The 144,179-nt window shown below is 43.8% G+C and overlaps 2 protein-coding genes across 2 annotated transcripts in view; both read left to right on the top strand.

The window, feature by feature from the left end:
* Positions 1-12,035, top strand: part of LOC129823006 (collagen alpha-1(XVIII) chain-like) — a 131,276-nt gene extending 119,241 nt beyond the window's left edge. The window contains exons 28-41 of the mRNA XM_055881659.1: positions 1,067-1,126; positions 1,318-1,359; positions 2,461-2,488; positions 2,762-2,839; positions 3,037-3,062; positions 3,149-3,229; positions 4,253-4,388; positions 4,499-4,554; positions 4,879-5,010; positions 7,397-7,444; positions 7,649-7,678; positions 8,818-9,018; positions 9,113-9,228; positions 10,907-12,035. Coding sequence (XP_055737634.1) covers positions 1,067-1,126; positions 1,318-1,359; positions 2,461-2,488; positions 2,762-2,839; positions 3,037-3,062; positions 3,149-3,229; positions 4,253-4,388; positions 4,499-4,554; positions 4,879-5,010; positions 7,397-7,444; positions 7,649-7,678; positions 8,818-9,018; positions 9,113-9,228; positions 10,907-11,108 — 1,236 coding nt within the window. The 3' untranslated portion in view covers positions 11,109-12,035. The remainder of the gene's footprint in view (positions 1-1,066; positions 1,127-1,317; positions 1,360-2,460; positions 2,489-2,761; positions 2,840-3,036; positions 3,063-3,148; positions 3,230-4,252; positions 4,389-4,498; positions 4,555-4,878; positions 5,011-7,396; positions 7,445-7,648; positions 7,679-8,817; positions 9,019-9,112; positions 9,229-10,906) is intronic.
* Positions 12,036-26,009: 13,974 nt separating this feature from the next.
* Positions 26,010-132,723, top strand: LOC129823005 (reversion-inducing cysteine-rich protein with Kazal motifs-like). Its single transcript, XM_055881658.1, has 21 exons — positions 26,010-26,235; positions 65,638-65,696; positions 67,734-67,808; positions 78,877-78,913; positions 79,189-79,274; positions 79,355-79,402; positions 94,028-94,061; positions 94,837-95,034; positions 96,680-96,944; positions 99,463-99,636; positions 111,365-111,577; positions 112,525-112,661; positions 112,973-113,113; positions 113,301-113,489; positions 115,510-115,632; positions 117,397-117,568; positions 122,365-122,560; positions 125,635-125,845; positions 126,866-126,939; positions 128,935-129,090; positions 132,102-132,723. The coding sequence occupies exons 1-21, from the start codon at positions 26,166-26,168 to the stop codon at positions 132,327-132,329; spliced, it is 2,886 nt and encodes a 961-aa protein (XP_055737633.1). The 5' UTR covers positions 26,010-26,165; the 3' UTR covers positions 132,330-132,723.
* The last annotated feature ends 11,456 nt before the right edge of the window (positions 132,724-144,179 follow it).

Here is a 144,179-nt window from a genome sequence, read left to right as displayed (position 1 = left end):
TAGTTCCCTGGCCCTACCTCACTGTGATGATTAGTTCCCTGGCCCTACCTCACTGTGATGATTAGTTCCCTGGCCCTACCTCACTGTGATGATTAGTTCCCTGGCCCTACCTCAGTGTGATGATTACTTCCCTGGCCCTACCTCAGTGTGATGATTACTTCCCTGGCCCTACCTCACTGTGATGATTACTTCCCTGGCCCTACCTCACTGTGATGATTACTTCCCTGGCCCTACCTCACTGTGATGATTACTTCCCTGGCCCTACCTCACTGTGATGATTACTTCCCTGGCCCTACCTCAGTCTAATGATTACTTCCCTGGCCCTACCTCACTGTGATGATTAGTTCCCTGGCCCTACCTCACTGTGATGATTACTTCCCTGGCCCTACCTCACTGCGATGATTACTTCCCTGGCCCTACCTCACTGCGATGATTACTTCCCTGGCCCTACCTCACTGTGATGATTAGTTCCCTGGCCCTACCTCACTGTGATGATTAGTTCCCTGGCCCTACCTCAGTGTGATGATTACTTCCCTGGCCCTACCTCAGTCTAATGATTACTTCCCTGGCCCTACCTCACTGTGATGATTACTTCCCTGGTCCTACCTCAGTGTGATGATTACTTCCCTGGCCCTACCTCACTGTGATGATTAGTTCCCTGGCCCTACCTCAGTGTGATGATTAGTTCCCTGGTCCTACCTCACTGTGATGATTAGTTCCCTGGCCCTACCTCACTGTGATGATTACTTCTAGTGAAGCAACAATATTTTGGTAGTTTTAGGTATGTCTGTGACCTCACTTTTTTATTGTTGGTTGAACTGGCTGAACAGATTTAACCAGACTTAGTGTACTTGTGGTCATATCTGAAGTCCACTCCTGTAGATCAAGGGTTGTTTCACTATGAAGGTTTGTGGATGAAGGATGTGAAATGGACTTCTGAACCAGAATGTTGCCCATTCAACTCTAATGGTGATTCTGACCAGAATGTTCCCCATTCAACTCTAATGGTGATTCTAATATTTTCCTCTTCCTCTGTCACTTTCTTCTTCTCCCTCTCTTTTCTCAGGGATCCCCTGGCCCCCCCGGACCCCCGGGACGTCCTGGAAAGTTCAACTGCCCCAAAGGAGTAAGTTTGACCCCCCCCATTTTTTTATAAAGGTTCAAATCCAGGTCTTGTGACATGATTGTGTCTTGCGAGGCCAAATGATGGGCCAGCGGCCCGCCAGTCGGAAACCCTTCCTATATACATGTTTGTCCATGTCATTATCAGGTTCTGTAGCTGTTCTGCTCATTGTCCCCTTCTTTCCTTTTTTGAAGACAGTTTTTCCCATCCCTCCCAGACCGCACTGCAAAAAGGCCGTAAGTGACCGGCAGACAGCACAGAGCTGGGCAGGCTGATCTCAGGCCTGCCTGTCTGTCTGGGGTATTCTCTCTCACACACACACACGCACATATACACACCTGCCCGCACACACTTTGTATTTCTCTCTCTCTCTCTCTCTCTCTCTCTCTCTCTCTCTCTCTCTCTCTCTCTCTCTCTCTCTCTCTCTCTCTCTCTCTCTCTCTCTCTCTCTCTCTCTCTCTCTCTCTCTCTCTCTCTCTCTCTCTCTCTCTCACTCACACAGTCACTCGTTCACTCTGTGATGTATTCCTCACTTCTTCATCATAAAAGGGGAATGTGCATGTTGCATCCATGGTCCCTAACCTACTCCAGGTGTGAATAGAGGATCTCTCCCAGCATGCTGCATGTCATATGGACATGGTGGTCATGTGGTGGGGGGTTGCTCTTCCATTGGTTGGTTCGTCTTCCATGGGGAAGACACTAACACAATTCACGATGGTCCCCAAGATTGAATATTAAACATTCATTCAAATTATATAATAATTTTGACTTCCTGAGAGTAGATTTACTAGTGTCAAAAGCAATTCATGTTAACAGTTTCTATATGAAGTCAGTTTAAGACATTGTAATTTCCAATAATTCCATTCAGATTGTATAACCATGTCATTGTTTTGTAAATACCAGGTTAATTGTGTTCTCAAATACAACATAACCTAAAGAATGTACTTACTATGTAAGGTATTTCAAAAGTGATATGAGACAAATGTGATTGGTGTTTCCTGTCTTTCATGGCGGCCATCTTGAAAAAAAATCACCTTTCTTCCACGGTGGTGGTGGTTACTGCATCGTTTCATCCTTCTAACCCTCCATTTTGTTACAGATAGATTTAAAGATACATCCTGATGTGACCTCTGAATCTGTGGATGTATCATCACAATATATAATATCAAATATTATATACATATAATAGCCATCTTGTTTTAGTTTTTCTGAAATGCATGATGGGAAGTTTCCATACGGTCACTTGACTGTTCCTTTCATATGTCCTGTTCGTGTTTCTCTTCAGGAAAGTCCAATATTTCTCATGTCTTTTAAACATATTTGTTTCACTTTTGCAGATAAATGGTTCTGAGAATTCAACAAATGGTGAGTAAGAAGGACATGACATCACACGACCTGTTATTTGTTTGTTGACAAGGAAAGCATCAATGGTAACTTATGATATGTGCTATATTATTACACACACACACACACACACAACACGAGTCTTCTGAGACCTGCTCCATCCAATACAACATATTAAATAGAAACACACACAGCATACGTTCCAACATTGTCTGTCATTACTTTGTTGTGTCGTCTTCTCTTTAATGCCCCTACAGCCTAATGCTCAACTGTTGTTCCTTATCTGACCTGTAGGGGGGCCGGACTGTCTTTCATCTGGGACCAAAGGGGCCAAGGGGGAGAGGGGCTTCCCTGGGATGCCTGCTCCACCACGTGAGTCACATTGGATGGATCACTGTTTTACCTAACAGTATTATTTCAGTTCTACTTTTGATATAAACAATACATATATTCTAATGTGTCATAATAGAGCGTCTGCTAAATGACTTAAATGTAAATGTAAATAATGCCTGTGTCATTATTCATGTAGACATGTTATCTTTAATAATCAATGGATGTTTTTTCCACAGTCACAATGCTTCCCAAAGGAACTATGGTAAGTTGAGTTGTGTGTGTGTTTGTGTGCACGTGTGTGTGTGTGTGTGCTTACCTCTCATAGTTTGTGTGTCTGTCTGTCCACAGGGGAATAAAGGGGAGAAGGGGGAGAAGGGGGAGGCCGGGTTACCGGGCCCACCTGGTATGCGTGGGACATCTGGAATGGTGGTGAGTCTCGTTTTCACGGAGACCACACTCTCCCAAAGCCACGCCCACCCACCACAGCTTTGACCAATTACTCTTACTGAGAAGAGCAACGTGGACACATGACAAAGTACATCATCGGTGTCATCTTAATTTGAGGGGGATATTACGGTCTAGGACCTCTCTTTTGATGGCGTGCTAGATAGCTAAACAATGTGTGGTGAGTTTCAGTTGAGCTTAATTGCTGCACGAGATGCTTTATGTCTGAAGCTGTTTGTTTTTGTTGTGAGGATTTTGAATTTGGCCGCAGTGGCAAAATGCTGGATTTACATTAAAGGGAATACAATTATTTTCAAATTCTTTCAAATTCAGATGCTGCATGTAACAAAAGAGGATTTGTTCTACTGGCTGCATTTAAATAATCTCACAGAGTCACGGGGTTTAAAATAACCTCACAGAGTCACGGGGTTTAAATAACCTCACAGAGTCACGGGGTTTAAATAACCTCACAGAGTCACGGGGTTTAAATAACCCCACAGAGTCACGGGGTTTAAATAATCTCACAGAGTCACGGGGTTTAAAATAACCTCACAGAGTCACGGGGTTTAAAATAACCTCACAGAGTCACGGGGTTTAAATAACCTCACAGAGTCACGGGGTTTAAATAACCTCACAGAGTCACGGGGTTTAAAATACCCTCACAGAGTCACGGGGTTTAAAATACCCTCACAGAGTCACGGGGTTTAAAATACCCTCACAGAGTCACGGGGTTTAAAATACCCTCACAGAGTCACGGGGTTTAAATAACCTCACAGAGTCACGGGGTTTAAATAACCCCACAGAGTCACGGGGTTTAAATAACCTCACAGAGTCACGGGGTTTAAATAACCTCACAGAGTCACGGGGTTTAAATAACCTCACAGAGTCACGGGGTTTAAATAACCTCACAGAGTCACGGGGTTTAATAAGTCATCATGTTCTATGAATATTCATTCAAGGTAAAATGACAAGAGATGAATATCTGTTAAAGCACTGGGTCTGTTTCAGGGCCCTCAAGGAGAAACTGTTATGGGGCCCCCTGGCCATCCAGGCGTTCCCGGGTCTCCAGGTACTCCGGGGTATGGGAGACCTGGCCCTCAAGGCCCCCAAGGGCCTCCCGGACACCCCGGAGCACCCTCTCCAGGTAAGATGTGTGGCCCACCCTTTGTGAAATTTGCTGTATAGTGAAATAGGCTGACTAGCTTCGCATAATAAAATGTTACCGTTGTTTGTCTCCCATTTTTGTAATTCCAGCTGTGAGCGTCCCTGGACCTCAAGGCCCGGCTGGACCTCCTGGGGCCTCTGCCATGGTGAGTCAGTCTGTCCCCTCCGTTATTCCATCACTTATCCGTCTCCATCACATCATAATGTCATCCCGTCATGCCATCAAATGTCAATCCTGTAACATCATGTCATCCTTGTTACGTAATCACACGTCCATCATCAAATAACCCCAGACACTAAAGATAAAATGTCCGTCCTCCTCAATTGCCCTGACCAGTGTCTAGAGATAGAATAACTGTCCTCTCCTCAATCACTTTGGTCAGTGTCTCCCGAACAATTACAGTGTTATAAACAGTCAGATATTTCCTTCCAGTCTCAAAAGGTGCTTCTCTCCTGTGTTTTTCCTTTAGATGGAGACGTTTCCTTCCAGTGAGGTCATGATGCAAAGGACGATGAACAGCAGAGAGGGGACCCTGAGCTTCATCACCACGGGGACAGGCAAACTCTACATCCGGGTACAAGAGGGATGGAAGGAGGTCCTGGTACAGTAGCATCTCTGGTCCCTGTCCTCCATGTCTCTCTGGTCCCTCTCCTCCATGTCTCTCTGGTCCGTGTCCTCCATGTGTCTCTGGTCCCTCTCCTCCATGTGTCTCTGGTCCCTGTCCTCCATGTGTCTCTGGTCCCTCTCCTCCATGTGTCTCTGGTCCCTGTCCTCCATGTGTCTCTGGTCCCTGTCCTCCATGTGTCTCTGGTCCGTGTCCTCCATGTGTCTCTGGTCCCTCTCCTCCATGTGTCTCTGGTCCCTGTCCTCCATGTGTCTCTGGTCCCTCTCCTCCATGTGTCTCTGGTCCCTGTCCTCCATGTGTCTCTGGTCCCTGTCCTCCATGTCTCTCTGGTCCCTCTCCTCCATGTGTCTCTGGTCCCTCTCCTCCATGTCTCTCTGGTCCCTGTCCTCCATGTGTCTCTGGTCCCTCTCCTCCATGTCTCTCTGGTCCCTCTCCTCCATGTCTCTCTGGTCTGTGTCCTCCATGTGTCTCTGGTCCCTGTCCTCCATGTGTCTCTGGTCCGTGTCCTCCATGTGTCTCTGGTCCCTGTCCTCCATGTGTCTCTGGTCCCTCTCCTCCATGTGTCTCTGGTCCCTCTCCTCCATGTCTCTCTGGTCCCTGTCCTCCATGTGTCTCTGGTCCCTCTCCTCCATGTCTCTCTGGTCCCTGTCCTCCATGTGTCTCTGGTCCCTCTCCTCCATGTGTCTCTGGTCCCTCTCCTCCATGTGTCTCTGGTCCCTCTCCTCCATGTGTCTCTGGTCCCTCTCCTCCATGTCTCTCTGGTCCCTGTCCTCCATGTGTCTCTGGTCCCTCTCCTCCATGTGTCTCTGGTCCCTGTCCTCCATGTGTCTCTGGTCCCTCTCCTCCATGTGTCTCTGGTCCCTCTCCTCCATGTGTCTCTGGTCCCTCTCCTCCATGTGTCTCTGGTCTGTGTCCTCCATGTGTCTCTGGTCCCTCTCCTCCATGTGTCTCTGGTCCCTGTCCTCCATGTGTCTCTGGTCCGTGTCCTCCATGTGTCTCTGGTCCCTCTCCTCCATGTCTCTCTGGTCCCTGTCCTCCATGTGTCTCTGGTCCCTGTCCTCCATGTCTCTCTGGTCCCTGTCCTCCATGTCTCTCTGGTCCCTCTCCTCCATGTGTCTCTCGTCCCTGTCCTCCATGTCTCTCTGGTCCGTGTCCTCCATGTGTCTCTGGTCCCTGTCCTCCATGTGTCTCTGGTCCCTGTCCTCCATGTGTCTCTGGTCCCTGTCCTCCATGTGTCTCTGGTCCCTCTCCTCCATGTCTCTCTGGTCCCTGTCCTCCATGTCTCTCTGGTCCCTGTCCTCCATGTGTCTCTGGTCCGTGTCCTCCATGTGTCTCTGGTCCCTGTCCTCCATGTCTCTCTGGTCCCTGTCCTCCATGTGTCTCTGGTCCCTCTCCTCCATGTGTCTCTGGTCCCTCTCCTCCATGTCTCTCTGGTCCCTGTCCTCCATGTGTCTCTGGTCCCTGTCCTCCATGTCTCTCTGGTCCCTGTCCTCCATGTCTCTCTGGTCCCTGTCCTCCATGTCTCTCTGGTCCCTGTCCTCCATGTCTCTCTGGTCCCTGTCCTCCTTGTCTCTCTGGTCCCTGTCCTCCATGTGTCTCTGGTCCCTGTCCTCCATGTCTCTCTGGTCCCTCTCCTCCATGTCTCTCTGGTCCCTGTCCTCCATGTCTCTCTGGTCCCTGTCCTCCATGTGTCTCTGGTCCCTGTCCTCCATGTCTCTCTGGTCCCTGTCCTCCATGTCTCTCTGGTCCCTCTCCTCCATGTCTCTCTGGTCCCTCTCCTCCATGTGTCTCTGGTCCCTCTCCTCCATGTGTCTCTGGTCCCTCTCATCCATGTCTCTCTGGTCCCTGTCCTCCATGTGTCTCTGGTCCCTGTCCTCCATGTGTCTCTGGTCCCTCTCATCCATGTCTCTCTGGTCCCTCTCCTCCATGTGTCTCTGGTCCCTCTCCTCCATGTGTCTCTGGTCCCTCTCCTCCATGTGTCTCTGGTCCCTGTCCTCCATGTGTCTCTGGTCCCTCTCCTCCATGTGTCTCTGGTCCCTCTCCTCCATGTCTCTCTGGTCCCTGTCCTCCATGTGTCTCTGGTCCCTCTCTTCCATGTGTCTCTGGTCCCTCTCCTCCATGTGTCTCTGGTCCCTGTCCTCCATGTGTCTCTGGTCCCTGTCCTCCATGTGTCTCTGGTCCCTGTCCTCCATGTGTCTCTGGTCCTTGTCCTCCATGTCTCTCTGGTCCCTCTCCTCCATGTCTCTCTGGTCCCTGTCCTCCATGTCTCTCTGGTCCCTCTCCTCCATGTGTCAATAGTGTCTCTGTGAGCCGTGAATATATCTGATATGTTTGGTGTTTTCCTGTGTCTCTGTCTCCACAGCTTGGTAACTTGATCTACCGCCCAGTCAATATCCCTCTTCCTGACAAGGTAAGGACAGTAGAGTTGAGATGAGGATGGGACATGTTCAACTGCATTCATTTTCTGCTCATGTCTCCCACTGTCATCAATGGATTGTTTACGTAAAAGTGAATTGTAGACCTCCATATAAGGGATGATTATAGCAGAATATGATGTGTGATTGCTGCTTTTTATGTTTGTAATCCAGTTAGTAATACACGTTTGCCCCCTTAGGCTCAGCCAGGCACCGCCAGAAGATATGGTGTAAGTTTGTTGACAAAAAAGACAAGATTGGCTAAGCGTTTGCACCTGTGCAAAGTTAGCTGTTGTTATTTCATAGAGGAACGATAAAGTTTTTTAAAACAGTCTTTATTTACACTTTTGTATTCTTACTCACATCTTTTAACTTTTGTTTCACCCAGTTGTTTTATGAAACTTTGCACTGGAGCCAAGAAACAGTCAATCAAAATACATGATTTAAACTTTCTGCTTCCTAGTTAGTAGTTAGAAAACTTCTAGATACAAAAAGGAGAAAAACAGAGCGGAAAAAGTTGAACCTTTGTTATTGTTCGTGAAAACAAGTCATTGGTTTGGTTCAAGTCTGGCCACAAAATGAACTGGAGTCAAAATGTGATTTAGCAGTGGTTTGAGTATTCTACTTTTAGATTAAATTACTATCTGTGTGCTGTCGTTGAAGGACAGCCCAGGTTCCAGTTTTAGAGATTTAGATTCCCATTTCACAGTAGCAGACAGTCCATTCTGTACCAAGACCATCACCTTGGAGAGATGAGAATGATACTGTTGATGACTTCACATGTTTTGCTGCAGTGTGTGTGTTTGTGAATAATTAAAAAAAAAACATTTTAGTCATTTGGCAGACAATTATTAGCAATTAGGGAGAAGTGCCTTGCTCTAGGGCACGTCAGGAGGTTTTTCACCTGGTCTGCTCAGGAATTCGGACCAGCGACCGTTCGGTTACTGGCCCAACGCTCTTAAAGGGCGCTGCATGGTCAATCCGATGTCTGCATTGGCCGTGCAGGACATTCATACTTCTTGTGCTTCGTGGATCAGAGCAGAGCTGTTGTGAAGGAAGTTGTCAAGGAAGTGAGTTTGTGTTAATACAGGACCTCCCGCCCTCACCTACCGTCAACCAATCACGTCAATGCGGAACCCTCAGCATTGTTACATGTGAGAGGCACACGGCCATGCGGTACAGAGCTTGATTTGACCCCTGCGTGCCTCCAGTGGCTCCAAAATTGCGTCACACCATCCATACGACGCCTCCGACCACATTTTCAGATCAAGCATAAAAATGAACTTTAATGGAAGAATCACTCTGAATGAGGTGGCGGTTTAGAATACACACCAAATGGAGGATCTCTAATCCTCGGTCTCTTCCTCAGCTCAACCTGGTGGCCCTGAACCAACCCTACACAGGGAACTTTGGTGGCGACGACATGACAGACAAGCGGTGCTATGAACAGGCCATGGCCATGGGTCTGCCTGCCAGCTACCGAGGCTTCGTATCCTCAAAAACCCAGACGATTAATAAAGACCTGGTCTCCCAGAGGTTCAGACAGAGCTACCCCATAACCAACCTCAGGGTAAGCCAACCTCTCTCATCTAACATCATCTAAGATCAGTGTATACCGAAACAAAATGAAGTGTCAGTCAACTCAACTCGTTCTGTATCCACAGGGGGACATTTTGTTCAGTAACTACAAGTCCATCTTCACTGGGGGTGGAGGCAAATTCCCATCTAACATCCCAATCTACTCCTTCGACGGACGGGACGTAATGGCAGACCCCTTCTGGTGTGTGTGTGTGTGTTTGTGTGTGACTGTGTGTGTGTGTGTGTGTGTGTGTGTGTGTGTGTGTGTGTGTGTGTGTGTGTGTGTGTGTGTGTGTGTGTGTGTGTGTGTGTAGGGGGTCTGAGTGGTGAAGGCTAGGCTGACCTCATACTATATCTCTGTCTGAATAGTAAAGACTAGGTAAACATCTTATATCTCTGTCTGAATAGTAAAGACTAGGTAAACATCTTATATCTCTGTCTGATTAGTAAAGACTAGGTAAACATCCTCATCCACCCCTCATCTTCCCGCCTGCCCCAAAAGCTGCTTCACCAATTGACACATGGGTTTGGAAGAACGTGGGCATGAGGGATGGAGGGAACACACATGGCTGTTTCCACAAAGTGCAGGATAGCACAACCCCCAATCCAGACACTGAGGGTTGTACCGCTGTGTGTTTCGGCCCGGGCGCATGCGAGCCAGCTGTGTCCACCCTCGTTCTATCGCTTCTATTTCTATACCGCCGCGTTGAATTTATCAGCCCCAACAAACCAGAGACTAGAGGCTGGCAATTGTGGCTCCAAAGTGGCTTTTTTATAGATGTTTTTCAAGCAGACGTTTTCCTACTTTGTGGCGAGGTCTATTTGAGAACGTGTATGAATAGAGATAGCCTGGGCACAAAAAAGGGATATGGCTATTGATGTCATCTGTTATGTTGAGGTCGCATCTGTATGAAGAGATTTCAGTGCCAACGAAAACTGTATTTTAATTCAATATTTTTTACATTTGTATTAAGATACTACGTTTTAATTCCATATCTTTGAATTTGTACTGCACAAATTGAATCATTGAATTCATAAATAGAACTTGAATTTCATGATTTGAATGAATTAATATTGCATTCAGTTTTCAAATACCATTTAAATGTAATTTAATATTTTAAATTCAAAATGTATATATTCAGTTTCAATATGGTAGCATCTGCATTCATTGTCTGTGTATCAAGTTTACAAATTATAATTTCAAGTTGACCAAAATTTATCACATCCATTCAAATTCAGTTTTTAATTAAGTTTTCTAAATTCAGATCCCTGCGCATTGTAGATTTTGGTACTGCACTGACCCTGTATATAGGTTTCTGTTTAAAAAAAATATATATATATATAATTAGTTATACTATTTTGATATTGATAACTGTACTGTTGGGTAGCGCTTGCAAAAGTAATGTTTGTTATCACACACCGGATAGGTGCACTGAAATGTCTTGTTTTACAGGGTCATCCGTCCGGCGATACCCTGGAGCAAATTAGGGATAAGTGTCTTGCTTACATTGTCGGCTTGGATATTCAAACCAGCGACCTTTCATTACTGGCCCAACACTCTAAAGCATTGTACTTGTGCATGTGACAAATAAAACTTCACCTTCCTAGTACTTCTCCAGCCAGGAAAAGGGTTGAATTAAAACGATCCATACATCGGTGGGTATCTCAGCTCAGTTTGGGGCTACATTAGTTCAAGTGTGTTTTTTAGAGATTTTTTCATGGTAGGGGATTTAAACTATTTATTGGTGTTTGCGTGAACATCTGTTATGTATGCCAGTACGACTTTAATGTGTGGGGGTGTGTGTACATGTGTACATGTGCCTCTGTATATGCTGTATCCATACACTCTCCCATTATATATGTATCTATCTCTCCCGCAGGCCTAAGAAGAGCATCTGGCATGGCTCCAATACGTTTGGCAACCTGTTGGTAGACCGGTCCTGCAATTCGTGGCAGTCTGACAACATGTCCATCATGGGCCAGTCGTCCAATCTAGCTTCAGGCTTCCTCCTGGGACAGCAAGCACAAAGCTGTAACAACCAGTTCATTGTCCTTTGCATCGAGACCAGAGAGCATGTTTAGCAGACCGCTCCGTCCTCCTCTGCTTTCATTTTATCACTCTGGAAAGGTGTAAATATATGTACATTCCTTTATGAACATTTCATCATTGTCATCAAATATTCCTCCTCTCCCGTCCTCTGATTGGTTGGTTGATTGACTGAGATGAGACAGCGCATACTGTCTGTCGATACCAGCTCTAAATCATGGCTTTGCGGAGTTTTTCAAGCCAACTTTCAAGATTATTTCTCACTACAGATGTTTCTCCTAGTCAAGATGTCACCTTTCGTCTTCCAGTGATTGGCCATGTTTATTGTTTGTCCTATTGGCCATGTTTATTGTTTGTCCTATTAGGTCATTCTTTAAGAGATGTTTGTTCCATTAGACCAGGGCCAATAGCACATTTCACATGCATAACACCCATATTCGACAAAGGTGTTCAGTAAAGAAATCAGTAAAGAAATGCTGATGCACTATATTAGATGTGTTTCTACGTCTAGTGATTTCTCATTTGAGCAACAATTTCTCTCACTATTTAATTTCAATTCAACGTCTTATTTATACCGTTACTACACATAACGTGAATGAATCAAATGATTAAGGTTAAGTATGTAATTTATAGATTGTTTGTCAGGGACTGTTTTAGTTTTTTGTAATTTTGTTGTACAGCATTCCTTTTATGGTGCTATGATTTTGATTTGATAGGTAGCTAGTTAGATGTGACTTCATTCAACATAAATTCCACCAATCACATAGAAATTCACCACAAAAAAAAATTATAACATGAAATTCATAAGAGATTTGATCAGTATAAGTGAGTATATTTTATACAATCATTGGTACTTATTGATTAAAAATGTTTTTCCTTTTCTTAATAATCTGAGTCTGATATCTGTTTTGAAAGCCTGGCCCAGTTACGTCGAGGCTGTACTGTGGTTAGAGAACAGGACCAATATGGATCATCAACCAATCAGCCGTGTGTAGTACATCAAAATCAAATCAAACTTTATTGGTTGCGTACACAGTTTAGCAGATGTTATAACGGGTTCAGCGAAATCCTTATGTTACTAGCTCCTAATAATGCAGTAAAATGGTAAACAAGTACACTTTTTCATTTATATATACAATATACTATATATATATATATATATATAAATTGTCGTAACGAAGCCAATTAACAACCCAGATGGCACTGTAATGGTTATCCAACTGTAATCTATATCAATTGCAAAAGTATGTGGACACCTGTTCGTCGAACATCTCATTCCAAAATCATTGGCATTAATATGGAGTTGACCCCCCCCCCCCCCCCTTTGCTGCTATAACAGTCTCCACTCTTCTGGGAAGGCTTTCCACTAGATGTTGGAACATTGCTGCAGGGACTTGCTTCCATTCAGTCACAAGAACGTCAGTGAGGTCAGGTACTGATGTTGGGTGATTAGGCCTGGCTCGTAGTCGGCGTTCCAATTCATCCCAAAGGTGTTTCATGGGGTTGAAATCAGGGCTCTGTGCAGGCCAGCCAAGTTCTTCCACACCGACCTCAACAAACCATTTCTGTATGGACCTCGCGTTGTGCATGGGGGCATTATCATGCTGAAACAGGAAAGGGTCTTCCCCAAACTGTTGCCACAAAGTTGGAAGCACAGAATTGTCTAGAATGTAATTGTATGCTGTAGCATTAAAATATTTCCCTTCACTGGAACTAAAGGGCCTTGCCCGAACCATGACAAACAGCCCCAGACCATTATTCATCCTCCACCAAACTTTACAGTTGGAACTGTGCATTGGGGCAAGTAGCGTTCTCCTGGCATCCGCCAAACCCAGATTTGTCTGTCGGACTGCCAGATGGTGAAGAGTAATTAATCACTCCAGAGAACGCGTTTCCACTGCTCCAGAGACCAATGGCGGCGAGCTTTACAACACTCCAGTCGACGCTTGGCATTGCGCATGGTGACCTTAGGCTTGTGTGCAGCTGCTCGGCCATGGAAAACGGTTTTGTGAAGCTCCCGACAAGCAGTTATTGTGCTGACATTGCTTCCAGAGGCAGTTTGGAACTCGGTAGTGAGGACAGATGGTTTTTACGCATTTCAGGACTGAGCGGTCCCGTTCTGTGAGCTTGTGTATATATATTCAGAACCCTTAACTTTTTCCAAATGTTGTTACTTTACAGCCTTATTCTAAAATGTATTACATTGTTTTTTCCCTCATCAATCTACACACAATACCCCATAATGACGTCACAAGTTTTGACATTTTTGCTCGTTTATAAATATAATGGAATTATTACGTTTCCATATGTATTCAGACCCTTTACTCAGTACTTTGTTGAAGCAGCTTTGGCAGTGAATACAGCATCAAGTCTTCTTGGGTATGACACTACAAGCTTGGCACACCTGTATTTGGGGAGTGTCTCCCATTCTTCTCTGCAGATCCTCTCAAGCTCTGTCAGGCTGGATGGGGAGCGTTGCAGCACAGCTATTTTCAGGTCTCTCCAGAGATGTTCGATCGGGTTCAAGTCCGGGCTCTGGCTGTGCCACTCAAGGACATTCAGAGACTTGTCCCAAAGCCACTCCTGCATTGTCTTGGCTGTGTGCTTAGGGTCATTGTCCTGCTGGAAGGTGAGCCTTTGCCCCAGTCTGAGGTTCGCATCACTGTTGAGCAGGTTTTCATCAAGAATCTCTCTGTACTTTGCTCCGTTCATCTTCCTAGATCATGACTAGTCTCCCATTCCCTGCCGCTGAAAAACATCATGGTTCAGAGCATGGTACTGGGAGGCCGGCTAGTGATGACTGTTTAACAGTCTGATAGCCTAGAGATACAGGCTGTTTATCAGTCTCTCGGTCCCAGTTTTTATGCACCTCTACTGTCTACACCTTCTAGATGGTAGCGGGGTGAAATGGCCGTGGCTGAGGTCCTTGATCATATTCTTTGCATTCCCGTGACACTGGGTGCTGTTGATCACCTGATGGGTGTCGACGAACGGTGGTGAATGAACACATAGAGTCATCGGGAAATTAACAGAATATGACGGCCAATGTTCTCTGGTCAGAGGCGATAGGCCTCTGAGTCAATTAGTGATGGTAGTCAATTTGGTGCAAAGACACGACAGTACTGGTGTGGTGGTGTGGAGGCTCAACAGGGTCTTTAGCAATTCCCCCTTACTCCAGTAGTGGGCTTTACAGAGACACAGGCCCTGTTTGAATCCTTCTCCTCTCCTTAATTGGGGAGGACAGGCTCTTGGTATTGATCAGAACGGAATGGTTTCCATGTGTTTGATGCCATTCCATCTGCTCCGTTTTAGACATTATTATGAGCCGTCCTCCCATCAGCAGCCTCCACTGCCTTGAAGTAGTCAGTGATTAGAAATGACTGGACAGGTGACAGCCCTTGCATTCACCTATCCAATATGGCCCATACCTTACCGTAGCATACCTTACTGTAGCATACCTTACCGTATAATACCTTACTGTAGCATACCTTACTGTAGTATACCTTACTGTAGCATACCTTACTGTAGCATACCTTACCGTAGCATACCTTACCGTAGCATACCTTACTATAGCATACCTTACTGTAGCATACCTTACTGTAGCATACCTTACCGTAGCATACCTTACCGTAGCATACCTTACCGTAGCATACCTTACTATAGCATACCTTACTGTAGCATGCCTTACTGTAGCATACCTTACTGTAGCATACCTTACCGTAGCATACCTTACCGTAGCATACCTTACTATAGCATACCTTACTGTAGCATACCTTACTGTAGCATACCTTACCGTAGCATACCTTACCGTAGCATACCTTACCGTAGCATACCTTACCGTTGCATGCCTTACTGTAGCATGCCTTACTGTAGCATACCTTACTGTAGCATACCTTTCTGTAGCATACCTTACTCTAGCATACCTTACCGTAGCATACCTTACTGTAGCATGCCTTACTGTAGCATGCCTTACTGTAGCATGCCTTACTGTAGCATACCTTACTGTGGCATACCTTTCTGTAGCATACCTTACCGTAGCATACCTTACCGTAGCATAACTTACCGTAGCATGCCTTACTGTAGCATACCTTACTGTAGAATACCTTACCGTAGCATACCTTACCGTAGCATAACTTACCGTAGCATGCCTTACTCTAGCATACTTTACCGTAGCATACCTTACCGTAGCATATCTTACTGTAGCATACCTTACTGTAGCATACCTTTCTGTAGCATACCTTACTCTAGCATACATTCTCTAGCATACCTTACTTCATCATACCTTACTGTAGCATACATTCTCTAGCATACCTTACTTCAGCATACCTTTCTGTAGCATACCTTACTCTAGCATACATTCTCTAGCATACCTTACTTCAGCCTACCTTACTTTAGCATACCTTACTCTAGCATAACTTTCTGTAGCATGCCTTACTGTAGCATTTCTAAACAGTCGGAAAGGGCCTGCTTTGTTTGCATTAGCAGAGAGAATGTGAATATGGCAGGCGCTCCATGCTCATTAAAGGGTAATGTGGGTTATGGCTGGGCTTCACGCGCAGTTTTCTCCCTCTAAATATAGCCGTGACTACTTATTCTGTAATCTCCACCCTGGCGCAGTGAGGGAGAGCGACGATGCTCGGCATACATGTGTAAACCACATTGCCGAATTTGAACTGTTTTGCTGCCTTACTGTTGCCTAAGACTGCGTTTTCAGAGTCAGCCCAATTCAGATATTTTTTTTCCACCAGTTGGTCTTTTTACCATTCAGATCAGCTATGAAAATTAGAGGATGTTAAAAGATCTGATGTTGATTGGTCAAAAGACCAGTTAGTGGAAACAAGAACAGAATTGGGCTGCGTGTGTAAACGCAGCCAGTGTTACACTTTCTTTCAAATAAGTTTTCATTTGTCTTGTGAGTGGGTCATACCACAATAAAAGCTGGGGAAGAGTTTCCTGTTACAACAGTGATTATAATGGAGTACAAGACGTGACCGTGGGGGCTGCAGCAGTTCCAAAGCGTGCTCCCAGCAGTTACAATGGCATAAAATGTGACTCAATCATTGAGTTCCGGCTAATTTAATGGCTGCCCACAAAGTAGAGGGCACTTTATTTTCTGTAGGCAGTTCCTGTGCAGTAGGCCATAAGGACTTTAGTGGTTCTGCACATATTTCTCACTGCTCTGGTTAACACATGCCCCCAGTCCAACACGGCTTACAAAAAGTCTGTAGTATTCTGTATTATCATAAAGTCTATAGTAATCTGCTATTAGAATAAAGTCTGTAGCAATGTGATATTATAATAAAAGTCTGGATTGGTATAAAGACTACTAAAATTACTAAATTAAACATTGGTTTCCTTACCCTGCAAACAGGGGCGGAGCCAGAGGGGTGTCTGGGGTGGCACTGGACACCCCTGACATCTGATTGGCCACCCCGGGTACCACCTCAAAATGTAATTCGCTACTGGCAGAAGAAGAGCATACAGAAGAAGAGCATACAGAAGAAGAAGAAGAGCATACAGAAGAAGAAGAAGAGCATACAGAAGAAAAAGAAGAAGAAGAGCATACAGAAGAAGAAGAAGGGCATACAGAAGAAGAAGAAGAAGAAGAGCATACAGAAGAAGAAGAAGAAGAGCATATAGAAGAAGAAGAAGAAGAGCATACAGAAGAAGAAGAGCATACAGAAGAAGAAGAAGAAGAGCATACAGAAGAAGAAGAAGAGCATATAGAAGAAGAAGAAGAAGAGCATACAGAAGAAGAAGAAGAGCATACAGAAGAAGAAGAGCATACAGAAGAAGAAGAAGAAGAAGAGCATACAGAAGAAGAAGAAGAGCATACAGAAGAAGAAGAAGAAGAGCATACAGAAGAAGAAGAGCATACAGAAGAAGAAGAGCATACAGAAGAAGAAGAAGAAGAAGAGCATACAGAAGAAGAAGAAGAGCATACAGAAGAAGAAGAAGAGCATACAGAAGAAGAAGAAGAAGAGCATACAGAAGAAGAAGAAGAAGAAGAGCATACAGAAGAAGAAGAAGAGCATACAGAAGAAGAAGAAGAGCATACAGAAGAAGAAGAGAGAATATTTTCACATCTCCACGAGCTCTTTTCATGATTGGCGAAAGCATCATATTTGGAGTAAGTTTTAAGGTTTTGTGCTAGTAATATGCGCATATACAGTGCAGTGTCGTAAGTTACAGTATACCAATGTTTAACTAATGTGGGGTAACTAGTAGGCTACAGCTGTCAGTGTTCAGCAAGTTAACATTCAGCAATTTGAAATCCATTAACTCAGTTTGATTTTCGTACTTGAACTCAAAACGAACAATTGTTATTATCAATCTATTAACGTTACTCAAAAGATTACCACAATTTGCAGATAGCCTGTTTGCTATGGTAAAGGTGTTTGAAATTATAGCTAGCTAAGTTACTTATTGCAGAGTAGGGCTAACTATGATCTAACTAGTAACTTAGGCTGGTAGTTGATTTTAAGGTACAGTTATGATGATGGATATTTGTAATTAAGATTGAGATTGGACAAAAAAAATTGGGTAATTGGATGCTTAGATGTAACCATAGACTGTCTTATTTTTGCATAGGGTCAGTTAAACATGAAAAAGAAAGGTAGAGATATTAGACTTCTGTTCCAAAAGGACCCAATGGTAGGCCAGGCCTATACATTAAACTACACATTTTAGTTAGCAGCTGTTAGTATCTAATCTTGTGGATCCCTTAATTATACATTTCCATAGAGATATGACACATTGTTTAACGTGTATTTCAGACATTTCAAGATCCAGAGAAGGTGGTCCTGAACAGCCGTGTTTGAAAACATTTCCCAGAACTCAGCGTGGTACTAGGAAAAGGGCTTTCAACAGCTCCTGGTATAAAGGACAATTCATGGCTTGAATATTAAGTAAATCAAGATTCGACTTATTGTTTCATCTATAGGCATTTTTCTCTGTCTTCCTTCACATCACAGTGCCCAATACACCTGAATCTGCCTTCACATCACAGTGCCCAATACACCTGAATCTGCCTTCACATCACAGTGCCCAATACACCTGAATCTGCCTTCACATCACAGTGCCCAATACACCTGAATCTGCCTTCACATCACAGTGCCCAATACACCTGAATCTGCCTTCACATCACAGTGCCCAATACACCTGAATCTGCCTTCACATCACAGTGCCCAATACACCTGAATCTGCCTTCACATCACAGTGCCCAGTACACCTGAATCTGCCTTCACATCACAGTGCCCAGTACACCTGAATCTGCCTTCACATCACAGTGCCCAATACACCTGAATCTGCCTTCACATCACAGTGCCCAATACACCTGAATCTGCCTTCACATCACAGTGCCCAATACACCTGAATCTGCCTTCACATCACAGTGCCCAATACACCTGAATCTGCCTTCACATCACAGTGCCCAATACACCTGAATCTGCCTTCACATCACAGTGCCCAATACACCTGAATCTGCCTTCACATCACAGTGCCCAATACACCTGAATCTGCCTCCACATCACAGTGCCCAATACACCTGAATCTACCTTCACATCACAGTGCCCAATACACCTGAATCTACCTTCACATCACAGTGCCCAATACACCTGAATCTACCTTCACATCACAGTGCCCAATACACCTGAATCTGCCTTCACATCACAGTGCCCAATACACCTGAATCTGCCTTCACATCACAGTGCCCAATACACCTGAATCTGCCTTCACATCACAGTGCCCAATACACCTGAATCTGCCTTCAGAGTCACAATCAGGTTTTTGTAACTGGAAAAAGGAGCTGTTTTAATGATTCTGGGTTTAAGCTCCAATCGAAGGCAGAGCATCATATCAATGCCATGTATGCTTGGAATCAGCATAAAAGGGCTGCTGACAGCAACTCCTCCATGTTAGATGTCATAAATGAGGACCGGAAAAAGAAAGTGGAGAAAAATTATACTTACATTAAAACAATTGCAGATGTGCTCCTATTAACTGCCACTCAAAATATAGTGCACACAGAGGCCATCGAGAGTCTGATCACTCTCACCACAAGGGTAATTTTTGGACAATTTTAGAAGAAATAGCAAAGCATGACCCTCTCGTAGAGAAAAGGATGAATGCATGTGGCAATGCTAAGTACACAAGCCAACAAATCTAGAAGGAAGTTCTTGAGGGCTGAGCTGAGATGGTACAACGGTAAATAATAAGAGAAAAAGGAAGTGAAGTTTTTAGTGTAATTTCAGATTAAACTAAAGATTTAAAATAACACATGTCTTTAGTTGTGAGGTTCTATGACAACGGGGGCCATCCACAAAAGCTTTTTATACTTTCAGCCAGCTGAAAGCTTAGATGTAACAGGTCTCACAAAAATGATCATTGATTGCCTTGACAAACATGGTCTGGACTATAGAAATAATCTGGTGGGGCAAGGCTATGACGGTGCATCCGTCATGAGCGGAAAGCATTCTGGTGTGTCTGCACGGATTAAAAACAGTGCAAGATTTGCATTTTATGTGCACTGTAATGCACATTGTTTGAATTTGGTTCTTGTCGATGCTGTAAAATCAGTGCCTGAGGCAAGGGCTGTGGATCTAGTAGGTGCCCTTACAGACACATTACAGGACTACAGAAGTGAGGGTTTACTTTGGATAACTATGGAAGGAGGTTGAAGAGATTGCAGAGCACTGCGAAATAAGTGTAAAAACAGTGGGAAGGGACAGACCGTCTACTCTCCTTGACTTGTTGTGTTTCTAGAACCTTTCTAGAACCTTCCATGAGCCCATATTGATGGGCATCAAAATAGTTTTTATTTTTCAAGCCCATTTCTGCTTGATACCTGGTATGTGAAATTGCAGTATGTTTTTTTTGTAAATGTACTTTTTTGTAAATAAACTGCAATTTATGTAACACACAAATGCTATCTTATCTCCTTGGTGCTCGAGCTTTATTTTCTGAAAATCAGAGGTATGGACTCGAGTCACATGACTTGGACTCGAGTCAGACTCGTGTCACAAATATGATGACTTGCAACTCGACTTTGACTTTAACACCAATGACTCGTGACTTGACTTGGACTTGAGCCCTGTGACTCGACCTGAATTGATACCCTCCCCAAGCCCAGATATAAAAAATGATGCTATTAAAAAAGTGTGCAATGCATCAACTCTTCATTTAACAGATTACAGTTTGATTCGGACAGCAGCCAATCAAATTGTGCCAGCTGAGAAAAAGTTGTGCGTGGCAGTGCAGAGGAATGTCGGCGGGTGAATTCAGATGGAGCCCTTGGAAAGATGATACCCCAAATTATTATTTTAGGATATAAATACGACGCTGTATCAACAAAAAACGGATTGCAACTTGCAAAACACGCGGGAAGAAAATTACAGACGGAGGCGCAACAACTTCCAACTTTGTTCGACATTTGAAGCTGCACAAAGAACGGTAAGTCGTGGCTAATATAGCCGACAGCTATATATTTGAATTCTTTACTAGTGTATCATGTAGGCTAACGTAACGTTAAATCAATGAGCCTCTACACACTGCCTGATGTTACTGCTGTTCCTAAAACCATTGACATACGTTAGCCTACTGTAACCACACAGAGAGAGAGAGAGAGAGAGAGAGAGAGAGAGAGAGAGAGAGAGTGTGTGTGTGTGTGTGTGTGTGTGTGTTAAGGTTGGGCGACTGTGTACAAGCCTACATTGCCCGATTGCGATAGTCGATCACTATTGGGGGGGTCTTTCTCGTGGCTACCCATGTATTTCCATGGAAATATAACGTTTATTTGGAAAGTAAGAAATATATAGATATTTTTAAAAGCATTCATGATTTGTGTAAATGTAATATACTAACTATTACTCTTGTTAAAAATACGAAATGGTATTACATTTGGTGAAGAGCACATTATGTTTAGGACTCAAACTCAAAGCTTGGGACTTGACTCGGACTTGCCTGTCTTGACTTGGGACTTGACTCGGACTTGCCTTGGGACTTGACTCGGACTTGCCTGTCTTGACTTGGGACTTGACTCGGACTTGCCTGTTTTGACTTGGGACTTGACTCGGACTTGCCTGTCTTGACTTGGGACTTGGGACTTGAGTGCTCAGACTTGAGACTTACTTGTGACTTGTAAAACAATGACTTGGTCCCACCTCTGCTGAAAATGTTTTGGATGTTCAACACTTATAGACCCAGATTGTATATTCATGAAAACAGAGTGACCCAAGTCTCTCCAGTATGTGAGTACAGTAGTGTGTGTGTGTGAGAGAGAGAGAGAGAGAGAGAGCGAGAGAGCGAGAGAGCGAGAGAGAGAGAGAGAGTGTAAGAGTAAGAAATTGAGCTGCAGTTCCGAGGTAGAGACACTGACTATTCATAGTATGTTAAAGAATTCTAGTGAAGTAACCCTTCTGGACCACACTATCTGCCACATTGAAGAACTCCAGGTTAAGTGAATTATCCCTTCTACCTCTAATCAGAAATCATAGGATTCATTCATGCTCCTTAGATGCCAGGTCAAGGTTACACACTAATTTTCTGTCATGGTCTATGGACCCCGTAAAGTAGCCTTGGCCACCCCATGTATAAAGCTCCAGTTCCACCACTTCCTGTCTGTGGACAAGGTATGACATTCAGCTTTGGTTTTATTTCCCTGGTTACAGGGTAAGCAAACCAACATGTCATTTTGTTATTTGGGTCAACTATCCCTTTAAGTTACAAACGCTATAAAAACTCCCATGGGGGTTGAATTGGTTCCATTTTGTTCATAACTATAACTTTAATTATTACTTTCTATGCCACAAAGTACATTGCCAGTCTACATCACACAATATAGCAGAGTTTATATATGCAGCCCAATTCTGATCTTTTACCCAAGTCTTGGCAAAAGATTTGATCTGACTGGTTAAAAGACCAATAATTGGACAAAAAGTATCTGAATAGGAAAACCTGTGTAAATCAGAATTGTGCTGCCTGTGTGAACGCAGCCAGTGAGGTATTCCAGCCACAGTCTGTAGCCTACTTGAACAGCAACCAAGCTCAGATCTAGTGGGACACAGGTGGCCTATGGTATCTTTGTATAAAATATTCAATAGCTTTTTCAGCATTGGAAACTCCTGGTACTCTTAAAGCACCACTCGAGACCTCATCTCATTCAGTCCTCTCATACGCGGAAAAAGAACCAAACACTTGAATAACAAATAAGGCAATTTACTGGGAAACAATTGCTATTGCTACCCACAAATGATTGATCCATGTCGATTGTGTGCCTGGATAAGACACAGCCAAAACATCTGTCTCTTCATCAGTACGTATTTGTGAGTGCTGTTTGCTTTCTCAGGAATGGGGAAATGTGGGGATTTGTTTCACACCCATACAGGACGCCAGAGATCCAGGCAAGCAGACAGTGTTTCAGAAATAGTATGGTGGTAGAACTGCACGTACAGGTACTCGTACATCATAACACTGTCTAGCAGGTGGTGAAAGGTCTGGAGATTTGCCTGGGGGGAGACTGAGGACTGAATACTGGAGATGGCCATGAGGAGCTGAAAGACAGGCATTTCTCCCTTAACACCTTCAGGTTGATTGATCTCACACGCACACACACACACACACAAATTAGGGAAGTCATTCAACCCAGGGTTCAACTAAAAGACAGTACATACAGTGCAGATATAGGGTTTCACGCTTCGGTTGATTTTATAATTTATGATGTTAATACTTGATATGTTGGATTCGTGTCTCTATCTCAACCAAAAATATAAGTTTAAGAATAGGACTAAATCAAATCAAACTTATTTAAAGTTCAATTTAATTTAGTCCTATTCTTTAACTTAGATTTTTGGTTGAGCTAGAGATGTGAATCCAACATATCAAGTATTAATTTGTAGACAAACTGGAATTAAAGTCAGACTAAGTCAGTGGCACAAAATATAAATCTCCTTCAAATGTTGATATTTGGTTGCATTGGCAACAAAACACAATTCAATATGACTTTTGCAAAATACTATATAGACGTTTAACTTGTCGACAAGTTAACAAATGATATGTTGGATTCATGTCTCCAACTAAACTAAAAATACAAGTTAAAGAATAGTATTAAGCCAGTGTCTCAGATGAAACTATCCAAGCACTAGATACATCTCCTCTAAATGTTGATATTTGGTTGCGTTGTCAACCTAAAACAATTTCATATCACTTTTGTAAGACAGCCTTAATTAACTTTAGGCTATTTACTATCTTACAAACTAATTTACAGTTGAAGTCGGAAGTTTACATACACTTAGACTGGAGTCATCAAAACTAGTTTTTCAACCACTCCAAGATGGTTAAGACATCTACTTTGTGCATGACACAAGTAATTTCTCCAACAATTGTTTACAGACAGATTATTTAACTTTGTAATAATTGTAATAAGGAGTGGACCAAAATGCAGCGTCGTATGATTCCATCCTTTTATTAGGAAGAAAAACCTCAAATCACAAAAAAACAATAAAGCGAACCAACTAAACGACACGTGAAGCTCAGAGTAGTGCTCACAGGCAACTGTACCTAGACAAGATCCCACAAAGCACAAAGGGGAAATGGCTGCCTAAATATGATCCCCAATCAGAGACAACAATAAACAGCTGCCTCTGATTGGGAACCATAACAGGCCAACATAGACATATAAACACCTAGATGACGCCACCCTAGTCACACCCCGACCTAACCAACATAGAGAATAAAAAGCTCTCTATGGTCAGGGCGTGACAATAATTAACTGTATCACAATTCCAGTGGGTCAGAAGTTTACATACACTAAGTTGACTGTGCCATCAAACAGCTTGGAAAATTCCAGAAAATGATGTCATGGCTTTAGAAGCTTCTGATAGGCTAATTGACATCATTTAAGTCAATTGGAGGTGTACCTGTGGATGTATTTCAAGGCCTACCTTCAAACTCAGTGCCTCTTTGCTTGACATCATTGGAAAATCAAAAGAAATCAGCCAAGACCTCAGAAACAAATTGTAGGTCCCCACAAGTCTGATTCATCCTTGGGAGCAATTTCCAAACGCCTGAAGGTACCACGTTCATCTGTACAAACATTAGTACACAAGTATAAACACCATGGGACCACGCAGCCATCATACCGCTCAGGAAGGAGACACGTTCTCTCTCCTAGAAATGAATGTACTTTGGTGCGAAAAGTGCAAATCAATCCCAGAACAACAGCAAAGGACCTTGTGAAGATGCTGGAGGAAACAGTTACAAAAGTATCTATATCCACAGTAAAACGAGTCCTATATCGACATAACGCTCAGCAAGGAAGAAGCCACTGCTCCAAAACCACCAACTGCACATGGGGACAAATATCGTACTTTTTGGAGAAATGTCCTCTGGTCTGGCGAATTAAAAATATAACTGTATGGCCATAATGACAATCGTTATGTTTGGAGGACAAAGGGGGAGGCTTGCAAGCCGAAGAACACCATCCCAACCGTGAAGCATGGGGGTGGCAGCATCATGTTGTGGGGGTGCTTTGCTGCAGGAGGGACTGCTGCACTTAACATAATCGATGGCATCATGAGGCTTGGAAAATGATGTAGATATATTGAAGCAACATCTCAAGACATCAGTCAGGAAGTTAAAGCTTGGTCGCAAATGGATCTTCCAAATGGACAATGACCCCAAGCATACTTCCAAAGTTGTGGCAAAATGGCTTAAGGACAACAAAGTCAAGGTATTGGAGTGGCCATCACAGTGCCCTGACCTCAATCGTATAGAACATTTGTGTGCAGAACTGAAAAAGTGTGTGCGAGCAAGGATTCCTACAAACCTGACTCAGTTACACCAGCTCTGTCAGGAGGAATGGGCCAAAATTCACCCAACAGGAATGGGGGGGGGGGGGGGACATTGACGTTAAACAGTTAGTTTCCTGCAATTCTACACATTTAATGGCATAAACTGAATTCCACCAAACTTTATTTAAACATCAATGGGAATTGTTTATACTAGGTAACCTTGTGCGTGTGTAAATACATGACGTTAATACATGAATCTACCGTATATCTTCATTCAAGAAAAAAACATTTTACTTTTTTTTTTTTTTTTTTAACAACAGAAAGTGCATAAATGCAGGAAACTATTAAATTTAGAAGAATCCCATGGCCATGGCAACGCACAGCAGACTTGACCCAGGCAAGGCATCTGAACTGGGGCCTTTCGTTCAGTCATACGAGCCTTGGGGCCAGGGTAGCAGAGGATGGTTCATCCTCTCAACATTAGCCCCATTGTGAGCGCAGAGCGCCTGGGTGACCGTGCTAAATACACTGTTGTTGTGTTTCATTTCAACATATTATATTTCATTATATCTCCCCTTAATCAGATGTCTCAATATTGCTGACATGGTTGCTTCGCCACGTATAGGCTGTCATCATTGATTTTGATGGTCAAACACATAGCTTCTTTATCTCGTTCACTGTGCTACACATTGTATAGTGTATTGCAGAATGAACGCAGAATGCTTTGCTGGAGAATCATGATGACTTATAGTTCAAACTTTTATATGAAACAATGTGTTGAAAACTCTGTGTGAATGAACAAAGACATTGAAATTGTTTGTCTGTGCAAGAATGAAAGTTAACATTTTATGACGAAAAAGATCACCTTGACTCCAAAATTTTTTTATTTTATTGAACCTTTATTTAACTAGGCAAGTCAGTTTTAAGAACAAATGATTATTTACAATGACGGCCTAAAATAGCCTAATTGGCTGACATCTCTGGATTTCAACTGAAAACATTTTAGGCCATAACACCGCACCCATGCATTAATAACGGGATTATCACACTGTTCTCATGTCACGGTTAACCCGGCCCTCTTGTGACCGGTGGGCTTTTTCCCGTCTGCGCATGCCCAGTATGTTCTGCGTGTGACCATAGGGCCAGAAGTTCTCTTTCTCCGCCGCTGTTCGGCCTGCACATGAGCGGATCATCTGAGAGCCGCAGTCGCTGATGTCGCCGATATAGAAGGTCTCATGGAGCTTGTCAAAGCGGCAGTGTTTTTATTCTCTTTTCCTTCACAATGCACTTTAGGATTTCAATAAGATGTATATGTGTTTTGAGATAGTGACTTTTCTTCTCGCGTTCAACTTCTACGATTTGGTTCTTACTCAGGGTAAGTCTCCTGTTGGGTTTTCTTATTTCGCCTAACGTTACATACAGTAATTGGCCTGTGTGTACTTGTCCAGTATGTAAGTCCATTGTTGTGCTCTCATGTGTTGTAATTGTTTCAAAACATGCAAGCTATATATAATGGTAAAGTTCGCTTAACTGAGAACAAATAATTGTAGGGGACGCAAGTATTCAGTGCGCTGAGTTTTTACTTTTTTATTCTCTCCTACAGTGTAGCCTACAGTCCGTATCTTGCATTATGAGCGACCAACAACCGTTGTACAGATTTATCAACAGAATAGACCATACTTTGTGTTTTCTAACGGTAGCCTACTTTGTATTGGGATAGTGTTTACTCTTATTTTGGAGGAAAATACAGTAAGTCACCTACCATATAGGTTTCCATTGTGAACTTGATATCCGTCATATTTCTCCACATTGTATCACGCAAATGGGGAGGGTCCCTTTACCCGTGATGGACTTAACCAGCCCATAGCGTGTAGCCTATACCGGTGATGGAGCTGTAACCAGCCCATAGCGTGTAGCCTATACCGGTGATGGAGCTGTAACCAGCTCATAGCGTGTAGCCTATGATGGAGCTGTAACCAGCCCATAGCGTGAAGCCTATACCGGTGATGGAGCTGTAACCAGCCCATAGCGTGAAGCCTATACCGGTGATGAAGCTGTAACCAGCTCATAGCGTGTAGCCTATACCGGTGATGGAGCTGTAACCAGCCCATAGCGTGAAGCCTATACCGGTGATGGAGCTGTAACCAGCCCATAGCGTGAAGCCTATACCGGTGATGGAGCTGTAACCAGCCCATAGCGTGTAGCCTATACCGGTGATGGAGCTGTAACCAGCCCATAGCGTGTAGCCTATACCAGTGATGGAGCTGTAACCAGCCCATAGCGTGTAGCCTATACCGGTGATGGAGCTGTAACCAGCCCATAGCGTGTAGCCTATACCGTGATGGAGCTGTAACCAGCCCATAGCGTGTAGCCTATACCGGTGATGGAGCTGTAACCAGCCCATAGCGTGTAGCCTATACCGTGATGGAGCTGTAACCAGCCCATAGCGTGTAGCCTATACCGGTGATGGAGCTGTAACCAGCCCATAGCGTGTAGCCTATACCGTGATGGAGCTGTAACCAGCCCATAGCGTGTAGCCTATACCAGTGATGGAGCTGTAACCAGCCCATAGCGTGTAGCCTATACCGGTGATGGAGCAGTAACCAGCCCATAGCGTGTAGCCTATACCGTGATGGAGCTGTAACCAGCCCATAGCGTGTAGCCTATACCGTGATGGAGCTGTAACCAGCCCATAGCGTGTAGCCTATACCGTGATGGAGCTGTAACCAGCCCATAGCGTGTAGCCTATACCGGTGATGGAGCTGTAACCAGCCCATAGCGTGTAGCCTATACCGTGATGGAGCTGTAACCAGCCCATAGCGTGTAGCCTATACCGGTGATGGAGCTGTAACCAGCCCATAGCGTGTAGCCTATACCGTGATGGAGCTGTAACCAGCCCATAGCGTGTAGCCTATACCGGTGATGGAGCTGTAACCAGCCCATAGCGTGTAACCTATACCAATGATGGAGCTGTAACCAGCCCATAGCGTGTAGCCTATACCGTGATGGAGCTGTAACCAGCCCATAGCGTGTAGCCTATACCGGTGATGGAGCTGTAACCAGCCCATAGCGTGTAGCCTATACCAGTGATGGAGCTGTAACCAGCCCATAGCGTGTAGCCTATACCGTGATGGAGCTGTAACCAGCCCATAGCGTGTAGCCTATACCAGTGATGGAGCTGTAACCAGCCCATAGCGTGTAGCCTATACCGTGATGGAGCTGTAACCAGCCCATAGCGTGTAGCCTATACCGTGATGGAGCTGTAACCAGCCCATAGCGTGTAGCCTATACCGGTGATGGAGCTGTAACCAGCCCATAGCGTGTAGCCTATACCGGCCATGGAACTGTAACATAGTATGTTGTGTTCGTGACATTAAATCATTTAATACGTGTTAACGTTGTTGCTCTTCGGTGAGAATAGCCTGTGTATGAGGCTACAGTAGATGAGTGCTCCTACAAGATTATAGCTAGATAACGTTGACGTTAAATCTCAACGTTTTACTTGTTAGGTAATAATATGGCCAGCATTTGACAGACGAATCAAGTGTATGACAATGATGAGCTGCTGATCCTTCACACCAGGCAATTAGCAAATACAGAGGTGTACTTACACTTGTATTGGTGTTAGACATCTGCCCTTGACTTTGCTTAAGTCATTGAATAAGGCAATTGTATTGTTATTGTATGTATGTTGACATGTGTCACACTTTAACAATGTGTTAAAACCAGTTGGCGCACCCACGTTTCAACATGTAGGCATACAGTAGGCGTACCCTTTAAAAGTTACTCCTCAATATTCATTTGGCCGACATCATTCAACTGATTACTCGATCGTTACGGATGGGGTTAGTTGGCAGCGGCAGCTATTAATTCGCATCTGGCGGTGTGGAGACTTTGATGTTGAGAAAATTGCTGTTTGTCCACATGCGCTCAGGATGTGGATTACTCCGCGTAAATATCGCTTTAAAGTTACTGACACAAGACATCTGTCAACGGTGTGCGTCGAAGATGAAAGAACATCGCTTAGAACTTCAGTTGGGACCAATGTTGTATGTAAAACCTAGATTGCTATTTGCTATGTATTGGCCAATGAAATGTTTTGAAGCCGGTGGGCCATATTGGCACTCCCCAGAAGCAGTCCTCCAGAGGAATGCAATGGAATTCTACAGTATTTCAATTAAATGTTTCAAGGGCAATGCATTTACTATTTAAGTATGTTTGGTTGTAGTGGGGACAGTAACACTGTTACTTAAAAAAATATATGTTTCTATATATATTTTATGTTTAGTTCACATAATATAATTTAAACGTATGCATTAAGGTGTCTGTAATAGAACAAACGGGGCAAAAACAAATGTAGACATCAATAAATTAATTTCTATAGCTTCCAAAATATTTTTAACACCGGTGGGGGAGTGCCAAGATAGAGGTGCAGAAGCTTCAAAACAGTGCCCCTGTCAGTCATCTAGTCTGTATATAAATCATGGTTTGGACCCATATTTGCAAGCTGGCATTATGAAGAGGACAAACACACAGGGCCTTTTTTTTAAGTTCTAAAATGGGAATGATAGCGGCCTCGCACCTTGGGAACATCTGAGCAACTCATTTGATCCCTTCCAGACCACTACACTACCTCAAGATAATGGTTTTCTCATTGTCCAACTCCCTCCGTTACGTCATGTAAAAAATAAAATGTCCCCGGTTAGCTGAAACTATCTCTCCCTTTTCCTTTTAGTTTCTTTTCAAGCATCCGCTATTGAGACTAGTCATTCTTTTTTTTTTTATCTGCAATCAATTTAACCTTTCAAGAGAATCAAAATGGAACTAAGTCCCAGACGTTATTGTGTGTTATCCTCCATGATTTAACAATGGAAATAAGTCCCAGACTTTATTGTGTGTTATCCTCCATGATTTAACAATGGAAATAAGTCCCAGACTTTATTGTGTGTTATCCTCCATGATTTAACAATGGAAATAAGTCCCATACTTTATTGCGTGTTGTTCTCCATGATTTAACTTCTTCAGGATTGTCACGGCAGCCTACCCCCTCTTTTAGTGAAGAGAGGTAAGGCTACCGTGACAAGGATAGGGGGCAGTATTTTCACGTCCGGATGAAAAGCGTGCCCAAAGTAAACTGCCTTTTACTCTGACCCAGAAGCTAGGATATGCATATGCATGGTAGTATTGGATGGGAAACGCTCTAAAGTTTCTAAAACTGTTCAAATAATGTCTGTGAGTATAACAGAACTGATTTAGCAGGCAAAACCCCGAGCACGATCCATCCAGGAATTTGTTTTTTGAGAGCATTGTGTTTTCCAATGCTTTTCTATGGGAAACCTGATTTATTAGGGCCCAGATTGCAGTTCCTATGGCTTCCACTAGATGTCAACAGTCTTTAGAAATTGTTCAATGTTTTTATTTTGAGAAATTAAGAAGTACTCCTATTCTTTCTACGTGTCACTCAGAAGTTCTCTATTCTTTTGGTGCGTGTGAACAAGAGCGTGCTCCATGTTTTTCTTTGGTATTGGAAACTGTTTATCCCGTCTTATATTTTATCGTTTATTTACATTTTAGGGTACACAGGACAGGAGTTTGGATTAGAAACGTTGTTTGAAATGTTTGGACCAAGTTTACAGGTAACTTATTAGATACTTTGTAGTCATGTTGGGCGAGTTGGAACCGGTGTATTTCTGAATCAAACGCGCCAAATAAATTGACATTTTGGGGATATAAAGAAGGAATTTATCGGACAAAACGACCAATCGTTGTGTCACAGACATTTAGGATTGCAAAAAGATGAAGATCTTCAAAGGTAAGGCATTTATTATATCGTTATTTCTGACTTTTGTGTCGCACCTGCCTGGTTAAAAAATGATTTTCATGTTTCTGTATGCAGGGCGCTGTCTTCAGATAATCGCATGGTATGCTTTCACCGTAAAGCCTTTTTGAAATCTGAAGTTAAGGTTTATTTTGATGTATTACACTTATATTTTCGTGAATGTTGAATGTTTATATTTCTGTAGTTTGAATTTGGCGCTCTTCAATTTCACCGGATGTTGTCAAATCTATCCCTCTAACGGGATTGGTGCTTTAAGGGATCCCTTAACTCATGTGCATGTATGGCTTTTTCAAGTTTTATGTGAGCTGGTTTTATAAAATGGTCAAATGAATAAACGAAATTAAAACTAAATCCTCAAAGTAAGGCTGGTTTAGGAACATGAGAGGCAGAATAGAATGGATGGCATTCGTTACCTCAGCATGTTGTGCCATGCTTTTAAAGCCCACAACAAGAAAAACATTTCAAGAATAGGCAATAGGTATCATCATTTTTATGCAATGCGGGAAAAAAATGTGATTATGTAGCCTACCAACGCTATTAACTTGGTGCATGGTTAATGAAATGAAATAATGGTATTTATTTTGATCTGACTCCAAAAATGGTTCATTCGGGAGAGTATAGAGCATGTTTGCAAGAACATTGGTTTTCATTAACATGAATGTATTTCATGTTTCAGATCCGAGACCTAACTGAACAGTTTTCAGGTTATTAGATGAGCAGTTACAAGGCTTGAGACCTCCGGCTCTGTAAAACATCTGTATTTATTTTGACACAAGTTGTTACATTAATAAGGGCTACCATAAATGTCAAGGTGTCACAGTTGCGTGTATAAGTGGCAGGGAAGTCAGGCGCAGGAGAGTCAAATAGAGTGTAGAATGGAGGTTTTTAATTATAGTCCCAGTAATCTGCTCCATAACACTCATAGGACAATATAAAACAAATATGGGTACGATGACCCGTCGCACACCTATACACAATAAACACAACACTTGACAAATAACAATCTCTGACAAAGACATGAGGGGAAACAGAGGGTTAAATACACAATAGGTAATGGATGGGATTGAAAACAGGTGTGTGGGAAGACAAGACAAAACCAATGGAAAATGAAAAATGGATCGATGATGGCTAGAAGACCGGTGACGTCGACCGCCGAACACCGCCCGAACAAGGAGAGGCAACGACTTCGGCAGAAGTCGTGACACAAGGTTACCAAATGAAACCTGACTGCGACCGAGGACTACTACATAGGCATGGCTTCATTTCTGTGCCGACTTCAAAAAGCAATACCTGACCCAGGATCTGTGACTTCAAAGAGCAATACCTGACCCAGGATCTGTGACTTCAAAGAGCAATACCTGATCCAGGATCTGTGACTTCAAAGAGCAATACCTGATCCAGGATCTGTGACTTCAAAGAGCAATACCTGATCCAGGATCTGTACAGACTTGAAAAGGACACACTATTAAACTCCATAGCCATTTGTATAGCAATCAAGGCTGATTTTATAACTCCGCTTATATTACCTCAAAAACAACTGTGTATTACGTTGGCGCTGTTCAATCAATCAATCAAATGTATTTATAAAGTCCTATTTACATCAGCTGATATCTCAAAGTGCTATACAGAAACCCATCCTAAAACCCCAAACAGCAAGCAATGCAGGTGTAGAAGCACAGTGGCTAGGAAAAACTCCCTAGAAAGGCAGGAACCTAGGAAGAAACCTAGAGAGGAACCAGGATCTGAGAGATGGCCAGTCCTCCTCTGGCTGTGCCGGGTGGAGATTATAAGAGCACAAGGCCATTAAGGCCAGATTGTTCTTCAAAATGTTCAAACCTTCATAGATGACCAGCAGGGTCAAATAGTAATCACCGTGGTTGTAGAGAGTGCAACAGGTCAGTACCTCAGGAGTAAATATCAAATTGGCTTTTCATAGCCGAACATTCAGAGGTCGAGACAGCAGGTGCGGTAGAGAGAGTCTACGCAAAAATGTGCGTCCGGTGAACAGGTCAGGGTTCCATAACCGCAGGCAGAACAGTTGAAACTGGAGGAGCAGCACGACCAGGTGGAATGTGGATAGCCAGGAGTCATCAGGCCAGGTAGTCCTGAGGCATGGTCCTTGGGGTCAGGTCCTCCGGGACTGGAGGGAGAAAGGGTGAGAGAGAGAATTAGAGGGAGTATACTTAAATTCACACAGGACACCAGATAAGACAGGAGAATTACACCAGATATAACAGACTGACCCTAGCCCCCTGACACAGACTATAGCAACATAGATACTGGAAACTGAGACAGTGGGGGGTCGGGGACACTGTGGCCCCGTCGGACGATACCCCCAGACAGGACCAACCAGGCAGGATATAACCCCTCCGACTTTGCCAAAGCACAGCCCCCCACACCACTAGAGGGATATCAACAGACCACCAACTTACTACCCTGAGGCAAGGCTGAGTATAGCCCACAAAGATCTCGTCCACCGCACGAGGGGGCACAAAACAAGTAGATAGGATGTAAAGTGTGGTATTTCATTGGTTCATTTGAATAAGTCCAGAGCAGACTGTCTGACCAGCAGGTTCAGAGGCTGGCCACAACAGCAGGATATTATATAATAGAACAAGATGTGCTCCTTGTTTGATCGCTTGCCAAAAAACCCCACACTGAACTGATTCTATCACCACTACCAATCCTTCCCCCAACACACATGTACACGTGCACACACACACACACACACACACACACACACACACACACACACACACACACACACACACACACACACACACACACACACACACACACACACACACACACACAAACACCACTTCCCCTCTTTCCCTTCTACCTGGACATTTGTTCGCTTGTTAATTTTCTCTATCCGTCTCCGTACTAGAGGTCGACCGATTATGATTTTTTGACGCCGATACCGATTATTGGAGGACCAAAAAAAGCCAATACCGAATAATCGACCGATTTTTATATATATATATATATTTGTAATAATGACAATTACAACAATACTGAATGAACACTTTTATTTTAACTTAATATAATACATAAATAAAATCAATTTAGTCTCAAATAAATAATGAAACATGTTCAATTTGGTTTAAATTATGCAAAAACACAGTGTTGGAGAAGAAAGTAAAAGTGCAATATGTGCCATGTAAAAAAGCTAACGTTTAAGTTCCTTGCTCAGAACATAAGAACATATGAAAGCTGGTGATTCCTTTTAACATGAGTCTTCAATATTCCCAGTTAAGACGTTTTAGGTTGTAGTTATTATAGGAGTTATAGGACTATTTCTCTATACCATTTCTATTTCATATACCTTTGACTATTGGATGTTCTAATAGGCACTTTAGTATTGCCAGCCTAATCTCAGGAGTAGATAGGCTTGAAGTCATAAACAGAGCTGTGAAGCAAGCATTGTTAAGAGCTGCTGGCAAACGCAGTAAAGTGCTGTTTGAATGAATGCTTACAAGCCTGCTGCTGCCTACCACCGCTCAGTCAGACTGCTACAGTGGGGCAAAAAATTATTTAGTTAGCCACCAATTGTGCAAGTTCTCCCACTTAAAAAGATGAGAGAGGCCTGTAATTTTCATCATAGGTACACTTCAACTATGACAGACAAAATGAGGGAAAAAATCCAGAAAATCACATTGTAAGATTTTTTATGAATTTATTTGCAAATTATGGTGGAAAATAAGTATTTGGTCACCTACAAACAAGCAAGATTTCTGGCTCTCACAGACCTGTAACTTCTTCTTTAAGAGGCTCCTCTGTCCTCTACTCGTTACCTGTATTAATGGCACCTGTTTGAACTTGTTATCAGTATAAAAGACACCTGTCCACAACCTCAAACAGTCACACTCCAAACTCCACTATGGCCAAGACCAAAGAGCTGTCAAAGGACACCAGAATCAAAATTGTAGACCTGCACCAGGCTGGGAAGACTGAATCTGCAATAGGTAAGCAGCTTGGTTTGAAGAAATCAACTGTGGGAGCAATTATTAGGAAATGGAAGACATACAAGACCACTGATAATCTCCCTCGATCTGGGGCTCCACGCAAGATCTCACCCCGTGGGGTCAAAATGATCACAAGAACCGTGAGCAAAAATCCCAGAACCACACGGGGGGACCTAGTGAATGACCTGCAGAGAGCTGGGACCAAAGTAACAAAGCCTACCATCAGTAACACACTACACCGCCAGGGACTCAAATCCTGCAGTGCCAGACGTGTCCCCCTGCTTAAGCCAGTACATGTCCAGGCCCGTCTGAAGTTTGCTAGAGAGCATTTGGATGATCCAGAAGAAGATTGGGAGAATGTCATATGGTCAGATGAAACCAAAATATAACTTTTTGGTAAAAACTCAACTCGTCGTGTTTGGAGGACAAAGAATGCTGAGTTGCATCTAAAGAACACCATACCTACTGTGAAGCATGGGGGTGGAAACATCATGCTTTGGGGCTGTTTTTCTGCAAAGGGACCAGGACGACTGATCCGTGTAAAGGAAAGAATGAATGGGGCCGTGTATCGTGAGATTTTGAGTGAAAACCTCCTTCCATCAGCAAGGGCATTGAAGATGAAACGTGGCTGGGTCTTTCAGCATGACAGCATGACAATGATCCCAAACACACCGCCTGGGCAATGAAGGAGTGGCTTCGTAAGAAGCATTTCAAGGTCCTGGAGTGGCCTAGCCAGTCTCCAGATCTCAACACCATAGAAAATCTTTGGAGGGAGTTGAAAGTCCGTGTTGCCCAGCAACAGCCCCAAAACATCACCCAAAACATCACTGCTCTAGAGGAGATATGCATGGAAGAATGGGCCAAAATACCAGCAACAGTGTGTGAAAACCTTGTGAAGACTTACAGAAAACGCTTGACCTCTGTCATTGCCAACAAAGGGTATATAACAAAGTATTGAGATAAACTTTTGTTATTGACCACCACTTATTTTCCACCATAATTTGCAAATAAATTTATTAAAAATCCTACAATGTGATTTTCTGGAATTTTCTTTCTAATTTTGTCTGTCATAGTTGAAGTGTACCTATGATGAAAATTACAGGCCTCTCTCATCTTTTTAAGTGGGAGAACTTGCACAATTGGTGGCTGACTAAATACTTTTTTGCCCCACTGTATATCAAATATCAAATCATAGACTTAATTATAATATAATAAACACACAGAATATGAGTCTTAGGTCATTAATATGGTCAAATCCGGAAACGATAATTTAAAAAACGAAATGTTTATTCTTTCAGTGAAATACGGAACCGTTCCGTATTTTATCGAATGGATGGCAACCTTAAGTCTAAATATTGCTGTTACATTGCACAACCTTCAATGTTATGTCATAATTATGTAAAATTCTGTCAAATTAATTACGATCTTTGTTAGGAAGAAATAGTCTTCACACAGTTCGCAGCAGGCCAGGCGGCCCAAACTGCTGCATATACCCTGACTCTGCTTACACTGAACGCAAGAGAAGTGACACAATTTCCCTAGTTAATATTGCCTGCTAACATGAATTTCCTCACTAAATATGCAGGTTTAAAAAAAATACACTTGTGTATTGATTTTAAGAAAGGCATTGATGTTTATGGCTTGGTTCATTGGTGCAACGATTGTGCTTTTTTCGGGAATGTGCTTTTGTTAAATCATCACCCGTTTGGCGAAGTAGGCTGCGATTCGATGATAAATTAACAGGCACCGCATTGATTATATGCAACGCAGGGCAAGCTAGATTAACTAGTGATTATGTTAAGATTGATTGTTTTTTATAAGATAAGTTTAATGCTAGCAAGCATTTTACCTTGGCTCCTTGCTGCAATCGCGTAACAGGTGGTCAGCTTGCCACGCAGTCTCCTCGTGGATTGTAATGTAATCAGCCATAATCGGCGTCCAAAAATGCCAATTACCGATTGTTATGAAAACTTGAAATCGTCCCTAATTAATCGGCCATGCCGATTGGTCGACCTCTAATGTGTACTATTTCCATGAATCCCAATTTTCTAAGTTTAATTATTGCGTCTTTTACTTTCAGTTTTGAACACCAGCTTCAAACAGCGGGAAAACAGTATTTTTGCTCACAGCGGTGTAGATGGTACAGTGATTCTCAACACTACACCTGCTTGTTTTGTCACATTAACTGAAATTAGGCAAACTGTTAGAATGTTTGCAACCAGGAAATGGTGGAGCAATTTCTGTATAGTGCATCTTTAACGTCGCACTTGAAATCGCTCGTAATCTTAACGCCTGCCTCAGACCTCTCGTAGAACAGCTCAGTGAGGCGTTAGATCACCATTTGCGCTCCCGAGTCACTTTCCATACAGAAAATATCTGCTAAACATAGAATTAAGATGTTTATGAGTCTCTGTGACCGCCGAAAACTTCATAGTCGAGTATAAATAGCCTAAAAATAACATTTGCAATGTTATTAACAAGCGAAGCAATGATAGCCTCAATTTGTTTTATGAAAACGTGATAACCAAATTATATCAAAGCTAGATTATTAGGCTCAATATGGACCTCACTTTCATGTATGTACAATTGATAGAACTACATAGTATTAAACCATTAGGCTACATTTGAACTGCTTCCATATTCATGCCAAGGCTATTATTAGCTCACACTCACTGTAGCTTAACTAATAATCTAAAGTTCAACATATTAGGTATATGGCAACATCGATTAACTTACTACTTCATGTTTAATTATTGAATTGTTTTGACTTTGGCTTTATTCATTCCTGTTCACAGTTTACCCAAACTGAAGAAATGCATCATTTGCATAATCAAAACAGCAAGAGAAAACACTTAGAATACAGAACACATGGCCAACATAATACAAACACTTAGAATACAGAACACATGGCCAACATAATACAAACACTTAGAATACAGAATACATGGCCAATATAGTACAAACACTTAGAATAAAGAACACATGGCTAACATAATACAAACACTTAGAATACAGAACACATGGCCAACATAACACAAACACTTAGAATACAGAACACATGGCCAACATAACACAAACACTTAGAATACAGAACACATGACTAACATAATACAAACACTTAGAATACAGAACACATGGCTAACATAATACAAACACTTAGAATACAGAACACATGACCAACATAATACAAACACTTAGAATACAGAACACATGGCTAACATAATACAAACACTTAGAATACAGAACACATGACTAACATAATACTAACACTTAGAATACAGAACACATGACCAACATAATACAAACACTTAGAATACAGAACACATGGCTAACATAATACAAACACTTAGAATACAGAACACATGACTAACATAATACTAACACTTAGAATACAGAACACATGACCAACATAATACAAACACTTAGAATACAGAACACATGGCTAACATAATACAAACACTTAGAATACAGAACACATGACCAACATAATACAAACACTTAGAATACAGAACACATGGATAACATAATACAAACACTTAGAATACAGAACACATGGACAACATGATAAAAACACTTAGAATACAGAACACATGGCCAACATAATACAAACACTTAGAATACAGAACACATGGCCAACATAACACAGACACTTAGAATACAGAACACATGACTAACATAATACAAACACTTAGAATACAGAACACATGGCTAACATAATACAAAAACACTTAGAATACAGAACACATGGCCAAGATTATACAAACACTAACATAATAGACTAGAAAAACATGTCTTCTCTTGATGGGAAAACTGCATTGTGTAAAAATACATGACTTCGAATAGGCATAAATCATTTAAGAGCTATAGCAAAGTCTTCAGCCTATATTCTGGAATAATTTTCAGCACGGGACAGCTCCTGTAACGAGACAGTTAAGTTTCACTTTGTAACAAGTGCACTGCTTTTTTTTGGGGGGGGGGGGGGGGGGGGGGGGGGGGGGGGGGGGGATGGGTGTGAAATCTTCAGCCTTTATTTTTTACGATACATCGTTAAAACTCTCGTAAGTCTAAGTTCCAATGGCTTTTGGGAAACCGGGCCCTGGAGCACACACAGACCTGCTGATCACACTGGCTGTCTTTACCTAGCCAGAACCACTGACGCATAGGTTTTCTCCTGTCATGTTATGGTAGAATAGTCCAAAACTTATGTGCTTATGTAGATAATGTGAAGTCAGGCATGCACAGAAATGTGTTATGTTGTTGTTATGTTGTTGTTCCCAAAAGGATAGGAGCACTTACTGTTGGGTCTTGGCTGAATTCTTGTGGGTTGTGGTTGTGGTGTTGTGGGTTGTGGCGTTGTGGGGTTGGGCGTTGTGGCGTTGTGGCGTTGTGGGTTGTGGGTTGTGGCGTTGTGGCGTTGTGGCGTTGTGGGTTGTGGGTTGTGGTTGGGCGTTGTGGCGTTGTGGTTGGGCGTTGTGGCGTTGTGGCGTTGTGGGTTGTGATTGTGGCGTTGTGGGTTGTGGGTTGTGGTTGGGCGTTGTGGGTTGTGGTTGGGCGTTGTGGCGTTGTGGGTTGTGGGTTGTGGGTTGTGGGTTGTGGTTGTGGGTTGTGGGTTGTGGGTTGTGGCGTTGTGGGGTTGTGGCGTTGTGGGTTGTGGCGTTGTGGGTTGTGGGTTGTGGTTGGGCGTTGTGGCGTTGTGGGGTTGTGGGGTTGTGGGGTTGTGGGTTGTGGCGTTGTGGGTTGTGGCGTTGTGGGTTGTGGTTGGGCGTTGTGGCTCAAAGCATTGATTGAGTTTGTTCAATTCCAGAATCTGCGTGGGTCGTCAATCGTGGTTGACAATAAAAGGATATTTTGGGATTTTGGCAATTATCTACTTCCCAAGAGTCAGATTAACTTGTGGATACCATTTTTATGTCTCGGTGTCCAGTATGAAGGAAGTTAGAGGTAGTTTTGCAAGCCAATGGCAATAACGGGAAATATATGGGTATCTGCTAGCATGCTAGCAGATGCCCTAGACTTCCAGTCATTATGCTAACACTAGTTAGCAATTGCACTAGCACTAGTTAGCAACTCCCTTTAAACTGCAAATCCCAAAGTATCCATTTAAGGAACCACCATGTTTGGAAATCAATCAAATGTATTTAGAAAGCTATTTTTACATTAGCAGATGTCACAAAGTGCTTGTACAGAAACGCAGCCTAAACCCCTAAAACAGCAAGCACTGCAGCTGTAGAATGCCTGTTGTTTTGTTTTTGAAGATTGTAATGTGCCAGGAGCAGTGTGATTGGTAATTGCTTTATTTCTTATTTGTTGTTATGAGGTTCCTAAATGGAAGTTGATTGATTTAGACCCTGATTATGGATCAGTCATCCGTGTAATTTTAGCTCAGAGACTACACATCACTATGTCTCTCTATTCCCTCTGGCTGTTTTACGACTCTCTCAGTCCTCACAGATGTCATTTAGAACAGCTGGAGGAAGATATTAGCAATGGCAAAGCCTTAGTTTTTTTTATATCTAGCACTTCATCCATCATGTAGCTTTCATTTATATATTTAGAACTTTGTGGGAAGACAATTTTTTTTTAAGTGTCTTCAATGGAACAGACTTTTATAGATGCAAGAATCTACTTATGGCCTTTGATGTTTTCAAAACCCGAGTACATTCTCTTCTTTAGCTGGTTTCTTATTGATCTTGTGTGATGGAGGGACACAGACCCTTGTCAAAAAAATTGACAGCTCAGCATGCTGAGCATAAACACACATTCTTGTTTTAATTTGATAGTTGTTTGCCTATTTTGCAGTTACTCTGTTAAAGACACTTCAATGAGCGGAATCAAAGACACAATTTTTTTGCATTAGTCAGTTGAATAATTACAAGGAAGTTTATCTATCAACCATTGATATGAGAAGATTTGGCTTCCATGGATCAGGGGTCATAATGACAATATGAATATTCTCTATTCAATCACGTGTTGATTTGAATAAGTGGAGTTTGCTGCTCTTAGTTCTATTATACAGTATCTCCCTCACTAGCTTTAAGCACCAGCTGTCAGAGCAGCTCACAGATTACTGCACCTGTACATAGCCCATCTATAATTTAGCCCAAACAACTTCCTCTTTCCCTACTGTATTTATTTATTTATTTTGCTCCTTTGTACCCCATTATTTCTATCTCTACTTTGCACATTCTTCCACTGCAATTCAACCATTCCGGTGTTTTACTTAATATATTGTATTTACTTCGCCACCATGGCCTTTTTTTTGCCTTCACCTCCCTTATCTCACCTCACTTGCTCACATTGTATATAGACTTATTTTTCTACTGTATTATTGACTGTATGTTGGTTTTACTCCATGTGTAACTCTGTGTTTGTAACGGCATTCAGAAGAAGAAGGTGAGGACCAAGATGCAGCGTGATACGTGTTCATATTATTTATTCGAAACTGAACACTAAATACAAAATAACAAAAAGGAATAACCGAAACAGTTCTGACAGGTGATACAAACCCTAAACAGAAAATAACCACCCACAACTAACAGTGGGATAACAGGCTACCTAAGTATGGTTCTCAATCAGAGACAACGATAGACAGCTGCCTCTGATTGGGAACCATACCAGGCCAAACATAGAAATACAAAACCTAGACATACAAACATAGAATGCCCACCCACATCACACCTAGACAAAACAAAAAATTGAAACATACAAAGCAATCTACGGTTAGGGCCCCCCCCCCCCCCCAAAGGTGCGGACTCCGGCTGCAAAACCTGAACCTATAGGGGAGGGTCTGGGTGGGCATTACTCCGCGGTGGTGGTTCTGGTGAGGGACGTGGACCCCGCTCCACCTCTGGCTGGGCCCACTTTAATAATGCCTCTGGAGCGGGAACCCTCACCGCCGACCCCGGACTAAAGGACGCCACTGGACTGATGGTCGAGTCTGGAGTGAGTGGCGCCTCTGGACTGACGGGCGGCTCTGGCGCCTCCGGACTGACGGGCGGCTCTGGCAGCTCCGGACTGACGGGCGGCTCTGGCAGCTCCGGACTGACGGGCGGCTCTGGCAGCTCCGGACTGACGGGCGGCTCTGGCAGCTCCGGACTGACGGGCGGCTCTGGCAGCTCCGGACTGACGGGCGGCTCTGGCAGCTCCGGACTGACGGGCGGCTCTGGCAGCTCCGGACAGGAGGGCGGCTCTGGCAGCTCCGGACAGGAAGGTGGCTCTGGCAGCTCCGGACAGGAGGGCGGCTCTGGCAGCTCCGGACTGACGGGCGGCTCTGGCAGCTCCGGACTGGAGGGAGAACCTGGAGGGAGGAGATGGAGAGACAGTCTGGTGCTGGGGAGACCTACAGGAGGCCTGGTGCGTGGAGGAGGCACCTGATGGATCGGGCTGTGGGGGAGCACTGGAGCTTTGTTGTTGTATGTGTCGAACTGCTTTGCTTTATCTTGGCCAGGTCAAGATTTTATGGTGGTTTTGGAGCAGTGGCTTCTTCCTTGCTGAGCGGCCTTTCAGGTTATGTTGATATGGGACTCATTTTACTGTGGATATAGATACTTTTGTACTTTTTTCCTCCAGCATCTTCACAATGTCCTTTGCTGTTGTTCTGGGATTGATTTCAACTTTTCACACCAAAGTACGTTCATCTCTAGGAGACAGAACGCATCTCCTTCCTGAGCGGTATGATGGCTGCATGGTCCCATGGTGTTTATACTTGCGCACTATTGTTTGTACAGATGAACGTGGTACCTTCAGGCGTTTGGAAATTGCTCCCAAGGATGAACCAGACTTGTGGAGGTCTACAATTGTCTTTCTGAGGTCTTGGCTGATTTCTTTTGATTTTCCCATGATGTCAAGCAAAGATGCACTGAGTTTAGGGCCTCCCGGGTGGGGCAGTGGTCTAGGGCACTGCATCGCAGTGCTAACTGCGTCACCAGAGTCTCTGGGTTTGCCCCCAGGCTCTGTCGCAGCCGGCCGCGACCGGGAGGTCCGTGGGGCGACGCACAATTGGGCTAGCGTCGTCCGGGTTAGGGAGGGTTTGGCCGGTAGGGATTTCCTTGTCTCATCGCGCTCCAGCGACTCCTGTGGCGGGCTGGGCACAGTGCGCGCTAACCAAGGGGGCCAGGTGCACGGTGTTTCCTCCTACACATTGGTGCGGCTGGCTTCCGGGTTGGAGGCGCGCTGTGTTAAAGAAGCAGTGCGGCTTGGTTGGGTCTTGCCTCGGAGGACGCATGGCTTTCGACCTTCGTCTCTCCCGAGCCCGTACGGGAGTTGTAGCGATGAGACAAGATAGTAATTACTAGCGATTGGATACCACGAAAATTGGGGAGAAAAGGGGATAAAATTTATTTAAAATAAAAAATAAAATAAAAAAGATGCACTGAATTTGAAGGTAGGCCTTGAAATACATCCACAGGTACACCCCCAATTGACTTAATTGATGTCAATTAGTCTATCTGGAATTTTCCAAGCTGTTGAAAGGCACAGTCAACTTAGTGTATGTAAACTTCTGACCCACTGGAATTGTGATACAGTGAATTATAAGTGAAGTAATCTGTCTGTAAACAATTATTGGAAACGTTACTTGTGTCATGCACCAAGTAGATGTCATAACCAACTTGCCAAAACTATAGTTTGTTGACAAGAAATTTGTGGAGTTGATGAAAAATGAGTTTTAATGACTCCAACCTAAGTGTATGTAAACTTCACATCTGCACAGTGTATGTGTCTCCCGGGTGGCGCAGTGGTCTAGGGCACTGCATTGCAGTGCTAGCTGAGCCACCAGAGTCTCTGGGTTCACGCCCAGGTTCTGTCGCAGCCGGCCGCGACCGGGAGGTCTGTGGGGCGACGCACAATTGGGCTAGCGTCGTCCGGGTTAGGGAGGGTTTGGCCGGTAAGGATATCATAAGGTGAATGAACCAATTTGTAAGTCGCTCTGGATAAGAGCGTCTGCTAAATGACTTAAATGTAAATGTAATGCTTACATATATTTTCATATGTGCAAACAGTACATATACACTGCATGACGTCTCATTCCAAAATCATGGGCATTAATATGGAGTTGGTCCCCCTGTTTGCTGCTATAACAGCCTCCACTCTTCTGGGAAGGCTTTCCACCAGATGTTGGAACATTGCTGCTATAACAGCCTCCACTCTTCTGGGAAGGCTTTCCACTAGATGTTGGAACATTGCTGCTATAACAGCCTCCACTCTTCTGGGAAGGCTTTCCACTAGATGTTGGAACATTGCTGCTATAACAGACCACTCTTCTGGGAAGGCTTTCCGCTAGATGTTCGAAAAACATTGCTGCGGGCACTGATGTTGGGCGATTAGGCCTGGCTCGCAGTCGGCGTTCCAATTCATCCCAAAGGTGTTTCGATGGGGTTGAGGTCAGTGCTCTGATGTTGGGCGATTAGGCCTGGCTCGCAGTCGGCGTTCCAATTCATCCCAAAGGTGTTCGATGAGGTTGAGGTCAGTGCTCTGATGTTGGGCGATTAGGCCTGGCTCGCAGTCGGCGTTCCAATTCATCCCAAAGGTGTTTCGATGGGGTTGAGGTCAGTGCACTGATGTTTGGCGATTAGGCCTGGCTCGCAGTCGGCGTTCCAATTCATCCAAAAAGGGGTTTCGATGGGGTTGAGGTCAGTGCTCTGCAGGCCAGTCAAGTTTTTCCTCACCGATCTCGACAAACCATTTCTGTATGGACCTCACTTTGTGCATGGGGGAGTTGTCATGCTGAAACAGGAAAGGTCTTCCCCAAACTGTTGCCACAAAGTTGGAAGCAGTTCGCATTATGCATTGGTGCAGGTAGCGTTCTCCTGGCATCCGCCAAACCCAGATTAGTCCATCGGACTACCAGATGGTGAAGCGTCATTCATCACTCCAGAGAACGCGTTTCCACTGCTCCAGAGTCCAATGGCGGCGAGCTTTACACCACTTCAGCCGACACTTGTCAGTGATCTTAGGCTTGTGTGCGGCTGCTCGGCCATGGAAACCCATTTCATGAAGCTACTGACGTTGCTTCTAGAGGCAGTTTGGAACTCAGTCGTGAGTGTTGCAACCGAGGACAGACGATGTTTACACCCTACGAGCTTCAGCACTTAGGGGTCCCGGTCTGTGAGCTTGTGTGACCTACCACTTCGCGGCTGAGCCGTTGTTGCTCCTAGACGTTTCCACAATAACACCACTTACAGTTGACCAGGGAAACTCTAGCAGAGCATAAATTTGACGAACTGACTTGTTGGAAAGGTGGCATCATATGACGGTTTCAAGTTTAAATTCACTGAGCTCTTCAGTAAGGCCATTCTACTGCCAATGTTTGTCTATGGGGATTGCATGGCTGTGTGCTCGATTTTATACACCTGTCAGCAACGGTGTATAAGGGCCTATATATATATATATGTTAATGCAGTTGATACATATACAATATTTTCATTGAATCAGGCCGCAGGAAGAGTTTTGGTGAATTCCTCTAGTCTCTCCCGCTGTCTTCACAACACACTGATCCCTTATTGCCTCCCTGCATATGTCAGATTGCAATTAATTATCGCGCAGGAAGTCACCTTTGACCCCGAGGCATTAAAATCTCCCCTATAGGGTTCAGACTGCCACAGAGGAATACGGGAGCAGCACAAACATCAGACAAGTATCCATGACTATTCACCATTGTGTTTGTGTTTGTTTATTGCCCCAGTGGTGAGAGGAGGACAGCCTAGGCTGAGTTCTGAGACATAATTGTGGCGATTATGAGATTACAAGGTATATTTTTGTCTCTGCTTGTTATATTATTGACATTTTTTGGTCTGAAGGGAAATGACACAGAGCGAAAGACAAGGCAACCTCCACAAGAGTGTCCGTGCAGGAAGCAGACTGGCAGGAAACGTGGAGCAGTGTTTTTGGGGCCTGCGTATTGAAATTCCACTCTTCACCGGCAGCTATATGTTTCAGCCGGGGCTAGCGCTGCTGTTATTTCGTTTTGAAGCCCACTGGAAACAACATTTATCGGACCGTAGGAAGGCAGTGAGCAAAAATTGCAGCCATCTTTGGCCGGCCAGCATCAACAGACACTACAACTGTCAGAGCCTGGATTCACAAAGCGTCTCAGAGCAAGAGTGCTGTCTCAGATCAGGTCGTCGTTGTCTTGTTCATTATGATCTAAAAGGCAAAACTGATCCTAGATCAACACTCCTATCCCGAGATGCTTTGTGAATACGGGCCCATATATACAGGAAGCTAAGCAAAGAGAACAGCTGAATAAAGCAGCTGAACCAACCAAGGCCTCGGCCAGCCCGCAAGAGAAAGACAGACACAACAGTGGCCTGTCTCAGTCTGGCTGGTGCCAAGACTCCAGCATCAAACAGATCGGTGGTGTGGACCGAGGGGTTTTACTCCAACCGCACAGGGCCACATAGCTACTGTACTCACCCACACATTACAGAGGCCTGGATGAGCAACAGAGCCATAGAAATAAAATACAGGCTTTGGCAAACAGCGTTTCAAATGGGGACTTTTAACAGGTGCCATGTTGGCACCTAAAGACATACATTCTGGCATGAATGTCAATTGGATTGTTATTGTCATGGAACTATGGAGGATAGTGTGTTGAACTCTATCTATAGGCCTGGGTGAGGCTAGTTAATGTAGCTGTATTGGCTTAAAGATGGACGTCTCACACTGCATGTCTATCAGTGTTTAATTCTACATATTTTACATATGTGTCAAAATGACTCTTGGGTTAGAGGTCTGTAACTTTCTCAGTGGGCCCTAATACTGTACTATTGTAGTGTCTGTTTCCCTCCTTACTCCAACCTTTCTCTATCCTTACTCCCTCCTTCTTCCCCCTTCCTCTCTCCTTCCTCCCTCCTTCCTCCCTCTTCCTCTCTCCTTACTCCCTCCTTTCTCTCTGCTTCGTCTTTCCTTCCTCCTTCCTCTCTCCTTCCTCTCTCCTTCCTCTCTCCTTCCTCTCTGCTTCCTCCCTCCCTCCATCCTCCTTCCTCTCTCCTTCCTCCTTACTCTCTCCTTACTTTCTGCTTCGTCTCTCCTTCCCTCCTTCCTTTCTCCTTCCTCCCTCCTTCCTCTCTGCTTTTTCTCTCCTTCCTTCCTCCCTCCTTCCTCTCTCCTTCCTCCTTACTCTCTCCTTACTTTCTTCTTCCTCTGCTTCATCTCTCCTTCCTCCCTCCTTCCTCCCTCCCTCCTTCCTCTCTGCTTTGTCTCCTTCCTTCCTCTCTCCATACTCCCTCATTCCTCCCGCCTTCCTCCCTCCTTCCTCTCTGCTTCATCTCTCGTTCCTCCCTCCTTCCTATTTCCTTACTCCCCCCTTCTTCCTTCCTATCTCCTTCTTCTCTCCTTTCTCTCTCCTTTCTCTCTCCTTCCTCCCTCCTTCCTCCCTCCTTCCTCTCTCCTTACTCCCTCCTTCCTCCTGCCTCTCTCCTTCCTCTCTCCTTACTCCCTCCTTCCTCTCTCCTTCCTCTCTCCTTTCTCCCTCTCTCCTTCCTCTCTCCTTCCTCTCATCCTTCCTTCTATGCCTTTGTTATTAGCCACCAGTCTGTGCATTGTATACTTGGAATGTCGGTATGCATCTGCTATGAGTGCTCAGTCCTGTGATCTTTCAGGACAGTCATACGGTACATCTCCCTTTTTATATCCATTGCCGAGACAGGAAATGGGATGGCTATGCCTTGGCAGATTTGTCTCCGTCCCGCTGATGAAAGTGGCGTGTCTGACATGATCGATTCCCACCCTTCGTGAAGGATAACATCTGCAAATTTGTGACAAATAAACGTTGATTTGATTTGAGGAGAGGTAAAGGGCATCACACAGGGAGAAGAAGAGCCTGAAGTATCGCACGCTTCACACACACTGACAGATGGGTTCTCTTTCTCTTTATCTCTCTCACATTGTCCTTCTCTGCCTCTTTCTCTCATTTACTCTCACTCACACAGACACAGACACAGACACACACACACACACACACACACACACACACACACACACACACACACACACACACACACACACACACACACACACACACACACACACACACACACACACACACACACACACACACACACACACACACACACACACACACACACACACACACACACACGCAGCCTGCATGGCCAGCAGTATGTTTCTCAGTGACCGGTTGAGTGCCAGTCATAGGTCCACTTCTCAGGCCAGCATGAGGACACGCGGACAGAGCAGATATTCCCGAACTGGACCCTCTAGCTCTCCTAAACCTGCCATAACATAGACTTAGATACATGTCTGTCACCCACCCAACCCAGATGACCGCCCCTTCAAAAACGTTTCAACAGTCACACCCCATCCTTTGTGTTTCTATAGCCCTCGAAGAGGGACCCTGATTACCCATCCTACTACCCCAAACCAACTCATCCCAGATGAGGGACCCTGATTACCCACCCTACCGCCCCCATACCAACTCATCCCAGATGAGGAACCCTGATTACCCTCCCTACTACCCCATACCAACTCATCCCAGATGAGGGACCCTGATTACCCACCCTACTACCCCAAACCAACTCATCCCAGATGAGGGACCCTGATTACCCACCCTACTACCCCATACCAACTCATCCCAGATGAGGGACCCTGATTACCCACCCTACTACCCCAAACCAACTCATCCCAGTTGAGGGACCCCGATTACCCTCCCTACTACCCCATATCAACTCATCCCAGATGAGGGACCCTGATTACCCACCCTACTACCCCATACCAACTCATCCCAGATGAGGGACCCTGATTACCCTCCCTACTACCCCATACCAACTTATCCCAGTTGAGGGACCCTGATTACCCACCCTACTACCCCAAACCAACTCATCCCAGTTGAGGGACCCCGATTACCCTCCCTACTACCCCATACCAACTCATCCCAGTTGAGGGACCCTGATTACCCTCCCTACTACCCCCATACCAACTCATCCCAGATGAGGGACCCTGATTACCCACCCTACCGCCCCATACCAACTCATCCCAGATGAGGGACCCTGATTACCCTCCCTACTACCCCATACCAACTCATCCCAGAGGAGGGACCCTGATTACCCACCCTACTACCCCATACCAACTCATCCCAGATGAGGGACCCTGATTACCCTCCCTACTACCCCATACCAACTCATCCCAGTTGAGGGACCCTGATTACCCTCCCTACTACCCCATACCAACTCATCCCAGATGAGGGACCCTGATTACCCTCCCTACTACCCCATACCAACTCATCCCAGTTGAGGGACCCTGATTACCCTCCCTACTACCCCATACCAACTCATCCCAGATGAGGGACCCTGATTACCCTCCCTACTACCCCATACCAACTCATCCCAGTTGAGGGACCCTGATTACCCTCCCTACTACCCCATACCAACTCATCCCAGATGAGGGACCCTGATTACCCACCCTACCGGCCCCATACCAACTCATCCCAGTTGAGGGACCCTGATTACCCTCCCTACTACCCCATACCAACTCATCCCAGATGAGGGACCCTGATTACCCTCCCTACTACCCCATACCAACTCATCCCAGATGAGGGACCCTGATTACCCACCCTACTACCCCATACCAACTCATCCCAGATGAGGGACCCTGATTACCCTCCCTACTACCCCATACCAACTCATCCCAGTTGAGGGACCCTGATTACCCTCCCTACTACCCCATACCAACTCATCCCAGTTGAGGGACCCTGATTACCCACCCTACTACCCCAAACCAACTCATCCCAGTTGAGGGACCCCGATTACCCTCCCTACTACCCCATACCAACTCATCCCAGTTGAGGGACCCTGATTACCCTCCCTACTACCCCCATACCAACTCATCCCAGATGAGGGACCCTGATTACCCACCCTACTACCCCATACCAACTCATCCCAGTTGAGGGACCCTGATTACCCTCCCTACTACCCCAAACCAACTCATCCCAGTTGAGGGACCCTGATTACCCTCCCTACTACCCCAAACCAACTCATCCCAGTTGAGGGACCCTGATTACCCTCCCTACTACCCCAAACCAACTCATCCCAGATGAGGGACCCTGATTACCCACCCTACTACCCCATATCAACTCATCCCAGATGAGGGACCCTGATTACCCTCCCTACTACCCCAAATCAACTCATCCCAGATGAGGGACCCTGATTACCCACCCTACTACCCCAAACCAACTCATCCCAGATGAGGGACCCTGATTACCCACCCTACTACCCCAAACCAACTCATCCCAGATGAGGGACCCTGATTACCCACCCTACTACCCCATACCAACTCATCCCAGATGAGGGACCCTGATTACCCACCCTACTACCCCAAACCAACTTATCCGTTATCTCCTGGAGTTGAAGATAACTGTGGGTGTGTGTGTGTGTGTCAAATTAAATCAAATTTTATTGTTCACATACACGTGTTTAGCAGATGTCATTGTGAGTGTAGTGAAATGCTTGTGCTTCTAGTTCTGACAGTGCAGTAATATCTCCACAGAGGAATTCTATAGCTGTCAGAGTGACCATCGGGTTCTTGGTCACCTCTCAAGGCCCTTCTCCCCCTATTGCTCAGTTTGGCAGGGTGGCCAGCTCAAAGAAGAGTCTTGAATGTTCCAAACTCCTTCCATTGAAGAATGATGGAAGCTACTGTGCCTTTCCAAATAATGTCCAATCATTTGAATTTACCAAAGGTGGACTCCAATCAAGTTGTATAAACATCTCAAGGATGATCATTGGAAACTAGCAATGGGTCCATACACCATCCCATCTGGTTTGCGTTCAGTGGGACTATCATTTGTTTTTCAACAGGACAATGACCCAACACACCTCAAGGCTGTGTAAGGGCTATTTTACCAAGAAGGAGAGTGATGGAGTGCTGCATCAGATGACCTGGCCTCCACAATCACCCGACCCTCAACCCAATTGAGATGGTTTGGGATGAGTTGGACCTCAGAGTGAAGGAAAAATCATTCCAGGTGAAGCTGGTTGAGAGAATGCCAAGAGTGTGAAAAGCTGTCAAGGCAAAGGGTGGCTACTTTGAAGAATTTAAAACTAAAATACATTTGGATTTGTTTAACACTTTTTTGGTTACTAAGTGATTCCCTATGTGTTATATCATAGTTTTGATGTCTTCACTATTATTCTACAATGTAGAAAATAGTACAAATAAAGAAAAACCCTTGAATAAGTAGGCGTCCAAACTTTTGACTGTTACTGTATGTAAATAAGGTAACATTTCTAAAAACATGTTTTTGCTGAGGATTTTTTATAACTTTTTAAAATCCATTTTAGAATAAGACTGTGACGTTTCAAAATGTGGAACAAGTCAAGGGTCTGAATACTTTCCGAAGGCACTGTATATCATTGACAAAAAAATGTTAATTAAATCTATTTAATGTGGAAAAAGTCAAGGGGTGTGAATACTTTCTGATGGCAGACACCCTCACACTCACCCCCGGCCTGTCACACACACTCACCCCCGGCCAGCCACACACACACTCACCCCCGGCCTGCCACACACACCACTCCAGATCTTTTAGTTGATTATCTTTGTCCTCCCGAGATGATGACAAGATATGTTTCAATTGAAATGGTCAAAAAGAAACAAAAAATTGCTCTTTTTATTTTTTTTTAGGGGGTAGATCAGCTTTAATATTGCATATAGATTGTGGCTTCTATCAATGTAATTGTCTGCATCAATCCCCCATATCAAATATATCTTGTTGATAAATGTTTTCCTTTTAAATTATTTTTCCCTAATCCCCTCCCCTAATTGAAGTAAAATAATGGAGAACAACACTTTGGCGTCTACGTTCAGCTTATACATACTATATGCATTTTACGGACACGGTATATTTTACATGACTTATCTTTTTTTATTTGTGTTTATTTGTTTTTAGTCCCACCCTCCAGCTACCCTCAACCCCTCCCATCTATCTTTGAAAACCATCCAGTTTTGATTTGTAATTGTCCCATTCATCCCAAAGGAAACATCCCAAAGGAAACATCCCAAAGGAAACATCCCAAAGGAAACATCCCAAAGGAAACATCCCAAAGGAAACATCCCTATGGAAACATCCCTATGGAAAATCACAAAGGAAACATCCCTATGGAAACATCCCTATGGAAACATCCCTATGGAAACATCCCAACGGAAACATCCCAAAGGAAACATCCCTATGGAAACATCCCAAAGGAAACATCCCAATGGAAACATCCCAAAGGAAACATCCCGATGGAAACATCCCGATGGAAACATCCCTATGGAAACATCCCAAAGGAAACATCCCAAAGGAAACATCCCAATGGAAACATCCCAAAGGAAACATCCCTATGGAAACATCCCAAAGGAAACATCCCTATGGAAACATCCCTATGGAAACATCCCTATGGAAACATCCCTATGGAAATATCCCTATGGAAACATCCAAAAGGAAACATCCCAAAGGAAACATCCAAAAGGAAACATCCCAAAGGAAACATCCCAAAGGAAACATCCAAAAGGAAACATACCTATGGAAACATCCCAATGGAAACATCCCAAAGGAAACATCCCAATGGAAACATCCCAAAGGAAACATCCCCATGGAAACATCCCAATGTAAACATCCCCATGGAAACATCCCAATGGAAACATACCTATGGAAACATCCCCATGGAAACATCCCAATGGAAACATCCCCATGGAAACATCCCCATGGAAACATCCCAATGTAAACATAAAGGTCACAAGGTCTCAAAAAAAGAGAAAGCACAACAATGCTGTAGCAGAGCAGAACTAGTGTCGTTGCCATGGCTTTTATCAACTGCCTGCCCTTGGCAATGGGTCATTTGTTCGGCCTTGTCTGAATGTCTCGCGTTCCTCTCTCTCCGGGGCAAGGAGCACAAAGGGGTCAGGCGAACCAGTTGTGTCATTAAAATGGCAGCTCGTTAGAAAGGGTAGTGCTGCCCGGCGGACTCCGCAACGCAGACTACTGCAGGGCTGCTCTGAGCGGGTCGGCTGAGGCTTGGCCCCTTCCTCCTGGCGGGTGCTTCTAGGCTGTTAGCGGCCGGCGGATGACCAGCCCTGCTCTATACAGCGCATCCTGCCTCCCTCCTCTCCCTCTGGAAGCTTGCTAGAATCTCCTCCATTCTCTCTTATCACCTCTTCCCTCTGTCCAAAAAGGTTTTCCATGTTTACATGTTTTTACGAACCCCCCATCTCCTCTTCTCTGGGAATAGCATCTCTGGCTCTGTGTTGAGACAGGACGTTGAGACAGGAAATGGGTAACAGAGCAGTCACTCCTCCACTGTCTATTTCCTCTCTTCCCTCTCCTTACTTCTCCTCTCCTGGACTGGGGAGAACACAGAGTCACAGACACACAGAGTCACAGACACACACGGAGCCAGGGAGCCCAGTGAGCCCATGGAGCCAGAGAGCAGAAGCCTGCTCTTCATTACCACGACACGATGTCAGTCTGGCCAGAATGGAATCCAGAGGCTGTTGTGGCTGCTCCCTCCTTGTGGAAGCCACAGGGCCACAGGGCCACAGGGCCACAGGGTTCCACGGCCTCATATTGTAAACCGTCCCTCCCTCCCTTTTTTCTGGTTCTCATTCGTGTTTGATCAGCTTTGCAGGGGCTGTTAAGTGCCGACCATTTTAATTTTTTTGCCATAATTCCCGGCAGTTCCTTCTCTCTCTCTCTCTCTCTCTCTCTCACTCTTACTTTCTCTTTCTCTATCCAAATCTATCCAAATCTATCCAAATCTCTGGCCGTCAAATGCTGCCTTTTCACGTAACTCACGCAAGAGAGGGAAGCTGGGCCAATATGTTTGTTCCCTTTGCTGCAAACAACTTCCTTGTGAACTAGTTTGAGGAGCAAGGGCGGGAGGTGACGGGGGAGGCAGGGAGGCTGCCTTCCCCCTGTGTGTGATGGGTCCAGAGGGACTGGTCCGAAGGGGGGCTGGTTGGTTTTGTTCGCGTGGGAGTGGGGCATTAAAATAGGGGTGGGGTAAGTGTGTGTACTGAGCAGAGAGAGAGAGAGAGTTTGGGGGGAGGGGCTTAAAGAGGGGAATTCCTTTGATGTGGGTTGTGGGTGGCATTATTACTATTCCACTGAAAACACGGGCACGGTAGCAGGGCTAGCTCAAAGTGCTAGCACATGTTGCCGGGTTCACTATGACAAGACTCACAGAGAAAGAGGTGGAGAGAGAGAGAGGGAGATCGATTGAGAGAGGGGGAGATAGAGAGAGAGCGAGAGAGTGTTTGAGACGCCTAGCACTCTGAATCACTAAAAGGGGCCCTTAGGTCGGGAGTGGCTAGAGAGTTGTTGTTTTTGTTGCACTGCTTTGCTTATTCTTGGCCAGGTCCCAGTTGTAAATGAGAACTTGTTCTCAACTAGCCTTCCTGGTTAAATAAAACAAAAAGAACAGAGACCTTGTCACAGTTCTTCCTCTGACAGACTACCTCTGTCCAAGACCACTGCATTGCTAATCCACTTTACCGCACTATATTATCTTATTGATCATAGTGATTCAGGAGTAACATTAAAACAGAATAATATGCCCCGACATTAGACAACAACACAGAAAACTCTCAAATTACTGAGAAAAGTCAATGAAATCAATGAAATCAATGAATAGAGAATAGTCAGATTAACTGATGACTAAAACAGCATTGCAGATGGCACTATTGCCGAATGTATTATAGGTCATTAATGTGTAGCGGACCTCAGAGAATGTCGTAGACTTTGTCATGCTATATATACACTGCTCAAAAAAATTAAGGGAACACTTAAACAACACAATGTAACTCCAAGTCAATCACACTTCTGTGAAATCAAACTGTCCACTTAGGAAGCAACACTGATTGACAATAAATTTCACATGCTTTTGTGCAAATGGAATAGACAAAAGGTGGAAATTATAGGCAATTAGCAAGACACCCCCATTAAAGGAATGGTTCTGCAGGTGGTGACCACAGACCACTTCTCAGTTCCTATGCTTCCTGGCTGATGTTTTGGTCACTTTTGAATGCTGGCGGTGCTTTCACTCTAGTGGTAGCATGAGACGGAGTCTACAACCCACACAAGTGGCTCAGGTAGTGCAGTTCATCCAGAGCGCGATGAGCGCGATGAGACAAGGATATCCCTACCGGCCAAACCCTCCCTAACTCGGACGACGCTAGGACAATTGTGCGTTGCCCCACGGACCTCCCGGTCGCGGCCGGCTGCGACAGAGCCTGGGCGCAAACCCAGAGACTCTGGTGGCACAGCTAGCGCTGTGATGCAGTGCCCTAGACCACTGCGCCACCCGGGAGGCCCCGGTCCTGGACTTTCTGACGAGCCGCCCCCAGGTGGTGAAGGTAGGAAACAACACCTCCACTTCGCTGATCCTCAACACAGGGTCCCCACAAGGGTACTTACTCAGCCCCCTCCTGTACTCCCTTTTCACCGATGACTGCGTGGCCACACACGTCTCCAACTCAATCATCAAACTTGCGGGACAACACAACAGTGGTAGGCCTGATTACCAACAGCGATGAGACAGCCTACAGGGAGGGTTTGGGGTCCCTTGCGGAGTGGTGCCAGGAAAATAACCTCTCACTCAACGTCAACAAAACAAAGGAGCTGATTTTGGACTTCAGGAAACAGCAGAAGGAGCAGGCCCCATCCACATCAACCGGACTGCAGTGGAGAAGGTGGAAAGCTTCAAGTTCCTCAAAGTACACATCACTGACTATCTGAAATGGTCCACCCACACAGACAATGTGGTGAAAAAGATGCAACAGCACCTCTTCAACCTCAGGAGGCTGAAGAAATTTGACTTGCCCCATAAGACCCTCACAAACTTTTACAGATAAGCCATTGGAAGGCACAAAAAATTGTCAGTCACCCAAGTCATAGACTGTTCTCTCTGCTACCGCACTGCAAGCGGTACCAGAGCATCAAGTCTAGGTCCAAAAGGCTCCTTAACAGCTTCTACCTCCAAGCCATAAGACTGTTGAACAATTAATCAAATGGCTACCCAGACTATTTGCATGGATCCATGCCCCTTTGTTTTTACACTGCTACTGCTCACTGTTTATTATTTATGCATAGTCAGTTTACCCCTACCTACATGTACAAATTACCTCGACTAACCTGTACCTCATGTATATTGACTCTGTACATTGAGTCAACTCGGTACCGGTATATAACCTCGTTATTGTTTTTTGTTGTTTTTACTTTTCTTAATTTTTTTAATTTTAAATTGGTAACATTTTTTGTACTTTATTTAGTAAATATTTTCTTAACTCTATTTTGTTAAAACACCATTGTTGGTTAAGGGCTTGTAAGTAAGTATTTCACTGTTGTATTTGGCGCATGTGACAAATAAAATTGGATTTGATTTGGGAGCATCCTGTCATACTGTATCCTGCCTGGTATGGCAACTGTGCAACCCGCAACCGCAGGGCTCTCCAGAGGGTGGTGCAGACTGACCAGAGGGTGGTGCAGTCTGCCCAGAGGGTGGTGCAGTCTGCCCAGAGGGTGGTGCAGACTGACCAGAGGGTGGTGAAGTCTGCCCAGAGGGTGGTGCAGTCGGCCCAACGCATCACCTATAGTTAGGATTTTATACATGTAGTTTCCCCTGACTGTTAGCTTAGCAGGTGGAGTATGGAACTATGGAACATTCCGGAACATGTATGAGGGTATGAGGTCAAATCCCGTTGAAGACGCACTTTTTAATTGTTTCTATTTTTTATGTGAAATCACTTTCTGCACTGCTGGTCAAATAATGTATTTAATTTAGTATAGTATAAGCTTCTGTCTTAAGCATCCTAAATAATGCCATAGATTCAGTTTGTGAAAAATAATAAACTTGAAGGCAAAAAAGGCAAGTATGAAGTATGATGATTTATAGGCCACTAAATACAGCGACTTACCTCTGCGCCACAGAGTTTTGATGGAAACAGAAAAAAAAATATCTGAGAATCACTCGCCGCTATTTATTAACCAGCAGATGTCACTAATGTGCATTGTGAGAGGATAATGAAGCTCCGAGTAATGAACCGGTTTTCAGCACAATTTGGTGAAAGCTCCAAAGCCTTCAGAAAGCCTCAGTTTCCCATCACTATAAATCAGTGGTTCTCAATTCTCTCCTTATGGACTCACAGCCGTTCCAGAGCTAGCGCACCTGATTCAACTAGTCAATTAACACAATAAAAAAATGATATACAATATAATATGGATAACCAGAACATTTTTTACCTGTATAGTTCTTTAAAAGGTTATTTGTAGAACCTTTTTGATTGAGAAATTCTAGAAGTACCATTCTAGAATTTTTTAAAGAAGTCTATATAGCCCCAAAAAGGGTTGTAACGATAGAGGAACCCTTGTTGGTGCTATATAGAACCATTTGTTTTTAGTGTCTAGTGAGTTTAAACCAACATGAATCAGGCCTGGGCCTGGTTTGTTTGTGGTGCGGTTTGGCCCTAAGCTGTTAGCCAAGCTCCCCTCGTAAGATCCATGTCTTCCTCTTTGGTGTGTGTCACGCTGGGTCTTTGTGTTTACTCCCAGGCCTTTATAGCCTCCTAATGAATATAGTGACGTTACAAGCCAATGGAAACCATCGTAGCAACATGATAACTGCTTTTGTTTAATGTAGCCTGTCAAACAGGCTCTCTCACCTCAGAACAACAACAATGAGACTGACAATTGTTTTGTGGTAGGCTACGCAGAGAGAACACTGATGCAGATAGAGAGCGAGAGAGAGTGTGTCTATCTCTCTCTGTCGATCTCTCTCACTCTCTCTCACACTCTCACTCTCACACACACACACACACACACACACACACACACACACACACACACACACACACACACACACGCACACACGCATACATAGGCACACACATAAATATATAAACACTCTCTCTCTTACACACTAACATGCAGGCATAACGCACTAGGCTTTCTGTTATGTTTTTGGTCACCCATCTACACACATAATGACAAAGTAAACACTTGGTTTTAGATATTATGGCAAATGTATTAAATATGAAATACAGAAATATCTCATTTACATAAGTATTCACAAGTATTCACACCCCTAAGTCAATCAATGTTAGAATCACCTTTGGCAGTGACTACAGCTGTGAGTCTTTCTGGGTAAGTCTCTAAGAGCTTTGCATATCTGGATTGTACAATATTTGCAAATTATTATTTTACAAATGTTCAAGCTCTGTCATGTTGGTTGTTCATCATTGCTGGACAATAATTTTCAGGTCTTGCCACATAATTTCAAGTCAATGTAAGTCAAAACGCTAACTAGGCCACTCAGGAACATTCAATGACATCTTGGTAAGCAATTCCAGTGTTTATTTGGCCTTGTGTTTTTGGTTATTGTCCTGCTGAAAGGTGAATTTGTCTCCCAGTGTCTGGTGGTAAGCCGACTGAACCAGGTTTTCCTCTAGGGTTTTGCCTGTGCTTAGGTCAAATCCATTTATTTTTATCCTTGAAAATATGAAGAGTGGTACTCAGTGATGTGTTGTGTTGGATTTGCCTCAAACATAACGCTTTGTATTCAGGAATATTTGGAATACCAGAACACCTACTGACCAGAACACCCACTGACCAGAACCCCCTCTGACCAGAACCCCCTCTGACCAGAACACCCTCTGACCAGAACCCCCTCTGACCAGAACCCCCTCTGACCAGAACACACTCTGACCAGAACCCCCTCTGACCAGAACCCCCTCTGACCAGAACACCCTCTGACCAGAACCCCCTCTGACCAGAACCCCCTCTGACCAGAACCCCCTCTGACCAGAACACCCACTGACCAGAACCCCCTCTGACCAGAACACACTCTGACCAGAACACCCTCTGACCAGAACCCCCTCTGACCAGAACACACTCTGACCTGAACACCCACTGACCAGAACACCTACTGACCAGAACACACTCTGACCAGAACACCCTCTGACCAGAACCCCCTCTGACCTGAACACCCACTGACCAGAACCCCCTCTGACCTGAACACCCACTGACCAGAACACCCACTGACCAGAACACCCACTGACCTGAACACCCACTGACCAGAACCCCCTCTGACCTGAACACCCACTGACCAGAACCCCCTCTGACCTGAACACCCACTGACCAGAACCCCCTCTGACCTGAACACCCACTGACCAGAACCCCCTCTGACCAGAACCCCCTCTGACCAGAACACCCACTGACCAGAACCCCCTCTGACCAGAACACCCACTGACCAGAACACCTACTGACCAGAACCCCCTCTGACCAGAACACCTACTGACCAGAACACCTACTGACCAGAACCCCCTCTGACCAGAACCCCCTCTGACCAGAACACCCTCTGACCAGAACCCCCTCTGACCAGAACCCCCTCTGACCAGAACACCTCTGACCAGAACCCCCTCTGACCAGAACCCCCTCTGACCAGAACCCCCTCTGACCAGAACACCCTCTGACCAGAACCCCCTCTGACCAGAACACCCACTGACCAGAACACCTACTGACCAGAACACACTCTGACCAGAACCCCCTCTGACCAGAACACCCTCTGACCTGAACACCCACTGACCAGAACACCTACTGACCAGAACATACTCTGACCAGAACACCCACTGACCAGAACACCTACTGACCAGAACCCCCTCTGACCAGAACACCTACTGACCAGAACACCTACTGACCAGAACACACTCTGACCAGAACACCCACTGACCAGAACACCCTCTGACCAGAACCCCCTCTGACCAGAACACCCTCTGTGGGAACGGCCATTTGTGTTGTTTGTATTGTATTGTAGATTTAACAAACAAAATAATACAGTATAAAATAATAAAACATTTAAAATATGTTTAGAATATTTTTTCTTTTTAAGTGTAGCGAACCTACCGGTCGGTTCCAAGAGGAAAAAGCATCTACTTTATATTCTCCGATAGAAACAACACCATTCTCCATGCACTGTAATTTACAACTTGATAAGAGCTATTGATGGGGCGGCAGGGTAGTCTAGTGGTTAGAGCGTTGGGCTAGTAACCAAGTTCGAATCCCCGAGCTGACAAGGTACAAATCTGTCGTTCTGCCCCTGAACAAGGCATTGAACAAGAACAAGAACGTTCTGCCCCTGAACAAGGCACAGTGGGTTACACTGTTCCTAGGCAGTCATTGAAAATAAGAATTTGTGCTTAACTGACTTGCCTAGTTAAATAAAGGTACAAATAAATAAATAACATTGATAAAAGCTAGGTAAATGAGTATTCTGTTTGGATAAGGGAATTGTAAATATAAAAATGACACTTGTTTTAGATATATTTTACCTTATAATCACTGGAGAAAAATGTGAAACCAGTCACAAACTGAAGCAGTTGATGAAATGCTGTGCCATTATGCAGAATTTAAATAATACGGTCTTTTAACTTGCAGGGTTGGGTACTCTCAAATGTCTTAATTATAGGCTACCGGCTTTCTATGTTTCCTATTTCTATCTTATACAACGGGGGGGGGGGGTCTAATCCTGAATGCTCATTTGTAAAAACCGCATTCCAGCCAGTGTCTATTCCACAAATTACTACCGGCTAAATCTATGATGTTAAAATGCCTATTTAGTCTGTTTCATCTGACTGCGCAATCCACTGTCTCATCAGCCCAGCCAGGTAATTTATAAACTTGATCGCCACTTTAAAAAGCATCTAGACATTATCTCACATTTCTTTTAGACTAACATTTAGTTTTTAACAGCAGAGATTTTCTAAACCTTGCTGTCTGTCTCTCTGACATTTGCAACATTGTTTCAATATTCAAATTCGATCTCCAGCTGTCCCATAGTAATGACCGTGTCGCGAGTCGGGACGAGACAGACAGGCAGACAGCGTTTCTCAGCCAGTATGAATCAGCTGGCATCATTTTTATGGATATATACAAAGAAATGTCAATTGAAAAAACGTAAAATTAAATGAGGTGCAGCTAGTTTACTGTCTTTCCAGCTTCAGTTTGAAGTGATTATGTTGTTGGCTGTGTTGTTGGCTGTATTGTTGGCTGTGTTGTTGGCTGTGTTGTCGGCTGTGTTATTGGCTGTGTTGTTGGCTGTGTTGTCGCCTGTGTTAATGGCTGTGTTGTTGGCTGTGTTGTTGGCTGTGTTGTTGGCTGTGTTGTTGGCTGTGTTGTTGGCTGTGTTGTTGGCTGTGTTGTCGTCTGTGTTAATGGCTGTGTTGTTGGCTGTGTTGTTGGCTGTGTTGTTGGCTGTGTTGTTGGCTGTGTTGTTGGCTGTGTTGTTGGCTGTGTTGTTGGCTGTGTTGTTAGCTGTGTTGTTGGCTGTGTTGTTGGCTGTGTTGTTGGCTAGCTCCTCTGAACAACAGTGTCCTGACGAGAGAGCACATTTTCTATGCCAGGAGAAATATCCTATCACTAGCTAATTGTTATGGATGCATCCAAATAAATGTCACTAGAAAACATCTTAAACAAATTCAAATGCAGCTACTTTGCTGTTATTCAGGCTGCGCTGTTTGACGTGACTGTAAGGGATAACAACGTTGCCGGCCAGTATGGCAATGGAACATTTAGAACCAACAACTGGGTCGTGTCCATAGATACAGAACTAAAAGACTGAACGACTGTCTAGCGTCTCTGGCAACCGAATCGATAGAACCAACGACCAGCCGGCTTGGGTAGAAACCTTAGATTTGTCTCGGTACTATATTTTGTGGAAGGATGAAATAGTATGAATAAATTAAGCAAAATAATGTTTTTTAATGAAAATATGTCAATCTTTGTTTCTATATGTTGGTAACCCGTTGTATTTAAGTGATAATGCCCTCGAAGCCGGTGTTTGGAGGATATATCGGCAGGTTTGCCTACCCTCGACTTTGCCTTGGTCCTAACAAAACCCGTGCCAGTATATCATCCAAACACCGGCTTCTAGGGCATTATCACTTAAATATTAAGCACTATCAGTATAGACGGTCAGTAGGCCTAATAACCACACATATTTTATTGCCAGTTTACTGTTAGTTCCCTTCAGTTGGTATAGCCTACATTATCATTCCATTTAATTCCATTGTTTCGTTTACCTTCATTTTTCTTCCTCTGTAAACACCATCGCGGCCGTGTCGTTGTTGCTGAGGATCATTAGTACCAGTTGATAATAAAGAAGAAAGGACCATTCCATCGTTATGGAGCAGAAACAAACACCGCATTAATCAAATCATGCGTAAATGATCTCCAAACCTGTTGTTTTTTTCAGTCATAAATACTTTTCCGAACTCTAAATAATCTACAAGATCAGAGTATTTTTAAATCTACCAATTGGTGCTGAAACAGAGATGCATATATTTAGATGTATTTGTTTAATTGATCCCTAATTTTCTGAACGAGTTCTCTCCATATTCTAGTGAGTCTGTTGACAAAATTCTAACTAAAAGGTACATCGTGTTTAAAGGGATGGCTTAGATTAAGATAAATGTACAGTGCGTTCAGAAAGTATTCAGAACCCTTGACTTTTTCCACATTTTGTTACAGCCTTATTCTAAACTTGATTAAATTGTTTTTTCCCCTCATCAATCTACGCAAAATAGGTTGGATGGGGAGTGTCGCCGCTATTTTCAGGTCTCTCCAGAGATGTTCGATCGGGTTCAAATTTGGGCTCTGGCTGGGCCACTTAAGGACATTCAGAGACTTGTCCCAAAGCCACTCCTGTGTTGTCTTGGATGTGTGCTTAGGGTCGTTGTCCTGTTGGAAGGCGAATCTTCGCCCAAGTCTGAGGTCCTGAGTGCTCTGGAGGAGGTTTTCATCAAGGATCTGTCTGTACTTCATCTTTACCTCGATCCTGACTAGTCTTCCAGTCCCTGCCGCTGAAGAACATCCCCACAGCGTGATGCTGCCACCACCATGCTTCAATGTAGGGATGGTGCCTGGTTTCCTCCAGACGTGATGCTTGGCATTCAGGCCAAAGAGTTTAATCTTGGTTTCATTAGACCAGAGAATCTTGTTTCTCATGATCTGAGAGTCTTTAGGTGCCTTTTGGCAAACTCCAAGCAGGCTGTCATGTGCCTTTTACTGAGGGGTGGCTTCCGTGTGGCCACTCTACCATAAAGACCTGATTGTTGGAGTGCTGCAGAGATGGTTGTGCTTCTGGAAGGTTCTCCCATCTCCACAGAAGTACTCTGGAGCTCTGTCAGTGTGACCATTCTCCCCCGATTGCTCAGATTGGCCGGGCAGCCAGCTCTAGGAAAAGTCTTGGTGTTTACAAACTTCTTCCATTTAAGAATGATGGAGGCCACTGTGTTCTTGGGGACCTTCGATGCTACAGACATTTTTTGGTATCCTTCCCCAGATCTGTGCCTCGACACAATCCTGTCTTGGAGCGCTACGGGCAATTCCTTCGACCTCATGACTTGGTTTTTGCTCTGACTTGCACTGTCAACTGTAGGATGTTATAAACTCAGCAAAAAAATAAACATCCTCTCACTGTCAACTGCGTTTATTTTCAGCAAACTTAACATGTGTTAATATTTGTATGACCATAACAATATTCAACAACTGAGACATAAACTGAACAAGTTCCACAGACATGTGACTAACAGAAATGTTATAATGTGTCCCTGAACAAAGGGGGGGGGGGTCAAAATTAACAAAAGTAACAGTCAGTATCTGGTGTGGCCACCAGCTGCATTAAGTACTGCAGTGCATTTCCTCCTCATGGACTGCAACAGATTTTCCAGTTCTTGCTGTGAGATGTTACCCCATTCTTCCACCAAGGCACCTGCAAGTTCCCGGACATTTCTGGGGGTCCCAGACGTGCATTTCTGGGGGACCCAGACGTGCTCAATGGGATTGAGATCCGGGCTCTTCGCTGGCCATGGCAGAACACTGACATTCCTGTTTTGCAGGAAATCACACACAGAACGAACAGTATGGCTGGTGGCTTTGTCATGCTGGAGGGTCATGTCAGGATGAGCCTGCAGGAAGGGTACCACATGAGGGAGGAGGATATCTTCCATGTAACGCACAGAGTTGAGATTGCCTGCAATGACAACAAGCTCAGTCCGATGATGCCGTGACAGACCGCACCAGACCATGACGGACCCTCCACCTCCAAATCGATCCCGCTCCAGAGTACAGGCCTCAGTGTAACACTCATACCTTCGATGATAAACGTGAATCCGACCATCAACCTCGGTGAGACAAAACCGTGACTCGTCAGTGAAAAGCACTTTTGCCAGTCCTGTCTGGTCCAGTGACAGGGTGGTTTGTGCCCATAGGTGACGTTGTTGCCGGTGATGTCTGGTGAGGACCTGCCTTACAACAGGCCTACAAGCTCTCAGTCCAGCCTTTCTCAGCCTATTGTGAACAGTCTGAGCACTGATGGAGGGATTGTGTGTTCTTGGTGTAACTCGGGCAGTTGATGTTGCCATCCTGTACCTGTCCCGCAGGTGTGATGTTCAGCTGTACCGATCCTGTGCAGGTGTTGTTACACATGGTCTGCCACTGTGAGGATGATCAGCTGTCCGTACTGTCTCCCTGTAGCGCTGTCTTAAGCATCTCACAGTACGGACATTGCAATTTATTGCCCTGGCCACATCTGTAGTCCTCATGCCTCCTTGCAGCATGCCTAAGACCAAAGGACGGATTTCCACTGGTATAATGTCCATTGCGTATGTTTCTTGTCCCAAGCAAGTCTCTTCTTATTATTGGTGTCCTTTAGTTCTTCAGTCTCCTCTGAACAGTTGATGTTGATATGTGTCTGTTACTTGATCTCTGTGAAGCATTTATTTGGGCTATAATTTCTGAGGTTGGTAACTCTAATGAACTTATCCTCTGCAGCAGAGGTAACTCTGGGTCTTCTTTTCCTGTGGTGGTCCTCTTGAGAACCAGTTTCATCATAGCTCTTGACGGTTTTTGCGACTGCACTTAAAGAAACTTTCAAAGTTCATGACATGTTCCTCGTTGACTGGCCTTTATGTCTTAAAGTAAAGATGGACTGTCATTTCTCTTTGCTTATTTGAACTCTTCTTGCTAAAATATGGACTTGGTCTTTTATCAAATAGGGCTATCGTATGTATAGCACCCCTATCTTGTCACAACACAACTGATTGGCTCAAATGCATTAAGAAGGAAAGAAATTCCACAAATTAACTTTATACAAGGCACACCTGTTAATTGAAATGCATGCCAAGTGACTATCTCATGAAGCTGGTTGAGAGAATGCCAAGAGTGTGCAAAGAATCTCTTTGAAGAATCTCAAATATAAAATATGTTTTGATTTGGTAACACCTTTTTGGTTACTACATGATTCCAATATGTGTTATTTCATAGTTTTGATGTCTTCACTATTTTTCTACAATGTAGAAAATAGTCAAATAATGTCTGGAATGAGTAGGTGTGTCCAAACTTTTGACTGGCACTGTGTATTGGGGGTGCCACCTGGTGCCACCTGGAAAAGTCTCTCCGGAGCTGCTGGGGCTTCAGATGAAGCAAGGTGGGGAGTGAGTGCTGCTGTATTAAAGCAAATACTAAAACGCAATTAATGCTTGATCCGAAAAGGTGGTCGGAGGCGCCGTATGGAGGGTGTCACGCAATTGCGGAGCTTCCGGAGGCATGCAAAGGCCAAATTGAGCTCCGTACTGCAATTTTGCAACAATGCAGAGGGCTTTGTATAGCTCCACATTGACGTCATTGGTTGACGTAGGTGAGGGTGGGAGGTCCTGTATAAACACAAACTCACTTCCTTAACAACTTCCTTCACAACAGCGCTGCTCGGCGAAGCGCAAGAAGTAGGAATGTCCTGACTTCTGCAGAGGCCATCTCACTGTAAATGCTGCACGGCCAATGCAGATGTCAGTTTGACCATGCAGCGCCTTTTACTCCTCTCTCACTCCCCCCCCCCCCCCCCCCCCCCTCTCTCTGTCTCTCCCCCCCCCCTCTCTCTGTCTCTCTCTGTCTCCCCCCCCCCTCCCCCCCTGTGTTTTTCCTCCACAGATTCCTCCTGCTGCCACCATGCTGAGGAGCTCTCACCATGTTGGGAAGCATGTGATCAGGTAAGGGAGGCCACAGACTGAACACACACACACACACACACAGAGGGCATAAAGTAGAGCACAAGAGTGAAAGAGCCCCAGAACAATGGTCTCAGTATTATTTGTAGCTGGATAGACTATTTGATGAAAAGCGCTGAAATGAATTGGGGTTTTCTGTCCTTTGAAGTGTAGCAATGAGAGCTTGTATAAAAGTTCTCCCTGTCTCCCATTTGAGCTAAGAGCAGTTAAAGGGTCTCTCTGATGCCCCCCCCTCTCAATTCAATTCAAGGGGCTTTATTGGCATGGGAAACATATGTTAACATTGCCAAAGCAAGTGAAGTAGATAATTTACAAAAGTGAAAAATCTCTCACTCTCCATCTCTCCCCCCCCCCTCTCTCTCTCTCTCTCTCTCTCTCTCTCTCTCTCTCTCTGTCTGCATCTTATTGTTATTTATCATAGTGAAGGAATCGGCCAAGGCAGAGCACACGTTCATGGATCATTACCTTCAGTGCCTTCTTTACATCACTAAGACATGAGACATCTTGAAGGCCTAGAATCAAAAAGGGTTGAGCACACATTACGCAGGACACAATTAACCCCTAGCCCATTTCAGTGGGTTGTTATTCGGGGAGTCCCACTGGCACCACTCTCCCCTCCCCTTTAAAGAGAGAGAGAGAGAGAGACTCAATTATGCTGTATTGGATGCCCTGTCCCCAGCACTGCACCTGCTACAGGGAGGGAGGGAGGGAGGGAGGGAGGGAGGGAGGGAGGGAGGGAGGGAGGGAGGGAGGGAGAAACAAATGACAGATAGATGGGAGATAAAGCAAAAGAGTGACAGAGAGAGAGAGAAAGAAGCGGGAAGAGGACAGAGGGACAGTGGCCGTCTTGTTAGCATTGTGCCAAGCTGCTATGTTACTGCAGAGAAAGTTTTTTGTTGTTGAGGGGTGTGCCACAGGGCTCCGTGTAAACTCCCTTCTATTTCTTAATGGAGGGTCGGCTACCTCTTTGATGAGGGGAGGCCTTCAGCCTCTGAAAGGACATTTATTTATCCTTCAAAGACGGAGAGAAAGAGAGGAAAATGTTTTAGAAATGGCCTGAGTAGGTTGTGCGTTTTCATGGCCTTTGTAGTGTTCTGGAGATTTCTTTGATTAACGGCCAAGAAATCACCGCTCGACATCTGGTTTTGTTTTTGAACGTTGCGACTGTATGAAATTACTGTCCGTGAAACCCCAGCGTAAACCTCAATTTATTTCACCTCACAAATAAGAATGTGCTATCTAGATAGAACATGGAGTAATGATGATGCATGGTGAGAATGCATGAACAGAAAGCAGAACAAGCCAGCTTAATCAACCTGACTAGAATCAAACAAGTGCAGACGCCTGGTGGTGGTCATGAATCACAGTCATAGGGAAGATCTGGTTCAACAGTTGGGCCTGAACTCCACTTTAGTGCAGAAATACTCTACTGTGCTCTACTACTACTGCACTCTACTACAAATTATTCAGATGTTATGTTATAACCTCAAGTTAATAAAGTGTACAATTTCTCACAAGGAATCCAACGGTGGTCCTATTTATGAAGTAAAACAACGAAGGAGTGAAGGAGACCAACCAAAAACAACATCAACTCCCAGCTCCCATCATTTGTGTAGTCTTTTAGAAAGCTCTTACTAAGTGGCTATAAATCTCCCAGAGCTAATTTTATGACTGTGCACTGAGCCAGAGAGCGTTGGCAGGCGCAGGATTCTCCCAGGCCTTGTGAGAGTCAATCAACAGCTCTTCACCCTATGTTGATAACGCTGCAGTCGTCAGCTGTCATTGGCCCTTCCCGGTTTGTTTTATGTAGCAGTGTCACACGGCCTAGAGAGCTAAGTGTGAACCCCTTTTGCCATTTGGGGAAGATACTATAATGTTGTAAAATGAACTCAAGATTGATAATGACCATTTAATGATACAAAACCTTTTTACAGAGGTTTCAGATCAATTTTTTTTGTTGCTTTTTCTTGGTGAAAACATGTTTTGAATACAATATAACACACTGCTTTCTGTTTTCAGCTCGCCACCATAAAAAGCGAATCCCGTTTGAAGCACCTACTACAGCGATTACCAAGCTACTGCCCTGAGTCTATGGTAAGTGGGGATTTCTGATCTAAAAATAGCCTTCAGTAGCTGTAATAAAGTTGGCTACGAAATCTTTCATAATGACACAGAAAATATATCTGTGGCTATGGCAAAGCTTATAAGCATTACTCACCAGTCTATTGTACCTGGTCTTACTAAAGGTACAAAGAAGTATTAAAGAAGTATCAAAAAAGTATCAAAGAAGTATTAAAGTATCTAAGCAGTATCAATGTATCAAATAAGTATTCAAGAAGTATCTAAGAAGTATCAAAGAAGTATCAAAGAAGTATTGTTCTGCTTTCTGTATCAAAAAGTATCTAAGAAGTATCAAAGTAATATCAAAGAAGTATTAAAGAAGTATCAAATAAGTATGAATGTATCAAAGAAGGATCAAGGAAGTATCAAAGTATCTAATAAGTATCTAAGAATGATCAAAGAAGAATCTAAGAAGTATCAAAGTATCTAAGAGGTATCTAAGAAGTATCTAAGAATGATCAAAGAAGGATCAAATACGTATCAAAGAAGTATTAAAGAAGTATCAAAGTATCAAGGAAGTATCAAATACGTATCTAAGAAGCATCAAAGTATCAAAGAAGTATCAAAGTATTAAATGAGTATCAAAGAAGGATCTAAGAAGTATCAAATAAGAATCAATGTATCAAAGAAGTATTAATGTATCAAAGAAGGATCAAAGAAGTATCAAAGTATCTAAGAAGTATTTAAAAAAGTGTCAAAGAAGTATCAAAGATGTATAAAAGTTTCAAAGAAGTATCAAAGAAGTATCTAAGAAGTTTCAAAGTATCTAATAAGTATCAAAGAAGTATGAAAGAGGTATAAAAGTATTAAAAGAAGTATCAAAGAAGTGTTGAAGTATCAAAGAAGTATAAAATAAATATTAAAGAAGTATCAAGATATCAAAGAAGTATTAAAGTATCAAAGAAGTATCGATGTATCAAAGAAGTATTAATGTATCAAAGAAGGGTCAAATAAGTAGCTAATAAGTATCTAAGAAGTATTCAAAAAGTGTCAAAGAAGTATCAAAGAAGTATAAAAGTATCTAAGAAGTATCCAAGAAGTATCAAAGACGTTTCAAAGAAGGATCTAAGTAGTATCTAAGAAGGTTCTAAGAAGTATCAAAGAAGTATCAAATAAGTATTGAAGTATCAAATAAGTATTGAAGTATCAAATAAGTATCAAAGAAGTATCAAGATATCAAAGAAGTATTGAAGTATCAAAGAAGTATCAAAGAACGGCGCATGGAACAAGGCTAACACTCCCCACCCACCAACGTAACTACAAACCTGGAACGCCCAACTGTTTTTCATCTGCACTGCTCCAAACAGCCAATTAGAAACCAGTCTGTCATTAGCTAGAGTTAAATACTTTGTGTCCTGCTATTAATGAGCTCATTTTCCACAATGCATCTGATTTGGTGATTTTGGAAACGATTTCAGCAGCATATTAGTACTGATGCTCCAAGGTCCCTCTCACTCCCAGACACACAGTTCCAAGGAATTGTTTCTAAGAGATTGTTTCTAAGAGATTGTTTCTAAGAGATTGTTTCCAAGGGATTGTTTCTAAGAGATTGTTTCTAAGAGATTGTTTCTAAGGGATAGTTTCTAAGAGATTGTTTTGTAAGAGATTTTTTCTAAGAGATTGTTTCTAAGAGATTGTTTCTAAGAGATTGTTTCTAAGAGATTGTTTCTAAGAGATTGTTTCTAAGAGATTGTTTCTAAGAGATTGTTTCTAAGAGATCGTTTCTACGAGATTGTTTCTAAGAGATTGTTTCCAAGGGATTGTTTCCAAGAGATTGTTTCCAAGGGATTGTTTCCAAGAGATTGTTTCCAAGAGATTGTTTCCAAGAGATTGTTTCCAAGGGATTGTGTCTAAGAGATTGTTTCTAAGAGATTGTTTCTAAGAGATTGTTTCCAAGTGATTGTTTCCAAGAGATTGTTTCCAAGAGATTGTTTCCAAGGGATTGTGTCTAAGAGATTGTTTCTAAGAGATTGTTTCTAAGAGATTGTTTCCAAGTGATTGTTTCCAAGAGATTGTTTCTAAGAGATTGTTTCCAAGAGATTGTTTCCAAGAGATTGTTTCCAAGAGATTGTTTCCAAGGGATTGTGTCTAAGAGATTGTTTCTAAGAGATTGTTTCTAAGAGATTGTTTCCAAGGGATTGTTTCTAAGAGATTGTTTCTAAGAGATTGTTTCCAAGTGATTGTTTCCAAGAGATTGTTTCCAAGAGATTGTTTCCAAGTGATTGTTTCCAAGAGATTGTTTCCAAGAGATTGTTTCCAAGTGATTGTTTCCAAGAGATTGTTTCCAAGAGATTGTTTCCAAGAGATTGTTTCCAAAAGATTGTTTCTAAGAGATTGTTTCTAAGAGATTGTTTCTAAGAGATTGTTTCCAAGGGATTGTTTCTAAGGGATTGTTTTGTAAGGGATTGTTTCCAAGAGATTGTTTCTAAGAGATTGTTTCCAAGGGATTGTTTCTAAGAGATTGTTTCCAAGGGATTGTTTCTAAGAGATTGTTTTGTAAGGGATTGTTTCCAAGTGATTGTTTCTAAGAGATTGTTTCTAAGAGATTGTTTCCAAGAGATTGTTTCCAAGAGATTGTTTCCAAGAGATTGTTTCCAAGGGATTGTTTCTAAGAGATTGTTTCCAAGGGATTGTTTCCAAGTGATTGTTTTTAAGAGATTGTTTTGTAAGAGATTGTTTCTAAGAGATTGTTTTGTAAGGGATTGTTTCCAAGTGATTGTTTCTAAGAGATTGTTTCCAAGAGATTGTTTCCAAGAGATTGTTTCCAAGAGATTGTTTCCAAGAGATTGTTTCCAAAAGATTGTTTCTAAGAGATTGTTTCTAAGATATTGTTTCCAAGGGATTGTTTCTAAGAGATTGTTTCCACGGGATTGTTTCTAAGAGATTGTTTTGTAAGGGATTGTTTCCAAGTGATTGTTTCTAAGAGATTGTTTCTAAGAGATTGTTTCCAAGAGATTGTTTCCAAGAGATTGTTTCCAAGATATTGTTTCTAAGAGATTGTTTCCAAGAGATTGTTTCCAAGAGATTGTTTCCAAGAGATTGTTTCCAAGAGATTGTTTCTAAGAGATTGTTTCCAAGAGATTGTTTCCAAGAGATTGTTTCCAAGAGATTGTTTCCAAGGGATTGTTTCCAAAGGATTGTTTCCAAGGGATTGTTTCCAAGAGATTGTTTCTAAGAGATTGTTTCTAAGAGATTGTTTCTAAGAGATTGTTTCCAAGGGATTGTTTCCAAGTGATTGTTTCTAAGAGATTGTTTCTAAGAGATTGTTTCTAAGGGATTGTTTCTAAGAGATTGTTTCCAAGTGATTGTTTCCAAGGGATTGTTTCTAAGAGATTGTGTCTAAGAGATTGTTTCTAAGAGATTGTTTCCAAGAGATTGTTTCCAAGAGATTGTTTCTAAGAGATTGTGTCTAAGGGATTGTGTCTAAGAGATTGTTTCTAAGAGATTGTTTCTTAGAGATTGTTTCTAAGAGATTGTTTCTAATAGATTGTTTCTAAGAGATTGTTTCCAAGGGATTGTTTCTAAGAGATTGTTTTGTAAGGGATTGTTTCCAAGTGATTGTTTCTAAGAGATTGTTTCTAAGAGATTGTTTCCAAGAGATTGTTTCCAAGAGATTGTTTCCAAGAGATTGTTTCTAAGAGATTTATTCTAAGAGATTGTTTCCAAGAGATTGTTTCCAAGGGATTGTGTCTAAGAGATTGTTTCTAAGAGATTGTTTCTAAGAGATTGTTTCTAAGAGATTGTTTCTAAGAGATTGTTTCCAAGGGATTGTTTCCAAGTGATTGTTTCCAAGTGATTGTTTCAAAGAGATTGTTTCCAAAAGATTGTTTCTAAGAGATTGTTTCTAAGATATTGTTTCCAAGGGATTGTTTTTAAGAGATTGTTTTGTAAGAGATTGTTTCTAAGAGATTGTTTTGTAAGGGATTGTTTCCAAGTGATTGTTTCTAAGAGATTGTTTCTAAGAGATTGTTTCCAAGAGATTGTTTCCAAGAGATTGTTTCCAAGAGATTGTTTCAAAGAGATTGTTTCCAAAAGATTGTTTCTAAGAGATTGTTTCTAAGATATTGTTTCCAAGGGATTGTTTCTTAGAGATTGTTTCCAAGTGATTGTTTCTAAGGGATTGTTTCTAAGAGATTGTTTCCAAGAGATTGTTTCCAAGAGATTGTTTCCAAAAGATTGTTTCCAAGGGATTGTTTCCAAGGGATTGTTTCTAAGGGATTGTTTCCAAGGGATTGTTTCCAAGGGATTGTTTCCAAGGGATTGTTTCTAAGAGATTGTTTCCAAAAGATTGTTTCCAAGAGATTGTTTCTAAGATATTGTTTCCAAGGGATTGTTTCTAAGAGATTGTTTCCACGGGATTGTTTCTAAGAGATTGTTTTGTAAGGGATTGTTTCCAAGTGATTGTTTCTAAGAGATTGTTTCCAAGAGATTGTTTCCAAGAGATTGTTTCCAAGGGATTGTTTCCAAAGGATTGTTTCCAAGGGATTGTTTCCAAGGGATTGTTTCCAAGGGATTGTTTCTAAGAGATTGTTTCCAAGAGATTGTTTCTAAGGGATTGTTTCTAAGAGATTGTTTCCAAGGGATTGTTTCCAAGGGATTGTTTCTAAGAGATTGTTTCTAAGAGATTGTTTCCAAGAGATTGTTTCTAAGGGATTGTTTCCAAGGGATTGTTTCTAAGAGATTGTTTCTAAGAGATTGTTTCTAAGAGATTGTTTCCAAGGGATTGTTTCCAAGTGATTGTTTCTAAGAGATTGTTTCCAAGAGATTGTTTCCAAGGGATTGTTTCTAAGAGATTGTTTCTAAGAGATTGTTTCAATGGGATTGTTTCAATGGGATTGTTTCTAAGAGATTGTTTTGTAAGGGATTGTTTCCAAGTGATTGTTTCTAAGAGATTGTTTCTAAGAGATTGTTTCTAAGAGATTGTTTCTAAGAGATTGTTTCCAAGAGATTGTTTCCAAGAGATTGTTTCTAAGGGATTGTGTCTAAGGGATTGTTTCCAAGTGATTGTTTCTAAGAGATTGTTTCTAAGAGATTGTTTCTAAGAGATTGTTTCTAAGAGATTGTTTCCAAGAGATTGTTTCTAAGAGATTGTTTCTTAGAGATTGTTTCTAAGGGATTGTTTCTAAGAGATTGTTTCTAAGAGATTGTTTCTTAGAGATTGTTTCTAAGGGATTGTTTCCAAGAGATTGTTTCCAAGAGATTGTTTCTAAGAGATTGTTTCCAAGAGATTGTTTCCAAGAGATTGTTTCCAAGAGATTGTTTCCAAGAGATTGTTTCCAAGAGATTGTTTCTAAGAGATTGTTTCCAAGAGATTGTTTCCAAGAGATTGTTTCCAAGAGATTGTTTCCAAGAGATTGTTTCCAAGAGATTGTTTCCAAGAGATTGTTTCCAAGAGATTGTTTCCAAGAGATTGTTTCTAAGAGATTGTTTCCAAGAGATTGTTTCCAAGAGATTGTTTCCAAGAGATTGTTTCCAAGAGATTGTTTCCAAGAGATTGTTTCCAAGAGATTGTTTCTAAGAGATTGTTTCCAAGAGATTGTTTCTAAGAGATTGTTTCCAAGAGATTGTTTCCAAGAGATTGTTTCCAAGAGATTGTTTCTAAGAGATTGTTTCCAAGAGATTGTTTCCAAGAGATTGTTTCCAAGTGATTGTTTCCAAGTGATTGTTTTTAAGAGATTGTTTTGTAAGAGATTGTTTCTAAGAGATTGTTTTGTAAGGGATTGTTTCCAAGTGATTGTTTCTAAGAGATTGTTTCTAAGAGATTGTTTCCAAGAGATTGTTTCTAAGAGATTGTTTCCAAGAGATTGTTTCCAAGAGATTGTTTCCAAAAGATTGTTTCTAAGAGATTGTTTCTAAGATATTGTTTCCAAGGGATTGTTTCTAAGAGATTGTTTTGTAAGGGATTGTTTCCAAGTGATTGTTTCTAAGAAATTGTTTCTAAGAGATTGTTTCCAAGAGATAGTTTCCAAGAGATTGTTTCTAAGAGATTGTTTCCAAGAGATTGTTTCCAAGAGATTGTTTCCAAGAGATTGTTTCCAAAAGATTGTTTCTAAGAGATTGTTTCTAAGAGATTGTTTCCAAGAGATTGTTTCCAAGAGATTGTTTCCAAGAGATTGTTTCCAAAAGATTGTTTCTAAGAGATTGTTTCTAAGATATTGTTTCTAAGATATTGTTTCTAAGAGATTGTTTCCAAGAGATTGTTTCCAAGGGATTGTTTCTAAGAGATTGTTTCCAAGAGATTGTTTCCAAGAGATTGTTTCCAAGGGATTGTTTCTAAGAGATTGTTTCTAAGAGATTGTTTCTAAGAGATTGTTTCTAAGGGATTGTTTCTAAGAGATTTTTTTGTAAGGGATTGTTTCCAAGTTATTGTTTCTAAGAGATTGTTTCCAAGAGATTGTTTCTAAGAGATTGTTTCTAAGGGATTGTGTCTAAGAGATTGTTTCTAAGAGATTGTTTCTTAGAGATTGTTTCTAAGGGATTGTTTCTAAGAGATTGTTTCTAAGAGATTGTTTCTGTCACGTTCCTGACCTATTTATGTTAGTTGTTATGTGTGTTTTGGTCAGGACGTGAGGTTGGGTGGGCATTCTATGTTTTCTGTTTCTGTGTTGGTTTTGGGTTACCTGGTATGGCTCTTAATTAGAGGCAGGTGTTTGGCGTTCCTCTAATTAAGAGTCATATTTAGGTAGGCGTTGTCACAGTGTTCGTTGTGGGTGATTGTCTCCTGTGTCTGTGTTATGTCTTACACCATACGGGATTGTTTCGGTTGTTCGTTTCGTTTCGTTTCGATGTAGTATGTTTCCTGTCCGTAAGTGTTACGTGTTAGTTATGTAAGTTTATGTTCAGGTTTCGTCTACGTCGTTTGTTATTTTGTATCAGTTCAAGTGTAGTTCGTGTTCGTTTTTCCGTCTTGTCAATAAATTCATTATGTATTCAAACTCCACTGCGCCTTGGTTCAATCCCTGCTCCTCTTCGGATGAAGAAGAGGAGGACAGCCGTTACAGAATCACCCACCACTCCAGAGCCAAGCAGCGGAGGCAAGGGAAAGCTCGACAGGGCAACAAGGATTTCTGGACTTGGGAGGAAATATTGGACGGGAGAGGTCCATGGGCACAGCAGGGAGAATATCGCCGTCCCAAAGCTGAGCTGGAGGCACGGAGGAGAGCAGAGGCTACCGGAGAGAGGAACCGGAGCTATGAGGGAACGCGTCTGGCACGGAAGCCAAAAAAGCCCGTAAGTAACACCCAAAAATTTCTTGGGGGGGGGCTAGGAGGTAGTGGGCCAAGGGCAGGTAGGAGACCTGCGCCCACTTCCCAGGCTTACCGTGGAGAGCGGGAGTACGGGCAGGCGCCGTGTTACGCAGTAGAGCGCACGGTGTCTCCTGTACGAGTGCATAGCCCAGTGCGGGTTATTTCACCTCCCCGCACTGGGAGGGCTAGATTGGGTATTGAGCCAGGTGTCATGAGGCCGGCTCAACGCGTCTGGTCTCCAGTGCGTCTCCTTGGGCCGGCATACATGGCACCTGCCTTACGCATGGTTTCTCCGGTTCGCCTACATAGCCCGGTGCGGGTTATTCCACCTCCCCGCACTGGTCGGGCAACCGGGAGTATTCAACCAGGTAAGGTTGGGCAGGCTCAATGCTCAAGAGTGCCAGTACGCCTCCACGGTCCGGTATTTCCGGCACCACCTCCCCGCCCCAGCCTAGTACCTACAGTGTCTACACTACGCACTAGGCTACCAGTGCGTATCCTGAGCCCTGTTCCTCCTCCACGCACTCTCCCTGTAGTGCGTGTATCTAGCCCGGTGCCTCCAGTTCCGGCCCCACGCACTAAGCTACCAGTGCGTCTCCAGAGCCCTGTACAAACTGTATCTTCTCCCCCTACTAATCCTGATGTGCTTGTCCTCAGCCCGGCGTCACCAGTGCCGGTACCTCGCATCAGGGATAGAGTAGGCTTTGAGAGTACAGTGTGCCCTGTCCCTGCTCCCCGCACTAGTAGGAAGGTGCTTATCATTAGCACGGTGCCTCCAGTTCCGGCACCACGCACCAGGTCTACAGTGCACCGTATCCGGCCAGAGCCATCCGTCTCCCCAGCGCCATCTGAGCCATCCGTCTCCCCAGCGCCATCTGAGCCATCCGTCTCCCCAGCGCCATCTGAGCCATCCGTCTCCCCAGCGCCATCTGAGCCATCCGTCTCCCCAGCGCCGTCTGAGCCATCCGTCTGCCAGGAGCCTGCAAAGCCGCCCGTCTGCCATGAGCCTGCAAAGCCGCCCGTCTGCCATGAGCCTACAGAGCCATCCGCCAGACAGGAGCCGCTAGAGCCGTCAGCCAGACAGGAGCCGCTAGAGCCGTCAGCCAGACAGGATCTGCCAGAGCCGCTAACCAGACAGGATCTGCCAGAGCCGCTAACCAGACAGGATCTGCCAGAGCCGCCAACCAGACAGGATCTGCCAGAGCCGCCAACCAGACAGGATCTGCCAGAGTCGCCAACCAGACAGGATCTGCCAGAGCCGCCAACCAGACAGGATCTGCCAGAGCCGCCAGCGAGCCATGAGCAGCCAGAGCCGTCAGAGAGCCATGAGCAGCCAGAGCCGTCAGAGAGCCATGAGCAGCCAGAGCCGTCAGAGCGCCATGAGCGTCGAGAGCCGTCAGCCTGCCATGAGCGTCGAGAGCCGTCAGCCTGCCATGAGCGTCGAGAGCCGTCAGCCTGCCATGAGCGTCGAGAGCCGTCAGCCTGCCATGAGCGTCGAGAGCCGTCAGCCTGCCATGAGCGTCGAGAGCCGTCAGCCTGCCATGAGCGTCGAGAGCCGTCAGCCTGCCATGAGCGTCGAGAGCCGTCAGCCTGCCATTAGCGTCGAGAGCCGTCAGCCTGCCATGAGCGTCGAGATTCGTCAGTCAGCCATGAGCTGCCCTTCAGCCTGAAACGGCTAGATACCCAGAACTGCCCATCAGTCCAGAGCTGTCTCTCTGTCCGGAGCTGCCTTTCAGTCCGGAGTTGCCCCTCTATCCTGATCTCCCTCTCTATCTTCATCTACCTCTATATTCTTATTTATCCCTCTGTCTTGATTTATCTCTCTGTCCCGGTGTTGTCCTTATTGGGTATGTTATTAAGAGGATTTTGTGGGGGAAAAAAGAGGGTGGACATTCTTGGAGAGAGGAAGCTAGGATGGATTATGGTGGGGTGGGAACCGCGCCCGGAGCCTGAGCCACCACCGTGGTTGGATGCCCACCCAGACCCTCCCCTAGACTTTGTGCTGGTGCGTCCGGAGTTCGCACCTTGTGGGGGGGGTAATGTCACGTTCCTGACCTATTTATGTTAGTTGTTATGTGTGTTTTGGTCAGGACGTGAGGTTGGGTGGGCATTCTATGTTTTCTGTTTCTGTGTTGGTTTTGGGTTACCTGGTATGGCTCTTAATTAGAGGCAGGTGTTTGGCGTTCCTCTAATTAAGAGTCATATTTAGGTAGGCGTTGTCACAGTGTTCGTTGTGGGTGATTGTCTCCTGTGTCTGTGTTATGTCTTACACCATACGGGATTGTTTCGGTTGTTCGTTTCGTTTCGTTTCGATGTAGTATGTTTCCTGTCCGTAAGTGTTACGTGTTAGTTATGTAAGTTTATGTTCAGGTTTCGTCTACGTCGTTTGTTATTTTGTATCAGTTCAAGTGTAGTTCGTGTTCGTTTTTCCGTCTTGTCAATAAATTCATTATGTATTCAAACTCCACTGCGCCTTGGTTCAATCCCTGCTCCTCTTCGGATGAAGAAGAGGAGGACAGCCGTTACAGTTTCTAATAGATTGTTTCTAAGAGATTGTTTCCAAGTGATTGTTTCTAAGAGATTGTTTTGTAAGGGATTGTTTCTAAGAGATGGTTTCTAAGGGATTGTTTCCAAGGGATTGTTTCTAAGAGATTGTTTCTAAGAGATTGTTTCTAAGAGATTGTTTCTAAGAGATTGTTTCCAAGTGATTGTTTCTAAGAGATGGTTTCTAAGGGATTGTTTCCAAGGGATTGTTTCTAAGAGATTGTTTCTAAGAGATTGTTTCTAAGAGATTGTTTCTAAGAGATTGTTTCCAAGTGATTGTTTCCAAGTGATTGTTTCTAAGAGATTGTTTTGTAAGCGATTGTTTCTAAGAGATTGTTTCCAAGGGATTGTTTCTAAGAGATTGTTTTTAAGAGATTGTTTCCAAGTGATTGTTTCCAAGGGACTGTTTCTTGGCATGTTGAGGTCTAATAGTAGTTGTACTTGGAGGGCTGCTAAATTCCACCCTCCACTGCCATTCGTCCTTCATGTTTCCAAATCTTCTTGGGTTCCCCTTCATCACAAATTATGTTTATAGTTCATGTATAGATACTATTTCTCTCTGTCGGCATCGTAAAGGATGGGGAACCCTCCTGACAAGTGGCTCCTCTGTTCTAGAGCCAACAGACATGAGGGACTGAGCTGAACCTCAGATAATGTCCAGTTTATATAGTTTATTATCTTGTTCAGGGCTAGAGACAGAGAATGTTATCTGGGCCACTCACTGCTCCTTCTCCATGCGTCATGTTCTTTATCCATACGTGCCTGGGATGTTTGTGTTTATTGCTGTGTGTTATTAATCCCACAATATATTACCACAAAGCTCTTATGAGTTTGTGTGGTTTATATGTCTCTGTTTCCACTGCATGAATATATTTTTTAATTAGACGATAGTCATATAAAAATAGAAATGTTCTCTATGAAATGCAATAGCCCCTGCAAACGCAGTAAATTACAGTATGCTGTTACACCCAAAGAACCACTAGTTATCTGATATCATTTCCTGTTGAGAGATGAAAGACAAAAACTAAGACAGGATTTATAGAAATGAACAGACATTCTTACTTTCACTAAGGCCCCTAACAGAGGTCTTCCATGTGACTCCTTCCTTTGAATTTTGTCCAACTCCAGAAAAACCTCTGTACATCAAAACAACCTGTTATGAACTGGGCATTTTCTTCCCTTGTTCTCTAGCTTGTTTTGGCGTTGGTCCTCTGTTCATAATGAAATGACATTTCCTCTCTGTTTCACAGAATGAGCTTTGGATCTGCATCAACTCCACACTACCTGGTGAGCTATGTGGGGAGCGTTTCCAGGGGATACCACTTGTCAGAACATAATGCCTCCCAGATGCAAAAACATTATTGCTTAGCTCAACACTTTGTACCCACTGAGACCACACTAAAAGTCCATATATGTCCACAGTTTAATATGCTACCCATAAACGTCTAAATGTTTTGCAAACCCCCCGCCAGAGGATAAAGTTAATCCATACTTTAATTCTGATAATGCTACACCCATCAAGGGTTTGTGGGTAATGTGGACCATTTTTGTTTTGTCTACAGGGTCATCCAGGAAGTCCGATGGTTGGGTGGGCCTGGGCTGCTGTGAGCTGGCCATCTCGGCCGAGTGCCGCAGGGACTGCAAGCAGGTGAGAGAGGAAGTTAGTTTGGCCCGTTGTAGCCTTATCCATTTGCACATCACCTCATTTCTCATTCTCTGACCCTATAGGCATCGTCCAAGACCGACATCACAAGAGTATGCAAAAAAGACACAGAGGTAAGTAAAACAAGGTCATGATTTGTGTAGTAGTATGTGCTTTAAATTGAGTATAGTAGTATGTGTGTAGTAGTATGTGCTTTAAATTGAGACTGTAACGGTCTATGTGTAACTGGTGCAGAGGAGTCAGGTGCAGGACAGCAGAGATGAGTAAATAAAGGTAACTTTACTCAAAGTCATCAAAATACGAGATAAATCCAAGCCCACAATACGGACCACAATACAACAGACAATCACTCACAACCAAACATAGGGAACAGAGGGTTAAATAATAAACAGGTAATTGGGTGAGTGAAACCAGGTGTGTAAGACAAAGACAAAACAAATGGAAAATTAAAAGTGGATCGGCGGTGGCTAGAAGGCCGGTGACGTCGACCTCTGAACGCCGCCCGAACAAGGAGAGGGACTGACTTCGGCGGATATCCGCGACAGACGAGGCGCAGGGAGATCCGGATGGAGACGGTGGAACTCCCGCAGCAACGAATGGTCCAAAACGTCCTCCACCGGCACCCAGCATCTCTGCTCCGTACCGTACCCCTCCCACTCCACGAGGTACTGAAGGCCACTCGCCCGACGCCTTGAGTCCAGAATGGCTCGAACAGCATACGCCGGGTCCCCCTCGATGTCCAGAGGGAGCGGAGGAACCTGCCGCACCTCAGACTCCTGGAGTGGACCAGCCACCACCGGCCTGAGGAGAGACACATGGAACGAGGGGTTAATGTGATAATCAGGGGGGAGTTGTAACCTATAACAAACCTTGTTCAGTCTCCTCAGGACTTTGAATGGCCCCACAAACCACAGACCCAGCTTCCGTCAGGGCAGGTGGAGGGGTAGGTTTCGGGTCGAGAGCCAGACCCGGACCCCCAGTGCGAACACCGGGGCCTCACTGCGGTTGCGGCCAGTGCTCGCCTTCTGCCGCCTCACGGCCCGTTGCAGGTGCACATGGGCGGCGTCCCAGGTCTCCTCCGAGCGTTTAAACCATTCGTCCACCGCAGGAGCTTCGATCTGGCTCTGATGTCACGGTGCCAGAACCGGCTGATACCCCAGTACGCACTGGAAAGGCGAGAGGTTAGTGGAGGAGTGGCGGAGTGAGTTTTGGGCCATCTCTGCCCAGGGGATGAACGCCGCCCACTCCCCTGGCCGGTCCTGGCAATATGACCGCAGAAACCTACCCACATCCTGATTCACGCTCTCCACCTGCCCGTTACTCTCGGGGTGAAAACCTGAGGTGAGGCTGACCGAGACCCCCAGACGTTCCATGAACGCTCTCCAGACCCTGGATGTAAACTGGGGACCTGATCAGAGACTATATCCTCAGGCACCCCGTAGTGCTGGAAGACGTGAGTGAACAGGGCCTCCACAGTCTGTAGGGCCGTAGGGAGACGGGGCAAAGGGAGGAGACGGCAGGACTTAGAAAACCGATCCACAACGACCAGGATCATGGGGTTACCCTGTGATGGAGGAAGATCTGTCAGGAAGTCCACCAACAGGTGCGACCACGGCCGTTGTGGAACGGGTAGGGGTTATAACTTCCCTCTGTGCAGGTGCCTGAGAGCCTTGCACTGGGCGCACACCCATAAACCCTCACGTCCTTGGCCAAGGTGGACCACCAGTACTTCCCACTAAGGCAACGCACCGCCCGACCGATGCCAGGATTACCAGAGGAGGGTGACGTGTGGGCCCAATAGATCAAACGGTCGCGGACAGCAGACAGAACGTACAGGCGCCTAGCTGGACACTGGGGGAGAGTGGGCTCTGTGTGTAACGCCCGCTCGATGTCCGCGTCCAGCTCCCACCCCACTGGTGCCACCAGGCAAGAGGATGGAAGTATGGGAGTATGATCCATGGACCGCTCCTCTGTGTCATACATCCGGGACAGTGTGTCTGCCTTAGCGTTCTGGGAACCTGGTCTGTATGATAGAGGGAAAACAAAACGTGTAAAAAACATTGCCCACCTTGCCTGGCAAGGGTTCAGTCTTCTCGCCGCCCGGATATACTCCAGATTGCGGTGGTCAGTCCAGATGAGAAAAGGGTGTTTAGCCCCCTCAAGCCAATGTCTCCACGCCTTCAGAGCCTTGACAGCAGCCAACAGCTCCCGGTCCCCCACATCATAGTTTCGAAAAGAAAGCACAGGGGTGGAGCTTTGGTGGCGTGCCCGAGCGCTGAGAGAGCGCGGCTCCTATCCCAGCCTCGGACGCGTCCACCTCCACTATGAACGCCAAAGAAGGATCCGGATGAGCCAGCACGGGAGCCGAGGTAAACAGAGCCTTCAGGTGACCAAAAGCCCTGTCCGCCTCAGCCGACCACTGCAGCCGCACCGGTCCCCCCTTCAGCAGTGAGGTAATGGGAGCTGCTCCCTGACCAAAACCCCGGATAAACCTCCGGAAGTAGTTGGCAAACCCTAGAAACCGCTGCACTTCCTTTAATGTGGTGGGAGTCGGACAATTACGCACGGCTGAAATGCTGTCACTCTCCATCTCCACCCCTGAAGTGGAAATGTGGTACCCTAGGAAGGAGACGGACTGTTGGAAGAACAGACATTTCTCAGCCTTGACGTACAGGTCATGCTCCAACAGTCGATCAAGCACCCTGCGCAGAAGGGACACATGCTCGGCGTGTGTAGCGGAGTATATCAGAATGCCGTTGATATACACCCTGCCCGTGTAGGTCCCGGAAAATCTCGTCAACAAAGGCCTGGAAGACTGATGGAGCATTCATCAACCCGTACGGCATGACGAGGTACTCATAGTGCCCTGAAGTGGTACTAAATGCTGTCTTACACTCGTCCCCCTCCCGGATACGCACCAGGTTGTAAGCACTCCTGAGATCGAATTTTGTGAAGAAGCGCGCCCCGTTCATTGACTCGATTGCACTGGCGATGAGAGGCAGCAGCTATACCTCACTGTGATCTGATTGATCCCTCCGTAGTAAATACACGGGCGCAGACCCCCATCCTTCCTCTTCACAAAAAAGAAACTCAAGGAGGCAGGTGAAGTGGAGGGCCGAATGTATTCCTTCCCCGGGGATTCGGAGACATATGTTTCCATAGCCACCGTCTCCGCCTGTGACAGAGGATACACGTGACTCCTGGGAAGTGCTGCGTCTACCAGAAGATTTATCGCACAATCCCCCCGTCGATGAGGTGGTAATTTAGTCGCCCTCTTCTTACAGAAGGCGAGAGCCAAATCGGCATATTCTGAGGGGATGCGCACGGTGGAGACCTGGTCTGGACTTTCCACCGTAGTCGCACCGATGGAAACCCCCACACACCTCCCTGAGCACTCTCGTGACCACCCCTTGAGTGCCCTCTGTTGCCACGAAATAGTGGGGTTATGACAGGCCAACCAGGGTAGGCCCAGCACCATGGGAAACGCAGGAGAATCAATAAGGAAGAGACTGATTCTCTCCTTATGACCCTCCTGCGTAACCATGTCAAGTGGAGCGGTGGCCTCCCTAATCAGCCCTGACCCTAATGGTCGACTATCTAGGGTGTGCACAGGCATATCCACAGGAACAAGGGGAATCCCTAAACTATGAGCAAGTGAACGGTCAATAAAATTCCCAGCTGCGCCTGAATCTACTAGCGCCTCATGCTGGGAATGCGGGGGAAACTCAGGAAATGAAATAAACATATACAAGTGAGCAACAGGGGACTCTGGGTGAGCCTGGTGCCGACTCACCTGGGGTGACACGATAGTGCCCTGCCTGCTGCCCCGACACCCTGAGGAACCCCCCCCCCCCCCCCCCCCCCCCCGCACCGACCAGCAGTGTGCCCTCTGCGGCCACAGATGGTGCAGGGAATGGCCCCTCCTCCGGTCGCACTGAGTGCAGCACCTCCCAGCTCCATGGGCGTCGGAGCGGAGGTACTGGGGGATGGAACTGACAGGTCCCGATCCAGACGTCCGCGGGCAGTCAGCAGGTTGTCCAGCCGGATGGACATGTCCATCAGCTGGTCCAATGTGAGGGAGGTGTCTAGGCAGGCCAACTCCCGACGGACGTCCTTGCGCAGACTGCACCGGTAGTGATCGATCAGGGCCCTGTCGTTCCATCCCGCGCTGGCGGCCAGGGTCCGGATGTCCAAGGCGAAATCCTGTGCGCTCCTCGTTCCCTGCCTTAGGTGGAACAGACGTTCACCCGCCGGTCGACCCTCGGGCGGGTGGTCGAACACTGCCCGAAAGTTGCGGGTGAACTCTGCGTAATGGTCCGCGTCTCCGTCACTCCATACGGCGTTGGCCCACTCCAGGACTTTGCCAGAGAGGCAGGAGACGAGGGCGGACACACTCTCATGCCCCGAAGGAGCCAGGTGGACGGTCGCCAGGTAGAGCTCCAACTGTAGTAGAAACCCCAGGCAACCGGCAGCCGTCCCATCATACTCCCTCCGGAGCGCGAGTCGAATCCCGCTGGGACCAGGTTGAAGAGGGGTGGACAGTGGGACCTGTTGTAGTGGGGCTGGTGGAGGCGCTGGAAAACCTTCTCTTCTCTCCCAACGATCCATCGTCTGCAGCACGCGATCCATGGCTGTGCCCAGACGTTGTAACATGGTCGCGTGCTGCTGAACGCGCTCCTTCACTGCAACTGTGAGGGCGTCTGCTCCTGCTGACTCCATACGAGGTGAGTGATTCTGTAAGGATCTATGTGGGTCTAAATAATAAACAGGTAATTGGGTGAGTGAAAGCAGGTTTGTAAGACATAGACAAAACAAATGGAAAATGAAAAGTGTATCGGCGGTGGCTAGAAGGCTGGTGACGTCGACCGCCGAACACCGCCCGAACAAGGAGAGGGACCGACTTCGGCGGAAGTCGTGACACACACATACTGTTGACTTTGAAAGACTGTATGTAGTCTCTGGCTGCCTTTCCCTGGCCTTTAACCTGTCTAGGATGAGGGTGCCGCTAGCGGCACTCCCCCCCCACCCCCACTGAAAAACCAGTGCCGCGAAATTCAAAAAAAATATTTTTTTAAAATATTTAACTTTCACACCATAAAGTCCAATACAGCTAATGAAAGACACAGATCTTGTGAATCCAGCCAACATGTCCGATTTTTAAAATGTTTTACAGGGAAGACACAATATGTAAAGATGTACATCTATTACCTAAAAACACATTAGCATAATCCACCATCTTTTATTTGTCCACCAACACCAGTAGCTATCACCAATTTGGCTAAACTAAGATATTTATAGCCCCTAACCAAGAAAAAAACTCATCAGATGACAGTCTGATAACATATTTATGGTATGGGATAGGTTTTGTTAGAAAAAAGTGCATATTTCAGGTAGATGGCATAGGTTACAATTGCACCCACCGTCACAAATGGACTAGAATAACTACATAGAGCAACGTGTTTACCTACTTACTAATCATCAAACATTTCGTAAAAATACACAGCATACACTAATCGAAAGACACAGATCCTGTGAATACAGACAATATTTCAGATTTTCTAAGTGTCTTACAGCGAAAACACAATAAATCGTTATATTAGCATAGCACATAGCACATAGCAGCCCAGCATTGATTCTAGCCAAAGTGAGCGATAACGTCAACATCGCCAAAATATATTAATTTTTTCACTAACCTTCTCAGAATTCTTCAGATGACACTCCTGTAACATCATATTACACAATCCATATAGAGTTTGATCGAAAATGTTTATATTTAGCCCAGCTGGTGAGAAAATGTCCGTGCGCCATATTAGACAGTGATCTACTCTTATACATAAATACTCATAAACGTGACTAAAAAATATAGGGTGGACAGGGATTGATAGACAATTTAATTCTTAATACAATCGCGGAATTACATTTTTTAAATTATCCTTACTTTTCAATACAGTTTGCGCCAAGCGAAGCTACGTCAAAAAACATGGCGTCCTAAGCCACTAACATTTTTCGACAGAAACACGATTTATCATAATAAAAATGTCCTACCTTGAGCTGTTCTTCCATCAGTATCTTGGGCAAAGGATCCTTTCTTGGGTCTAATCGTCTTTTGGTGGAAAGCTGTCCTCTTGCCATGTGGAAATGCCAACTGCGTTCGGGATGAACTGGAAGCGTGCCCAGCAATTCACAGCGTTTCAGAAATAAATGTCCCAAAATCGCACTAAACGGATATAAATTGCTATAAAACGCTTTAAATTAACTACCTTATGATGTTTTTAACTCCCATAACGAGTAGAAACATGACCAGAGTAATATTACTCCCTCCACTAATGCTTGGAACAAGTGCGGGTCGATGTCCTCCAGGCGCATTACGCAGCAAGAAAAGAGTTCCTAGCTACAGGGTTTTTTAATTTGTAGTGCCTGTGAACGCACAATCGACCCCATTCAAATCGTCATCACGTAAAGGCATCCAGGGGAAGACGTAAGCAGTGTCCGTATACTCATAGCAATAACTGCGGCCTTTTAACTGACTCCAGATCAGGGGCCAACATTTCTGAAATCTGACTCCATGTCAGGGAAATTGCTGTAGAATGGGTTCTGTTCCACTTAGAGACAAAATTTCAACTCCTATAGAAACTATAGACTGTTTTCTATCCAATAATAATAATAATAATATGCATATTGTACGATCAAGAATTTTGTGGGAAGCCGTTTCAAAAATTACACGATTAGCATAAATAGTGACAACAGCGCCCCCATCCTCAACAGGTTAAAACCTCAGTGCTGTTTGACGGGATAAAGCAAGCGCTACTTCTCTGCGGTCCATCTCAGCAGTGTCCTCCTCCCCAACCCTCTTTATGAGTTTATTTCCTGTCCGTGTAGCACTCTAAAGCAGTAGTATTCAATTACCCCCGAGTAAGCTAATAACATTTTTATAAAATACAATTTTTTTTTTTTCAAACAATTAAGAGTATAGATTATTGTATGGATCAATATACAAACGTTTTTGAGATCGTTTGAAAAATATGCATGTATTAAGTAAATGTATTCATTTTGAGAATAGAGATAAAATTGTAATGTATTGAAGGCTATTTAATGTTTGCAAAAAAATATGGTCTCCGCTGAAAAAGTTTGAATACCACTGGTTTAAAGCAAGGTCATTATCTAAGCTCTGATTGGAGCCTGTCTTGTCAAAGGAGGAGAGGAGTGAACTCATCTACTCCCGCTAAGAAGATGGCTTAGCTCAGAGCCATATATATATATATGAGAGAGAGAGAGAGTCAGGCCAAGTTTTTAAACGGCCGCCACTTTAGTGACCATATAGAACTTTATTATTGAATTGTTTGTGATGTAACAGTACGGGAGCGATGGAAATGATTTGGGCGGTTGATCTGCTTCTGTTCTGTGGGTGGCACTGTTTGCTCTTTTCCAAGGATGGGTCCAGGTGTCATGGGGGCCCTGGGATTTGGGGGGACGGGGGTGGTCTGCCGGTCGCTAGGTATACACAACCCAACTCGGATGAGGAGGGGTTTTAGCGGGTCGAATAGTGGTGAACAATTGAAGGTTTTCTTAGTAGCAATGCAAGCTATATGGACACTCAATCACTATGCTACTTTTTAATGGTGAGTTTACAAACATATATTATGATAAATAGATTTTGAACTTGTATCCCATTATGTGTCACGATCGTGTTGACATGAATGAGAGGACCAAGGCGCAACATGATATGAATACATCTTCTTTATTTATAACGACGAAGATGATTACGAAACACTTAAACAACACTAACAAAAAACAACAAACGTGAAACTTCAAACGCAAGTTCACACACAAACTACTTACGTCGACATATACATATACAATGACCCACAAACAGCTAAAGCCTATGGCAGCCTTAAATATGGTTCCCAATTAGAGACAACCGAAACCAGCTGTCTCTAATTGAGAACCCATTCAGGCAACCATAGACTTTCCTAGAAAACTACACACCCATAGACACAGCTAGATACATACACTCAACACAAACCCATACACTACCACCAACACCACCTCTACCATATAAATACCCCCAAACACACACATACCCCATGTCACACCCTGACCTAACTAAAATAATAAAGAAAACAAATAATACTAAGGCCAGGGCGTGACATTATGGCAGTTGGTGAAATTACCATAATTACCAAAAGTACTGGGGGGGGGGGGGGGTATATTTCTCCCATGGGCAAAGAAATTCAAAAGGGGTGATGATATAAATTAACGGTAATTTTGATCCGAATGCCATTCTCTCTGGCACCAAAAGTTCAAAAACTGTTGATTGGGGACAGAATGCGGACCATCAAATAATTGGCATATATATTAATCTTACAGAATTTCCACGTGGGCGAGGATATTGGAAATGTATTCAAAGCCTATTGGATGATAACTTGTTTTTAACTAGAACAGAATAATTTATAACTGACTTTTTCTGACACAACATGCTGTAGGTAGAGCAGATCCCCTTATTGTATTGGACACTTTAAATGTTCCTTTAGAGGCCATGCAATTCAGTACTCATCTCTAAAACAAAAGCAATTTAGGTCAAATAGGTCCATATTAACAAAGGAAATGCAAGGACTAACAGTACAGGTAGATAGCAATAAAAACTGTACCATAGAGGCTCAGAATAAGTTAAAGGAAATGGAGGAACTTATTCAAGAAAGATCTAGTGTAATATATTACCCCAAAAAAAGCGAACTGGATGGAATATGCACAACAATAATTTTTTAATCTTTAACATAGAAATGCTACCAAAAGATTTGTACTGGAACTTATTACATATGACGGAGTCGCCCATGATTCACCAAACAATATTTTGAAAGAGGAAGTAAAGTACTTTAAGCATATGTTTTTGTTTTATTCTCCATCTCCACTAACCAAAGTTAATTGTATGGATTTTTTTTCTATGGATAATGTCAAATTAACAACTGTACAGAAATACTGTACAGAACTTTCCAATTTGTAAGTCGCTCTGGATAAGAGCGTCTGCTAAATGACTTAAATGTAAAGTGTAAATGAAATACTCATGTGAAGGTCAAATTAACAACTGTACAGAAATACTCATGTGAAGGCCAAATTACAGAGGAGGAACTTCTTCATGCAATTAAAGCCAGGAAAGCTCCAGGACATACCAGTAGAGGCTTACCAAACCTTTTTAGATATACTCAGAGGACCATTATTAGCATGTTTTAACCACTCCTATGTAAATGGTAGATTTTTGAGCACTCAACAAGATGGGTCTGATTTCATTATTACTGAAACGGGATCTAAGTGGTAAATATAAAGATCCAGTCCATTTAAAAAATTGGAGGCCTCTTACACTTCAGTGTTGTGATGCAAAAATTCTAGCAAAATGCTTAGCGCATAGAATTGAAAAGGTAATGTCGGATATTATTCATGCTAATCAGACAGGTTATTGACATGGACGATACATTGGAGATAATATAAGACAAGTACTGGAAACAATAGAACACTATGAAAAATCTGGGAAACCAGGCCTGGTATTCATAGCTGACTTTGAAAAGGCCTTTGATAGAGTATAACTGGAGTTTATATATAAATGTCTGGAATATTCCAATTTTGGAGAATCTCTTATAAAATGGGTTAAAGTTATGTATAATAACCATAGGTGTAATAAAGTAAATAATGGCTACTTCTCAGAAAGTATTAAACTGTCAAGAGGAGTAAAACAAGGTTGTCCACTATTGGCATATCTATGTATTATTGTCATCAAAATGTTAGCTGTTAAAATCAGATCCAACAATAATATCAAGGGGCTAGAAATTCAGGGCATAAAACAAAGGTGTCATTATACGCTGATGATTCATGTTTCCTTTTAAATCCACAAATTTGGATCCATCCAAAGCCTCATAGAGGATCTAGATACTTTTCCTAACCTCTCTGGATTAAAACCAAATGATGATACATGTATTATGTTATGCATTGGATCACTAAAAAATACAACTTTTACATTAGCATGTAGTTTGGTCTGACGGGGATGTGGACATACTTGGTGTACATATCCTGAAAGAAAGAAATTATCTCACTCCAATACATTTTTATAGGAAGTTAGCAAAAATAGATAAGATCTTGCTACCATGGAAAGGAAAATACCTGTATTTTTGTGGAAAAATCACTCTGATTAACTCCTGAGTTATATCCCAGTTTACCCTGATTAACTCCTTAGTTATATCCCAGTTTACCCTGATTAATTCTTTAGTCATATCCCAGTTACCCTGATTAACTCTTTAGTCATATCCCAGTTTACCCTGATTAACTCTTTAGTCATATCCCAGTTTACCTATTTGCTTATGGTGTTGCCTACACCTAGCAACCTGTTTTTTAAATTATATGGGCAAAAAATATTCCATTTAATTTGGAACGGCAAGCCAGACAAAATTAAAAGGGCCTATTTATATAATGAAACTGAATTCGGAGGACAGAAATGATTAAATATTAAAGCATTGAACGTCTCACTAAAGGCATCAGTCAGACAAAAGTTCAACTTAAATCCGAACTGGTCCTCTAGCAAATTAGGAAGAATGTCCCACTCCATGTTCAAGAATGGCCTTTTTCCCTTTATTCTCCCTTTCAGTTATTTGAAAATGAAAAAATCTCAAAAATATCGCTATTTTTAAAACAAGCCATAGAAAGTTGGTTGCAATATCAGTTTAATCCACCAGAAAAGACAGAACAAATAATACAACAAATATTGTGGTTAAAGTCAAATATACTAATTGATATAAAACCATTATTTTTTGATAAATTGTTTAAAAAAGGTAAAATCTTTGTAAATGATATCATAAATAGGACTGGTGAAGTTATATCATACATTCAGCTAACACACATATATAGAAATGTCTGCTCTACACAAAATTACAACCAACTAATTGCAGCATTACTGCAAAAATGGAAGAGGCCAGTGGAATGGGAAAAAATCAGGGAACTTGTCTGTTGGCCCTGCATTAAAGATAAAAATTGGTTGAAGAAAATTGTGATGAATACAAATATATACCAGTTTCATTTAAGGACCAAAAAATGGACAGCTTTGCCAGATTGGGGATGACCAGGAATGTTCTCTGTTTAGTGTGTCCTCCAGATCAGAGGCAGTAGGGATGACCAGGGATGTTCTCTGTTTAGTGAGTCCTCCAGATCAGAGGCAGTAGGGATGACCAGGGATGTTCTCTGTTTAGTGAGTCCTCCAGATCAGAGGCAGTAGGGATGACCAGGAATGTTCTCTGTTTAGTGTGTCCTCCAGATCAGAGGCAGTAGGGATGACCAGGAATGTTCTCTGTTTAGTGTGTCCTCCAGATCAGAGGCAGTAGGGACGACCAGGGATGTTCTCTGTTTAGTGAGTCCTCCAGATCAGAGGCAGTAGGGATGACCAGGGATGTTCTCTGTTTAGTGAGTCCTCCAGATCAGAGGCAGTAGGGATGACCAGGAATGTTCTCTGTTTAGTGAGTCCTCCAGATCAGAGGCAGTAGGGATGACCAGGGATGTTCTCTGTTTAGTGAGTCCTCCAGATCAGAGGCAGTAGGGACGACCAGGGATGTTCTCTGTTTAATGAGTCCTCCAGATCAGAGCCAGTAGGGACGACCAGGGATATTTTCTGCTTTCACTGGACATCTTCATAGGTTTAGAAAACTATCATAAATAAACATCAGAACGCAGAAGCGTTAATTATCATCTGTTAAATCCACTTCAATCAGTTTAGATGAAGGGGAGGAGACAAGTTAACAAATTATTTATAAACCTTGAGACAATTGAGACATAGATTGTGTATGTGTGCCATTCAGAGGGTGAATAAGCAAAACACATTTAAGTGGCTTTGAACTGGGTATGGTAGTAGGTGCCAGGCACACGGGTTTGAGTCAAGAACTACAACGTTGCTGGGTTTTTTCACTCTAAACAGTTTCCGGTGTGTACAAAGTATGGTCGACCACCCAAAGGACATCCAGCCATCTTGACACAACTATGGGAAGCATTAGAGTCAACATGGACCAGCATCCTTGTGGAACACTTTCAACACCTTGTAGAGTTCATGCCCTGACGAATTGAGGCTGTTCTGAGGGCAAAAAAAAGGTGTTCCTAATGTTTACATGTATATGGCTCTGGCTTACCTTAGCTATTAGTGTAGCATAGCTTAGCTATTAGCGTAGAATAGCATAGCAATTAGCTTAGCCTAGCGTAGCCTAGCGACGTGCTAGCAGAGGACTCCTTTCATCTGTCTCGCCTCATCATTCCAAACAAACAAAAAACTAAGTGTTTTGTTTGTTAATGTTTAGTTTGGACCACGACCAAACTCCCCTCCCCAGCTTTAATAAGGCACTGGCCTCTTTCATCTTGCCCTTTCATGAATCGTTGCTGCAGGAGGCAAAGCACGCAGCAGCACTGGCCTTTATGGTCCTTTATGGTCTTTTATGGTCCTTTATGGTCTTTTATGGTCCTTTATGGTCTTTTATCGTTTTGATGGAAAGAAGCCGTGAGATTTCTGATGCAGGTTTAACTGTACTGAGGACAGGACAGTGAGATTTCTCATGCAGGTTTAACTGTACTGAGGACAGGACAGTGAGTTTTCTGATGCAGATGTTAACTGTACTGAGGACAGGACAGTGAGTTTTCTGATGCAGATGTTAACTGTACTGAGGACAGGACAGTGAGTTTTCTGATGCAGATGTTAACTGTACTGAGGACAGGACAGTGAGTTTTCTGATGCAGATGTTAACTGTACTGAGGACAGGACAGTGAGTTTTCTGATGCAGATGTTAACTGTACTGAGGACAGGACAGTGAGTTTTCTGATGCAGATGTTAACTGTACTGAGGACAGGACAGATGTTAACTGTACTGAGGACAGGACAGTGAGTTTTCTGATGCAGGTGTTAACTGTACTGAGGACAGGACAGTGAGTTTTCTGATGCAGGTGTTAACTGTACTGAGGACAGGACAGTGAGTTTTCTGATGCAGATGTTAACTGTACTGAGGACAGGACAGTGAGTTTTCTGATGCAGATGTTAACTGTACTGAGGACAGGACAGTGAGTTTTCTGATGCAGATGTTAACTGTACTGAGGACAGGACAGTGAGTTTTCTGATGCAGATGTTAACTGTACTGAGGACAGGACAGATGTTAACTGTACTGAGGACAGGACAGTGAGTTTTCTGATGCAGATGTTAACTGTACTGAGGACAGGACAGTGAGTTTTCTCATGCAGATGTTAACTGTACTGAGGACAGGACAGTGAGTTTTCTGATGCAGGTGTTAACTGTACTGAGGACAGGACAGATGTTAACTGTACTGAGGACAGGACAGTGAGTTTTCTGATGCAGGTGTTAACTGTACTGAGGACAGGACAGTGAGTTTTCTGATGCAGGTGTTAACTGTACTGAGGACAGGACAGTGAGTTTTCTGATGCAGGTGTTAACTGTACTGAGGACAGGACAGTGAGTTTTCTGATGCAGGTGTTAACTGTACTGAGGACAGGACAGTGAGTTTTCTGATGCAGGTGTTAACTGTACTGAGGACAGGACAGTGAGTTTTCTGATGCAGATGTTAACTGTACTGAGGACAGGACAGTGAGTTTTCTGATGCAGATGTTAACTGTACTGAGGACAGGACAGATGTTAACTGTACTGAGGACAGGACAGTGAGTTTTCTGATGCAGATGTTAACTGTACTGAGGACAGGACAGATGTTAACTGTACTGAGGACAGGACAGTGAGTTTTCTGATGCAGATGTTAACTGTACTGAGGACAGGACAGATGTTAACTGTACTGAGGACAGGACAGTGAGTTTTCTGATGCAGATGTTAACTGTACTGAGGACAGGACAGTGAGTTTTCTGATGCAGATGTTAACTGTACTGAGGACAGGACAGTGAGTTTTCTGATGCAGATGTTAACTGTACTGAGGACAGGACAGTGAGTTTTCTGATGCAGATGTTAACTGTACTGAGGACAGGACAGTGAGTTTTCTGATGCAGATGTTAACTGTACTGAGGACAGGACAGATGTTAACTGTACTGAGGACAGGACAGATGTTAACTGTACTGAGGACAGGACAGATGTTAACTGTACTGAGGACAGGACAGATGTTAACTGTACTGAGGACAGGACAGATGTTAACTGTACTGAGGACAGGACAGATGTTAACTGTACTGAGGACAGGACAGATGTTAACTGTACTGAGGACAGGACAGATGTTAACTGTACTGAGGACAGGACAGATGTTAACTGTACTGAGGACAGGACAGATGTTAACTGTACTGAGGACAGGACAGATGTTAACTGTACTGAGGACAGGACAGATGTTAACTGTACTGAGGACAGGACAGATGTTAACTGTACTGAGGACAGTGGATGAGGTCTCCATAGAGAGAAAAGAGGAACGGGTTCAGAATATTTCAGATAGAAATGTCATGAATAGAGCTGACTCAATAATGGTTGTTCAACAATGGGTGTTCAATAATGGGTGTTCAATAATGGGTGTTCAATAATGGGTGTTAAATAATGGGGGTTCAATAATGGGTGTTAAATAATGGTTGTTCAACAATGGGTGTTCAATAATGGGTGCTCAATAATGGGTGTTCAACAATGGGTGTTCAATAATGGGTGCTCAATAATGGGTGCTCAATAATGGGTGTTCAACAATGGTTGCTCAATAATGGTATGTTAGGTCACAAAAGTGTTTTTCTTGTCTTTTACAGAAACCACTGCACAGCTGTATCACCAAAAATGAGAGTAAGTTTCCAACATTCTCGACAACAAGATGCTAACCCAAGTGCACCAATCAGAGTGACATGGCTCAGTTGGTACAGCATGGCGCTTGCAACGCCAGTGTTGTGGGTTCGATTCCCACCGTGGACCAGTATGAAAAAGTATGGAAATGTGTGCATTCAGGACTGTAAGTTGCTCTGGATAAGAGCATCTGCTAAATGACAAAAAAATGTCTATGTAAAATGAATAAACATGAAATCAGCACTGCTTTATGAGCCATGTTTACGTGCCTTTGGTCGGCATAAATTATTTAATCAGTCAGTCAGCCGAGGAATCCCTTATTTGTATTAGGAGCTGCAACGCATTGGTGTTCAACTGCCCTGCAGACACACCTTTGGGCGGATTTTGAGGATGTAAGGTCCTGCACTTCCTGAAGTCTAGCAGCTGGAGATCACCTCCAATGTTCACCATGCATATTTAATCAGACCATTCTCTAGGAAATCCTGGAAGTCTACTGTATTGTATTCTAATTAACTCCTCATGTTTGAATGTTGATCATGTTTGCAATGTCTGTCATCTATTTTATGAAGCTAAAGGCTACTTCAAGACAAAAATAGCCTAAATAGCCTTAATGATATTTACTATTCCATTGAAGTGAATGGAAAGCATATTGTAACTGTGTGTGTTGTGTGTGTGTGTGTGTGTGTGTGTGTGTGTGTGTGTGTGTGTGTGTGTGTGTGTGTGTGTGTGTGTGTGTGTGTGCGTGTGCGTGTGTGTGTGTGTGTGTGTGCTGTGTCAGTGGGCTCGGTGTGCTGCGGCTATGCAGGGAGACACACCAACTGCAGAGAGTACTGCCAGGCCATCTTCCGGACAGACTCCTCCCCCACCGTCTCGCAAATCAAGGCTGTCAAGGAATACTGCCAGAGCATCAGCCCCGAGCTCATTGGCTGTGTGGGCAACTACACCAAGTCCTACCCAATCAGGAGCCCAATAGACAGTGAGTATATCTAATACTGACCTATCAGCAGCCCCATATCCAGTGTGTATCTTGTTTCTGTGTTGCATTCCTCCAATCACTGGCTATGACTTGGTACAGTGCATTCGGAAAGTATTCAGACCCCTTGACTTTTTCCACATTTTGTTACGTTACAGCCTTATTCTTAAATGGATTTAAAAAAATGTCCTCATCAACATAATATCCCATTATGACAAAGGAAAAACAGTTATTTAGAGATTTTTGCAAATGTATTAAAAATACTAAATGAAATATCACATTTACGTAAGTATTCAAACCCTTTACTCAATACTTTGTTGAAGCACCTTTGGCAGCGATTACAGCCTCTTGGGTATGACGCTACAAGCTTGGCACACCTGTATTTAGGGAGTTTCTCCCATTATTCTCTGCATATCCTCTCAAGCTCTGTCAGGCTGGATGGGGAGCGTCGCAGCACAGCTATTTTCAGGTCTCTACAGAGATGTTCGATCGGGTTCAAGTCCGGGTTCTGGCTGGGCCAATTCAAGGACATTCAGAAACTTGTCCCGAAGCCACTCCTGCGTTGTCTTGGCTGTGTGCTTAGGGTGATTTCCTGTTGGAAGGTGAACCTTCACCCCAATCTGAGGTCCTGAGCACTCTGCAGCAGGTTTTCATAAGGATCTCTCTGTACTTTCCTCTGTTGATTTTTCCCTCGATCCTGACTAGTCTCCCAGTCCCTGACACTGAGTCCCACAGCATGATGCTGCCAACAACATGCTTCACCGAAGGGATGGTACCAGGTTTCCTCCAGACTAGTCACTTGGCATTCAGGCCAAAGAGTTCAATCTTGGTTTCATCAGACCAGAGAATATTGTTTCTCATGGTCTGAGTCCTTTAGGTGCCTTTTGGCAAACTCCATGCAGACTGTCATGTGTTTTTTACTGAAGAGTGGCTTCCGTCTGGCCGCTTTACTGAAAAACTACATTGTCGTATTCGGTGCAAATAATATTTGATTTAATTTACCATAAAGGCCTGATTGGTGGAGTGCTGCAGAGATTGTTGTCCTTCTGGAAGGTTCTCCCATCTCCACAGAGGAACTCTGGAGCTCTGTCAGAGTGACCATCGGGTTCTTGATCACTTCCCTGACCAAAGCCCTTCTTCCCTGATGACTTAGTTTGGCCTGGCAGCCAGCTCTAGGAAGACATTTGTTGGTACCCTTCCCCAGATCTGTCCCTCGACACAATCCTGTCTCGGAGCTCTACGGATAATTCCTTCAACCTCATGGCTTGGTTTTTGCTCTGACATGTAGTGTCAACTGTGGGACCTTATATAGTTGTGTCCCATTCCAAATCATGTCCAATCAATTGAAATTACTACAGGTGGGCTCCAATCAAGTTGTAGAAACATCTCAAGGATGATCAATGGAAACAGGATGCACCTCAGCTCAATTCCGAGTCTCATAGCAAAGGGTCTGAATACTTATGTAGATAAGGTATTTCTGGTTTTTATTTTTAATATATTTGCAAAAAATGTCTTACAACCTGTTTTTCCTTTGTCATAATGGGGCATTGTGTGTAGATCGATGAGGAAAAATGTAATTTAATCAATTTTAGAATAAGGCTGTAATCTAACAAAGTGTGGAAAAGTCAATATCTGTCTGTCCGTCCAGGCCTGTACTGCTGCGACCGGGCCGATGAGCCCCACTGCCAGGTGGCGTGCCGGCGTATCCTGCGCACCATGACGACGGAGCACGAGATTATGGAGGGCCTGATCGATGAGTGTGGCAGCCAGCCACTGCCCCAGGACCCTCTGTGGCAGTGCTTCCTTGGCAGCGCCCACCCCCCCACCAAGAGCGAGATGGAGACCTCACCTACTGCCAAGATGGACGGCGCCAAGCTGCACTGCTGCTACAAAGCCAATACCTCACTGTGTCGGTTAGTTGTACTCTGATGAGATGCTTGTAGTGATTACAATGGCTTACAGCTAGCGGTAACACTCCCAGCCCGTCACATACTGCTCCCCACCGGAGACCAGGTTTCAAGCCCTGCGTCCACCCTTCCTATATTGTCCTACTTTCCTGTCTCCCCCTCTGTTTCCAACTGTCTGAGTAAAGTGTAAAAGGTAACTCCCGAGTGGCGCAGCAGTCTAAGGCACTGGATCACAGTGCTTGAGGCGTCACTACACACCGGGTTCGATCCGGGAGAACCATGAGGCGGTGCACGGTGTCTCCGGGTTAAGCGAGCAGTGTGTCTTGGCGGGGTCGTGTTTTGGAGGACGCATGGCTCTCGACCTTTGCCTCTCGCGAGTCCGTAGGGGAGTTGCAGCGATGGGACAAGACTGTAACTACCAATTGGGGAGAAAATATGTATATATTCTAACCCCCCCCACCCTCAACATTTTTTCCCCATACATACTGTAGATAGATACACTACATTACCAGATGTATGTGGACAACTGCTCGTCGAACATCTCATTCCACAATCATGTGAATAAATATGGAGTTGGTCCCCCTTTGCTGCTATAACAGCCTCCATGCTTTGGGAAGGCTTTCCACTAGATGTTGGAACATTGCTGCTATAACAGGCTCCATGCTTTGGGAAGGCTTTCCACTAGATGTTGGAACATTGCTGCTATAACAGCCTCCATGCTTTGGGAAGGCTTTCCACTAGATGTTGGAACATTGCTGCTATAACAGCCTCCATGCTTTGGGAAGGCTTTCCACTAGATGTTGGAACATTGCTGCTATAACAGCCTCCATGCTTTGGGAAGGCTTTCCACTAGATGTTGGAACATTGCTGCAGGACTTGCTTCCATTCAGCCACATAGTGAGGTCAGTCACTGATGTTGGGCGATTAGGCCTGGCTCGCAGTCGGTGTTCCAATTCATCTCAAAGGTGTTCGATGGGGTTGAGGTCAGGGCTCCGTGCAGGCCAGTCAAGTTCTTCCACACCAATCTCGACAAACCATTTCTGTATGGACATCGCTTTGTGCACGGGGGAATTGTCATGCTGAAACAGGAAAGGGCCTTCCCCAAACTGTTCCAACAATGTTGGAAGCACAGAATCCTCTAGAATGTCATTGCTGTAGTGTTAAGATTTCCCTTCACTGGAACTAAGAGACCCGAACCATAAATAACAGCCCCAGACCATTATTCCTCCTCCACCAAACTTTATAGTTGGTACTATGCATTGCGGCAGGTAGCGTTCTCCTGGCATCCGCCAAACCCAATGCTTGGAATTGCGCATGGTGAACTTAGGTTTGTGTACGGCCATGGAAACTCATTTCTTGAAGCTCCCGACGAACAGTTCTTGTGCTGACGTTGCTTCCAGATGCAGTTTGGAACTCGATAGTGAGTGATGCAACTGAGGACAGACGATTTGTACACGCTTCAGCACTCGGCAATCCCGTTCTGTGAGCTTTTGTGGCCTACCTCTTTGCGGCTGAGCCGTTGTTGCTCTTTTAAGTTTCCACTTCACAATAACATCAGTTGCAGTTGACTGGGGCAGCTCTAGCAGGGCAGAAATTTGACGAACTGACTTGTTGGAAAGGTTGCATCCTATGATGGTGCCACGTTGAATATCACTGAGCTCTTCAGGAAGGCCATTCTACTGCCAATGTTTTGCTATGGAGATTGCATGGCTGTGTGCTCTATTTTATATACCTGTCAGCAACTGGTGTGCCTGAAATAGCCATATTCACTAATTTGAAGGGGTGTACACATACTGTTGTATATATAATGTAGATATAATTGATTACAGTATACAGTATAGTGGAGATGGGGTCTTCCATGGTATGGAGGTAACTCATAGGGTTGGTTTCCAGGACACCTGATCAAAATACATAGAAAGTCTCTGAACATTTGAGTTTAAAAAAATATATATACTTTTTCTCCCCAATTTCATGGTATCGGTCTTGTCTCATTGCTGTATCTCCCGAACGGACTCGGGAGAGGCGAAGTTCGAGAGCCGTTCGTCCTCCAAAACAACCCAACCTAGCCGCACCGCTTCTTGACACAATGCCCACTTAACCTGGAAGCCAGCTGCACCAATGTGTCAGAGGAAACACCGTACACCTGGCGACCGTGTCAGTTTGCACTTCGCCTGGCCCACCACAGGAGTCGCTAGTGCGCGATGGGACAAGGGCATCCCTGCCGGCCAAACCCTCCCCTAACCCGGATGAAGCTGGGCCAATTGTGCGCCGTCCCATGGGTCTCCCGCTGCTACAGAGCCTGGACTCGAACCCAGAATCTTAGACCACTGCGCCACTTGGGAGGCTGAGTTGATGTTTTTACATGCTTTGACATGCTTGTGTTGTCTGTCTGTAGGTTTAACTCTGTTTGGTCATGAAGCCCTGAGAAGGACAACTTGCTGTGTAAACGTTGGTGAATAAATGATTACATCGGAGTGTGCAGCTTCGTTTTTCTTTCAACGTAACTCTGTTTCGTCCCCCACAGGGATATGTGTCAGGAGATCAGCACCAACTGGGGAACTCAAACGTGGCAGGAGTTTGACCAGATGTGTGAGTACAGCCCTGTGGAGAAACCCCTGGTCACCTGTCTGGCCGACGTCAGGGAACCCTGCCAGCTCGGCTGCAAGGACCTGGGCTACTGCACCAACTTCAACAACAGGTATGTTACTATACCTAGCTGCTATACCTGTTAATATACCTTCTGGACCAACTTCAACAACAGGTATGTTACTATACCTAGCTGCTATACTTGTTAAATACCTTCTGTACCAACTTCAACAACAGGTATGTTACTATACCTAGCTGCTATACCTGTTAATATACCTTCTGGACCAACTTCAACAACAGGTATGTTACTATACCTAGCTGCTATACCTGTTAATATACCTTCTGGACCAACTTCAACAACAGGTATGTTACTATACCTAGCTGCTATACTTGTTAAATACCTTCTGTACCAACTTCAACAACAGGTATGTTACTATACCTAGCTGCTATACCTGTTAATATACCTTCTGTACCAACTCCAACAACAGGTATGTTACTATACTATACCTACTATCATGGGCGGACTTTGCTGTGTTTCAAGGTATTACATTAGAGGTCAATCGATTATGATTTTTCAATGCCAATACCGATTATTGGAGGACCAAAAAAAACTGATACCGATTAATCGCCTGATTTATTTCTTTATTTATTTGTTTGTAATAAGGACAATTACAACAATACTGAATGAACACTTTTATTTTAACTTAATATAATACATCAATAAAATCAATTTAGCCTCAAATAAATAATGAAACATGTTCATTTGGATTAAATAATGCAGAACAAAGTGTTGGAGAAGAAAGTAAAAGTGCCATATGTGCCATGTAAAAAAGCTAACGTTTAAGTTCCTTGCTTAGAACATGAGAACATATGAAAGCTGGTGGTTCCTTTTAACACGAGTCTTCAATATTCCCAGGTAAGAAGTTTTAGGTTGTAGTTATTATAGGAATTATAAGACTATTTCTCTCTATACCATTTGTATTTCATATACCTTTGACTATTGGATGTTCTTATAGGCACTTTAGTATTGCCAGTGTAACAGTATAGCTTCCGTTCCTCTCCTCGCCACTACCTGGGCTCGAACCAGGAACACATCGACAACAGCCACCCTCGAAGCATCGTTATCCATCGCTCCACAAAAGCCGCGGCCCTTACAGAGCAAGGGGAACAACTACTTCAAGGTCTCAGAGCGAGTTACGTCACCGATTGAAACGCTATTAGCACGCACCCTGCTAACTAGCTAGCCATTTCACATCGGTTACACCAGCCTAATCTCGGGAGTTGATAGGCTTGAAGTCATAAACAGCTCAATGCTTGAAGCACAGGGAAGAGCTGCTGACAAACGCACGAAAGTGCTGTTTGAATGAATGCTTACGAGCCTGCTGCTGCCTACCACCGCTCAGTCAGATTGCTCTATCAAATATCAAATCATAGACTTAATTATAACATAATAACACACAGAAAGGCAAGGATGTTTATGGTTAGGTACATTCGTGCAACGATTGTGCTTTTTTCGCAAATGCGCTTTTGTTCAGTCACCCCCCGTTTGGCGAAGTTGCTCTTCACACAGTTCGCAACGAGCCAGGCGGCCCAAACTGCTGCATATAGCCTGACTCTGTTGCACAGAGCGCAAGAGAAGTGACACAATTTCCCTAGTTAAAAGAAATTCATGTTAGCAGGCAATATTAACTAAATATGCAGGTTTAAAAATATATACTTGTGTATTGATTTTAAGAAAGGTGTTGATGTTTATGGTTAGGTACACATTGGTGCAACGACAGTGCTTTTTTTGGGAATACGCTTGTTAAATCCTCACCCGTTTGGCGAAGTAGGCTGTGATTCAATGATAAATTAACAGGCAGCACATTGATTATATGCAACGCAGGACAAGCTAGATAACCTAGTAATATCATCAACCATGTGTAGTTAACTAGTGAGTATGTTAAGATTGATTGTTTTCATAAGATACGTTTAATGCTAGCTAGCACCTTACCTTGGCTACTTGCTGCACTCGCATAACAGGGAGTCAGCCTGCCACGCAGTCTCCTCATGGAGTGCAATGTAATCGGCCATGATCGGTGTCCAAAAAATGCCGATATCCGATTGTTATGAAAACTTGAAACCGGCCCTAATTAATCGGCCATTCCGATTAATCGGTCGAACTCTAGTTTAAATTGAAATGAGCCCCAACTGCCCATGGTGGGCCCCAACTGCCGACTGACTGTCACTGTACAATTTTACATTTTGATAATTTAACAGACCCTTTTATCCAGAGGCTAGCAGACGCTCTTACCCAACATGTATTATTATCATTATATAATAACAATATACAGTATGTCAATATATGCAGGTAGTCTAGTGGTTAGAGCGTTGGACTAGTAACAGAAAAGTTGCAAGCTCAAATCCGCGAGCTGACAAGTTCAAAATATGTTGTTCTGAACAAGGCAGTTATCCCACTGTTCCTAAGCCATCATTAAAAATAAGAATTTGTTCTTAACTGATTTGCCTAGTTAAAATCAAATAAAAATTATCTCATGCATACATTTTTGTATGTGATCCCTGAAGCAAATTAATCCACAACCTTTGAATTGAACCACGCAGGGGCACGCTGTACCTTGAATAGTTCTGGTACCTAAATATACTGTACCGACAAACTCCATATACAAATATCACAACAATTGCGTACATCCAAAAAGGATCTGTAGTGCTCTGTTGCATTGCTGAACCTTTTTGTTACATATCCACGTTCAACACAACGAGCTGTACTGTATCAAAGATCCAAACCATACTGGGACATGTCAATGAGAGTGAGCTTGAAAAAGACAAATTACAGGTGGGTCTGAGTGATCTGGACAACCAGAGTCCTAACGGTTAACTGGCATCCTGCTGTTACGTCCGTCGTTAGAATGAGGAGACCAAGGCGCAGCGTGGTAAGCATACATATTTCTTTATTTAGATGAACACCAAAAAAACAACAAAAGATAAACGAACGTAACGGCTATCTAGTAACTGTGCAAAAACAAGATCCCACAAACTCAGGTGGAAAACAGGCTGCCTAAGTATGATCCCCAATCAGAGACAACGATAGACAGCTGCCTCTGATTGGGAACCATAACCAGCCAACAAAGAAATAGACAAACTAGAATTCCCACCCAAATCACACCCTGACCTAACCAAATAGAGAAATTAAAAGGCTCTCTATGGTCAGGGCGTGACACCTGCAAACCCATGTCCTCTATCACTCCAAGCTGTGAGGCTGTATGACGCACCACACACTAGGCTAATATGATTGATTAGTTCTGGAGAGTCCCATGGAGGTCAGGGGAGAAGGGATACAGGCGTGGGTAGTGTAGGGAGGGAGTGAGTGAGTCCACCCCACCCTGCTCCCTAGCCCAGTGGTTAGTAGGTTACTGGCTTTCACGGCCCCTCCCTCGTGACCCATACATAACCCTATGGGCAACTCCCTCAAAACCCAAGCTGGAACCAACAGCCTCGTAACCATATTAAATATATTCTACAGTTAATTGTTTGAGCGTTGGTTGTGAAATTAAGGGTTAAGTTGATCCCATGCTAGTGATCTTGGCTGGATGGGGCCGGGGGAAACCAAGACCTCTGGGGTCTGTTCAGAGAGTCTGTTCAGAGAGTCTGTTCAGAGAGTCTGTTCAGAGAGTCTGTTCAGAGAGTCTGTTCAGAGAGTCTGTTCAGAGAGTCTGTTCAGAGAGTCTGTTCAGAGAGTCTGTTCAGAGAGTCTGTTCAGAGAGTCTGTTCAGAGAGTCTGTTCAGAGAGTCTGTTCAGAGAGTCTGTTCAGAGAGTCTGTTCAGAGAGTCTGTTCAGAGAGTCTGTTCAGAGAGTCTGTTCACTAGTTGTTGATGATGACCTTGGTCTACCCTCTTAGAAAAAATGCTTCCAAAAGGGGTTCTTCGGCCGTTCCAATAGGAGAACCCTTTTTGGTTCCAGGTAGAACTAGGGCTGTGGCGGTCATGAAATTTTGTCAGCCGGTGATTGTCAAGCAAATAACTCCCGGTCTCACTGTAATTGACCATAAACAGGTTTAGCATCTCCTGGCTTCCACACACAGCCTACAAGCCACTAATTCAGACCTTTTGAACATCTACATTTTAAAAAGTCTAATAAATCCATGTAATATAGCCTACACCGTCACAATAAATCCATGTAATATAGCCTACACCGTCACAATAAATCCATTATTTATTTTAGATAGGTCTATAAAAACATGATATGAAGAAAATGTAGTCTATTTCAGAATAACACAATAGTATACTCTGAGTTGTTCTTATGTTAGGTCCTGATCTGGCTATGCCATATGGCTGTGGGCTACACTCTTTTAGCAGACAAGATTTGCTTAGAATTACGTGGCATTATTTTATAGTATTTTAAAGTATGAAGAATACAATTGAATAAAGGTTTGAGGTAGTGCGCACACGCTCCTATTCTGTGTTGAGCGGTTAACAAAGAAACGGTACTCCTATATGCTTAATTTAGATGTATTCATGCAACTTTAGTTGTGATACAAACGTTGGGCTGTATGTTTATATTTTTAATCAATTCTAAGGCTGCATGATGAGACTTTAATGATGATTTGAGAAAAGTTGATTGAAAGGCATGAGCTCTGCTTTGTTTTTTTTGCACAGGCTGTACACACTTCATCAGTCTCTCATTCACAATTTGACAATGATAATTGATAATGCCTTGAATTTCCTGGTGGCATCCCCTTTGTGTGGCCGTAATGCCCCCTAAAAAAAATCCAGTGACCGTTGTGCCCTTGGGCTGAATAATAATTTTAATTCCCATCTCCATGCGTGCTGCGTGCTCCGAAGCACTTCTCACTCACATGGCTCTCCATCACGTGATCAGGTCTTTCTCACAGGCTACAAGTGAAGACAGACACATCGGGGACGCAACTGCGTGCGTCCTTATCCAATTCCGAGGTGCATATTGAAGCTATTGGAAGAACTGTCCACTTCACTTTTTGTCAGCCATCAAGATGAGTAGGCCTAACGAACAGCAAAAGCACTAGTCTATGTCAATCTACTATACCCCATAATAGTAAAGTCGACCTATTCTGTGCGAGAAATTAATATTACAAACATAGTCTGGGACAATTGTAAGATGCGATAGATCCCAAATTAATACAACCACTAGCACCTATCTTATGCAATGAGACCGTCGCAACAGATCAGAACGTTTAGCTTGAAATGTTGATAAACTATTAGGCTATATCTTCACATTATAAGCACAACAAAGAGCACATGGCAGTAGCGTCACGCCCTGACCTTAGAGATCCTTTTTATGTCTCTATTTTGGTTTGGTCAGGGCGTGAGTTGGGGTGGGCATTCTATGTTTTGTGTTTCTATGATTTTCTATTTCTATGTTTTGGCCGGGTATGGTTCTCAATCAGGGACAGCTGTCTATCGTTGTCTCTGATTGGCAACCATACTTAGGTATCTTTTTTCCCACCGTTCTTTGTGGGTAGTTGTCTTTGTTTGTTGGCACTATTGCCTTTAGCTTCACGGTTTGTTTTGTATGGTTTATTGTTTTTTGTCGGCATCATATTTAAATAAAGTAAAATGTACGCTCACCACACTGCACCTTGGTCCTCATCCTTCAACAGCCGTGACAAGTAGGCTATACGTGCAAATGTTCCATTAGCGGGAAAACACCAATATCAAAAGTGACCGCTAATGCAGTTTTGCATGTAATGTTTTTATTATAAAGGTGCATTTTAATTAATATAGTAAGCCTAGCCTATAAAAAGCTGATGGGATCCTCCTCTTTTTATTAGTGGCCATCACTCTATTCTCCCACAATTGAAAAACCTATAGAAATGTTGTGCAACATGAGCTCATTTGCTGTCATAAAGTCTTTGATTAGATTTTAGATCATATTTATATTGATGTCAGAGTGATTAGAGGGACAATAGAGTGCTGAGTAACAGGCAGTTAGCAAGTTTGGTAGGCTACTAATAACCAGCAGCAGCATCAGAGCTTGTAGAAACCTAATTACTGTGACTAAACGGTAACGTGGAATTTGACTACTTTCATGACTCGTGACCGCCTTTGTGGCGGTAATACGGTCACCGTAACAGCCCTAGGTTTAATTATTTTGGGTTCCATATAGAACCATCTGGGGAAAGGGTTCTACATGGAACCCAATAGGGTTCTATCTGGAATCAAAAATGGTTATTCAAAGGGTTCTCCTATGGTAACAGCCGATGAACCCTTTTGGGTTCTAGATAGCAATTCTTTTACTAAGAGTGTACTATAGGCTCTGTGACTGATGGCTCTGTGACTGATGGCTCTGTGACTGATGGCTCTGTGACTGATGGCTCTGTGACTGATGGCTCTGTGACTGATGGCTCTGTGACTGATGTGTGTTGTGGTCGGCTTCCACGGCTGTACGCTAGGTTGTTTAGAGGTCACAGAGAAAGAAGGAGAGAGGAAAGGGTGTGTGTGTGTGTGTGTGTGTGTGTGTGTGTGTGTGTGTGTGTGTGTGTGTGTGTGTGTGTCATTATACTGTAGTTTATGGTGTTTGCATTTGAGCTTCGAGGCCAGCCGTGTCACAGCTTGCTGCATCCTGGTCTGGCATGGGGCCAGCAGACCCATGCTTGACGCCATCAAAGTCCGGCCGGCGAACCCACACAAACACACACAGTTCAACAGAACACTCCCCACCTGTGGACTCATCCCCATCAAGCACTGTCCACAAAGCTACATTTCACCACAAGCCACCCAACACATTAGCTTTGTCAAGTTTCAAAGTGTTGATTTTCCAGGCTGTAGTCAGGATCAGAGAAAATATCTGATTGGACACTAGGGGATCTGAAGGACGTGACATCATCATGGGCTACAGACTCAAACATAATCTCGTCTCTCGACCTCTCTATGACATCTCTTTGACCTCTCCTTGACCTTTCTTTGACCTCTCTATGAACTCTCGTTGACCTCTCGGACATCTCTTTGACCTCTCTATGACCTCTCTTTGACCTCTGTATCACCTCTCTGTGACCTCTCTGTGACCTCTCTGTGACCTCTATGTGACCTCTCCGTGACCTCTCTATAACCTCTCTATGAACTCTCTTTGACTTCTATGTGTATGATATATTTCTGTATCTTTGTCTGTTGACTGTAAGGTATCATGTTGTTCAGTAATGATGATAACCATCATGTCAAGATTATCAGAAAACATACAGTATTTACTTTTGAATTGCAGCTCAGCAGTAATCAAACCCTAAAAAGCCACAGAAACGTTTCATGCTCGGCCCTTGTAGAGAATGTTTGAAAACAATCCCAAGTATTCCATGTATTATTTTTCATTGGAGATGGATGATGAAGACACCAAGTTTCAGACAAACAAATTCTCTCTCATTTCCTTTGAAGGAGTCCCAGGGGCCAGCGTAAGGAGAGCCTTCCTCCCTGAGGGGTTCAAAAGCTGGGGTGACAAGCATCGTGAGGGGGGGTGGGCCCGGCCACAGTCACACTATGGAAGACAAACAGGGCAAGAGGCAAAGGGGATAGGGATCTCCAAAGTACTGAGAAACCTGCGGTGCTGTGTAGCTACGCCAGCGCTGAGCACTGTCAGTGGGCCCTGAGTGCCACAGCCCTGGGGCCTGGGTCTCTGTGTCCGCTACATAAATACACTCCCCAGCCAGGTCGTATGGAGATTACAGGGGTACCACCCTGTTGACTGGTCGTATGGAGATTACAGGGGTTCCATCCTGTTGACTGGTCATATGGAGATTACAGGGGCACCATCCTGTTGACTGGTCGTATGGAGATTACAGGGGTTCCATCCTGTTGACTGGTCGTATGGAGATTAGAGGGGTTCCATCCTGTTGACTGGTGGTATGGAGATTACAGGGGTTCCATCCTGTTGACTGGTCATATGGAGATTAGAGGGGTTCCATCCTGTTGACTGGTGGTATGGAGATTAGAGGGGTACCATCCTGTTGACTGGTCGTATGGAGATTAGAGGGGTACCATCCTGTTGACTGGTGGTATGGAGATTAGAGGGGTACCATCCTGTTGACTGGTCGTATGGAGATTAGAGGGGTACCATCCTGTTGACTGGTCGTATGGAGATTAGAGGGGTACCATCCTGTTGACTGGTCGTATGGAGATTAGAGGGGTACCATCCTGTTGACTGGTGGTATGGAGATTAGAGGGGCACCATCCTGTTGACTGGTCGTATGGAGATTAGAGGGGTACCATCCTGTTGACTGGTCGTATGGAGATTAGAGGGGCACCATCCTGTTGACTGGTCATATGGAGATTACAGGGGTTCCATCCTGTTGATGAGGCTGTTCTGTGTCTCAGTGATATCTCCCTGACTGCTTTAGAGCAGGTAGGCTTGTCTGCCTCCATGTCTGTCTGTCTGACTACCAGTCCTATATGTCAGTCTGCCTGCCTGCCTGCCTGCCTGCCTGCCTGCCTGCCTGCCTGCCTGCCTGCCTGTCTATCTTTCTGTCTGTCTACCAGTCCTATATGTCAGTCAGTCTGCCTGCCTGTCTGTCTGTCTGTCTGTCTGTCTGTCTACCAGTCCTATATGTCAGGCAGTCTGCCTGCCTGCCTGCCTGTCTATCTCTCTGTCTGTATGTCTGTCTGTCTGTCTTTCTGGACAAATGCAACTCTTGTCATGGTCCAGGGCTCACCAAGGTCCAAGGCAGGAAGTCTCAATCCACATGCCAATCATTCTGAGAGAAGAGTGGGAGAGGAGGGCTGAGATAAAGAAAGGGAGGATGGGAGGATAAGAGAGTGGGGGGATAAGAGGTAACGTATACAAGCCCAGGGTTGTAATTTAACAAAGCTGACCCTGTAACTACACAGATAAACCTCTTCTCATTCTGGCTGATGAAGAAGGCTGAAGTTGAATGTGGGTTCCTGAAAGTATGGAAACCAAACACACCTTGTCTATTTTTAACATGTACGAAATATAATACCCTGCTTGGTGAAAATGTAATCGATTGAATAACTAACTATCCTAAATATCCTTGTTTTAACTGAAGCTACTTTACTTGCCATTTTAATGTGGGTGAATGTGTAGAGAGACAGAAACTAGAGGAGAGGGAGAGTAGAAAGAGAGGGACACCAGTCACTGTAAATAAAAGTGAAGAGGTCATTCAAGTTTATTTTTGGGGTGGAGTGGAAACCCACTGTAACCGCTACCCATGCATGGGGTCACGCTTGGTTCATGACCTGGAGCTGAGGCAAGGCTGTGGTCCCTCTTCTTGTGGCCAAGACCTCCCTTTCCTTCCCCTCTCCCCTGACACACTCGCATGCGTGTGCACACACACACACTCAGACATACGTGCTCACAGACAGGAACGCTCACGCGCACACACACACACAGCTTAACTTTCTTGGAATGTCAGGAGTTTTTGGGGAGTAAACATGTTTGACCATTAAAAATCTAATTTTCCATAATCCCTAAACCTTACCCTAACCCTAACCTTAACCTCAAGCTTAGAATAGCATTTGAACAAATACAGGACATTAAACAAATCCTGACTTTTCCAAAAAAGTTATTGTTTTCCTACCCTGTCAGGACATTAGGGTGAATTGTTAGGACATTGGTGTGAATTGTTAGGACATTGGTGTGAATTGTTAGGACATTGGTGTGAATTGTTAGGACATTGGTGTGAATTGTTAGGACATTGGTGTGATTGTTAGGACATTGGGGTGAATTGTTAGGACATTAGGGTGAATTGTTAGGACATTGGTGTGAATTGTTAGGACATTGGTGTGAATTGTTAGGACATTGGTGTGAATTGTTAGGACATTGGTGTGATTGTTAGGACATTGGGGTGAATTGTTAGGACATTAGGGTGAATTGTTAGGACATTAGGGTGAATTGTTAGGACATTGGTGTGAATTGTTAGGACATTGGGGTGAATTGTTAGGACATTAGGGTGAATTGTTAGGACATTAGGGTGAATTGTTAAGACATTGGGGTGAATTGTTAGGACATAGAGGTGAATTGTTAGGACATTGGGGTGAATTGGGGTGAATTGTTAGGACATTGGGGTGAATTGTTAGGACATTAGGGTGAATTGTTAGGACATTAGGGTGAATTGTTAGGACATTAGGGTGAATTGTTAGGACATTGGGGTAAATTGTTAGGACATTAGGGTGAATTGTTAGGACATTAGGGTGAATTGTTAGGACATTGGGGTGAATTGGGGTGAATTGTTAGGACATTGGTGTCTTGATAAGTTAAGTAAACAAAAACACAGACACGGGAGTGGCCAGTGGGATATTTTAAAGGCTGTAAAGTTAACAAACCAACCAGTGACTGAATATCAGCACTCAGCCACATCTAACATCAACCCCTGAAGTACCCCCCAGTGAAACATACCAATCATGAATTACACTTCCTCCAACCCGTAGATCATTAAAGAAAATAGTCCTCATCCCGGCAACAGGTTTCCTCAGGAAGTAGTCCCTCTCAGCCATTGGTCATTGGTCTCTGTCTCCGGGATGTTTCTGCAGTAGTAAACAGTGGCCATCTGGCGGACCTCCTTCTGACATCACCTCCGCCACATCCATGTGGTGTTGAGCTGTGGAGACGACATCTGGACACGCAAGGCAGAGTGAATGTGCATTTCATTAGACAGAGAGAGACAGTGGTGTGTGTCATTAGACAGATAGAGACAATGTTGTGTCTCATTAGACAGAGAGAGACAATGTTGTGTCTCATTAGACAGAGAGAGACAATGTTGTGTCTCATTAGACAGAGAGAGACAATGTTGTGTCTCATTAGACAGAGAGAGACAATGTTGTGTCTCATTAGACAGAGAGAGACAATGTTGTGTCTCATTAGACAGATAGAGACAATGTTGTGTCTCATTAGACAGAGAGAGACAATGTTGTGTCTCATTAGACAGAGAGAGACAATGTTGTGTCTCATTAGACAGATAGAGACAATGTTGTGTCTCATTAGACAGAGAGAGACAATGTTGTGTCTCATTAGACAGAGAGAGACAATGGTGTCTCATTAGACAGAGAGAGACAATGTTGTGTCTCATTAGACAGAGAGAGACAATGTTGTGTCTCATTAGACAGATAGAGACAATGTTGTGTCTCATTAGACAGAGAGAGACAATGTTGTGTCTCATTAGACAGATAGAGACAATGTTGTGTCTCATTAGACAGAGAGAGACAATGTTGTGTCTCATTAGACAGAGAGAGACAACGTTGTGTCTCATTAGACAGAGAGAGACAATGTTGTGTCTCATTAGACAGAGAGAGACAATGTTGTGTCTCATTAGACAGAAAGAGACAGTTTTGTGTCTCATTAGACAGAAAGAGACAGTTTTGTGTGTAGTGTTTTAGTGTACAATGAGTTTCTGTACTAAGATTCACTTCGTGTCCACGTGGTAACCTCGAGTCGAGGCTACCTACCACCCTTCTCGGGAAAAAAAATTCAGTTTCCATGTTGGTCATTTAGCTGACGCTCTTCTCCAGAGTGACTTACGGTCAACTGAAGTAGATCAACAACCACGTATCAGTCAAAGCCAGAACAACGTATCTGTTATCGTTACTGAGATTGTTATTATAGTTTCAAAGTGTTTGGTAGTTGGTTTTTCGTTCCGCTTTTTTCTTCCTTCTGAACATGATCACTTCCAGTTTAAAGCTTTTGTCGAAGCTAACACACAAGTCATGTGACAGAGGGGAGCAATTATATATCTTCCACATTGCAATCTTCATTCGACTCCATTTGGGTTTTCTGTTGTGTGCACATCTCTATCAATGTTGATAGGTACATAGCTACTGAGTACACCTGTTAATTCTATCATGTCTCTCTCTGGTCATATTAACTCTAGGCCCACAGAGCTGTTCCGTAGCTGTAACGTCCAATCAGACCAAGGCGCCATGAATGACATCAAGCTGTGGTCCAATGGGACGATCAAGATGCCCTTTATGAACATCCCCGTCCTGGACATCAGGAAGTGTCGTCCGGAGATGTGGAAGGCTGTGGCCTGCGCCCTGCAGATCAAACCCTGCTACAGCAAGTCTCGCGGCAGCGTCATCTGCAAGTACGTAGCCAATATTTTCATTCTGTTATTTGACGTAGCCCTTTTCTGCAGTCAAACGACCTAGTGGCCTCATAGGTGGAATGTTATTCATATTTTTCATAATTTCCTAAACATTTTATTTTTTTTATTACCGAAATACCGATGTGTCTATGTCAAATGTTTTTTATTATATTTCAGTCTGCTGTGATGTATATAAAGGGTATTATTGGGATGTAAACTCAAAATGTAATACATTTCAACTGTGTATCTGACATGGTTCAGGTGTCTTCTTTGTTTTAAGCCCATAACCATGTGTGTGAGGTGTATACTTTTGTTTCAAAGTAGATTTGTTTAAGACTACCAAGAAACACTCTGTGTGACTCTGATTTAGCCCACTGCAGTAAAAGGTTCAAGTATTTAGTCTGACTTTGAGCTAGTTTCCCAGAGATTAAGCCTATGATTGAATTAAGAGGTGTCCAATAGAGATTCTCCATTGAAAGTGATTTTTAGTCAAGGTATAGGCTTAATGTGGTCCTGCTGCTATTGCTGTACCATTCATCTTCCCTTTACAGGGCGTTACTGTAAAATAGACTGTTTCCTCAATCACCGACCTGGTTAGAAAAAGTTAATAAAGTGAAATAAGTACATACAGCATCCCACCTTCACCTGCAGTAGATTCCCGTGGTCACAGTAAAAAGCATCCCTCGGGAATCGACCGCCCGAAGACCCAGCTGGAACCTAAAACTACATGAACCAAATACAGGTGGTCTCTTAGAGGTATTAGGTATTTTATGAAAAGGGCTTTTGACTGGTACTGTATGTGGAGGACTGGTCAATGTGATCAAGGCAGACATTCCAGCTGACAGGCTTTATTGAAATATTGCTAAGCCATCAGACATTTTGAAACCGTTTGGAACGTTGGGATGCCCGCTGACCTAACCCTGTATCTTCTGTCTAAACCACTTCAGGTCGGACTGTGTGGACATCCTGACACAGTGTGGTGACCGCAAACGCTTCTACGAGGGACAGACGGCCGAGCGCATCTGTGAGATTCTGTCACCCATAGACGACCCTGAACGCTGCATCCCCCTGGAGAGATACCTCAGTGAGTGGTAACGTGTGTGTGTGTGTGTGTGTGTGTGTGTGTGTGTGTGTGTGTGTGTGTGTGTGTGTGTGTGTGTGTGTGTGTGTGTGTGTGTGTGTCTGTGTGTGTGTGCGTGTGTGCGTCTTACCATTACCAATTGACATCTTATTCAAACAATGAGGTAGTTCATTCTTGCATTTTCCTTCGTTGAAGTAATTTTATTGAATGTTGACGCGTACAAGAAGTCTAATGCTACAAGGAGAAATGATGATTCTCAGACCTTTTCTCATTGTCAAGTCTTAACATGTCGTTCTTCTCCTTCCTCACTCCAGCTCCTAGCAACCTGGGTAATATCAATGAGGAGGTCATCCACCCGTGTAACCCCAACCCTTGTCCCAGCAACCACCTGTGTGAGGTGAACAGGAAGGGCTGCCAGTCTGGACAGGACTGCCTGCCTTACTTCTGTGTGCCTGGTACAGTATACTAGAACATGCAGTACCTCCCTGTAGCCCTAGGGGTAGCCTATGTCCACTGTACAGACACAGTATGTATGTGTAGACGTATAAAGTGTGTGTGTGTGTGTGTGTGTGTGTGTGTGTGTGTGTGTGTGTGTGTGTGTGTGTGTGTGTGTGTGTGTGTGTGTGTGTGTGTGTGTATCAGGCTGTAAACTGGGTGAGGCCTCAGAGTTCCTGGTCCACGTGAATGCCCGTATCCAGGTGCCCATGCGTAACGGCCAGGCGGGCTGCTTCGAGGTTTGTACCTGCGGACAGAGTGGCAGGCTGGATAACTGTGCCGAGATGCCCTGCATCGACACCTCCAAGACCTGCGTTGTGGGGGGCCAGAGAAAAAGTAAGCTGCCCCCTTCACCAGCAGTGTGTAGCACCCACCTGGTTTCCACAGCGCTTACAGACAATATGCACAAAACAGGGAAAAGGAGCGGTAGTTTATTTGAGTTTTTCCTTATCAATCAATCTTGTTATGTTGAGAGGGAGAGAGGGAGAGAGGGAGAGAGAGAGAGAGAGAGAGAGAGAGATCTCTGTGCATGACTCCTTGGTGCTGCTGTGCCTGGTTGTGAAAGGCTTCCTGTGGTGTAAACATCACTGCCACTAAACAACCACACGCTGGTATTTCCTTCCCGCGGTCTCCCTCTGGCCCACCCTCAATGTAACTACTGTGACTTGAAAGGAGCCTGCTGCCAGAGTCTCTCTCTCTCTCGCTCGCTCTTTATTGGCATGGGAAACATATGTTAACATTGCCAAAGCAAGTGAAGTAGATAATATACAAAAGTGAAAGAAACAATAAAAATTAACAGTAAACATTACACTCATAGAAGTTCCAAAATAATTAAGACATTTCAAATGCCATATTATGTATATATACAGTGTTGTAACGATGTACAAATGGTTAAAGTACAAAAGGGAAAATAAATATGGGTTGTATTTACAATGGTGTTTGTTCTTCACTGGTTGCCCCTTTTCTTGTGGCTACAGGTCACAAATCTTGCTGCTGTGATGTCACACTGTGGTATTTCACCCAGTAGATATGGGAGTTTATCAAAATTGGATTTGTTTTCGAATTCTTTGTGTGTCTGTGTAATCAGAGGGAAATATGTGTCTCTAATATGGTCATACATTGGGCAGGAGGTTAGGAACTCTCTCTCTCACACACACACACACACACACAAAAACATACACACACACACACACACACACACACACACACACACACACACACACACACACTTTCTCTCCACATGGCCTTGTCTCTCTGTGATGTTGCCTCCCAGTTCATCACATCTACATAAAAAAATAACACTTATTTTTTTCATATATAGGTTTGATATTTACATATTTTCTTATCCCTAGTTGTTTCTCGTTACAGATTTGAAACTATGTTTGTTTCAATCCAAATCAGCTTTTTCTTTAATGGTTGTTTTCGCTCTGTTTAAAAGGAGACATTTCAGCCTTTATTTGACACAGATGTGGTTTGCCTGACAGGGAGAGTGGGGCTTTGGAGCGCTTCTAGCCAGAGCATTAAGACAGGAAGTCATCCTATAGAGATGTCTTGTTAGGTGTGAGTAGATGGGAGAGATGGTGATGATGTTCAGAACATAAAGCCCATGGCGAGTCTTTTTAGATAACAAGTCCAGTGTTAGATCAATACCTGATCAGTTACATCCCAGGATCAATACCTGATCTGTTACATCCCAGGATCAATACCTGATCTGTTACATCATAGGATCAATACCTGATCAGTTACATCCCAGGATCAATACCTGATCTGTTACATCCCAGGATCAATACCTGATCAGTTACATCCCAGGATCAATACCTGATCTGTTACATCCCAGGATCAATACCTGATCAGTTACATCCCAGGATCAATACCTGATCTGTTACATCATAGGATCAATACCTGATCAGTTACATCCCAGGATCAATACCTGATCAGTTACATCCCAGGATCAATACCTGATCAGTTACATCATAGGATCAATACCTGATCAGTTACATCCCAGGATCAATACCTGATCAGTTACATCCCAGGATCAATACCTGATCAGTTACATCCCAGGATCAATACCTGATCTGTTACATCATAGGATCAATACCTGATCAGTTACATCCCAGGATCAATACCTGATCAGTTACATCCCAGGATCAATACCTGATATGTTACATCCCAGGATCAATACCTGAACAGTTACATTGGTGTCGTGACCCAGATCACATGGTTGAAGTTTTATCAGCTGCTGGATTTTCTGTGGACAGGAAGATTCGAAGTGTTCGATAACAGTTACATTGGCAGCCATATAACCAATTAAATCAGACAAGGTCTCACACAGGGATGATGTGTTCTTGTCCCACAGACCACGGGTCGTCATTCAGGGTGGACTGCCACCCCTGCTCCTGCTTCGCTGGAGAAACCATCTGCTCCACCCGCCAGTGCCTGAGTGCTGAAAGTTCAGACGAAGACCGCCGCCTATTCACAGGTAGGTAGGTGTGTGTGTGTGTGTGTGTGTGTGTGTGTGTGTGTGTGTGTGTGTGTGTGTGTGTGTGTGTGTGTGTGTGTGTGTGTGTGTGTGTGTGTGTGTGTGTGTGTGTGTGTGTGAGTGAGTGAGTGTTGAAATATTGATGCACAGTACTATTTTTCTTTATTTTTTCCCCTCCCTGATTCTGAAACATTTCTCACCCTTCCTAATCTCTCTCTCTGTCTCTCTCTCTAAATTTAAGGGCTGTATTGGCATGGGAAACTTATGTTAACATTGCCAAAGCAAGTGAAATATATAATAAACAAAAGTGAAATAAACAATAAAAAATGTACAGTATTGTAACAACGTGCAAATAGTTCGAGTACAAAAGGGAAAATAAATCAACATAAATATGGGTTGTATTTACAGTACAGTGGTGTTTGTTCTTCACTGGTTGCCCTTTCATTGTGGCAACAGGTCACAAATCTTGATGCTGTGATGGCACACTGTGGTATTTCACCCAATAGATATGGGAGTTTTTCAACATTTGATTTGTTTTCTAATTCTTTGTGATCTGTGGGAAATATATGTCTCTAATATGGTCATACATTTGGCAGGAGGTTAGAAAGTGCAACTTAGTTTCCACCTAATATTTTCTTGAGAGCCAGGTCTGCCTGTGGCGGCCTTTCTCAATAGCAAGGCTATGCCCACTGAGTCTGTACATAGTCAAAGCTTTCCTTAAGTTTGGGTCAGTCACAGTGGTCAGATATTCTGCCACTGTGTACTCTCTGTTTAGGGCCAAGTAGCATTCTAGTTTTCTCAGTTTCTTTGTTAATTCTTTCCAATGTGTCAAGGAATTATCTTTTTGTTTTCTCATGATTTGGTTGGGTCTAATTGTGTTACTGTCCTGGGGCTCTGTGGGGTCTGTTTGTGTTTGTGAACAGAGCCCCAGGACCAGCTTGTTTAGGGGACTCTTCTCCAGGTTCATTTCTCTGTAGGTGATGGCTTTGTTATGGAAGGTTTGTGAATCGCTTCCTTTTAGGTGGTTGTAGAATTTAACGTCTCTTTTCTGGATTTTGATAATTAGCTGGTATCGGCCTAATTCTGCTCTGCATGCATTATTTGGTGTGTTACGTTGTACACTGAGGATATTTTTGCAGAATTCTGCATGCAGTCTCAATTTGGTGTTTGTCCCATTTTGTGAATTATTGGTTGATGAGCAGACCCCAGACCTCACAACCATAAAGGGCAATGGGCAATTGGTTCTATAACTATATAAGTATTTTTAGCCAGATCCTAATTGGTATGTCAAATTGTATGTTCCCTTTGATGGCATTAAAGGCCCTTGCCTTATCTCCCAGATGGTTCACAGCTTTGTGGAAGTTACCTGTGGCGCTGATGTTTATGTCGAGGTATGTATCGTTTTTTGTGTGCCCAATCAGCAAACAGTAGACATTTGACTTCAGATTCTAGTAGGGTGCTGCAGACTGTTCTAGTGCCCTCGCCAATTCGTTAATATATAGGTTGAAGATGGTGGGGCTTAAGCTGCATCCCTGTCTCACCCCACGGCCCTGTGGAAAGAAATGTGTGTGTTTTTTGCCAATTTTAACCACACACTTATTGTTTATGTACATGGATTTGATAATGTCGTACGTTTTTTTCCCAACACCATTTTCCATCAATTTGTATAGCAGACCCTCAAAGGCTTTTTTGAAATCAACAAAGCATGAGAAGACCTGGCCTTTGTTTGACCAGACCAGATACTCTCTCTATCTCTCTCTATAGGGCTCCCGTGTGGCTGCCCTGACCGTTTTGTGCCGGTGTGTGCCCGTAACGGCCGCACCTACCCTAGTGCCTGTGTGGCCCGCTGCATGGACTTCAAAGACGACCAGTTTGTGTTTGGCAACTGCCGCAGCAGTGACCCCTGCTCCCCCAGCCCCTGCCAGAGGAACCAGAGGTGAGACACTCCGCTCTGACCAGCGCTGGAATTCTTTCTTCCTTCAATTATTTGTTTACTGGAATAATAACTGATCCAAAACTATTGGATAGGTGAAGGCAAAAGCTCACACTATGTACATTGGCTTTCACTTATCCAATCATGTCCGATTAATGATTACTTCAAGAAAGGGAGGGAGAGGGAGGATGCATTTTTACAGTGTTCCGTACAGCCCTTTGTGGATAAGATTGGACACCTTGACTCTAGTCTAGAGGATGCTATTTCTCTCCGAACAGAGGCCTTGAGCCCTGATTCTATTCCACCTCAGTTGACTAGCCCTGATCCTATTCCACCTCAGTTGACTAGCCCTGATCCTATTCCACCTCAGTTGACTAGCCCTGATCCTATTCCACCTCAGTAGACTAGCCCTGATCCTATTCCACCTCAGCAGACTAGCCCTGATCCTATTCCACCTCAGCAGACTAGCCCTGATCCTATTCCACCTCAGCAGACTAGCCCTGATCCTATTCCACCTCAGCAGACTAGCCCTGATCCTATTCCACCTCAGTTGACTAGCCCTGATCCTATTCCACCTCAGCAGACTAGCCCTGATCCTATTCCACCTCAGCAGACTAGCCCTGATCCTATTCCACCTCAGTTGACTAGCCCTGATCCTATTCCACCTCAGCAGACTAGCCCTGATCCTATTCCACCTCAGCAGACTAGCCCTGATCCTATTCCACCTCAGTCGACGTTTGATAAATCCTATTTTCCTTCATCCTGCTTCACTCTTTCTTCAAATCTCCCTCTCACATTTCCCCGTATCCAGCGGTGACGGACAGTCTGGTTGTTTGTTCAGGTGTGCCAGGCTGTGGTTGCCAGCGGTAACTGCCACAAGGCACAACGGTATGGGCTGTGCTGTTGTAACCCTCCTATCTGGAATCGCCTTGAGCTCCCAGAGCCCTGAGGTTCCCGACTCTTCCCCAGGCTGCATCATCAATCTAACATCACTCCAAACAACACCAAACACAGCGCTGGTCGGTCATTACCTCACTTCTGACCCTCAGGGGGGCAAACATACAGCCCAGGGGTCATTTTCTGCCCCCCTACAGCCCCCATTTCTCTGTGCTGTAACAGAAACAGAGACCTTAACCTGTCTAGGATGAGGGTGCCGCTAGCGGCACTCCCCCCCCACCCCCACTGAAAAACCAGTGCCGCGAAATTCAAAAAAAATATTCTTTTTAAATATTTAACTTTCACACATTAAAGTCCAATACAGCTAATGAAAGACACAGATCTTGTGAATCCAGCCAACATGTCCGATTTTTAAAATGTTTTACAGGGAAGACACAATATGTAAAGATGTACATCTATTACCTAAAAACACATTAGCATAATCCACCATCTTTTATTTGTCCACCAACACCAGTAGCTATCACCAATTCGGCTAAACTAAGATATTTATAGCCCCTAACCAAGAAAAAAACTCATCAGATGACAGTCTGATAACATATTTATGGTATGGGATAGGTTTTGTTAGAAAAAAGTGCATATTTCAGGTAGATGGCATAGGTTACAATTGCACCCACCGTCACAAATGGACTAGAAAAACTGCATAGAGCAACGTTAAAAAACTACATAGAGCAATTTACCTACTTACTAATCATCAAACATTTCGTAAAAATACACAGCATACACTAATCGAAAGACACAGATCCTGTGAATACAGACAATATTTCAGATTTTCTAAGTGTCTTACAGCGAAAACACAATAAATCGTTATATTAGCATAGCACATTGCACATAGCAGCCCAGCATTGATTCTAGCCAAAGTGAGCGATAACGTCAACATCGCCAAAATATTAGACTGATCTACTCTTATACATAAATACTCATAAACGTGACTAAAAAATATAGGGTGGACAGGGATTGATAGACAATTTAATTCTTAATACAATCGCGGAATTACATTTTTTAAATTATCCTTACTTTTCAATACAGTTTGCGCCAAGCGAAGCTACGTCAAAAAACATGGCGTCCTAAGCCACTAACATTTTTCGACAGAAACACGATTTATCATAATAAAAATGTCCTACTTTGAGCTGTTCTTCCATCAGTATCTTGGGCAAAGGATCCTTTCTTGGGTCTAATCGCCTTTTGGTGGAAAGCTGTCCTCTTGCCATGTGGAAATGCCAACTGCGTTCGGGATGAACTGGAAGCGTGCCCAGCAATTCACAGCGTTTCAGAAATAAATGTCCCAAAATCGCACTAAACGGATATAAATTGCTATAAAACGCTTTAAATTAACTACCTTATGATGTTTTTAACTCCCATAACGAGTAGAAACATGACCAGAGTAATATTACTCCCTCCACTAATGCTTGGAACAAGTGCGGGTCGATGTCCTCCAGGCGCATTACGCAGCAAGAAAAGAGTTCCTAGCTACAGGGTTTTTTAATTTGTAGTGCCTGTGAACGCGCAATCGACCCCATTCAAATCGTCATCACGTAAAGGCATCCAGGGGAAGACGTAAGCAGTGTCCGTATACTCATAGCAATAACTGCGGCCTTTTAACTGACTCCAGATCAGGGGCCAAAATTTCTGAAATCTGACTCCATGTCAGGGAAATTGCTGTAGAATGACTTCTGTTCCACTTAGAGACAAAATTTCAACTCCTATAGAAACTATAGACTGTTTTCTATCCAATAATAATAATAATATGCATATTGTACGATCAAGAATTTTGTGGGAAGCCGTTTAAAAAATTACACGATTAGCATAAATAGTGACAACAGCGCCCCCATCCTCAACAGGTTAAGGAATGGGGCTCTGTGCTATTTGTCTTAATCTGTGTCACACGGTTCACTAGCTCGTCAGTGGACCCCAAGCGCACAATTTGATCTGGGCGGCAGATGGTTAGAGCGTTGGACTAGTAACCGAAAGGTTGCAAGATCAAATCTCTGAGCTGACGAGTTAAAAATCTGTCGTTCTGCCCTTGAACATTGCAGTTAACCCAATGTTCCTAAGCCGTCATTGAAAATAAGAATTTGTTCTTAACTGACTTGCCCTAGTTAAATAAAAAATATAAAAATTGTTTCTTGGGATACACTCCCTAACCAGACATTGTTAAGACACACTCCCTAACCACACATTGTTAAGACACACTCCATAACCAGACATTGTTGGGACACACTCCCTAACCAGACATTGTTAGGACACACTCCCTAACCAGACATTATTAAGACACACTCCCTAACCAGACATTGTTAAGACACTCCATAACCAGACATTGATGGGACACACTCCCTAACCAGACATTGTTAAGACACACTCCCTAACCAGACATTGATGGGACACACTCCCTAACCATACATTGTTAGGACACACTCCCTAACCAGACATTGTTAGGACACACTCCCTAACCAGACATTGTTAAGACACACTCCCTAACCAGACATTGTTAAGACACACTCCCTAACCAGACATTGTTGGGACACACTCCCTAACCAGACATTGTTAAGACACACTCCCTAACCACAAATTGTTAAGACACACTCCATAACCAGACATTGTTAAGACACACTCCCTAACCAGACATTGTTAAGACACACTCCATAACCAGACATTGTTAAGACACACTCCCTAACCAGACATTGTTAAGACACACTCCCTAACCAGACATTGTTAAGACACACTCCCTAACCAGACATTGTTAAGACACACTCCCTAACCAGACATTGTTAAGATACACTCCCTAACCAGACATTGTTAAGACACACTCCCTAACCAGACATTGTTAAGACACACTCCCTAACCAGACATTGTTAAGACACACTCCCTAACCAGACATTGTTGGGACACACTCCCTAACCAGACATTGTTGGGACACACTCCCTAACCAGACATTGTTAAGACACACTCCCTAACCAGACATTGTTAAGACACACTCCCTAACCAGACATTGTTGGGACACACTCCCTAACCAGACATTGTTAAGACACACTCCCTAACCATACATTGTTAGGACACACTCCCTAACCAGACATTGTTAGGACACACTCCCTAACCAGACATTGTTAAGACACACTCCCTAACCACACATTGTTAAGACACACTCCATAACCACACATTGTTAAGACACACTCCCTAACCACAAATTGTTAAGACACACTCCCTAACCAGACATTGTTAAGACACACTCCCTAACCAGACATTGTTAAGACACACTCCCTAACCAGACATTGTTGGGACACACTCCCTAACCACACATTGTTAAGACACACTCCATAACCAGACATTGTTAAGACACACTCCCTAACCAGACATTGTTCAGACACACTCCCTAACCAGACATTGTTAAGACACACTCCCTAACCACACATTAAGACACACTCCCTAACCAGACAGTGTTAAGACACACTCCCTAACCAGACATTGTTAAGACACACTCCCTAACCAGACATTGTTAAGACACACTCCCTAACCAGACAGTGTCAAGACACACTCCCTAACCAGATGGCTCATTGGTAACTCCTATTATCAGAGTCTCTAAAGTAACCCGTTGATGTCATCCTATCATCAGAGCCTCTATAGTAGCCCGTTGATGTCTGCAGTGAGAATAATACACAGTCGGGTACACTACTTTACAGTCATTCAGTGCTCAAATCAATGCAAAGGTTCCACGCTACATTGAAAGAATAGTCTTGTACACTGATGGAAGTCATAGGTGAAATGCGTCCATGTTTGTTTAAAAAAAAGTAATTAAAACAATGACATAAATTAACCCCTTTTCCTCTCGTCTTCCCATTGGTCCACAGGTGTATCGCCAACCGTAGAGTGTGCCTTACAGACATGGCTGACTACCCCTGTCCTCAGTTTGAGTGTGTGGGTCGCCCCTCAGGTTGTGACAAGAGCCACATGGACCCAGCATGCGACACAGACAACATGGAACATCCCAACCTCTGTCAGCTCCTCCTGATGAGCAAGACCTTGGCCTATATGGGCCACTGTCAGGTACAATTTGACATTCATGTCAGTTATACTTTTAGCCAAAGCAATGATCTGAAGTAGAACATGCTTCTATCATTCAGTCTCAATGTCTCTGCTTCCATAACATCCACACCATCATTCCCTAAATTGACTGAATATGTTGACAGCGTTTAAGGGTTTTTTGGGGCATTTCAATAGATACAATTCATCAGCCATTTGAGAAGCAGCCTGAAACTAAACCAACGGTACTGGAGACGGGTGACCAATATTTAGTCAATCACACAGAGATCACCCTGTTTTTAGAGCCTCAGAAAAGCTTTTCTCTGTTTGTGTTTCGTGAACGCTTAAATTAAGAACCTGTTGAGATCTGTCAGAGGCATGATAACACGTCCCAGCTGTTAGCAATACACACACACACACACACACACACACACACACACACACACACACACACACACACACACACACACACACACACACACACACACACACACACACACACACACACACACACACACACACACACACACACATTACACATTACATATTTCAATACCATACCATTGTTGTTTTGTTTCTAGTTTCCAGTTTCACTTTGTATTTAAAAGGATGTGGAACTCAATTCACGCTGCGCCTTGGTTCGCTCATTTCCAAGATCGTGACATATATACAGGGGGTACCGGTACCGAGTCAGTGTGTGGGGGTACAGGCTAGTTGAGGTAATTTGTACATGTAGGTAGGGGTAAAGTGACTATGCATAGATAATAAACAGCGAGTAGCAGCAGTGTAAAAACCAAGGGGGGATGGCTTGGGTTTAGAAGCTGTTAAGGAGCCTTTTGGTCCCAGACTTGGCGCTCTGGTATTACTTGCAGTGCGGTAGCAGAGAGAACAGTCTATGACTTGGGTGACTGGAGTCTTTGACAATTTTTTGGGCCTTCCCTCTGTAGCGCCTTACGGTCAGATGCCGAGCAGTTGCCATAACAGGCGCTGATGCACCCAGGCAGGATGCTCTCGATGGTGCAGCTGTAGAACTTTTTGAGAATCTGGGGACCCATGCCAAATCCTTTCAGTCTCCTGAAGGGGAAAAGGTGTTGTCGTGACCTCTTCACAACTGTCTTGGTGTGTTTGGACCATAATAGTTTGTTGGTGATCTGGACACCAAGGAACTTGAAACTCTAGACCCGCTCCACTTCAGCCCCGTCGATGTGAATGGGGTCATGTCCGTCCCTCCTTTTCCTGGAGTCCACGATCAGGTCCTTTGTCTTGCTCACATTGAGGGAGAGGTTGTTGTCCTGGCACCACACGGCCAGGTCTCTGACCTCCTCCCTATAGGCTGTCACATTGTTCTCTGTGATCAGGCCTACCACTGTTGTGTTGACAGCAAACTTAATGGTGGAGTTGGAGTCGTGTTTGGCCACGCAGTTGTGAGTGAACAGGGAACACCAGTGAGGGGCCCCTGTGTTGAGGATCAGCTGTGTAGATGTGTTGTTACCTACCCTTACCACCTGGGGGCAGCCCGTCAGGAAGTACAGGATCCAGTTGCAGAGTGAGGTTTTTAGTCCCAGGGTCCTTAGCTTATTGATGAGCTTTGATGGCACTATGGTGTTGAACGCCGAGCTGTAGTCAATGAACAGCATTCTCACATAGGTGTTCCTTTTATCCAGGTGGGAAAAGGCATTGTGGACAATCCCCTATAGTGTTGTCTAATAAACTCATATGTTGCATTCAGGTTCTTAGTCTTTCCACATATGCATCTCCTGTTTAGGACTGTGTATGTATATGATACACCCAAAATGCCCCATGTTTGTGTGTGTTGAGAGACTCTGCAGTGGTTGAATTAGAGTGGTTTGTTAGTGATTAGGACCTGGCGGGATCATGTTTCTCCTTGCGGGAGGTCGCAGCGTCGGCCTGATGGCGTCTCACCTCAGTAACTCTCAGCATTGTCTCAGTGGAACAGGCCGGATCGGGTTTTACAGTTGAAGTCGAAAGTCATTTAAACTTGTTTTTCAACCACTCCACAAATTTCTTGTTAACAAACTATAGTTTTGGCAAGTTAGTTAGGACATCTACTTTGTGCACGAAACAAGTAATTTTTCTAGCAACTGTTTACAGACAGATTATTTCACTAATAATTCACTGTATCACAATTCCAGTGGTTCAGAAGTTTACATACACTAAGTTGACTGTGCCTTTAAACAGCTTGGAAAATTCCAGAAAATTATGTCATGGCTTTAGAAGCTTCTGATAGGCTAATTGACATCATTTGAGTCAATTGGAGGTGTACCTGTGGATGTATTTCAAGGCCTACATTCAAACTCAGTGCCTCTTTGCTTGACATCATGGGAAAATCAAAAGAAATCAGCCAAGAATGTGATGAAAGAAATAAAAGCTGAAATAAAGAAGTCTCTCTAGTATTATTCTGACATTTCACATTCTTAAAATAAAGTGGTGATCCTAACTGACCTAAGACAGGGAATTTTTACTAGGATTAAATGTTGTGAATTGTGAAAAACAGAGTTTAAATATATTTGTGAAAGTAAAAATTGTACCACTGCGTCCTTGGCAGATGTGAATGATTCATCTGGATGTGAGTGATTCATCTGGATGTGAATGATTCATCTGGATGTGAATGATTCATCTGGATGTGAGCGATTCATCTGGATGTGAGCGATTCATCTGGACGTGAGTGATTCGTCTGGATGTGAGTGATTCGTCTGGATGTGAATGATTCATCTGGATGTGAGTGATTCATCTGTATGTGAGTGATTCATCTGGATGTGAATGATTCGTCTGGATGTGAATGATTCGTCTGGATGTGAATGATTCGTCTGGATGTGAGTGATTCATCTGGATGTGAGTGATTCATCTGGATGTGAGTGATTCATCCGGATGTGAGTGATTCATCTGGATGTGAATGATTCGTCTGGATGTGAGCGATTCATCTGGATGTGAGTGATTCATCTGGATGTGAGTGATTCATCTGGATGTGAGCGATTCATCTGGATGTGAGTGATTCATCTGGATGTGAATGATTCATCTGGATGTGAATGATTCATCTGGATGTGAGTGATTTATTATTATATGTGTGTTCTATGCAGGATGCCTGTAAAAGGGCGCGGCCCGTGTGCGGCCACAATGGCGAAACGTACAACACGGTGTGCGAGGCCTACTCGGACCGCGTTGCCGTGGACTACCAGGGGCGGTGCCATGCCGTGGGGGCGGTGGCAGAGTTTGCCTCTGACTCAGGCTGTGACATGATCCCCTGTCCCGCCCTCTCCACCCCGGGCTGCATCCCTGTCACACCACCCGGTCAGTACAATAGAGACAGAAATTATATCATATATCATGTTCTATTAATGCTGTGGTCAGTACACTCAGTGGCTGTGGAACCCTGACCTGTTCACCGGACGTGCTACCTGTCCCAGACCTGCTGTTTTCAACTCTCTAGAGACAGCAGGAGCGGTAGAGTTACTCTTAATGATCGGCTATGAAAAGCCAACTGACATTTTACTCCTGAGGTGCTGACCTGTTGCACCCTTGACAACCACTGTGATTATTATTATTTGACCCTGCTGGTCATCTATGAACATCTTGGCCATGTTCTGTTATAATCTCCACCCGGCACAGCCAGAAGAGAACTGGCCACCCCGCATAGCCTGGTTCCTCTAGGTTTCTTCCTAGGTTTTGGCCTTTCTAGTGAGTTTTTCCTTGCCACCGTGCTTCTACACCTGCATTGCTTGCTGTTTGGGGTTTTAGGCTGAGTTTCTGTACAGCACTTTGTGACATCAGCTGATGTAAGAAGGGCTTTATAAATACATTTGATTGATTGAACCACATTCACTTTGTCATATACACTCAGTTGCCAGTTTATTAGGTACACCACCCTGTTCATGAAAATGGTTCGCTCCTACAGACGGTGAGTCACATGGCCGTGGCTTGCTATATAAAGCAGGCAGACAGGCATCGAGCCATTCAGTTACTGTGACTAACCAACTTTCAATGTGGTATGATCATTGGTGCCATCCTGCCTGGTGTCAACGATACAGGTGAGTGGAGTTGGAGTAATGATGAGGGGAATGTTGTCCTGGCACACGTTAGGTCCCTTGATACCAATTGAGCAACGTTTCCATCCCACAAATAATTCAGGCTGTTCTGGAGGCAAAGGGGGGTCCGACAGTACTAGATGGGTGTACCTAATAAACTGGCCACTGAGTGTAAATCTCTGTTATACTTAGGATTTTTCTACATGGGAACACAAATCAGATTCAGATATTGTTATGATTGATACCTATCCTCTGACCCCTGACCTCTTGGTGCTCCACCTATCAGGCGCCTGCTGTCCTCTGTGCGCGGGCATGCTGCAGATCCTGTGGAACAAGGAGCAAATGAAAGTCTTCGCTAAGGTCAGAACCGTCTGCCATGCGCCTCAACTATCAGTGTGTGGGCCTGGGGCTTTGTTCCATTTCAGAAAAGTTGTCCCCTTCCCTCTCACTCCTTTATGGATCGGTCTACATCACAACAGTAGCTTCACCAAGTTCAGTATGCTGTGTGCAGGTTTAGATTCCACTAATAAAGGGCGTACGATCGTGTGTGTTAGATCAGGGCAGGAGCAAAAGCCTGCACACCAAGTTGTTGAATAGCTCTCCAGGAGAGGGATTGGCCACCCCTGGGGCACAGGCTGTTGGTTTTGAACTGTAGTGACGCAAGACGACCACTAGAGGGAGGCATAGATTTAAAATACCTCGCATCAACATCACATGCCTCCTTCTGGGATACTTAGCAAGTTTGAAATGACTAGGTCGGAAGCAGCTTAAAGAGCCCAGAAATGCTTCGTATACATGCTAATAACAGCTTATAAGAAATGGTTCGTATTCATGCTAATAACAGCTTATAGGAAATACTTTGTATACATGCTAATAACAGCTAATAAGAAATGCTTCGTATACAGGCTAATAACAGCTTATAAGAAATGCTTCGTATACAGGCTAATAACAGCTAATAAGAAATGCCATTCAAAGCAGATTCATTATAAACGTGAGCTAGGGCTATTAGTCGCTAATCTCCAACACAATTATCTCATCAACGTTAGGTCTAGACCAGAAACCTGCTAATTCCAAACAAATGACCTTTGGAAATGCTGTCACGCTGAAATGCAGTCACGCTGAAATGCAGTGACGCTGAAATGCAGTGACGCTGAAATGCAGTGACGCTGAAATGCAGTGACGCTGAAATGCTGTCGTGCTGAAATGATGTCACGCTGAAATGATGTCGCGCTGAAATGATGTCGCGCTGAAATGATGTCGCGCTGAAATGATGTCGCGCTGAAATGCAGTGACGCTGAAATGATGTCACGCTGAAATGCTGTCACGCTGAAATGCTGTCACGCTGAAATGTTGTCACGCTGAAATGCAGTCGCGCTGAAATGATGTCGCGCTGAAATGATGCCACGCTGAAATGCTGTCACGCTGAAATGTTGTCACGCTGAAATGCAGTGACGCTGAAATGCAGTGACGCTGAAATGCAGTGACGCTGAAATGTTGTCACGCTGAAATGCAGTGACGCTGAAATGCTGTCACGCTGAAATGCAGTGACGCTGAAATGCAGTGACGCTGAAATGCAGTGACGCTGAAATGCTGTCACGCTGAAATGCAGTGACGCTGAAATGATGTCGCGCTGAAATGATGTCGCGCTGAAATGATGTCGCGCTGAAATGATGTCGTGCTGAAATGCTGTCGCGCTGAAATGATGTCGCGCTGAAATGATGTCACGCTGAAATGATGTCACGCTGAAATGATGTCGCGCTGAAATGATGTCACGCTGAAATGATGTCACGCTGAAATGATGTCGCGCTGAAATGATGTCGCGCTGAAATGATGTCGCGCTGAAATGCTGTCGCGCTGAAATGATGTCGCGCTGAAATGCTGTCGCGCTGAAATGATGTCGCGCTGAAATGATGTCGCGCTGAAATGCTGTCACGCTGAAATGCTGTCACCCTGAAATGCTGTCACGCTGAAATGCTGTCACGCTGAAATGCTGTCACGCTGAAATGCTGTCACGCTGAAATGCTGTCACGCTGAAATGTTGTCACGCTGAAATGATGTAGTGCTGATTAGGGCGTAGACAACGACTCGCTCTGACCAGCCATGGAAATACACAGTGTAGATTGCCAACCTACCCTTCATTCCCTGACAGTAAGCACTGTAAAACATTAATTACACTTTCAACTACTGTTCACAGACGCATTTAATATTTGTTATTAAATCGGGATGAAAACAATTTACTCACCACATAGAGCGCCAATAAACCTGTTTTCAGTTCAGTTTTCTTCAGTCTGCAGTGAATTGAATCTCAAACTCTGTATGGCTCTGGTTCTCTGTCTTGCTGGTTTGGTGTGTCAGTTGAACAGGAAGCAGCCAGTGACGGTCCATGACATCTTGAGGATCCTGCGTCTCCACATCTCCGTGCCGCAGTGTGACATCTTCGGTTACCTGAGCATCGACTCAGAGATCGTCATCCTCATCGTCCCCGTGGACCAGCAGCCAACCCCGCTGCAGGTAAAAACACATACACAGAAACTGAGTTCACACACTGGCTACACACTATCACACACTGGCTACACACTATCACACACTGGCTACACACTATCACACACTGGCTACACACTATCACACACTGGCTACACACTATCACACACTGGCTACGCACCATCACACACTGGCTTCACACTATCACACACTGGCTTCACACTATCACACACTGGCTACACACTATCACACACTGGCTACACACTATCACACTGGCTACGCACCATCACACACTGGCTTCACACTATCACACACTGGCTTCACACTATCACACACTGGCTTCACACTATCACACACTGGCTACACACTATCACACACTGGCTACACACTATCACACTGGCTACACACTATCACACTGGCTACACACTATCACACACTGGCTACACACTGGGTATGTAACCGATGTGAAATGGCTAGCTAGTTAGCACTCTCTTTCTGTCTCTCTCTCTCTTTCTGTGTCTCTCTCTTTCTGTCTCTCTGTCTCTCTCTCTCTGTCTCTCTCTCTCTCTCTCTCTCTCTCTCTTTCTTTCTCTCTTTCTCTCTCTTTCTTTCTCTCTTTCTCTCTTTCTCTGTCTCTGTCTCACAGAGACCTGTCAACTGACATTAATTCCCATTTATCTGTGTGCCAAGGCCATGGCCCTGTTCTGTTTTGATTCCAGGTTGATCGGATGATGACCTGGAACCTAATCAGCGTAGCATACAGTACACGTTAGGGCCAAATCATCCCATCATGGTGCACCACCAGCATATTCTCCCCCCTACCCCCCACGCCTGTCTATAAACGCAGTTGATTACACAGTGATTACAGTAGAAAAGAGGAGGCATTTGTTAACAAGCTGAGCAGTCACACAGAGGATGCCCAGTGTTTACAGACAGGGTATATCCACTAATATATATATATATATATATGAAAGCGTTGGGCATTCGTGAACAGGCCCCAGGTGGGTCTTTACACAGGAGACGTGGGGGGAACGTTCTGGAAGGGTCTTTTCTTTGGAGCCACACCCGACCACGCTGGTCACGTCAATTCCCGAGCCCCACCCGATATCCGACATCAGGAGCGATTTTTCTCGGCAACCCGACCCACACTGTCACGATCGCGTTGACATGAACGAGAGGACCAAGGCGCAACATGACTTGAATACATCTTCTTTAATTTATAACGACGAAGATGATCACCAAACACTTATACAACACTAACAAAACAACAAACGATCGTGAAACTTCAAACGCAAGTGCACACACAAACTACTTACGTCGACATATACATATACATAAACAGCTAAAGCCTATGGCAGCCTTAAATATGGCTCCCAATTAGAGACAACCGAAATCAGCTGTCTCTAATTGAGAACCCATTCCGGCCACCATAGACTTTCCTAGACAACTACACCCAACATAGACACAGCTAGACACATACACTCAACACAAAACCATAAACTACAACCAACACCCCCTCTACCATATATATACCCCAAAATACACACATACCCCATGTCACACCCTGACCTAACTAAAATAATAAATAAAACAAATAATACTAAGGCCAGGGCGTGACACACAGGCTTAGAATTGTTCCGTTCCGTGACTCGGCAAATAAGATTCATTTATTTAATAGTTTTTTTTGGACTCCAGAATAGTAGGCTATTATTCCCTTCCCTGCATGAATTCAATTGTCTACATGTCTATTCAACATTTGAATAAAAGGAAACCATGCCGTGAATTACATAGCCTTCTAATTATCCCTCTTACCTAATGAAAGCATATAGCGACATTCAATATTGTTTAGATAATCAAATTGAAACTTAAATAAACAATTCCCAGAATGGAATACATTGATTTAGCCTAGGTTTCTCTCATTATTACCAGCTCACCAGTTTTAACCTGCGGATGGTCTAAATGAACGAAAGCCTGAAATAACATCATAATGAACTGGTAATAAACTGAAATGGCCTATCGTAAACAAATACCTACTTGCACTTTGTTGCAGGCTGTGTGTCCATCTACCAGGTTGTTGGCCTTGTCCACAATCCTTCCAAACCAAACCGGGGATTTCACCTGTTTCCACAACCAGGGTGGCCTATTCCCCTTCTTTTATTTCTCCATTAGCCATTTTCACATGAGCTATACTAGCCAGGGAAAGTAGGCTTGGCAGTGTATTCTCACTTGGGGGGGGGGGGGGGGGGGGTGAACTACAAGCCGATCTGCGGGTTTGAAATAATGTTTTCATTCCACCCGCCAGTGGGTTTGTTTATTCCGGATCAACAGCAGGGAAAGTGGGTATCCAACCCGATGCAGGACTCTAGTCTCAGGCGGTGACTCCTAGGAAATAGTGAACTGTTATTTCGAACACTACCATCTCCAGTTTTTCTCTCGAAAAAAAGAGATTTCATTGAGATAGAACTAACCTGGATAAACAAAAGGTAAAACAAAGATTTTCTCATGACACCAGAGACTTAGATGATGAACGAGAGACCCAAACCTCCGTCTCGCTGAGAGACTAATCTAACTCCTCTCAGAATCTCTTTCACTCCACTGGGACTAATAATCAGACTTTTCATCTCTGCCACCAGTTCTGTCGCATCGAGTGTGAAACTCCCAATTAAGTTGTTTTTCATACCCTTTTATTGATATCTCTGCAAAAAACAGCCCTGAGCGCTAACGATCGATGGAAACCGGGAAATGAAGGTTATGGCCGGCCTCCCGTCATTCTCTCTAGGAGCTATTAGTCAAGAATGTGACTCACTGTCGGTAACTTTTAGGTGGTTCAATTAGGAACGTTTATTCCACAAATAAAGAGCCTGGTTTGTTACGTTATAACAAAATAACACGTTTGGATCTGCTATTTCAGAAGGGAATTAAGACACACAAAAAACTATGCGTAACATCATACATGTATATGCGTGTGCGTGTGTGTGTGTGTGTGTGTGTGCGTGTGTGTGTGCGTGTGCGTGTGAATGTGTGTGTGTATCACGTCTCAGATTGAAGCCTGCAGCATGGAGGCGGAGAAGATCGACTCACTCATCAACTACGGCAGCCCCACCCTGGTCTCCCACGTGCCCCTGTCTGCCTTCCTCACCTCCGACGTCTCCATCTCCACCATCAGGTCCACGGGATACCTCAGCTCCTCGCCCTCCTCCCTGCCCATCTTCCTCTGCCTTGCCTTGGGCCTCGTCCTCATTCTAGCCCCAGGCATAGCCGAGGCCTAGCTAGACCCCGGTAGCCAGCCAGGCTCTGGTGGCACGAAGCCGGGTCTGTTGTGGACTATTCTAAGGGACTCTCTCCCAGGTCATTGCATGACATGAAGCATCATCCTGTAAAAGCTTTGACAATCAATCCTATTAACTCTACTGCACAAGCGTCAATCATAGACGAGAAGCTATGAGATTCATCTTGTTCCAATGACAGAGGAGCTTTGGTTCCACAGAACTCTCTATATATATCGTGACAGGGAAGATTAGTTTTTTATCACACAGTGTTTTGTATCCAGTAGCTCTCTCCTCCTCTAAAGCTGTGGAGGTGTGTGTGTGTGTGTGTGTGTGTGTGTGTGTGTGTGTGTGTGTGTGTGTGTGTGTGTGTGTGTGTGTGTGTGTGTGTGTGTGTGTGTGTGTGTGCAGAACACAACCCCCCCCCCCCCCCCGTCCTCCTTACCTTTTCCCTCGCCAACTTCTCCTCCCCTCTCCTCCCCCCCTTCTCCCCCCATCCAGGTTTTGCATTTGTACTATTGTAAATAGAGGAGTTGGGAGTTGCAGACTGAGACATTCTGAACGTCAAACAGGTGGAAGAAAAGCATCCCCCCGCTCTATAAGCTGAAAACACACAAAAAGGGATTCCCATTGTTCCTTTAGTGTAGATAAGATATATATTAAAAAAATAACAGGAACAATAGCCATGTTTTTAATGAAAATGACAATCATCACTTTTCCCAGCACTTGGGTAAAACAAATGTGGGACAATATGCCTTGTATATAGTTCCTATAGAAAGCAAATGCAATAACTCTGTAATGTTGATAAGAATTATTCTGGAAAATATTCTATATTTGATATCGCATAAGGCATGGATTGAAACGTGATTCACTATGTGCCTATTTTTTAATGATATTTTATGTTATATTCTTGCATGATGACAATTTTTTTTTAAATCCAGAATATATTGTATTATGTTTGTCCTGTCCATTTGATTTGATGTTGTTTCTATGCCTACGCAACAGGAAGTGTCCCCGTCGTTCTACAGTATTATCGTGCTAGGCAGCTTTGAAGCACATTTCTTTTTGTCCAAGGGTCTTTGTAGTATTACACCTGTTTGTCTCTAAGAGTTTTTCTTTTTTTTTCAATTAAGTTTTTTTGTTGTGTGTTATTTTTGTGATATCAAATGTGTTCATATTGCCAATGTTTAGAAAGAGTAGAGGTGTAGGCACTTACGCAATACTTTAATCATCACTCTATTGCATAATTTTCTCGGGCGGAGATGCCAGTACTTGCAATGTGTGTGTGTGTGTAAAATGCCAACAGATTGCATATTTTATGGAATATAAAATCCTCCAATCAAACAGACGGTTGCTTTTTGTTGTACATTTCATCATAACTCCTTAGGAATAATGTTTTTTTTCTTCAGATTTCACAGGGAAGTCGAGTACTATATAAAATATTACCAGAAATATTGTATCAATCTAATCAATATGATTTTGCTCGAATGAATTTGAACTGAAAGGTCACTGGTTAAACTCTTCATTATCTTTAGGTTCTTTCGCATTTGTCTTCCTCATCCTCCTCGTTCTCAAATGGAGAAGTTCCAAGATCCCTCCTCTCAGTGGGTTTTGTGAGAAAGAGGCAAGGAGAGAGGACACGAGGAATCAAAGGAAAAGACCAAAGCCCCCGTCTCCTCTAACATGTAATTATATACTATTACCACAAGGGGGCAGGCTGTGACAGAGTAACGGAGAGGAGACTATCTGCTTCCTCAACACTTCCTAGGGCCCCTTGTCTGTAGTGCTCCAGAAAGGGGATGAGAAAGTGGAAGACCCTGGTGTCTGATAAAGGCCTCGGCGGCTCCCCTTAAGTCTGATTTACATGATCCACTGTAATTAATGACCATGACAAGCACAGCCTCCATGGGTCCTCTCGCTCTCTCTCGTTCTCTCGGATTTGGACTGGTGTGTGTCTGCTTGAGATGTGTTAATCTTTTTAGTGGGATGAACCCTCTCAGCTCTCCCCAAGAGCAGCCATGTATCCAAATGTAGAATTGGTTCCTAGAACTGAACAGCAGTTTTCTTTCTGATCCACTGCTGAAATACCTCACCTCAACCATTTTAAGTAACAACCAGTGCCCAATAGAACCTACTGCCCATACAGTAATGTACTAATACACATACGATGTGATGGGGTGTAATCATTAGTCCAAAACGTTTTGCAACGAAAACTGTTTACTTCCAAACGGAAAGCGTTTTTCCAATTGAGGTAGGTCCCTCCCTGTTTTGTTCCATTTGCTTCCGTTCCTAGTGAAGACACCCCTGGCTTGGGCAGTCATGTGATGGAGATTCCAATGAGATCTAGGGATGAGCAGAGATGAACTTGCCTTTCCAGGAATTTTCCAGGAATGTGAAATCCCATTGAAGGATCCCGACCACCGCCGTCTGATAATCCCTCAACGTGAAAGAGCACGTCTAACTAGCCAGTGCCCAAGACGCCAAAGGTCACATCTACAGCCGCCTGCCTCTCTAACTTTAGGAACTGATCCGCTCTCGCTGGCTCTGTAAAGCAGTGTGGTATGTTGTCCTGTAGTGCACCCTATTAGATTACAGCAGAATTTATTCGATACACAGTCACTTTTCTTTCCTTTCGCGCTTATGATCATAATGGATTCAATTAATGTAACTGCTTTCAATTACAGCTCCCAAGGCTCTTTACATAGCGAGCTGAGTCATTTACTGTAGATCACTCATCACTGACATAATATCCCCACCTATAGTGATGCATGGCAGCCATTTTGTGCCAGATGGCTCGTTGTACATTAGCAGTAGCCGTGGAGAGATGAGAGATGACTAAAGTCAATACTGAGATTCCTGATAGTGAACTCTATCCCTGAGCTCCTTGTCCTCAATCTCTTCAGAGTGGCTCATACAAGTCCCTGCTTCCCTGCTCTAACTTCCCTTTTCCACGCTGCAAAATCACATAGTGTTTGGTTTACAGGTGACAGGTTGGGGACACAACACGGTGTTGGTGGCAGACCCCTCTTCATGTGGTAAATGGGATGTCACCAGCTGTTCAGGCTGGTACATCCAGGATCCTGCTTGGGACCATATGTACGTGCACCCCGCATCATTAGTGTGAGAGAATGAGGGCAACACCATTAATATTCACATCTGTCACTCACTCCTGAAAGAATCCCCCCACCACCTGGCCCCGTTGCTCCCTCTCTTTCACTCAAACTCAAAAGTACGCCCCTTTTTGAAATTGTCGCATATTATCACCACGCATTGTCACAGAAAGACACAGACGCCATGTTTCCTTCTTTCCTTCCCTTCTTGTTTACTTCCTTATTTCCTTCCTTCTTTCCTTCCTTTCTTCTTTCCTTCCTATCTTCCTTATTTCCTTCTTTCCTTCCTTCTTTCCTTCCTTCCTTCCCTCGCACAATGCCAGACCTAGTAAGACTGAACAAAGATATGTGTAGTATATCCCCATGTTACTGAGGAAATGCAGAGGAAAGGTAATGACATCCCTTCCAAAGGCTAAGCTAACTGAACAAGAGTGTGCAAAGCTGTCATCAAGGCAAAGGGTGGCTACTTTGAAGAATCTCAAATCTCAAATATATTTTCAAAATTCTTCAATCCCTGTCAAATTGGTTGTTGATCATTGCTAGACAACCATTTCCAGGTCTTGCCATAGATTTCCAAGTGGATTAAGTCAAAACTGCTACTTGGTAAACAACTCCAGTGTGTATTTGGCCTTGTGTTTTAGGTTATTGTCCTGCTGAAAGGTGAATTAAACTCCTAGTGTCTGGTGGAAAGCAGAATGAATCAGGTTTTCCTCTAGGATTTTGCCTGTGCTTTGCTCCATTCCGTTTCTTTTTTATCCTTAACGATTACAAACTTAACATGATGCAGCCACACCTATGCTTGAAAATATGGAGAGTGGTACTCAGTAATGTGTTGTATTGGATTTACCCCGAACATAGCACTTTGTATTCAGGACAAACGTCTTTGCAGTATTACTTTAGTGTGTTATTGCAAACAGGATTCATGTTTTGGAATATTTTTATTCTGTACATGTTTCTGTACTGTGTAGCCTGAGGAACGAGTTTGGGAAACCTTGCATTATGGGGTATTGAGTGTAGGCTAGTGACCCCAAAAAATTCTAAATGTAATCCATTTAAATTCAGGATGTAACACAACAAAATGTAGAAAAAGTCAAAGGGTGTGAATACTTTCTGAAGGCACTTCCTTTTTGGTTGTTTGTAACATGTTTTGTTGTTTTTCTGTAATACTACTAGCCACTTACACATGTTTTGTTGTTTTTCTGTAATACTACTAGCCACTTACACATGTTTTGTTGTTTTTCTGTAATACTACTAGCCACTTACACATGTTTTGACGTTGGCTTTAGCTAGCCCAGATAGGGGTCCAATATCCAAACCTCATAACTATCTACCAAGAAGCCATTTCAGGATATCAAGTTAGAGTAGATAGGTTAGCTGGCATGCCTGCTGGCAAGGTTGGTAGACTTTGGAAAAGCAAGCAATTACTAAATGTACTGATTAAGACTCACATTCCTTTCAAACTTTTACCCCAATTTCAGCAGAAATGCAGAGAAGCATATTTAGTTTCTTTAAAAAAATAACCACCAGCCAGAAGAATACAGACAGCTCTAAAGGTATACTTGGATATTCAGAAAAATATACATATATATATATATATATATATATATATATATATATATATATATAACTAAGCATAATGATTATAAAATCAAATTGAATTTGTCACATACTTCATAAAACAACAGGTGTAGACTAACAGAGAGATATTGAAACATTTTTGAAAAATAATAACACAAGGAATAAATACACAATGAGTAATGATAACTTGGCTATATACACGGGGTACCAGTACCTAGTGGATGTTCAGGGGTACGAGGTAATGGAGGTAGATACTGTCTATACATATAGGTAGGGGTAGAGTAACTAGGCAACTGGATAGATAATAAACAGTAGCAGCAGCGTATGTGATGAGTCAACAGGATAGATAATAAACAGTATCATGTGATAAGTCAAAGGACTCTGTAAAAGCTTGTCAATACAGACTATTTATTTGTCTCATGGCTTGGGGGTAGAAGCTGTTCAGGGTCTTTCCTGTTGGTTCCTAACTTGGTGCATCGAATACCGCTTGCTGTGCGATAACAGAGAAAACAGTCTATGACTTGGGTGGCTGGAGTCTTTGACCATTTTTAGAGCCTTCCTCGGACACCACATGGATGGCAGGGAGCTCGGCCCCCACTACCCTCTCTAGCGACTTGCGATCGGATACCAAGCAGTTGCAATACCAAGCGGTGATGCAGCCAGTCAAGATGCTCTCAATGGTGCAGCTGTATAACATTTTGAGGATTATGGCTCTAAATAGCAGGAAAATGCTGTTTTCAGGTGTTCGAAAAATACTAAATTCTTGTTCCCCCTCAGATAGTTGGGGTGCATGACGCCCCTGAGAGAGAGCGACTCATGGTTTCAGTGCTTCACCAGCTTGACTCAGCACATGGCTAATTTGCCCCTCAACCTATCTGTTCCTCTCATTTGCATGGCCATGTGGTGCAGTTGGTTTCCTTCCAAGGAGAAGAGGCCACTTCAAACTGAACCAGACACTAGCTACAGAGACTTTGGTGGAGGCCAGTGCACTTTCTAGAGACATTTCTAATCAACCTTTACAAGGTTTCTTCTAACCAAACTGTTACATGGTTTCTCAAGAGAAGCCAAAACAAAAGCATACCGTGGGAGCTGCTCACTGATAAGGGAGATGTTATCTACTCGGCTTGATTGCCATTGTGAGTCAAAAGTATTGATGTAACCGTTTCCCGTGTCCTCAATAAAGACGTAGACACAGCAGAATGCTGCTGCCTTTGGTTACTCCCTCTGACAAAAACATATTTATTTATTTCACCTTTATTTAACTAGGCAAATCAATTAAGAACACATTCTTATTTATAATGATGGCCTACCAAAAGGCAAAAGGCCTCCTGTGGGGACGGGGGCTGGGTCTAAAAATAAAAATGTAGAACAAAACACACATCTCGACAAGCGAGACACCACAACACTACATAAAGAGAGACCTAAGACAACATCACAGCACGGCAGCAACACAATATGACAACACAACATGGTAGAAACACAACATGGTAGCAACACAACATGACAACACAACATGGTAGCAACACAACATGGTAGCAACACAACATGGTAGCAACACAACATGGTAGCAACACAACATGACAACATAACATAACAACATGGTAGAAACACAACATGGTAGCAACACAACATGACAACACAACATGGTAGCAACACAACATGACAACATAACATGACAACATGGTAGCAACACAACATGGTAGCACCACAACATGGTAGCAACACAACATGGTAGCAACACAACATGGTAGCAACACAACATGGTAGCAACACAACATGACAACATAACATGACAACATGGTAGCAACACAGCATGGTAGCAACACAACATGGTAGCAACACAACATGGTAGCAACACAACATGACAACACAACATGGTAGCAGCACAACACAACATGAAAACACAACATGACAACACAACATGGCAGCATCACAACATGACAACATGAGAACATGACAACACAACATGGCAACATAACATGACAACACAACATGACATGACAACATGGTAGCATGACAACATGACAACAATACAACATGACAACAATACAACATGACAACACAACATGGCAGCAACACAACATGACAACACGACAACACAACATGACAACACAACATGGTAGCAACACATGACACACAATGTGATATCAATACAACATAACAACAACACAACATGACAACAACACAACATGGTAGCAGCACAACATCGTAGCAACACAACATGGTAGCAACACAACATGGTAGCAACACAACATGGTAGCAACACAACATGGTAGCAGCACAACATGAAAACAACACAGCATGGTAGTAGAACAACATGGTAGCAACACAACATGGTAGCAGCACAACATGACAACAACACAGCATGGTAGTAGAACAACATGGTAGCAGCACAACATGAAAACAACACAGCATGGTAGTAGAACCAACATGGTAGCAACACAACATGGTAGCAGGACAACATGGTAGCAGCACAACATCGTAGCAACACAACATGGTAGAAACACAACATGGTAGCAGCACAACATGGTAGCAGCACAACATGAAAACAACACAGCATGGTAGTAGAACAACATGGTAGCAGCACAACATGGTAGCAGCACAACATGGTAGAAACACAACATGGTAGCAACACAACATGGTAGCAGCACAACATGGTAGAAACACAACATGGTAGCAACACAACATGGTAGCAACACAACATGGTAGCAGTACAACATAGTAGAAACACAACATGGTAGCAACACAACATGGTGGCAACACAACATGGCAGCAGCACAACATGGTAGAAACACAACATCGTAGCAACACAACATGGTAGCAACACAACATGACAACAACACAGCATGGTAGCAGTACAACATGGTAGCAACACAACATGGTAGCAGCACAACATGAAAACAACACAGCATGGTAGTAGAACAACATGGTAGCAACACAACATGGTAGCAGCACAACATGAAAACAACACAGCATGGTAGTAGAACAACATGGTAGCAACACAACATGGTAGCAGCACAACATGAAAACAACACAGCATGGTAGTAGAACAACATGGTAGCAACACAACATGGTAGCAACACAACATGGTAGCAGCACAACATGAAAACAACACAGCATGGTAGTAGAACAACATGGTAGCAACACAACATGGTAGCAGCACAACATGAAAACAACACAGCATGGTAGTAGAACAACATGGTAGCAACACAACATGGTAGCAGGACAACATGGTAGCAACACAACATGGTAGCAACACAACATGGTAGAAACACAGCATGGTAGCAGCACAACATGGTAGAAACACAACATGGTAGCAACACAACATGGTAGCAGCACACACGGTGCAAATATTGTTAGGCACAGAATTCAACTGATTGTAAACATGGGAGAAAAAGCCAGTCTGTCACTCGGAGACAAATCAAAAGGCTGCAAAGGAATAGGAGGAAGGTATCATTGTGGTATGTAAAAAAGACAGTAAAATATACACCTCCAGAGATTCTACTTTGTAAGGCCTCACAACAAGCGACGTCTTGCGGAAATAAGACAGCAACCTGTCATGAATGATATCAAAGTGACTGTGCCACTGGTGTAATGTTATTTTTATGATTGTATTGCTTGAACAATTGTTCACAAAGTGACTGTGATGTATTTGCATTGATATAGCTGCATTAGGGTTGGGGGGGGGGTGTCTGCGGGCTTTCAGCTTCGTTCTACCTCAGCAGATAAGCTGCTTCCTACTGAGGGGGCCGACGAATGTGCACCACTTTTCATCAAAGGCGAACACTAATGATACAAGTTTAAAAATCATTTTTGTGCCTCCCTGTACTCTTTCCAAAAGGAATTCTGGAGAACCGTGTAGTGTTCAACAATGTTCAACATGAAGGACAAGACTTGTAGAGATATTCATGAGCTTCAACATTTTCCCCTTTTTTCCCCCCTAATTAGTACAGGAATTCTGTTATCTTTCCAGTACTATGTAATTCACTGAACAAGTTCACTCGAGAGCAGGGCACTCCCTGAAGATAAAATATTTTTCACTTGCCCTACTTAAAACCCTTTACATTTAAACAGAAACAGCCTGTTTTTTTGGAGTTGAACATACATTACAGAAATGACTATGGTTCAGTGGACTGATTATTAGTCGCCATCGTTTTCAGCCGCTAAAAAGATGTCTAGAACATGATATCATCTTCACTTTGACATAACATCAAGGTTTTTTCGTCTGCAACCTTTACTCATTCAGATTTCAAAGCCAACCAGGTTGGCTGAACTTAGGCTACTATAAGTATAATAGTCGAGCTCATTGCCTGGCAAATAAGTTGTATCCCCAAAAATGTGCAAACTGTATTGGAAGGGAGATACTTCAGAACAATAAGAACGGAACAATATAAGGTGAGGAATTATACATAATTTGACCATAAATCCTGGTCCTGATCTCGGGTCAGATTTACGGTTTGAGCTCAGCCTTACAGACGAGACAAGGTGAGAGGGGGAAAATTATACAGGACCATCGGAAAAGGCCACACCCTCCAGAGTGAAATTACACAATTGTAAAAAGTCAACATCTTGTCTTGGGGGCTGTCGTGCTAGTATGACACAGCGTAGCATCTGTAAACTCTCCTCAGCCTTCTGCTCTGTCCCTAAGGGGACCAGACGGCACAGTGGCCAAGATCCTAATGGTGGTGTATAGGGGGAATTTTTGGGGGACCAGGTCACCCCACCAAAAATAGGAATGACAGATAAAGGACACCCAACCATTCCTGGCCTGCGCTGGCACCCCTCCATCACCACCACCAGAGCCTGGGCTGTTTCTGGGTAGATGACTCCAGGAGGGGCATAGTCCACTCTACTCTCTCTCTGTTGAGCAAACACTGGCCTGCCGGCTGTCGCAATATCCAAAGAGCAGAGTTTTCACGTTGATTCCCCCTTCGTTTTTTTTTTAGGAGGGGACTCATTAATGCATCTGTGGGGGATTGGTGGGAGCGCAGAGTGTGCAAACTGAATATTCAGGAAATTACACAGATGGAGATCAAACAATGGACCATCATCAATCTCTGTCACCAACCATAGGTATGGGAGGGGAGGTCAGGGGCTTTATTTATCCTGTTGAGGGTAACAGAACGGCAGAGTGAGTGAGTGAGTGAGTGAGTGAGTGAGTGAGTGAGTGAGTGAGTGTAGTGAGTGAGTGTAGTGAGTGGGTGTGAGTAAACCTAACCTTAACCATTTTAATTAACCCTTCTCCTGACCCTATCCTTAGCCCTGTAATCTAACTCCTAACATAACCCTAACCTTATTAACCCCTTGAAGTTAATCCCTAGCCTAGCTAACATTAGCATTAGACACCTAGCCACCTAGCTAAAGTTGCCACAACAAATTGGAATTTGTAACAAATCATACGTTTTGCTAATTCGTAACATATTGTACGTTTTGTAAATTCGTAACATATCATACGAAATGGATAATGGACATGCACAAATGAATACATATCATACAAAATGTAACATATCATACTAAATGGAGAGGCCTCGGATTTACGTAAAGAGTAATACAAAATGCTCTGAGACCAGGTTGCAGCAGGTGTGATAAAACTAGGACTTGATTGGTTGATTGTGATGTCAAGAAAGCAGAGCAGTGTTTTTTCCCATAGGTCCGGTTTCCTGATAACGATGAAACTTAAGCTTGTGAGTGTTTGAACGATGTACCAAGCAGTGCACTTGTTACGAATTAAAACTGAACGGTGTCGTTACAGGAGAAGTCTCGCGCTGAAAATTATTCCAGAATATAGGCGAGAGAGCTCGCTGTAGCTCTTAAATGATTTATGGCTATTCATATTTTTTACACCATACAGTTTTACCATCAAGAGAAGACTGTAGTCTATTCTGTAGTCTATTATGTATTCTACGTGTTTGTATTATGTTGGCCATGTGTTCTGTATTCTAAGTGTTTGTATTATGTTGGCCATGTGTTCTGTATTCTAAGTGTTTGTATTATGTTGGCCATGTGTTCTGTATTCTAAGTGTTTGTATTATGTTGGCCATGTGTTCTGTATTCTAAGTGTTTGTATTATGTTGGCCATGTGTTCTGTATTCTAAGTGTTTGTATTATGTTAGCCCTGTGTTCTGTATTCTAAGTGTTTGTACTATGTTGGTGTAACGGATGTGAAATGGCTAGCTAGTTAGCGGGTACGCGCTAGTAGCATTTCAATCAGTTACGTCACTTGCTCTGAGACTTTAAGTAGGGTTGCCCCTTGCTTTGCAAGGGCCGTGGCCTTTGTGGAGCGATGGGTAACGATGCTTCGTGGGCGACCGTTGTTGATGTGTGCAGAAGGTCCCTGGTTCGCGCCCGGGTCGGGGCGAGGGGATGACGTAAAGTTAGACTGTTACATTGATGCTGTTGACCCGGATCACTGGTTGCTGCGGAAAAGGAGGAGGTTGAAAGGGGGGTGAGTGTAACGGATGTGAAATGGCTAGCTAGTTAGCGGGTACGCGCTAGTAGCATTTCAATCAGTTACGTCACTTGCTCTGAGACTTTAAGTAGGGTTGCCCCTTGCTTTGCAAGGGCCGTGGCCTTTGTGGAGCGATGGGTAACGATGCTTCGTGGGCGACCGTTGTTGATGTGTGCAGAAGGTCCCTGGTTCGCGCCCGGGTCGGGGCGAGGGGACGACGTAAAGTTAAACTGTTACATTGGCCATGTGTTCTGTATTCTAAGTGCTTGTATTATGTTGGCCATGTGTTCTGTATTCTAAGTGTTTGTATTATGTTAGCCATGTGTTCTGTATTCTAAGTGTTTGTATTATGTTAGCCATGTGTTCTGTATTCTAAGTGTTTGTATTATGTTAGCCATGTGTTCTGTATTCTAAGTGTTTGTACTATGTTAGCCATGTGTTCTGTATTCTAAGTGTTTGTATTATGTTAGCCATGTGTTCTGTATTCTAAGTGTTTGTATTATGTTGGCCATGTGTTCTGTATTCTAAGTGTTTGTATTATGTTGGCCATGTGTTCTGTATTCTAAGTGTTTGTATTATGTTGGCCATGTGTTCTGTATTCTAAGTGTTTGTATTATGTTGGCCATGTGTTCTGTATTATAAGTGCTTGTATTATGTTTGCCATGTGTTCTGTATTCTAAGTGTTCTCTCTTGCTATTTTTATACAATGTGTGACTA

This window comes from Salvelinus fontinalis, chromosome 25 (genome assembly GCF_029448725.1).
Source record: "Salvelinus fontinalis isolate EN_2023a chromosome 25, ASM2944872v1, whole genome shotgun sequence".
Lineage (NCBI taxonomy): Eukaryota > Metazoa > Chordata > Actinopteri > Salmoniformes > Salmonidae > Salvelinus > Salvelinus fontinalis.
Note: the sequence above shows the minus strand (reverse complement) of the source record. Positions and strands in the feature narration are given on the sequence as shown.

What these genes read in the sequence shown, in the direction of transcription:
- LOC129823005 (XM_055881658.1), top strand. Translation starts at nt 26,166, where the DNA reads ATGTATATGTGTTTTGAGATAGTGACTTTTCTTCTCGCGTTCAACTTC. An exon ending in CGCGGCAGCGTCATCTGCAA is followed by an intron (nt 111,578 to 112,524) that starts GTACGTAGCCAA and finishes AAACCACTTCAG; the next exon opens with GTCGGACTGTGTGGACATCC. An exon ending in CCCTGCCAGAGGAACCAGAG is followed by an intron (nt 117,569 to 122,364) that starts GTGAGACACTCC and finishes ATTGGTCCACAG; the next exon opens with GTGTATCGCCAACCGTAGAG.